Below are 137,771 nucleotides of genomic sequence, written 5' to 3' on the forward strand. Positions count from 1 at the left end.
TAGATTCAAATAATGACTGTTTAAAGTATTAAAAAAGCAATATACCGAAAGGTAGTGTATTATTTCTTTTTTATATAATTATATTGATTGAGTTTAAATAATAACATAAGTAAGGAGAGAAACCAAAAACTGTTTACAATTGTTAACATATTGCAAACATATCTAATTGTCTATCTCTCTCAACCCCCCCAACTCAAACATCCTATATTGCCTCCCTCCTTCCCATATTTCCCTCCCTCCCTACATTCTACTTCTGCTTCAGATTCCTATAACTACTTTATCTATTCCACTTGAAAGAAAACTAACAGAGGGAGAGATCCAAAATCCTTAATCTAAAAGAGTAGTTTAAACTCCTCTCTTTCCAATATCAATTTCAAGGGGAAAAAATAGAATTACTATATATTGTATTATTTCATACAGTTCAAACTCACGTAGGGGGGTGCCATGGGGGGCAGGGGGGCTGCAGAGGGCCGTGGGGGGCGATTTTGCATCCCCCACTTGACAAGATTTTATGTACCCAGGGACAGAGATTACCCCCTTGTCCCTAGTGGAGTTAATCATTAATAACCGGTTCCCTGAACTGAGAAAAATTTAGTAATAGGTGCGAATAGGCTGCATAGGTGCGAATAGGTGCGAATAGGCTGCATCCCACCTCTAGATAAGAGCAAGTGTGGTGTAGTGCTTAAGAGCAGGTGGATTCTAATCTGGAGAACCGGGTTTGATTCCCCACTCCTTTACCTGAGTGGCAGAGGCTTATTTGGTGAACCAGATATGTTTCTGCACTCCTGCATTCCTGCTGGGTGACCTTGTGCTAGTCACAGTTCTTCAGAACTCTCTCAGCCCCACCTACCTCACAAGGTGTCTGTTGTGGGGAGAGGAAGGGAAAGGAGCTTGTAGGCCACGTTGAGTCTATTTATAGGAGAGAAAGGTAAGGTATAGATCCAAACTCTTCTTCTATATTAAGCAGAAACTCTTTCTAATTCACCAGCTTATCACTTAGTTATTTCTTTGGGTTTCTTTGTTTAAAAAATTATGACTTTTGAGTGAACAATAGAAAGCAAATTTATTGGAGCACTTTACCTGGTAATCTGCTTTATCCTAGGCTGTTGCGCTGTCCTGTTGCTATATGGAATTGATTGAGTATCCCTGCATAGCAGTGGGTTGGACTCAATGGCCCTTGTGGTCTCTTCCAACTCTATGATTCTAATTGATAAGACACTTCCTCATAAAACACTATTTAGGTTTATTTGCACTAAGCTAAGCCAATGGGCAACGAAGCCAGGAAACTCATGGGTCTACTTACTGAAACAGCAGAATTCCAAAAATATTACCGTAATCCTTCAGAATACCATGCCATGTAATACCAGAAAGTATATGAACACTATTAATTCCTCAGCTTGGGTGATGATAATCCTTCCTAAGCAAAGAAATTTCTTCAAAACAGTTTTTTAGACTTAGATGAATCATGGCATAGATTTAGAAAACGCAATACAAACTTTGAAAAGTAATAAAACAGCAGGACCAGGTGGTCTTAGTGTTGAGTGATATAAAATGTTTAAGAATTAAGTGCTGTGAGGACTGTAAACATTTATGAAGCGGGTATCAAAACAGAACACGTATCTACTTCTATTCAGTTGTTAATTTAGTCCAGTTGTTGTGGTGCTGGTGATCTGCATCTTTATTAAACATGGGCTTTTAAGTTCTTCCTACAATCTTAACTGGATTTGTGTAAAGTGCTGTTAAATTGCAACCGAGTTACAGTGAAAGGAACTTTCAAGGCAAGTGTAGAATAGAAACTCTTAGGCCGCCTCCGCACGGCCACGCTGGGGGTTGGGTCTGCGTACATGACGCCGACCCAACCCCCCCGGGACTGTTTGCACGAACGGTCCTGGTAACGACTGGGAAGACGGCGCCGCGCTGTGCCGTCGCCCGATCGACTTACCATCCCTGCAACCGTCCAGCGCGTCGCCGAGGCCAGGGGACACGCCCCTCTGCCCTGCGTGACCACTCCGGAGTCGCAGGGCAGGGGGAGGCGTGTCTCCAGCCCTCAGCGACATGCCGGACGGTCACAGGGACGGTAAGTCGATTGGGCAAGGGGGAAGAGATGGCGCCTTCCAGCTTGGGGAACGAGGTGGGAAAATGGCGGCTTCACGCCACTGGGAAGGAGCGAGGGTGGCGCGGCTGTGAAGCAGCTGCGCCCCCCATGCGAACAGCTCCCTCGGGACAGCGTTTTTGCCGTCCCGAGGGCGCTGTAAAAAGCCCGTGCGGAAAGGGCCTTAGTTGCACACCATCATGGAGAGGTAGCTGTTAATATTAAACTGAGGCAGAAGATGAATTGCTCCTATCATTTTGTGGGACTTGAACCCATATATCCTAGTCCCCAAGTGAAACACAATATCCGCTGACTGCTACACTTAATTGATTCTCTGTGCCTAGGCTTTAGAAAAAAAATTAAATCATTTGCTGCCCTCCCCCCACCCCCATCAATGCATGCTTGTCTAATGAAATGTACTTATTTTTGGCCAGAATTCAGAGATCCTCCTCTGCATTCAAAGCAGCTATTTGCCTTCTGGAAATGGGAACTTGGGCAGGAACCTTGAGAGAGGGAAATCAGGCTGCTTCCAGAGATTCTGTTCTGCATGCAGAAGCATGTTTCGCCCAGCTGAATGAATGTCTGGTTCACAAAGCTTCTGTTACCTGCACCCAGGACTGTATATTAGTATTTGACACCCTCTGGCTTCAAGCCTTTATTGTTCTGTTCAGTAACGTGCTAAGAACTGTGGACAGGGTTTTCAGGGTTTTTTTCTTTTTTTAAAAAAATTGGGTAACTATCTGTGTTCAAGCAATCCACCTTTCTTAGGCCCCTTCCACACACACAAAATAATGCTTTTTCAAACCACTTTCACAACTGTTTGCAAGTGGATTTTGCCATTCCACACAGCTTCAAAGAGCATTGAAAGCAGTTTGAAAGTGCATTATTCTGCATGTGCGGAATGAGCCTTAGTCTGGTATCTAATATACCTGACATAAGAGCCGCATTTTAATTGAGCAGTCTTCAGTTAGTGTTGTAAATGTACCAATCTTCAGTTACTATTATTCGTGTATCAATAATTATGTTCAGATAACAGGAATTTCCAAATCCTGGGAAAACAAGGAGCTTTTATTTAGATATGTAATTTTCTGGCTTAAGTGGAAAATATTAACTTTATTGCCAGTAAGTTTGCATAGCGATAAAGACATTTTGTTCCTCCTCTTTTGATATATTAATAAGCCACGAGATTCACTGCTAGAAGATTAGGTGAGGAGAATGTGAGTTTAAAAAACAACAAAACGAGTTAATTGGAAAGATTGATTCCTCAAAAACCACTAGCCATGCTAGCACAACAACAACAACAATGGAACTTCTCTGTTTGGAGGCTGGAACAGACACAGCTGCTAGGGGAAGATATTTACCTCCTCCACAGTACAGGTTCAACCTGACAAGGGGCCACAGCGCTTCCAGTTTGTTCAGCAGCAAACCGTATTTTGTTGCCTCAGAGATTGTCTGGATGATCAGTTCGTAGGTCAATAAATGTGTTTGTCGTTCATCTGTTGCATGATACCCAGACGTCTTTCCTGAAAATACTATGCCTTTGCAGTTCCTCAGCAGACAAAATGTAGCATCTTGTGATTATGAAAATGCGGTTCTTCCCCCAGTTATTATTTTGAATACTGTACAGAATGCAGTTCTTCTGCAAGGGGCTCAGCATGTACCTGCTGGAGACTGTCAGTGATGCCACGTTTTATAGGCTTGCGTTTATTCCATTTGAAGCACCAGGGATGTCCCCTGCCACCTGCGCAGCCTGTCAGACTCAGGAATCTACATGGATGTTTATTTCTTTAATGGCTTTATATCCACCTATTGTGAAAGCTGCCCTGGATAGCCCAAGCTAGACTGATCTCGTCAAATCTCAGAAGCTAAGCAGAGTTCACCCGGGCAAGTGTTTGGATGGGTAACCTCCAAGGAATATCAGTGTTGTGACCCCAAGGCAGGCAGTGGCAAATCACTTCTGAATGTCTGTTGCCCTCCCCAGGGGTCACAATAAGTCAGATGCGACTCAATGGCAAAAAGAAATATGTGAAAACTACCACTGCAGCATTTATCCACCCCTGTTCAGTGACTTGACTTTCCCTGTTCCCAGTGGCGAAGTGGGCCTAGGGGTAGATTGGGGTTTCAGCAAGCCTTGAAATATATACATACTAATTTAAATCCCTTCAAGGGTCTTTATTTGGATCCTACAAGCTTTATTCTTATACGAGAGGGAAGTTGGCCATCTTCACCTCTTTACTCTAGCTTCCCCTCCCACCCCCTGTTACAGTGTATTTTATTTATGAGCATTCCTGATCCTTAGCAGAGAATTTTCGGCAGTTGCAGATTGCTGGTGGGGAAGAGTCAAGTGAAAGTTGACAGAAAGCGTAGACAGAATTGTCAATCTACAATTCTTGGTTTTATGGCTATGAATGTCCCTTAGGCTGGATAGAGAACTTAATGCTTTGTGACTGCAATGTACTGCAATAGTGCTGTAAATCAGGATAACGATAAATGTACAAAAGGACATTTGGGTGCAATCTGGAGAAAGTTAAGTGTACCTAAGTTCCACTGAATACAGAGATACATAAATGTATAAACTGTGTGCTTAAGGCCATTGGCCTGGGCCTCCCTAACTTTCTCTGGATCACACTCAGAGGCTATCTTTCAAAAATCATCCGGCAAATTATGTGGCTGTATATTCTCCTTCTAGGAAAGCTCTGATTAGTACGAGTGAGGGAACAGATTAGAAAACCTACAGCCCCACCTTGTGGGGACTGTTAGCATTTGTTCAAAATGAGTCAAATGTACTTTCCAAAACATAATAATTAAAAAAAACCTTTGTCTCAGTTGTATTTCACCACTTATTAATAATATAACAGTTCTGATATAAAAAGGCTAACGTGGCATCAGATGCCAATCACTTCCAGATAGCAAGTGATTCTTTGCAGATGCTTGGCAAAATAGCTAGCTAAAATTTGCAGCCAGCAATATTAATCTGTGCAGGGTTTAAAGAGGTCTGTTCCCTTATAGACAGAATATAAGTTCTTAAAACCCCAGCCATGTAAATAAATATAGCTGGCTTCTCCTATTCCTCCTTTTTCTCTGTTAAAATTGATACTGTAATTATCTTGGGGCAGGGACTTGTCTGCTCTGTAACATCTATGGGATTACTACTCTGTATAGCACCATAAATACTGGTGGCAGTATATAAACAGGATTAGTTACCGGTAGTTATAGTTAATGGAAACCAAACAATGGCAGAAATGTATGTCTGCAGTTCTTGTGCAACTCTTTTTACTGGACAATCATAACATGCTCATGCAAAGATATTGAAAATGTGGACAATCTGGGAGTTGAAACAGGGAAGTCAATGTATTGCCTGGCCAATATGCACAATCTCTTAAGTATTTATTATTTACAGGATTTCTAATGTGCATTTCTCCACATGGCTCATGAAGACTGGTTATTAAGCCCTTTTTCTGTAGGTCTACTTCAATGTGTACTTTCAAAGGAAGGAGGCAGCAAATTGACTTGTCTGTGCACAAAATAAAGTATATATGTAATTTTTCTGTATGACTGGATTAGGCTAAGCATTCTGAGAGTTTCATCTTGATGCGCAGGGCAGAAGGTAACAGTTATCCCATTTGTTGGTAGCATCTGCTGCCTGACACTTAGGTGGTGGCTTTAACATGGAGTTTCTTTTCCAGCTCTCCAGCTGTGCTGGCCTCCGCCATCTATGCAATGTTTACTCTTCCTTCCTGCCTCTCCTAAACGCCTCACTCCTGCCTCTCCTAAACGCCTCACTCCTGCCTCTCCTAAACTCTGCCTGAGTACTGGAGATAGAAGAGGACGTGAAAGAAAAGGATGTGGGAGAAAGAGACTGTAAGGAACAAAGTGTAGTATGGGATTCAGAGACTATGCCTAATGCTGCTCTCTCTGACTGAGGCAGGAGAAGAATTGGGGAAGGGGGAGACAGGAAGTATAAAGAATTTTTCCTGTCTCTCTGAGGGGGTGGGAATCACCCCAAGCAAGATGTCCCGCTGTCCTCAGAAGAGAAGGACCTTTCACAGTAAGTATACAACTGTCCGTTCTCCGTCTCCCCATAGTACTAGAACTTGGAGGTACGCAATCCCAGAGTATGTAGTCATGGTCACAAGCATGAATGTCTTTGAAAGGAGATTATACAGATTCATGGGGGCTAAATACCAGCAATGGTATGAGCCATGGTGTGTAAAGGGAACTTCTACATTCGGAGGCAGCAAACCTTTGAATACCAGTGCTGGAAGGCAACGTCAGGTAAAGGCCTTGGCTTCTATGCCACGAATTGCCCATTGTCATCCCGTGTGCTGAACTAGACAGACCACCGGCCTGATCCAGTGGAACTGTTCTTTATGTTCTATTCTCACAGCCACTTGTGTTTGTACATACAGCAGCAGGATCAGGGTTGCTTAAGAGCACAAGTTAGGCAAGGATACAGTTTCCTATGAAACTTAGAAAACAAACTTGATGCTTGTCACTCCTCTGTGCGCTTCCAACCTCAGTGTGTTACAGGCCATCTGATCTTGTTTCAAGGGAAACAGTTTGAATAAAGATATAGTGCTGCCTCCTTTTCATTGCAATAGGCCAGTATTTAATATTACTCAATGTAGTTTTACCACAGTGACAGTAAGAATACAATGGAAACATTTAATCATCAAATATTTAAGTCAGAATTTATTAGAAAGTGAAGAAATCACACCAATACAGAGTATAAAAAGTGAAAAACATACAGAACATAAGGAGACACAGCTTTCAGCTATTGATATTATAAAACCATAGCTCAAGACTATAAATCCTGTATTGAACTGCCTGGGTTTGAAGGAACACAATTTCCCCTTGCATGCCTCTCCATTTCTGCAGCCCTTCAACCTCTAGGGTTTTATGACCTGTATAGGGTTTGGGGTGTGTGCACCAACAAGTAATAGCTGACTTTTGGCAACCTCAAAAGGTTTTCAAGGCAAGAGACATTCAGAGCTGGTTTGGCATTGCCAGCCTCCACATCATGACCCTGAAATTCCTTGGAAGCTTCCCCTCCAAATACCAACCAATGCTGACCTTGTTTAGCTTCTGAGATCAGGCTAGCCTGCACTATCCGGGTCAGGGCATCGTATCGGTTAGGAGGGCTGAAATACGGAGGGAGAAGGGGGTAAGTTGTCAGCAGGGCTGTGCTGGTGGAAGATGGAGGATATCACCCTCTTGTCCTTCCTCATACTGGTACCCTGACTTGCAAAGCTCTCCCTCTGCATAGGTCCCTTTAATCCCAAGGATGTTTTTTTTTCCAGCGGTTGGAAGCGGCTGCAGGAAATGCCGCAGGAAAACTCTGCATTCCGCACACAGATGGTTGGATACAGGCCCTGAATTTAGACTGCACTAAATGTATAAATATAAAGGTTGTTGACTGAAGCTTAGCAATGCAGAGCAACTGGATGTGATATTAATAACAATGTTTTGGGCGTTCTAACATTAGGACTTCTTTCAGAGGTGGTATCATACACAGCGGTCCACCACAACATGGGCTCATGCTGTGCAAATTGACGAATGAGAGGCTGAAGTTGGCACCCTTCTCCCTATCAAAGAAGCACAGCCTGTCACCATCTGGGCAACTTCCTATTAAGTCAACAAAGGCTTAACATCACAGAGTCTTCCCTAGAACAGAGTTGACTGACACCCCCCATCTGACTGCCCGCTCGTTCAGATAAAATTCAGTTGGATATTTATCAATATGGGTTGCAAACTTCATTGCCCTACTTACTTTCCAAAGCTTTGTAAGAAATCTATGAATATGGGGAATTGGTCTCTCTCTCTTTTTTTTACCATCAAGTCACATCTGACCTGGTGAGGTTTTCTAGGCAAGTTTCTCACTTCCATTCCACACAACCGTGGTATTTCCTGGAGGTTTCCCATCCAAATACTAGCCAGGGCAGACTCTGCTTTGCTTCTGAAATCTGAGGGGGAGGAGGAGGAGGAGGAGAAAGAAGAAGAACAAGAAGAAGAAGAGGAGGAGTTTGGATTTATATCCTCCCTTTCTCTCCTGTAGGAGACTCAAAGGGGCTTACAATCTCCTTGCCCTTCCCCCCTCACAACAAACACGCTGTGAGGTGGGTGGGGCTGACAGAGCTCCAAGAAGCTGTGACTAGCCCAAGGTCACCCAACTGGCATGTGTGGGAGTGTACAGGCTAATCTGAATTCTCCAGATAAGCCTCCACAGCTCAAGCGGCAGAGTGGGGAATCAAACCCGGTTCCTCCAGATTAGAATGCACCTGCTCTTAACCACTACGTCACTGCTGCTCCCAGTGCTCATCTAGGCTCATCTAGGATACTCAGGTCAGGGGTTTCTTCTTTTATTGCATCCAAAATTATAGCCTAACCTTCCCTTCTTTTTCCTCCATTTGTATGACAATGTGACTTCTCATGATCCATCCCAGGAAGATGGATGCCTACTACCCAGACACTTGTACCTTACAAGATTCCAATAATAAATTCTTTTCATCACTGTTTGTTATGACAGCTGAGAATATGTTTCCAACATATTGTTACTCCAGATGCAGAGTTGATAAAACCATTTTTTTCTAGTCCAAATATCATCCCATCACTATCCTTCTCTTGTTTAAAGCATTTTGCCATTGCTTAGGAGCTAACGTTGGATTAAAAGGTGTTGATTCAGTCTATGAAGGCAGAGTTTATTTCCTCTGTGAGAATGCGAAGTGTTTGTGCTAATGGAGATTTTTGTGGCTAATTTCCCTTTAATTAATAGCAGAAAGAAAACTTGCTCTTATATGAAGAAGAGTTGGATTTATATCCACTTTTCTCTCCTGTAAGGAGACTCAAAGGGGCTTACAAACTTGTTTTCCCTTCCCCCCTCACAACAAACACCCTGTGAGGTAGGTAGGGCTGAGAGAGCTCCAAAGAACTGTGACTAGCCCAAGGCCACCCAGCTGGCATGTGTTGGAGTGCACAAGCTAATCTAGTTCACCAGATAAGCCTCCAGCTCAAGTGGCAGAGCAGGGAATCAAACCTGGTTCTCCAGATTAGAGTGCACCTGCTCTTAACCACTACACCATGCTGGCTCTCTTGTATGAGCCACAAGAATTCTTAAAAAGTATAATATTCCCTAACCATGAAGACATGCGCACATGCAGTCAAAACAACAACTGCAGATAAGAAAAAGTTTAAATTACAGGGAACATTTAAAAATTGCCTTCATTGCTCATGGCCCACTCACCAGCTAGTTGTGCACGAAGGTCACTGAGGAGAGATGGAGAATGACGGCTAGCCTGGAGAATGGAGAATGTCACCATCCCTGCAATGGATTGCCAGCAAGTCTCTTTGCTACCACCACCCTTGCCTGCCTCTGAATTGGCAATTAGAGGCTTAGGGGGTTATCTTTAACTGGGGGCAACCAGCCACCATGGATTACTCTTCATTACTTCTGTTAGCTAACACACACTCATTTCAAGTTAGGCTATTTTTGGGCTGTCTTCTGTGGATTCTCCCCCACACCCCACCCCACCCAGTAAATTAGCAAGCTAGATAACATATTTGTGTTAGTTGCAAACAGTGATTAGAATTGCAAAAGAGAACAAAGGGTGGCCAGTTAGTTAGTGGTAGACCGAGGACCATGCCACAACGGCACTTGTCTGATTTTGCAACAAAATGCTGTTGAGTAGGCTACCTTACATCACAGCATGCTCAGGCATTGCGACTGAAGCCCTTTCATTGCCCACGATCCCTATCAGATCTTATAAAAACGTCCCCAAAAGTCTAAATTAGGGGAAAGAGACCGGGAGTATAATGTGCTATTTTATACCTAAACAAGGAAAACGATGTTATGAAACATCTGAGGTGAAGAGATGTCAGTACTAATGGAGCATTTCAAAAGGACCGCAAATCTTTTGCATTTTTTGTCACCGAGAGGATAAACCAGAGAAGCATAAGTCATTGCATTTGTATCCAGAGGAAGAGACTTTGTTTCACAGAAGCGTTTAGTCTATATTTACAGATTTACAGATTGCGACTTTATGTAAACATTTCCATATTTCCAGTCTGGACTGAGAACCAAAGTCTACCACAATTGCAAGGGTAACCACAGTGGTATAAATTACAAGGAACAAAAACGCAGGAATATATTAAAATATAATTCACGCACAAAACAAGCTTTTCTGGGCAAAACTTCGAAACTGCATTTCAGAAGTGGCATTCCAGTACAAACTTACTGCAATTTACTGATGTTGCAATCTTGAAATCAGTCAGAGCTAGTGAAGTCAGAGGGGCCACTAATCTATAATTTCAAGACCAGTTTTAAAAGAATGAAATTCACTCCAAAGGTGTAGGTTTCATGCTTTGTTCTCCCTAGCCCTTGGCATCTTAGATTTTCGGGCACGGTGAACAAGATTTAGCGTCTTCCCGCAGCATATTCAGAACTGCAACTTGTATTGAATTCCCGGCGCACTCCGATCATCACAAGAATTCTGATAAGGTAGATCTCTGAGAATTGGAATTACCTGAGCAGAATTATGCTCTTCTAAGCCTGTAGACGTCAATGGACTTAGAAGGTATAACTGCTCAGGTAGGTACTGTTACAGTCCTGCAGGCAAGCCTGAACGTACAGAAGTGAAGTTACAGTGAGAAAAATCAATACTTTCAGTATTAGCTGCATGAAATGTTTGTACTATACTGTATTTACTGTCACCAGCATATAAACAGTAATACTTAAAAAGAAGTAAATCTAGACACGTAGGACTAAGATGGAGTATTTAAGGATGTTTTTAAAAAGGACTTTTCCCAGTTTGTTTCCAGACTTCTTTGGCTCCTTTAATGCTCTCTCTCTTCACGCATTTCCAATAGCCTTGGACTCCTTGCTGCTGAGGAACCTGTTTTTAAAAAAGCCAGAGGTCACAGCACTATATTTATTAAGTTCCTAACAGTGCAATTGAACATTATGTAACTTTAGCCTTAGCCCACTGATTTCAGCGGACTCAGACTGGAGAAACTATTCAGAGGACTGCTTGTCAAACTTTTATTATCCATTAAGGTCAATAGATGTATTGATATAATTTCACTGGATGTGGGGAAAAACACATAATTTGCACTTTCCCCCCAAAGGTTCTATGTGTTTACTCTCCTTGTGCTGACAATCCAACCAGCGTGACACTAGCTAGATTAAAAGAAAATGTCGGATACTGTTGTGGAAACATTGTGGCATTTCTCTGAATGGTGAAAGCTACTCCTGAAGGCAATTCACAATGCAGAATTCCTCTGTGAAAATAATTATTAGAGTAAGTATTGGTGTCTATGCAGTAAAGGTCCCAATGGCAAGCCTTGCTATTCTGCATACTCTATATACTTGCAGTGTACGTTTTTATCCTGCCTTTCTTCCAGGGACCTTGGGACAGCACACATGGTTCTTCTTTCCTCCATTTTATGCTTACAATAACCTTGTGATTAGATTAGAGCAGGGGTCTGCAACCTGCGGCTCTCCAGATGTTCATGGACTACAATTCCATCAGCCCCTGCCACCATGGCCAATTGGCCATGGTGGCAGGGGCTGATGGGAATTGTAGTCCATGAACATCTGGAGAGCTGCAGGTTGAAGACCCCTGGATTAGAGGGAGCCAATGGCCCAAGGAAAGTTCTGGCTGAGCACCTAACCATATGATACCTGCTCCCTTGGAACGTGAACACATGAAGATGCCTTATACTGAGTCAGAGCATTTGTCCATCAAAGTCAGCAATGTCCACTCAAGAGTGGACAAGAGTGGTACAGGTCTTTTATCTCACCGACTACCTGATGCTTAAATAGAGATGCTGGGGATTGAACCTGGGACCTTCCACAAGTCCAGCAGATGCCCCATCACTGAGCTACAGTCCCTCCTCTACATCTCTAGGTTGAGTTGGCATATATGTTCTGGAAATCCATGCTTTGTAGGCACAAACATGTCCAACTGAGAGCAGAACAGTGTTATGCAGGAAAAAGGGACTTAATCTCCCCCTGTATCATTTTCCCAAGCCAGCATTGAAAGGTGGGGTAAAAATCCAAACTCTTCTTCTCCTTCATGGTGTAGTGGTTAAGAGTGGTGCACTCTAATCTGGATAACTGGGCTTGATTCCCCATTCCTCCACATGAGTGGTAAACTAATCTGGATAACTGGATTTGTTTCCCTGTTTCTGCACATGAAGCCTGCTGGGCGACCTTGGGTGAGTCACAGCTTTCACTAAACTCTCTCAGCCCCACATACCTTGAAATGTGTCTGTTGTGGGGACAGAAAGGGAAGGAGTTTGTAAGCCGCTTTGAGACTTCTTGTGGTTGGAAAAGCAAGATATAAATCCAAACTCTTCTTCCTCTTCTGAAACAGTCCTGATACTGCTAGTTGCCCCACTGAGGACACCTATGTGTACTCTCTACCAGTACACATAAAGTATTCAGCAGGGCAAAAGCACTCTAAAAAGCACTCCGTTTTGGGTTGGAACCACAGCGCCCGGGGAAAGATGTCAATCCAAACTAGCCACCTATATACCTGAGCATTTTGGCAGCCTGCTAACACAGAGTTTTTGCCTATGGGCATCTCTAGTACACAAGAGCCCACGTGGTTATGGTGTCAGATTAGGACCTGGGAAAACCAGGTTCAAATCCCCACTCATGCCATGGATTCTTGCTGAGTGACCTTGGGCCAGTCATCCACTCTCTGTCCTGACCCTGGCTAGTATTTGGATGGGAGGCCTCCAAGGAATAACAGTGACAAGGAGACAGGCAATGGCAAACTATCTCCAAACCTTTCTTGCTTTGAAAAACCTACAGGGGTACCATACGTCAGCTGTGATTTGACAAAAAACAAACGAACTGGAACACTCTCCTGCTCCCTGTCTCTGCTTATAGTAGAGCAAATCATATGATGTATATGGGCTTATCTGAAAGTCAGGTTGGATCCAGAAGCAGATTACCGTATATACTTGTGTATAAGTCGACCTGCATATAAGTCAAGGCACCTAATGTTACCACAAAAAACTGGGAAAACTTATTGACTCGTGTACAAGTCGAGGGTGGGAAATGCAGCAGCTACTATTAAATTTCAAAAATAAAAATAGATACCAATAAAATTACATTAATTGAGGCATCAGTAGGATAAATGCCTTAGCAGACCAGGTGATCGAGAGCAACAGCCTTGAGAAGCCGCCATTATGCTCTTCGTTCACATCCTACATGTGAGTCTCCCAAGGCACCTGGTGGGCCACTGCGAGTAGCAGAGAGCTGGACTAGATGGACTTTGGTCTGATCCAGCTGGCTTGTTCTTATGTTCTTATGTTCTTAAATGTTTTTGAATATTTATTTCAAAGAAAAATAGTAAACTAGCTCCATAAGTGGAAAAGAGGATCAACAAGAACAATATGGTATTAACAATAACTTTAAAAGTACAAAAACCTTAGCTCAATCAGCTTAGCCAAGCTAAAACAATAAGAGTTAAAATCCTTCAAAGAGCCTGGATTCCTCCTCATCATCTGTATGCCCCAATGTCTTAACCCAACTTAGGATTTTAAGAGGGATATTATCAGAATTGGAAAATCTACTATTAGCTTCCGTTGCTTGTAAACAATGGGGGATGGAAATTTGCTAGGGGGGTCCATAACTTTGAACCCCCTAAACCAAACTTTACCAAACTTTGGCTGGAATCATCAGAATTATGCGTCACAGGGGTACTCCTGAAATTCTGGTGCTGCTAGCTTAAAGACTGCACCCCCTGCTGGCCGGCAAAGTAAAAACAAAAATTTTTTAATGACCCAAATATAAGTTGAGGAAAGCTTTTTCAGCATTAAAAATGTGCTGAAAAAGTTGACTTATACACAGGTATATACATTTTATTCAAATCTCTGTGATTCAGAAATACCTTAGTTTTGTAAAAAAAGAAAATCGTAATTAACACACTTAGGTTGGAATGGGCGTTTGGGCAAGAGACTAACTTGAAGCATACATCAACCAGAAATAATTTTAAAACAATATTACTTCACATACACTATCCTGTAAACTTTACAATATCCTTTAGGGTTTTTTTTTTTTTTTGCTATCAAGTTACAGCTGACTATGGTGGTAGGGTTTTCAAGGCAAGAGATATTCAGAGGTGGTTTGCTATTGCCTGCCTCCGAGTTACGACCCTAGTATTTCTTGAAGGTCAACCCTGCTTAGCTTCTGAGATTTGATGAGATCAGGCTAGGCTGGGCTGTCCAGCTGAGGGCACCCTATAAAGCAGCCCAGTACTGTTCCCATTTTACTAATGGGGGACTGAGACTGAGATCCGTCAAACTGTCTGAGTTTGTGGTAGGAGTGAGACTGAAACAGAGATGTCCTGATTTAAAGCTCACTGTAATTGGGAAGCTCCCTAGTTTTCAGTTAGAATACCTTCCTTCTCCATCACTCATTTCCAAAGCTTTTCCATTTACAGGATCTGTCCTTTGGCTTCTGAATTGTTTAAAGCAGCACACAGTTAAATTATCTAAAACATCCCAGAGAAACATTTTCAGTTTTTGTTACTTACCCTTAAACCTCGATGCATCCTGTTCTTCAGAACTCCAAGAAACTCTGCATGGCTGAGGCAATTGTCTCCGTCGAGATCAAAGATCTTGAAGATGGTGTCCAAAACATTATCTGAGAGCTCTTGCCCTGTAGCCACTTTCACAGCTCTTTTGAATTCAGCTAGCACAAAGTACAACATACAGAACGTGTGAAGGAACAGACAAGCATAATATTAAAAACTATCTAACTAACTAACTAACTAACTAACTAACTAACTAACTAACTAACTAACTAACTAACTAACTAACTAACTAACTAACTAACTAACTACAACAGAAAACTAGCTGGTAGGGTTATGGATCTCTTTACAGTAGCGAAACAGAACTCTTGGAATAGATTATTCCTTCAGAGTATTCACTTGCATTATTTGAGTTGTGTGAACTGAATTACAATATCAGTCCACACAGTCTTAATGACAGAGTTGCATAATGCAAGTGTAAGGGCTGCTTTGGAAACACTATTATTGCTTTCATTGGGAACTGGAAAAAAGTGGCCTCAAATGGCTACTTTGCAGAAAGCTGCTCAATCAGTTTTTTTTAAAAAAATCAGTGTAATTCTCCATGATACTGGGGCGGAGCCTATCCCTGTCCTCCCAGTCCACTAAGCAAAGCTGGAAGCCTTCCTCTCGCATAAGGAGCTGAGTCACTTCAGCTGGAGCAAATCTTCTTAGAGCGAAGAAGGGTAGTTTTTGACCTCTTTTTTTCCTATTTTGCATCATTTTGCAGCCCAAGATTTCATGTAAGGTATGACTTTTCTAAGATAAAGATTATTCTGTGCAGTCCTACCACATTTAATTTAAAAAGTATGCACTGTATGTAAAATGGGGAAGAAAAAAGCCATTCTATATCAAATACAGTTCACTTTATTAAATCTAGTTAGAGCAATGTAAAGCCATGCTCAGATCAGAGGTGTAGCAAAAGCCAGAGGAGGGATGCACTGAAGTGGATCGCCCCTCTTGAGGAACATTCCAGGGGTGGAGACCCAGGCGTTCCAGGGGCTTGGAGAGGTGAGTGGTGCGCGCACGCACCGGGCGCACTTCCCCCTTGCTCTGTCCATGGCTCAGATACAGATATTATGTATGTACAGTCAGTGCTGTGAACATAACAGATGACCGCTATCCAAGCTATGGTGATGTAACAGCTAACAAAGAAGGCAGGAGATACTATTATTTCTGAGGTATTATACATAAAGTTCCACTGCTGCTTTTCTTCAAAAGATCAGGATGAGCAGCAGTCAACTGACTCCATATTGTCTCTGCTTAAAGGTTTAGCTCTGAAACACAAAAGGTTTTTTAAGGGCCACTTCACTTGTTGCACAAACAGTGGCAGTAAAGCGACGCCTGTGCACTCCAGCTTTTCATCACCTCTTGTAATTCGAGAACAGGGAACATGCATATATCTGTGCTACAGACAAAGCCCATAGGAGAAGGGCACAAGTCCCCTTTTTGTGCAACAGATGAGATGGGAAAAACACAAACTATCCTGTGCAGAAAAAGTCTGAAGCAGAAAAATCTGACATGGACCATTTGGTATATTACTTTCTTATTGGAGGAATGTGTTTGGAGCCAAGTCACCATTATTTGTCTTGGCCACTGGAAAAAGGTTAAGTCGCCATCTTCCTTTGTCCCAAACAGCAGCACCTGCCTGCATGCTTGCTTAGTTAAGGAGCACAACTAATGGCTGTCCTAGAAGTCATCTTTCTGGCAGCCCTCCGAAAATATGGGTCGTTTTTAATGGGTCACTATGTATAATTATACATTTAGTTATTATTATTTTATTCCCTTATAGTTTAGTGACCGATTAATACCTTTTGGAAGAAAAGATGACTCTTTGACATTCGTAATATTTAATTACATCTTTATTGTGAGCTATGATTTATTCTAGTGAGTACATACCCCTTTGTACATAAAACCCATGTCTTATTTTTTTATTTTTCTTTAAGTTAATGGCATATATATACATATATATATATAGAAAGAGAGTTATTTTGACAATTACTGAATGCATATATGAACCTCCTGGCCTGAATAAGAAATTCTAGTTTACAAATTAGAATTTCTTATTCGAACAATTCTCTGATCAATGAATATCAAAATCTTCTCAATGTTCTGTGTGCGTGCTCACTGACCTCTGAAGAGACACTTTTGAGGTTGGGGAAACATATCGAGATCTTTTTTTTGGGGGTATTGGATTGTATTATGGCTTGTTCCTGTTCAATTTATTATTGTTGGAATATTTAGATAGGAGTATATACTTAATTTGAGTTTTAATGTGACTTGTTTTTAATTTACCTATCTGACATTATGTAATAAAATGTGAACTGCATTTTTAATTTTTTTTCTCTTTTTCTCAACTTTTTGGTTGAGAAAATAAAAAAATAAAAAGGCAATTGCAGATTGGAGTAGGATTCTCTTATATAAAGTGATGTTAAAATCATATACTGATACTCTTAGAGTACAGATTTTCAGGAATCATGCACATAATCATGTTCATCTTTAAAAATTTACATATACAAAATTGTGCATTTCTTACCTTGTTTAACAGGACGGTTTGCTACAGTAAACATTTTCAAGGCAATTGAAAAGTCTTCAAGGCGGTTTGTGAACTGGCAGAAAGTCTTAAATTCCTCTGCACTTATACACTAGAATACCAAAACAGAAGTAGATGAGACTTACAGGTAAGCAATCTGCATAAAAGCTTTTTCACATAATTATTCAAAATTATAAATATTTTAAAAAATTAATGAAGCAAAGGAATTAGGCAGCAATGCTTTTCAAAGAAGCATCAGAAAATAAAAGATTTAGATATTCTGTACTAACCTCTCCTGGTTGGATTCTCTCCTTCACATTTTGCCAGTAAATTTCATTGTTTTCCTCATTAGTAAAATATAACAACCACTCTATGAAGTCCTCTTTTGCCATGAAGCTGAGACCTTTGGAAAACTGGATAAATTCCATTTCTTGAACCTCCGTTTGTAAATTCTGCATAAATCTAAAAATAGTAGTGACAAAGTAAATCAGTATACATATAAGAACACAACATCACTTAAGAAGGTTATATTTCTTAGGGTATTTTTCTGTCATGGGGGATTGTTGCCCCACCTTTGTGATGCTGAGGAATTTAGTCTTAGCTCCTAAGAACCAGGTTAACACAGGTTCAATGAGCTATAGCGAGTAATTATAACTTGCCGAGGCAACTAAAACTGCAAAAAGATCAAATAAAGTGACAATCAACAACACGAAATCTCTAGACAACCTCCCCAGTGGCTTCATGTAGATGCCACAGGGGATAAGTCCGAATTCGGCAGCACCCCAAAGACTATGGGAAGGAGAAACATTCAAAATACTAGGAACCACTGCATCTCTTAAGGCAGGATTTTGGGCTTCTCCAATACAACCCATTCCCCCTCCTACCCCTAGCAGTTTCAACCATCTAGGAAGGTCAGTGGTGAAGTCTCTAAGTGACTGTTTTCATTTCTCTAAGGGTCCTACCCACATTCTCACGTTGATCAAACTGAGAAGTATCCATCACAACTGGAAGCCTGCAGGATAGCCAGACTGTCTGTTCAATGAGGTTATTATCAGCCCCTATAGTCTGCCTTGCCTTCTTAACAAATCTCCAAGTATGTAACAATCCATTAAATACAGCATTTAACCTCAATTAAAACATGCATCAAAATCTACAAATTTCAATTCAGTAAAACATTACCCTCCTCATAAACCAGTAAGAACACTGTGCTACTGGTTCACTCTTTCATTTACAAGTATTACATACTTGCATAAGAAATGCAAGACTTATATTAGCATCCAGATTTCACACATAGTTAACAAGTATTATAATTTCAGCCCAATGACCCATCAAGTATGTTGAGATTGGGCAGATCTAGGAGTTATCAGTTCAAAAGATGTGAAGGTGGGCTCACAGCGCTGTAATGTTTACTAATTTTGCAATGCTGTGTTTCAGAACTTCTACCGCTAGAGAGCACTCTAAAGCCACATACTTTACACCGACAAGCTACAGGCTTTTAAAAATGTGCTACATGCATAGCTGGATTTGATAAACATGAAAATGATACAGAATTTCTAAGTGGCCACTTGGACAATATGGAATCAACAAAAAGAAGTGTGTGTAAGCTTAACACAGGGCTAAGTAAAGGCTGGTAATAAACAGGCCTTTAGAATTATGGAACCAGCACGTGCTTCAGTCGTCCTAAAAAGCAGTAGAGACCAACCTTGCACAAACAAGGTTAACAAGCATTTCTTTAAGTAATTAACAAACCTCACTTTGTTAATTAAAGATAATACTGATGCCACAACAAAAAGAGGATCACTTACACATGATAAGCTAGTAATCCAAATGCTCTTTTGATAGTTTTGTGTTTTCTGTTTTCTGACGACAGAATAACAGATGCAAAGCAGGTAGATAGAAGACTATTTGAATCTGCATTCTCAATGGAAGCCCATCAATTCCCCTAAAAAAACCCCCAGCCCTTTTGTCTATCTGGCCTCCTCCTGATTGCACTAATTGTGTCATTTACTACGACCATTAGTTGTTGAGTGAATCAGAACTCTGCCAACCTTAAGATATAAATTGTTTACTGTGGGGCAGGTTTGTTACCAGATCTTCCAACACACTTAGAAAACGAAAGCAAGTGATGTTCCAGAATGTCTAGATTTCCCAGTTATCCAAAATTAGTTCTGAACGTAAACCACTTCGTCACATTACCAAATGAACATCAACTTGCTGAGAATTTTGATATATTTTCTTTATTTATAGTTCGCCTTTCTCACTGAGATTGAAGGCAGACAGAACACAAAACAGCACAATCAAAACAAGCGCAATACAATTAATATAGTGCTCTCTCACTTAGCAATCTGAATATTGGGACTTAAGAACATAAGAAAGAGTCTTGCTGGATCAGACCAGAGTCCATCTAGTCCAGCACTCTGCTACTCGCAGTGGCCCACCAGGTGCTTTTGGGAGCTCACATGCAGGATGTGAAAGCAATGGCCTTCTGCTGCTGCTGCTCCAGAGCACCTGGTCTGCTAAGGCAGTTGCAATCTCAGATCAAGGAGGATCAAGATAGGTAACCATAGATTGACTTCTTCTCCACACATCTGTCCCAGCCCCTTTTAAAGCTATCCAGGTTAGTGGCCATCACCACCTCCTGTGGCAGCATATTTCAGGCAAGGTCCTGCTCTAGATACCTTTCTCATGGGACCTTGTCTGGGAAACAGTGTTCTGATATGATGACTTTTAGGCTGATTCCTACTGGCCTTCAGGGAAGCAAGATTTCTATTTGGACAGGGCATCGGAGGGTAATGTTAGTTGATTTTAGAAAGTGATATCCTTTCTTTGGGCGCTTGATTTTAATATTTTTTATCCTTTTAGTATTGGTGTGATCTAGACTTTTTCCCTTCTTGCTATTGTAAACTGTCTTGCTTGTTTGGACAGGCAGGTTGTAAAAGAAGTTTTAAAACACACCAATTACCCCAGCACAGTTATTAAAGAGGAAATTGCAGAAACCAGCTATTTATTATGCATTGAAATTATTCTATGCAGCCCCACATTGGGAACTGTGCTTGCGCAGGCCTGCCCACTTGAGGAAAGATTGTCAAATGGCATGCCGAAGAAGTACGGCTCATTCCCCTCCCCCTTCCCTTGGGAGGGAAGATTCCTGCCCAAATGGTCACGTGATGGGAGGGAAAGGAGTGCTATTCCCTCAGGTCTTCTTTCACTACCTTTTTTCCATGTCATTTTTCAGCTCTGCTGATTCTTTGCCTCACGTCAGACCTCTGGTCCTGTAAGATGGTTTTCTTTGTCAAAATTGTGAGTTTTTTTTTCTTTTCTACCATGGCAGTTGTCTCTTTCGGTTCCAGCTTCATCTTCTTCAGAAGCTCCTGGGTCGCTCTCTTAACTGAAGGTCAGGCTGGACAGGACCTGTAGGTGGTCCTATATGGAAAGTCTCTGACTCCTTCAGGCACTTCAGACCAAAGAGATGAGGAGGCTTGTGCACCAGCTTTCAGCCCTGTATGAAAACGCTCCAGCTTGTTCGGGTGATTCAGGGCAAGGGGAGAAGAGGGCTCATTCCCTAGCCTCCGTCTCTTTCCCTCCTTGATGGATCTTCCAGGCTTTCTCCAACCTAAGCTGCTCAGAACTCCCTCAAAGAAAGGGTCCTAAGGTAAAGAATGGTGAAAAATCATCAAAAGGCCATCTGAAGAGGTGGTCATCTCCTCCGACCAGGCAATTAGCCACTACAGATAGCTCGCACTGTTGAGCACAATCGAGATCACAATGGCCTATGATGCCTTCCATGGGAACCACCTGGAACCAGCAACAAGGCTCTTCAGAGCCATTACTGCTCAGCACCAAGGCTCTTTGTAGCCAAGCCGCTCGGTGCAAAGGCTTTTTGGAGCTGACCATTTCGGCACCAAGGATCATCAGAACCAATCTCACCGGTGCCAGGATCCATCAGAACCAATCTGTTGTTCAGTGCCAAGGTTGTTAAGGTTAAATCCGGCTCAGGGTGAAGTGTCCAGTCTTTTGGGTTAGCCTCTGATTAGCACAGAGAATCAGATGGTGGGTCACTTCACCTTCTAGACCTGTCCCGAGGTCCCAATGAGGGGACAGCCCACATCTTCAGCTTTAGATGATTAGCATTGCTTCTCAAAGCACCTGGTCCAGATGGCCAAAGCTCTTATCAGTCCAATCATCCCCGCCTGGGGTACCTCATGCCTTCATGCCTTCATGCCACTTGACAATACTCTTATTGCTTATTGCCACATCTTTCTTCACCTTGGTCTAGACTCAATAATGGGCTTTCACCCACTAAGAAATTGGGGGTCCTGTATAGGGTTCAGAAGGAAGTCTGCAAGTACTTTTCCCGCATCCAAGCTCTATGATTGTCTAAAATGTCTACTGTACCATCATGTAACAGGGTTATGAGTCGATCTCCTGCTCGGGAAACGAGGGGAGGAAAATTGACTTAGTTGGTCATATGTTTTTACTCAGTTGCTCCCTTGGAATGAAAGTGGCTACGTTTATGACAACATGTCGTTACCAAATTGCCTGGGAACGACATGCTTCCTGAATTGGCTCACTGCCAAACGATCCTAAGGCTCTTGGCCAGGAGACAATAACCTTTTTATTCTGATAGGGGACCATATAGAGCTGTGGTGGCGAACCTTTGGCACTTCAGATGTTCATGGACTACAATTCCCATCAGCCCCTGCCAGCATGGCCAATTGGCCATGCTGGCGAGGCTGATGAAACAACAATCCATAATTTTATCTGGAATATAAGAACCATCACCACTAATATAGAAAGGAGCTAACTTGGTAGCTACATGAGCAGTAGCCACATGAGCATCCAAGCCCATAAGGTTGGCCTATGGCTCATCAGGAGTGGTTTGGTCATTGGAAGTTCAAGCTCATTCCACCAGAGTGCAGGTAGCATCATCTGGTTGGCCATCGAATCACTCTGTGATACACCTCTGAAGATTCCAGCCACAGATGCAGGTGAAACGTTAGGAACAAGATCCACAAGATCTGGGCCACACAGCCCAGAACACCCACCACAACCAAATATGGAACTAGTTTCATGGCCAGCAGTATGGCATGATTGGTGTGAAGTTGTTTGCCATGATGCTTGGACAGTTTTCTTCATGCCGCTGTAAATAGTAAAAAAACAAAAAAGTCTGGGGTAACGAGGAAGAAAAAAACCTAATTTCATTCCAAGAACCCATGAATGGCTTGACATGTGGCATAAATTTAGAGTGGCTTCCATGTGGCAAATGTAAAATGCATACCAGCCCCAAGCTATACAGTTGTAAAGAACAACAGAGGAGACGGTAAAGTACGAAGGTTTCCTTTAGAAAGCGTTTGAGGAAAAACTCTTAACCACATTGTAGCACCGTTGAAATATACGAAGATGATTTCCCTAACAGGAATGCCAGGTACACAGGTAACTATATCTAAAGCTTGTGTGACAGGCTTTAAGAAAGCCTAATCAAATGTAATCACTCCTGCTTTCTCTAGCTACTCTGCTGATCAATGGAATGGCTTTCTAACAAGAACTTGGAAAATGATAAAAGCATTTGCCATCCATTTTTTCTCCTTTGCCTTTGACAATGATCTATGTCTGTACAGCTCATCAGTCATCTCTTGTGCAGAAACATAGCTGGCACTTTGATCAAAGCCAACAATGAAAAGCTTCATGGCGGTAAAATGTTTGGCAAAATGGAATGAAATCCTGTACCATAGAACAGCCTGGCGGCCCGAAATGGCGAGTTACTGCATCAAATAAAATAATGTGAAAAGTGATATCTGTAGCTTTTTTAAAAAAAGAGAGAGAGACAATGATCCTTTCATTCTCCTTTCTGTGCATTAAAACAAACTTCACTGTCATGTCACAATGCAAATGGAGTGGGTCTATGTGGGTAGTGATAAGGAGACACATTCCAAGTGCATGAAAAATAAATGCCGCTGTTGAAAAATTACCTGTACTAAACTCTATACTTATCCCAACTGACTTAAGAGCCAAGATGTGGGAGTCCAATTCTGATTACAGGGATCTATCTGTGTGGTAGGCAAAGGTCTTTAACCTACATTTGTTGAATGCAGTAGGTACATAGTTTTATCAGTGTTATGCCTTGTTGGTTCGGCAATGCAGAGTTTATCCTAATTACCTGGAAACATTCAGTTAAACTATAAATGCAATAACTGCGCCCTCTGCCCTTTGCTTTGTTAAGAGGCCCTACTGTATCTGGAGACGAGGAAGGCAAGCAGAGTTAACAGAACTCTGTCTTTAGAGGCTGCAAAAAAGAGAACAGTTTTGTTTGTTTGAAGGTAGGTGAGCACCTGAAATCAGAGGAAGAAATATATTTTACACAGCATTAGAAGCCTCTCCGTCTTTATCTTGTTTGGCTTAAAAAAATAAATTCCCCAGAGAATAGTGGATTTTGTTACTGAGTACAGAGTGAGTGAGTGAATGAATGTGTGTGTGTGTGTGTGTGTGTGAGAGAGAGAGAGAGAGAGAGAGAGAGAGAGAGTGTTTGTGTGGATACAACTCCAGCTGAACACAGATCATATTTGATGCTGTTTTGATACTTCTCAAATTCAGATATCATGAAGATAATTGGGTTCTCAAAAACAGGTGAAAGACTAGATACACATTGTGATAGCTTCCCAATTTTCAGGTATTAAACAGAACCAAAGTTAACAGAGGATTCCTTCTGCTCGTGCCTTTGCGGTATGCAACTTTTTCTGGTGTTTTCAGAAGCCCCAGGTCACATGGGAAGAATTTATCACATGACTCCTTTTACAGTACCCTGTTTCCCCTAATATAAGACATCCCCGAAAAATAAGACATAGTAGAGGTTTTGCTGAAGTGCGAAATATAAGGCATCCCCCGAAAGTAAGACATAGCAAAGTTTTTGTTTGGAAGCATGCCCGACGAACAGAACACAGAAAAATAAGACATCCCCTGAAAATAAGACATAGCGCATCTTTGGGAGCAAAAATTAATATAAGACACTGTCTTATATTCGGGGAAACACGGTGGCATCATCTGCCCTGGAAACAGGGGGACTCTGGGAGAAGAAGCTGCACCACTTTTGCAGTACAGGAAGCAGTCATGCCATAGACTAGAGGTAACCACAGCTCTCCTTCAGTGGCCCTTTTGTGGTTGTGCCCATCACCCAGTGACAAAATTCCCTTGCTGTAGCCTTATTGCATTTCATCCTGCCCTTCCTCAGAGGAGGCTCAGGATAATGAACATGGTTCTCCCCTCCTTTATTTTATCCTCACAACAATCCTTTGGAGTAAGTTCAGAGGAGGACCTGTTGGTGATCCCTGGCCCAAAAGTGATCAGGCTGGCCTCTACCTGGACCATGGCCTTTACGGCCCTGGCCCCCACCTGGTGGAACAGGCTCCCAAGGGAGATCAGGACTCTGCGGGACTTGCAGATTTTCCGCAGGGCCTTCAAGACGGACCTGTTCTGCCAGGCATTTGGCCAGCCTGGTTAAGTACACTGCTACCGTTCTATCTGGCCTCTAGTGGGCACAAGGGAGGGGAGGAATATGACGTCATGTGATGTTACGTGGTTCCTGGTTTTATTAAGTGGGTATTGAGCTGGTTTTATATTGTGTTTTAAAGTTATATTTTACACTTGTGCTTAAAGTTATATTTTATACTTCTTGTTGTTCACTGCCCTGAGCCCTTCAGGGAAGGGGGGTCTATAAGCCTAACAAACAAACAAACAAACAAACAAACAAACAAACAAACAAACAAACAAACAAACAAACAAACAGAATGAAAGAATCCAAGTGTATCCAGTAAGCTTTCAAGATTAAGTGGGTATTTAAAGCTGGGTTGCTCCAGCCCTGTGTGGTGGGCACAACCACAAAGCTGCAGCACCCTCTTGGCCACCTCTAGCCCAGTGGTTCTCAACCTAGGGGTCGGGACCCCTTTGGGGGTCGAACGACCCTTTCACAGGGGTCGCCTAAGACTCTCTGCATCAGTGTTCTCCATCTGCAAAATGGACAAATGTTAGGGTTGGGGGTCACCACAACATGAGGAACTGTATTAAAGGGTTGCGGCATTGGGAAGGTTGAGAACCACTGCTCTAGCCCATGGCATGGGAACCTGGAGAGACCCAGCTTCAAATACTTCGATGCAGTTGTAACTCCAAAGAAAAGCACAGCCATCACATGATGGTAATATTATACAATTCTCCCACAGGCTGAATTGCAATGTTCAGAGTTGTGCTTCCGTTACACAGTGATCTGGTGTAGACATTCTAGGATGGATGCCAAGCAACACTTTGATCAAGAGAAGTCTCCCATAAGTTTGAGCAACCCCCCCCCCCATTATAATTTATGGTTTATTATTATATTACATTCAATGTAACCATAACTAGTCTTTAAGACAGAGTTTGAGGCTCACTACTAATCATAGTTTCAAATTATGGTTTCAAATTATGGTTAACAATTTTAATTTAATGTATTGTTGAAGGCTTTCACAGTTGGAATCACTGGGGTGAGGTTTCCGGGCCGTACGGCTGTGTTCCAGTAGCATTTCCTCCTGACATTTGGCCTGCATCTGTGGCTGGCATCTTCAGAGGATGGAGATCCCCACAACATCCCCATTTTAATTTAATTTGGGCATTTACATAATGCCTTTTAGCTATTTGCCCCTAGGATTACTAGTGGAACACAAATCAGGGAGTCTGCAGATTTGAAGTCAATCTCCCTCCCCATCTGAACTGATTGTGTCTGACTGCAACCTATGACTGCTGGTTGTCAGAAATTGGCATGCCAAGTCATTCCCAGGTTTTTTAGCAAATGCATTTTGACTCCTGAGTTGACACAGGTCTAAATATTTCTCAAGCGGTGCTTTTCAACACAGCAATAATTTACGAGAGAACTCCTACGAATGAAAACTTAACATGAGAAGCGGCCTTGAGGGAGTATCCTTACCAGAATTCTAGCAAGGAGATTTTTTGATTTGCAGATGATTCTGCAAAGAACAGGTCTTGAGTTGAGATTAATAGTGTTATTCAGGCAGTGTTGCTAACTGGGATTCCTCCCCCTGCCCCCAATCAGTTGCACCATTTCAAGTGTATTTTATTCCTTGAGAGGGATGCCTAGTTTTGTGTATGGGGAAAAACAAAAACAGATTCAATGAATGGAGGCTGGAGTTAAGAGTTGACCACATAGAACTGTATATGCAGTCAACTTTATTCATTTGATCCATTTTTCTTTGCTCAGTGTGAACTCCCAGTGGTTTTCAATATCCAGAAAACTACCAGAAAACTACAGCAGGAAGCCTTCAGCTCCCACCAAAAAAAAATTAAACACAGGTTACCAAACGATTAATCAATCTGCCATCAATTCGGGGTGGGGGGAAGGGAAAGTGGGAAAGGGAGAGCAGGGCCCTCGATGTAGACACTGCACTCAGCTGGGCTTCCTGTCTAGATCCTAATATAGAGAACAGATGAGTTGACACAGATTTCATCAACTTTACAAAGCAATTCTGCAATTAGAAGCAAGCAGCCTCCAGTCTGCCAGGCCATATTGTGGCCCCAAGATACGTCACACAATGCCATATAACATATGGTAGCAATGGATGCATTCCGCAAGAAGTGCTTGGAGCTTTAAACCCTCTGGCATTGGGCTTCACTCTTCTGTTAAGTTACTCCTTGGTGCCAAAGGTACGAGACTGAGAAAAGCATTCCGCCAAAAGCATCTAAGTGTTGTTGAGGGCACATTAGCAGCTGGAAATTGGTCCCGAGGAAGCGGAGCAGAGGGAAACTACTGACAAGATAGCCATAGTATGTTAGGCTATCTGAGATCCCTCTGAGATAGTATGCACTGCTATGGAAGCCACAGATGGTATCCAATAGCAAATATTTTCGCTCTAAAACATGGGGAAAAGCCTTGTAACACAGAGCAACAGAAATAACCATTAGCACATGTTAACTAATAACTTTTTTTTTACAACACTACCTGCAGAATTCACAATACTGAAGTTTCTCTTTTCCTCCTCTTCCAAAGAAGTGGACCAACAACATGGTGTTAATATCAGAACCTTCCAATTCTGGCTCCTGAAAAACAAAACACACATACACACACACACTGTAGTACTAACAATTCTGGATCCTGAAAAACAAAACACACATACACGCACACACAGTAGTACTAACAATGCCTGGGATTTATTTCTACTTTGGTTTTCCCACTTGTGCAAGTTCCAGAGCAAAGACTAAGATGTTTTTTGCAGACTACTGTAAAACACTGAGGTTTAATTTCATCTGAAAGAACAAAGAACTCAGCCAGCAAATATAAAACAATATATTTGTAACCTAAATAAAAATTGTGAAGGGAGTGGTCTGGACTCTGGAAATGTGCAGATTGTCTCCAGGTGACCTACAGCATAGGTAAGATGAAATAAAATGAGAGTAAACTTCAGCCAGAATCCAGAAATTTATTTTCGGTATACCCCAGGTTTTGGGCATGTCCCATGGATCTTCTGACTTTTTTTATCTTTGTAAGACAGAACCCCATACCATATCACACAAATCTCCCATTGGTTTCAAAAGAGATTTTTAGATGCAGTATGGAAAGTTCCTATTAAAGAAACACAAAGTCAAGCTTCTCTTTCAAAATGGGGCGCTAATTGGGAGTTCTTTGGATCCTGGTTTTTGCTTTTTAGAATCCTAAAACTACACCACATAACAAAATGGGTCTTTTTATACTTTGATATGGTCTTTCATTCAGAACAAGCATTATTTTTATACTCTAGCCCAGGGGTAGGGAACCTTTAACACTCAAAGAGCCATTTGGAGCCGTTTTCCATGGGAAAAGAAACACTTGGAGCCGCAAATAATTTTTGACATTTAAAATAAAGATAACACTGTATATATTGGGTTTTTTTACCTTTTACTCCGCTCATTCTGAGAAGCCATGGATGCGTCTGCCCTGCTGCCTGCAGGGCGGGCAAGGATGGGGCCAGCAGCTCGGCCTCGCCGGCCGCTGGGAAAGCGCCCGCCCCGCTCCAACGGGGCGGGTGAGAGGGGAAGCCCGCAGTGCAGCCTTGCCGACTGCCGGGAAAGCGCCCACCCCGCTTGAACGGAGTGGGCAAGAGGGGACGCCCGCGGCGCGGCCCAACCGGCCGCGGGCAATTGGTCACCCGCCTCTGCTACCTGCAGGGCAGGCAAGGATGAAGCTGGCGGCTCGGCCTCGCCGACCGCCGGGAAAGCGCCTGCCCTGCTTCAACAGGGCGGGCGAGAGGGAAAGCCCGTGGCGCGGCCTGGGGTGCTCCACCGTGGGCAATTGGTGCGCCTGCCCTGCTGCCTGCAGGGCGGGCAAGGATGAAGCCGGTGGCTCAGCTTGTGGAGCCGCAGTGCAAGGGCAGAAGAGCCGCATGCGGGTCTCGAGCCGCAGGTTCCCTACCCCTGCTCTAGCCAATATGGATTACGTATAATCCACAGATAATTTCGACTCCAATGGACATTGTGATAGAAGTACAGATTTCAAGAATACATTTCATCAAAAGTAAATATTATCTAGTTTTGTACTCCTATCTGTGTCACTTCTAGGAATGTACTCCAAGTTTCTACTGCTACTTTAAAAACCTTAAAGAGTTCAACAGCCCCGGCCTGGTGGAACACTCTCCCTCCAGCTGTCCGGGCCCTGCGGGATCTTGGTGAGTTCCACAGGGCCTGTAAAACCGAGTTGTTCCGCCGGGCCTTTGGAGCAACCAGCCGCTGAGTATGGCGCCCCTGTTCGATTCCATCAAGATTATCCTCCTATGGAGGAGTCCGACTGCTCCCTAGGGGAGGGTTTTAAAAGGATTTTCCGGGTGCCTTTATTATGAAATCACAGCTGTTTTAATGAAATTCAGTATGTTTTAATGTCGGAGTTTTATGGGCTTGCTGTTGTTTTATTTGTTAATGGTTTTGCTCCCTGTTTGTATCAATTTTGTTGTACACAGTCCGAGATGGCCCTCTCGAGGGATGAAGGTAAAGTATAAAAATTGAAATAATAAATAAATAAATAAATAAACCGTGTTTCCCAGAAAATAAGTCAGGATCTTATATTAATTTTTGCTCCAAAAGATACGTTAGGACTTATTTTCAGGGGATATCTTATTTTTCCCCATGATTTTGCTCTCCCCACGTGACCAGATCAGCTGTGCCGGGGAATCTGTAACTAGGGCTTATTTTTGGAGTAGGTCTTATTTTCGGGGAAACAGAGTATATACTTGCAAAGAAAATCGCATCAACTTGAACTTTCTATTTTCAGATAAGTAGAATTTCACTCAGAACTGAGTTCTGCAAGATCCAGATTTAGGCTAGGAAAATTTTGGATTTACTTCATGTATGCTTTTCTCTTCAACATAGACACGAAGTGGTTTATCACATTGTTCCCTCCTCATCTACGTTATCTTCACAATAGCTATGAAGGTGACGTAGAGAAGGGGAATACGATGCGATCAGTCTATATTTTCATAATCTTATAAGCTGCAGCTCTATGGAGACAAAAATCGCAGGCAGCCATGCTGGTCCATAGCTATAATGGTTTCATCCAGGCTTAGACAAGTGCAATTGTGTATTGGACTGGGCTACATGTTCCCCTCCCAAATGACCAAATCTTTCTGTATATGCTGCATAATTGACCCCAGTAAAAACAGGCCCAGAGGAAACAAAGAATGCAGTTCACTTAGCTCAGCTATTTCATCCTTTCAAAAAGCTAAAACCACACAAAGTGCTAGATTTTTGTGTTATGTATTTCTTTCACCACTTAGGCTAAGAGGCATTTCTTTGAACACAACAACACATCAAGCAACATGGGGTCTGGGAGACATTTTCAACAGTACCTTTCTTATGACGTCTAAATAGCCTCTGCCTCTTTTATTCTGCTGAAGAGGCAAGATGAAAGACAACAATCTATTCATAACATTTAATTCTGACGGTTATTTAGTGTTCAACATTACTGACAAGTTGCAGTCGTTTCCTATGCCACCCAGTCACTGCACATGATACAACATTTTACGACCCAAGTAGCCTTCCTTGTTTCAAGTCACAACTGTCCCTCCCCCATTAAATAATGTGAACTAATTTAAAACTGGTGGGAAACTGTTTACTACGGATGTTGCATTGTGTGATTTTGTTAGAGAAATTAAACACCTCAAGGCCCCTCCTTCGGAGGCTTTGAGTTCGTTAGTCTGGAGATAGTTTTACAGATGGATAAAATATTCTCATAAGTATGCTTGAAAATAACGTTACTGTGTTAGTGGATTGTCGAAAGCTTTCACGGCCGGATTCCACTGGAACTCAGTGGGTGACTTTGGGCTGGTCATTGTCTCTCAGTCTAGCCCAGTGGTTCTCAACCTTCCTAATGCCGCGACCCTTTAATACAGTTCCTCATGTTGTGGTGACCCCTAACCCTAACATTTATCCATTTTACAGATGGAGAACACTGATGCAGAGTGTCTTAGGCGACCCCTGTGAAAGGGTTGTTCGACCCCCAAAGGGATCCCGACCACCAGGTTGAGAACCACTGGTCTAGCCTCTGATCAGACTTGCTAAGCATAATGTTGGAAGGTAAGTGGAAGAATTAAAAAAAAATTAATTTGGTGACAGGTAACCTCCAGATGTTCCAGTGGCAGAAGCAGTTCTTTCCCTTTGTTCCCCTTTACCTAGAAGCTTCCTATGAAACCCCCAAAAGGGCAGTGCAGGTGACAGTGAAGGGGTCAAAATCAGGCAAACACCTGTCCGTCCTCTTCTGTCACATCAGAACATGCCAAAGATGCAACCCAGGTACGTTTCTTGAGAAAAATCAGAAAGGTGAACCAAAACTGCGAAAACAACAGTCAAATAGAACATGCATTTGCATTTCATGAAGCACCAGAACTGACATGGAAGCCACCAGATACAAGCTGTGCATGGAATCATACTAGAAAAGAAGTAATGCATTAATGCCACATTAAAGTATTAAAGAAAAATTACTGACTATGAAAACCTACCTGACGTACTATTTCATCTCCTGAAGCTGCTTTCAGCTCATCTTGCTTCCCAATTATCTTCTGAAGCTAAAACAAAAGCGATTTTTTTACTATTTTAAAATTAGGAGATGTATATATTTTAAAAAATATTTGTATGTGTTTTTACCAGTAAATTATTTTAACAGATAATTTATCTTATAAGAGCTTCTCTTCAAACATTACCAAAGTGCCCACAATGATTTTCATGAAAGAATTTTGTAAGCTGACCTAGACATAGGGATCAATTCTTCAAAATCTCAGGACATAAGATGCTTATTGCTTCTGATCATAAACATTGCTTCATTTAGTTATCTATCTATAAAGTCTAAAAGGCTTTTGAAATATAAGATTTTGACTAAGTATGGCTGTTTTTACGACGAGAAGTATTTCAGGTTGTCAGAAATTAAACACATGCAAATAATATGTAACATTGGGAAATAGTATCACAAGGTTGAAATAATAGTAAGAACGGGTGCTACAGAGCACATGGGCTAGGAATGAGAATTCTGGGCTAGTAAGAACTGGGTTCAAATCTTACCATGGGGCTTACTGTGCAACGTCTATCCAGACTCCCCCACTAAAATATGGGGATGAAAGTCTCTCTCACAGGACAGAATAGTTTTTAACTATAGGAGGTCTGGGATTCTGTCCTGAAATCTCCAGATAAAGGCTCTCAGGCGGCAGGACTAGGAAAGTCCTTTGTCTTGGCTAATGTAAAGCAGATCCCAGGAGACAAATACATAGTTAGATGGACCCACAATCCAACGGTCTCATCTTAAGACAGCTTTCATAATGCTGTGGTCAGGATTACTGGGACATTAAAGCAACGAACACACAAAAAGCACTACAAAAAAGCAACTCTAAAATGAAAGAATTAAATATTTTAATAGCATTATAAATAATTTACTGTACAATTGTTTAATAAACAAAGATGAAGAAGAGAAGAGTTTGGATTTATACCCCACCTTTTTTCTCCTGTAAGAAGACTCAAGGCGGCTTACAAGCTCCTTTCCCTTCCTCTCCCCACAACAGACACCTTGTGAGGTAGATGGGGCTGAGAGAGTTCCAAAGAACTGTGACTACCCCAAGGTCACCCAGCAGGAATGTAGGAGTGCGGAAACACATCTGGTTCACCAGATAAGCCTCTGTCACTCAGGTGGATAAGTGGGGAATCAAACCCAGTTCTCCAGATTAGAATCCACATGCTCTTAACCACTACACCATGCTGGCTCTCCAAAAAAAAGATTTTTTAAAAAAATTCTCCAGCAAATATGCAGCTTACTATAAATCTTTACCAAATCATTCAGGTGACTCTCAGCAGTAAGCTCCCTTTGTAAAACATTTCTAATTACCCACAAATCTCTTTTGAGGCCAGACTTCTTACAAGGGATTTAACACAGCACCATTGCAAAGCTCACCTACCTTTCAGAGCCGTTAGCCCCAGTCCTCAATTGGACAGCAAAAATAAAAGAACAAGGGACTTATTATTTACCATAACAGTGTGGATAGAGAGAGAAAGCAGAGGATTTAGGAGAGGTGCTTTTAAGAGTATGTTTATCGCCCTGAGACGAGCTGCCCGCGACACAATCTCGGTGTACTCTTTTGATTCCTTTCTTCAAAAGGGAAGGTTTGAACAATGCTGTCAAAGCCTAATTCATCTTTAGCTCTCCTCTCTGGTTCCTCATACCATCACCAGATGATTGTTTTGGCAGGTTACAATGCAAGTAATAACACTGCCCTGCATAGCCCAACATCTGGATGTCCAGCCATTCAAAAAGAGTGGTGCAAAGGAAGTCTAAGATTGTACACAAGGATCTTTTGTAAGAAGTGTATGCTGTTCACCATCACTTTTGTTCAGAAAAGGTAAGTTGGATCCAGTGCTTATATTCCTTTGTTCTTTCCAATCTTCTGGCAGTGTCCAGAAAGTATGAAACATGGTACAGAGGGAGGGACTTGAGACCACTGTGAAACATGTGATTACAAACAGGCAGCTGCCATTTATAGCTGAGGCAGAAGATGTCTCTCACTTAGAGAGAAGGGGCAGGAAGGCATTGCTGTGCAAAGCATTGTTCTTCCAAGCCATGCAGAGGAATAGCTGGGCCAAACTGTGCCCGGTGCGCAGTGTTTTTTTCCCGTCCCCCCATGACCCCCTCGTGGCGCTCCCCAACCCCCTTCCCACCCTTTCCTACATTCCTTTTCTATTTCTAGTACTTTTTGAGGCTGAAAAAAGCAGCCTCTTCACAGTTCAGGGAAAAAACTGCCTGACAAACTATACTTCCCAGGAGACCTTGGTTTTTAGCTGGAACTGTAAATAGGCTGCTTTTTCAGCCTCAAAAAGTACTAAAAAAAGAAAAGGAACGTAGGTAAATGTAGGTAAATGTGGGAAGGGGGGCGGTGTGTGTGTGTGCCATGGGGGGCACTGTGGGGGGGCAGGGAAAAGAAGGAGGGGCCAGGAGGGTGATTTTCCAGCTCCCAGGCGTGCGCCCGGTGCACGACGCATTCCCAGTCCCCTTGGCGCTCCACCACTGAAGCCATGTCGCATTGTGCCCCACGCCAAGTTGTACCTGGGAAATGCCTTTTTCGACACCTTCTTTTTATAGTGCAAACCTCTCCCAAAGTTGAATTTTAACAGCTGAGTTCTCAAACAAATTCCTATTCTGTGTGTAAATACATATTTATTGTGCACATTAATGGACACGATTAGATATGAGAGACGTGTCCTTAGCAGCAGAGCTCTTGACCAAGTATGTTAGTATAGGACAAAGTGTTTGTCTGTTGTTCACTGCCCTCCATGTCCAACTTTAAAAATATGAAATCTAGTTTACAGTTCTATCCTTAATCTTGGAATTCTGAAAAATTAATTTGATTAGCAGTTCTAACAAGGTCATAACTTTCGCGCATGACACCATCACAAAATGGAGGAAGGAATATTGTTGAAGCCAATCCACATTTCATGTGTTGGCTATAAAGTATTTCCATAAATAAAAAAGATTTTAAAACAGAAATCCATACCTTAAAGAACTCTTTTTTCTCTACTTGTTCATTTCCATCTGCATCCAACATTTTGAAAGCAATATGAAAACCAGTCTGTGGTTCTGCAAGGAAGTAGACAGATTTGTTAGAAAGATTTTATCTGTAAGATAATGCTGCCTCATATTGATGTTGTCCATCATTTGATAGGTGCTTCTGGTGTTATATGAAGATACAGCATAAGTAGGAAATCCTCGTGGTAAAGTCAGTCAGTCTAACTTATACCAGCCTGCAGGCCATTCAGAAGTAGAAAAATCAGAAACACTATGTTTCAAGTATTGCTGAAGGCTTTCACGGCCGGATTCAACTGGTTGTTGTGGGTTTTCTGGGCTATGTGGCCGTGGTCTGGTAGATCTTGTTCCTAACGTTTCCCCTGCATCTGTGGCTAGACACAGTGCGTAACTGTGATACACCCCTGAAGATGCCAGCCACAGATGCAGGTATGTACCCTGGTTGCAACCAGAGGCCCCACAATGGTATAGGTGATCATTCCCCCACCACGAGGCATATTTGAAGGGCTGTGATTTTTATTTCCTAGGCTAATCTGGAATTTCACTATAGAGCTTCCTGGAAAAGGACTGTAGGCCATGTAGTGATAAATGGTCAGTAGGTGAACAAAAAAGTAATAGCCATGGAGGAAGTCTATGGAATTATTAGAGAAAAGAAGAGAAATCAAATCCCTGCTGAGTGGCTACCTTATCCAAAATTCTTTTTGCTGCTGAGCCCTCACCAAACAAGTGCTACCTTTAAAAAAAATTATCCATCACTGTCAAGACTTTACACAAACATGCTGCAGCCCTGAAAGAAGGTTCTCTCGGGATACTAGAAACTATGCTCCCTTCAATGGTGAACTCAAAAGAACACGAACCCTTGGCTTTAATCATCTTGATCTTGCTTTGTATTAGGCAGAATCTTTCTTCTGTAGGGAGGAGGCTTGGACGGCTTTCAAATCCCTACAGTACTCTGAGCAGGTACAAACATTCATGAGTTATCAACCTGTGGATACACAAATACTTCACAAATAGTGTGCTAATAACCTTGGAGAAGAAGGCCGTAATAACTGGGGGTGACAGGTGATTTCTTCTCAGTGGAATGTTTCATAATAAACACTTTCCTAAGTTTTCTTTGACTCTGTGATAATGTGTGCATAGGCTATAACGTTATTGGCGAATAAAGGCAGAATGATTTATTCTAAAGTGATGCATACCATCTGTTGCAACATGCTGATAAGAAAGTAGCCCCACATAATACATAGGAGCTAAAGCCGCTCATACAGCTCACGAGATGACACTATTATCTGATATGATGCAACTCCAGTGGTATGTGTTTATAAAATAAGCAAGGTTCAAACGAAAAAGCTCAACACACTTGCATTTAATTACAAAGACAATAAGTCTGACATACGATCTTCAGACGTCCATACTGGCTATTAGTGTGTGTCTTCAGCAAAGAGAATGTTTGTCGTCCTTAAGCAACTAATTTCTCAAAAACAGCTGTTTGCAGAAACAGAACTGTAGGGGCAGGTTTAAGAAAAAGTATATTGTTGTATGGTCCCGATATCTATCTTTTAACTCTTCTCTGCCTGGGAAATTAAGTAAGAGCTTAGTGCAGTGGGTATTAAGAGAACTGAATTTGGAACTAACTAGAAATGTTCATTCTTCCTGGGACAATCTCCTCACTGGAAATGTACCTCCTTCTGGTTGCAAAGAGGGTTCTCAAACTGATGATGTCATCAAGGAGAAGGGGTGGCTAACTTGCCCAACCATGATAAAAGTAATGCAGGGATTCCTCTGTTTCCAAATTAACACCTCAAAGAGTATAAGTTTGTCTTTCCAATCCCACTACTATTTCTTTTCCTCTCTCCTTTCCTAGTGGCTATAAGGCAGTTCATCTCTGATGAACTGGAAGAAAGAACCACTAGGGCAGTGGTTCTCAACCTTCCAATGCCGCGACCCTTTAATATAGTTCCTCATGTTGTGGCAACCCCCAACCATAAAATTGGTATACATAAAATATACCGTTTTCCGATGGTCTTAGGAGACCCCTGTGAAAGGGTCGTTTGACCCCCAAAGGGGTCCCGACCCCCAGGTTGAGAACCGCTGCACTAGGGTATACCACAATAAGTGTGACCAATTAGGCTCTTATGGGGTTAATTTGCAAGAGACAAGTTACAGCCAGAGCACAGCCTGATTGGCTGGGCTATAATGCTATAGCTGGCAGCCACAGATAGGGTGCGCTGTCTGCAATAAAAGCAGGAAGAAACCTGTCAGAAAGGAGATGGGGGAATTGAGAGTCTTAAAAGCAGACTGAGAGTCGGTGTGACTCAAAGAGAACCCTGTCATTTTCCTCAGAGTCAGTCGAAGGAGATAGTGTCTAAGGGCAAAGAGACCCAGAGACAAAGGGGGACAAGGCCAAGGGGGATGAGCACTCCAAGGATGAAAACTGCCTGGAAAGGAACTGCTATAAATTCTCATGAAGAAAAGCAAGGTACAAAAGTGGCAGACAAAGAGGAACCATTCTTTGATCCATTTGCCTGTTTCTACCAAAGTCACTTGACTGATGCTGTCATGCTCCATCCTCTATTGACAGAAAAACTTATTTACTTATTTCACAGAAAACTTACCTTTTTCCCCAATGGGGATGCAAAGCGGGTTTCTAGTGTTTGCTTCTCCATTTTTATCCTCACAACAACCCTGTAAGGAAGGTTGAACTGTGGGTGTACAACTAGCCCAAGGTCACCCAGCAAGCTTCCATGACAGAACAACGATTTGAACTGGGGTTTCCCAGATCCTAGTCTGACACTCTAACTCAGGGGTGGCCAACCTGTGGCGCTCCAGATGTTCATGGACTACAATTCCCATCAGCCCCTGCCAGCACGGCCAATTGGCCATGCTGGCAAGGGCTGATGGGAATTGTAGTCCATGAACATCTGGAGCGCCACAGGTTGGCCAGTCTACTGCATCATCATAAAAAAGCACCTGCTACACAGCAACTCAAGGTGGGAGAGCTACACAGGTGCTCAGGAAGAGTAGCCTGGCATGTAAAACTGGACTCAAGATCATTCATACATTTCTGAGATGTGTCGGAACCCAGGTGTATCTCAAAGTTCTATCACAACACTGAAGAAATGCCACTAGAAAAGCAAAGAATAAAGCTACTGAAATACTCACTTTGAATATAGTGCCATTCCTAATAAACTAGGATATCATAAACACTTTATAACTATAAACTATCAATGATGGGACTGAAATGGGAAACCTGTAAGATACAGATGGAGATATCTGTATCTGCTGACATGTTCTTTCAAAATGATGCATATGATAACTTAAAGCTCTATAAGCACTGTTCTTTTTCTCCATATACAAAGGTTCCTTTGTTTCCGACATTCAATCAATTTGAAATACCAAGGAAATAATGTCATTCAGTTCTTTGAAAAAGAGTGGGAAAGAGGTTGCTTTGATGCCACTTGATTTCCTCTTTTTTCTAGTGTATCAACATTGGTCAAGTCTGAGCACAATCCACACCAACAATACATAAAGACATTTATCAAACAACTTCTGCTGAATAAGGCCAATATGTGACGTGATCTCAGATCCGCCAGAACATAAATGTGGAACTCAATATCAGATCAGTCAGAATACAGATTTTTACCAGAACATAGATGAAGAAGGCTTCAGTTTTGGCTAGTGGAGTTTTTAAAGGAACTTTTTCCTCCCATATTTTCCAGATCAAAATTGCCTTAGTTATTAGCCATCCTTGGAAGTTCTTACACATTTAGGGTTGCAAGGTCTCTCCTGACAACTAGTGGGGGAGGGTCTTACCAGGCTTAAAATGAGGTCTAGACTTCAATGTCGCCTATATGATCATCACAGCGTGACATCAAGGGAGTTGTATTGTTGAAGGCTTTCACGGCCGCAATCACTGGGGTGTTGTGGGTTTTCAGGGCTGTATGGCCGTGTCTAGTAGCATTTTCTCCTGATGTTTCACCTGCATCTGGGATCCTCTGAAGATGCCAGCCACAGATGCAGGCAAAACGTCAGGAGAAAATGCTACTAGATCATGACCATGCAGCCCGGAAACCACACAATACCCCAATCAAGGGGGATGCTCCGGTATTGACAAAAACTCTACGGCAGAAGCTGTCTTTAACACAGAATTTTGACCAAGTACTACATGCTCTCCCTCAACATTGCTGATATGATGCCATCACTTCCAGAAGTGATGTCATCATGACAGTGATGTTGAGGTCTCAGTCTCATTTTAAGTCTGGTTAGACCCTCCCACCAGGTGGCAGGGGGCCCAAAGTAGGGAATCCCCCACCCCAGCGAGGGGTCTGACAACCCTACACAGGTCCTCTCTTGCTGTGGCTATCAGAAAAGTGAGATCTCTCAAAAAAGTACCAGAGAGGGAATAGAGACAGGCAAGGAGGTTGCCACTGACTCTAGAGATTCATTTTGCTGCTTTATTCTTATGGAATAATAATAATCTATGTAAGTGGCCTCTTTTCTAGAGACATTTCAGCCATCCCAATTAGCCATCGTCCATTTCTACAAGTGCGAAGTTTGAAATCAATAGATTCCTCTGGTAGAAATTGATAAGATTCCTTTGGTAGAATGCCTTCTTTCGACAGATCTTGGACAATAATTTTGCATTATCATGTATGCAAAATTATTATTCAAGATCTGCCAAAAGAAGGCATTCCACCAAAGGAAAGTGGTGTAAAGTAACACAGACGTGCTAGAAAAGATATAAGCAAGATCAGAATGCCCTTTTCTGTAAAAGAGGAACATAAAGGCTTAGTGTGATGTGCCACACAACAGGATTTAACTTGCTACCTTTTTTTTTAAAAAAAGTACAAAATAATACAAGCAGAGTAGGTCACAATATTACTAGGTAGAGGGAACGTATTTTTCTTACATGTACTGCCTTCATGGTGACATTTTATAGAGACCCTTGTAAAACATGTTTATGTGGTTGCATAATTCTCCCTCATTTTGATTTGGCCACTTAGTGATTCTCCAGAATCTCAACTTTCATTTTACAAAAGCCAACAAAAACACAATCCCCAGCTTTTATAGCCGTTCGGCTAACCTTCAAAACATGACTCAAGAGTAATTAAAACTGTAGCTCTGAGTCCAAGCCAGCCTAAAATAACAGCCCTTAGGAGCATCCACCGCAATTTCATTTCAGAGGAGCTTTAGCCTCACTAGTCCTGTTTTATAATTCCAACTGTCTGAGCATGACTACATGTCTGGGCGTGTCACAGAATTGTGCCAATCTAATGGCTGACAAAAAAAAATGTAGGCAGCTCAAGTTTGATCTACGCATTATAGGAGCAATATCGTATCACCACCTTCCTCACAACTTCGGTTATGGGCAGAGCTTCCACTCATGCAGTTTTGGAATAACTGAACATGAAGCAAAAGATGGCAGCAACCATCCTATCCACCTAATGCGTAAGTCTTGTCTAGATGGAAGTGATGGGTTCCAAGATTCAGAAGCCATCAGAGAACATTTAATTGCATGAGGCACAAGTGGAACAGCCACTTGTGACTGAGGGAATCCACACTGAACACATTCCTTCAGCCACATAGGTTATTTCATGCCATGTCACTAGTCAAGAGGCGTAGCTTCAAGGGGACGGGGGAGGGGGTGCATGACACACCGGGGGCGTGGCAAGGGCGTTCCCAGGGGCGTGATAGGGGTGTTCCGGGGTGGGACGGGGGCATGGCAGGGGTGGAGGACGCACCAGTGCACTGGGCGCTTTCCTCCCTCCCTCTGTTCCTGCACTATTCTTCATATTGGGGCTCAAAGTTAGGCAGCATAATGACATGAGTAGACTATCAAACACAACTGGCATATCCACTGAACCACGCTGAAACCCATCTGCAAGGTCTGCTTCCCCACGTCAACAGGGAGGAAAACAGACAAGACCAATAGAATTATATGCTTAATTAATTATATATGCTAGTATTGGCCAGTAATATTTTGCTCCCCTCACTTCCACACAGCACAGACGGAAATATCTGCCCCAAAAATCCCACTAATTTTATGAAAAATTGCCTCCTTTCACACTATATATTTTTGCTGTGGTCTGTCAAACTCCTTTCATTACCCAGTAGTGTGTGTGTGAGAGAGAGAGAGAGACAGAGATGTCTCTCCTTGAAGTGCTGTCTATTCCCCACGCTCTTATTTCCAACAAATGGTGCTCCCACCAGGATCACTCCAGAGCCACACTTAGTTAAATCCCCACTTAGTAAATAAGAGCAACTAGAGCTAGTGTTACCCCTGAAAACATTAATATTAGTTTTCAGAAGAACCATGAAGTGCACAGGTTTTATAAAATCAGATAAATAAGAACGTGCTTTATTTTAAGACACATAGAAAGTTCAGCAGACACAACAAAACTAATCTCATTAATAGTCTCCTTTCCTTGCTACTTACCTAACCCTGTTCGACCTTAACCTATCTAACTCAAAAAAATTTTTCTTCAGTTCACCCCAAAATATTATTTTTCCCCAGTCAGGATACTTCACTTCTCTGGCTCTCTCACTGCTTTCCTCATTCTGCCACTTGAAGCCACTATACTTCATACATACAATTGTTCACAATTACGACACTAAGAATTACAACCGTTATGACACTCTGAATTTATATGAATTACATCACAGGGTTAAAATCAAATGTCATTAATGTCCACTGAGACGCAGGATGGCCCCGTCTCCTCCTTGCCTGGCGGCTCCTTCCCTATTTATCCCTGGTTCCCCTCTTGCTCCACCCCCTCCACCAGGTGCACCTTCTTTCCTAAATTGTCCCCCTGGTCCCATCCACTTCCTTTGCCTTTCCCTCTCCAGAGCCCCATCTCCCACAGGCTGCCTATGGAAGCTGGGCGTCTCCTTTGGGCTGCTTTTGGGTTGGACTGGCCGGAAGAACTCTGTGGGGGGAGTTGGGTCAGGGGGCGGGTCCACCCTCAGCAGATGCCACCACAGGCCGAGCTTCATCCCAGGCTTTTAGCGGCCCTCCTTGTCCCAGCCATGATTCAGCCCTGTGGCCTCACCAAGCTGTCTGGCACTCAAGAGGCCTGCTGGTAGCAGACGTCTCCTTGGTTGGGTTGTGCTGGAATGGTGACGTCTTCCTCCTGGCCACGAGAGGGAGGGGAGAAGTTGTTATGGGCACCTGGGGAGCAGACTTGTAGCCAGAAAACCTTACACAAGCAACAAGATACTTACTTGTGAGTATCGTTAGCAAAAACAGGTATTCTGTGTAGGAGATCAGACCTAAAGCAAAACAAAAGTAAAATGTTAATTCAGAAAGAGGACGTCGATATGCTGTACTTAGAGAAACAGCTTGCATTATCAATTTAATTTAATTAAAAAGTTATGCTGTTTAATACAACACATCAGCTACAAGAAACAATAATTTTTATTTATCTCTCAAGTCAGACGTTTCTGTTCCCAGTTCCACTGCTCTAGCATTGAACTTCTTGTTCTAGCATCCCTGTCATGTTGACGTCTCATTAAGAGACTTGGGTTTATTTGGCATTAATAAAAGGGCTGCACTAAATCTTTGGACTTTTCTGAACAGAAAATATCCAGTGTTTATACGAAGGATGAATAAATTAAGTGTGCTTTGTCATATTTAGTACCTGGGAGGAGAGCTACTCTAATGTTACTATGAAGGATCAAAGTATTTCATCCTTTGGCAGCCTCAGAAAAGCGAAGACCAGATTTTCTCTTAAGTCTCAAGGGGACGATGGCAGCGCAGGGCTGCCAAGCTGTTAGATTGCACTGATAGGGCTGCTGGGCTCAGAGCCAAGAAGAGGTTTCGCTTAAAAAAATAATAATCTGAACACGTCCTTTCGGCAAGGTGAAAGTGGGTTTTTCCCCCCTTTCCTTTTTGAAGAAAAATTCCAACATTTCCCTTTGAAAGGCCGACTTAAATGAACAGCCTGAACAAACAGAAGATGCTACGGTGTCAAAATAGCAGCATGCCAGCTAAAGATAGAAAGTATATAAAGAGGATGGTTTAAACAAAAGAATCTGAAGCATCCCTCTTGTAAGAGCACACTTTAAGAATTCTTTTTTTAAGCCTTTATAAATAACAAAAAAAACCCCAAACTACTTTTAACATGAGAGCCAAATGCCATCTTAAATAATGATATAAACTGCTGAAAGAGATATTTGAACTACACCATCCAGAAGGAGATCATTTATGTAATTTAGGTAATTGATAGGCAAAGAGTTCCCTCTTTTCGACTTCGTTGCACACTAATAATTTGTAATTGCTGTGCTGTTAATGGCGCTTAATCATTTGCTTGAAATATTTAATGGGTTGAAACCCATTCTAAATCCCTTGCGCAGAAACACAATTCCCCTGACTTTCCTCTTCTGAAGGAGGGAAATTCCCCTGAAATTCTGGGATGGGGGCCCCAGGAACAACGTGAGGGGGAAGTTGGAGGGCTGGTGCAAAAAGTGTGTGTGGGGGGGAATTTCCTCCCATCTTGTGTGAACGGGTCTTTGACAGGATTCACCCCATTACGTTTAATTTTTTAAAAGTAAGCTCCAGGAAGGTGGAGGTGAGGAGGAGGTGAGGAACATTCCTGCACCTGAACCAAGCTTCTTAGGAGGCGATTCTGAGGAACTAGCGATGATAGTGGTAGACAAGGAAGAAGTTCTGGCAGCCATTGATAAACTAAATGCTACCAAATCCCCTGGCCCAGATTGCATTCACCCAAGAGTTCTTAAAGAGCTCAAGCATGAAATTGCTGATCTTCTCACTTTAATATGCAACTTATCCCTGAAATCAGGCTCCATCCCTGAAGACTGGAAGATGGCCAATGTCACACCAATCTTTAAGAAAGGGTCTAGGGGGGACCCGGGAAATTACAGGCCAGTCAGTTTGACATCTGTTCCTGGCAAATTAGTAGAATCTATCATTAAAGATAAAATTATTAAACATGTAGAAAAGCAAGACCTGCTGAGAAAGAGTCAGCATGGCTTTTGCAGAGGCAAGTCCTATCTTACAAACTTACTAGAGTTCTTTGAGGGTGTAAACAGGCATGTGGATAAGGGGGAACCAGTGGACATTGTCTACTTGGATTTCCTAAAGGCTTTTTGACAAAGTTCCTCACCAGAGACTATTGAGAAAACTCAGTAATCAAGGAATAAGAGGGGAAGTCCTCCTATGGATTAAAAACTAGTTGAGAAACAGGAAGCAAAGAGTGGGTGTAAATGGGAAATTCTCACAATGGAGAGATGTAAGGAGTGGTGTCCCCCAAGGATCCGTTTTGGGACCAGTGCTCTTTAACCTATTCATAAATGACCTGGAGTAGTAGGGGTGGGTAGCGCGGTGTGAGTTTGCAGATGATACCAAATTATATAGTGTGGTGAGAACTTGCAAAGGATTAGCGAAGAGCTCCAAAGCGGACCTTGATAAATTAGGTGAGTGGGCTCAGAAATGGCAAATGCAGTTCAATGTAGCAAAATGTAAAGTGATGCACATTGGGGCAAAAAATCCAAACTTCACATACCCTACAGGGGTCAGTGCTATCAGTCACAGACCAGGAAAGGGATTTGGCCGTCTTAGTTGATAGTTCCATGGGAATGTCAACTCAATGCATGGCAGCTGTGAAAAAGGCAAACTCTATGCTGGGGATAATTAGGAAAGGAATTGAGAATAAAACTGCAAAGATTGTCATGCCCTTATGTAAAGCAGTGTTGCGACTGCATTTGGAGTACTGTGTTCAGTTCTGGTTGCCACATCTCAAAAAGGATATTGAAGAGATAGAAAAAGTGCAGAGAAGGGCAACGAGGATGATTGAGGGACTGGAGCACCTTCCTTATGAGGAGAGGCTGCAGCGTTTGGGACTCTTTAGTTTGGAGAGGAGACGTCTGAGGGGGGATATGATTGAAGTCTATAAAATTTATGCGTAAGGGTGAAAATGTTGACAGAGAAATTTTTCTCTCTTTCTCACAATACTAGAACCAGGGGGCATTCATTGAAAATGCTGGGGGGAAGAATTAGGACTAATAAAAGGAAACACTTCTTCACGCAACGTGTGATTGGTGTTTGGAATATGCTGCCACAGGAGGTGGTGATGGCCACTAACCTGGATAGCTTTAAAAGGGGCTTGGACAGATTTATGGAGGAGAAGTCGATTTATGGCTACCAATCTTGATCCTCTTGATCTGAGATTGCAAATGCCTTAACAGACCAGGTGCTTGGGAGCAACAGCCGCAGAAGGCCATTGCGTTCACATCCTGCATGTGAGCTCCCAAGGGCACCTGGTGGGCCACTGCGAGTAGCAGAAAGCTGGACTAGATGGACTCTGGTCTGATCCAGCTGGCTTGTTCTTATGTTCTTATGTTCTTATGTTCTTATGAAGCATAAGTATTATGCCACTTAAGTTAACCTTGGTTGTAGGAAGCTGTATCCTCAGCTTAGAAAACTGCTGTTGGCAAATATGCGGCCATGACTTACAGTGGCCGCCATTGCGCTCCGGTGAAAGGGGAATAGGCACTCTCCCTGCTTCCCTTCCTGGTCTCGCAGCCCGATCTTGGGCATGCGAGACGAGGCAGGCTCCTGCGCACAGGTGCAGAGGGTCTGGGGGCTGATGTCAGGGAATTCCCTGTCGTCGGGCGGGGAGGAGTCGGTAAAATCCCTTAAAAGGCTTTGCCTTACTTCGTCTCCATCTCCTCATCTGCCACAAACCAGGAGGAATAATCTGAGTTAGACTCATCTGAGTCAAAAAATTAACCTTAAGATTACAGTCTATGTGAAACCGCACACTAAAGCACGAGAGAGGCACTTTTCAACAAACGTATTCATTTATTTATTTCATTAAACTTAAATGCTGTCCTTCCCCTTATGGGCTTTGGACAGCTTCCAGTAGATGAGGATACAATAAAATCATACACTTAAATAAGCAATTTAAAATATTTAACATTCACACACAGAAATGTTTATTCTTATCAGCCTTCAGTAGTGTAAAAGAGAAGAGGAGAGAATAGGGATGAGGGAGTGTGGAGAAATTGTCTTTTTCTACTTTAATTTTCTCCCATCTTGTTTGTAGCTGTTTTAGCTAAAGGTCACACCCCAGCTGTGGATTATTTCCTTCGTAGTTAGGATTTCAACAACCCCTTTCAAGTATTTGCACCTGATAGCAACAATGACTTTGCACCAAACTGCTTTGTTAATTAGGGTTAGAGTGATTGGTCTGTTTATGCCACCTGACCAGCAGTTTTGTACAACTGTCCTTTAACATTTCCAAGAAGCACTTCTACTACTACTACTCTCATTCGCATAACCTTTTGTTTTTCAGCCGACTACCATAGGCATTTAGAAGCTGTTAGACTCTGCTGCCCAGCTCTTATCAGCAATACTTTTCGTCTCTCTCTTTGCTTGCTGTTTGTTTTGACGCTACGCTACCAATGTTTTAGGTCGTTATTTTAATCTTTAGCTATTTTTGTTCTATTTTGTTTATTGAGCAATTGCTGTACTCAATAGACCCTAAAAAACATTTTATTCCATTTTTTTTGCCTCTGACTTTCAAAATCCTGACCCACGTTTGAGAGGTGGCTAGTCAGCACTTTCTCCACAGGGAGGTCATAGTGTGGTAGAACCGTAGTGGCCTCAACCTTATGCCTGGTGGTGCCTTGCTCTATCCTGTATATGAGGCTGATCACATGGGTCTTTCCTGCAGCATCTATGAACCCCAACATAACTCGTCACTGAATAACCCATTTCTCCCAAGATAACTTTGTAACATCTGAAGTGCACCCTCTCTCTAACAATGGGGTTTTGATCTCTAGACAACTTGAATAGGCTAGTTGACATTTCTTTTAAGTAATCTACCTACCAATTCTTTCAAGTAATCTACCCACCAACCTTGCAATACATAATTAGCCCAATTTAATAGCGGGCAGAAAGGAAAACTGGTAGTGACTGATCCATTGCTGTGCTGCAACTGGAATTGGAACTTCTGCCCCTCCAGCTGCTGGACAAAATCATAGTCAGCGTAACTTCAGCGAAGCCACAAAATAGCGAAGTATCAGAGAGGTTGTCTTAACCACTTTGGTTAAAGGCTACCACCTCTAACTTTCATGGTACACATGCTGTGCAGTAAGCTTATAAGCACCTGAATAACATGATTCCTGGCCCCCTGAATTCATTTTTTTCTTGTAATAGATACCATTTTATTTATACTTCAAAGGATGGGGTCTTGTTCCTATTTACAGCCTGAAACTGCATGAGACCATTGTCAGAAAAAGGTGTGCAAGTATTCTTTTCTGAACCTGCTTTAGGATCCTTTTTCTCCCTTCGGTCTGTGGCTGATCACATTAGCATCAACATACATCTGGCTGACTCAAAGCACATTTTTACAGCTCAATCAGTTCCATAACAGTTCATCTTAGTTTTTACTTAGCTATATCACAGACCTGGCATCGATCTTTATTCCACAGATATTTAGGTTAAACTGAATTATTTTACTCTATCCACTATCATACTGAATTTTTAAAATGATCAACAAAAGTGATTTTAATTAAATACAGATTGCAGTGGAAGACAGAACCATTACATAGTAAGGTATCAGTGGTATGAAACGTGTGCAGCCAGATCGTCTTTTGAATGTAATTCTCCTTCGACTTTTACAGTAAGGCAGACCTAAAATCTTATAAAATAGATGAATGCAAGCAGACACTTGCAAAATGCCAAATCCACAGCAAAACACAGTAAACAAAACTGGGGGGCCAAGGATGTTCCACTAGGAGGCACAACTGCCTTCAAAGAAATTCAATGAATGTTCAGTTTTTGGAACAAGAATCAGAAATAAGCAGCCCTGGGTCCATGTAAAAGCTATTGGTTCCTTCTAATGGCTTACAGATAAACATTTCCTGTTTTTTTTTAAAAAGTTACAAACTTTTAAATAGTGAAGCTACAAATTAGATAGTGATGAGCAAGCTCAATTCAAATTTAAAAAAAGTGTTGAAAAACGACGCTTGTAAGAAACCAGGTGACTTCATGCAATCAGTTATCTACCTCCCAGATAAGTAGTTCCGTAAAGCAGAGTTTCGTCAAGAAAAAGATGATCAATCACCATTTGGAAACATGATGCCTATACAAAGATCACAGGTTCATATAAGTCTTAGGACCGTATGAAAGTTAGAATTAGAAAAGCCAAGGGCACATCTAAATGTTCTCTTTATTCTTACCAATGTGGGGTTTTTTTTGCCATAAGGTTACAGTTGACTTATGGCAACCCCATAGGGTTTCAAGAACAGAGATGTCTGGGGGTTGCCTGCCTCTGCGTCATGGCGCCGATACTTCCCGGGAGGTCTCCAATTCAAATACAGTCATGCCTCGGGTTTCGCTGGTAATCCATCCAGCGACGCTTGGCGAAACCCAAAACCGGTGAAACCCGAGGCTGCGCTGCATGCGCTACGCAAACAGCGTAAATTTACGCTGGTTACGTAAACGAAACCCGAGGCGACCGGCAAAACCCAAGGTTAAAAAATGGCCGGGAGCAACCTGCAAAACCCAAAGGCGACAAAACCTGAGGAATGACTGTATCACCCAGGGCAAAGGCGGTGAGTAGGGATTTGAACCTGGATTTCCCAGCTCCTAATCTGACACCTTAACCACTACACTGTGCTGGCTCTCTTATGGCATTAGGACAGATTGTATTTACTACGGGGGTCTTAATTCTTGGCTCTTGAGATCAGGAGCACAATCAAAAGGGAAAAAATGCTTGTGAATTCTCATTGCTAAGTGGAATCAGCCAAACGCTGGGTATATTTTCCTCTCTGTGTGGTTGATCTGGAGTTTGGTTTGACAGCTCCCTAAGATAGATGCTCTGTTGCAGATCTGGATCATCTCTCAACACTAGTGCAGCCAAATATTATCCACCCTCTCTTCTACACCCTCTCCTTCCAACAGAGTTTTATGGTATTCAAGCTCCTTTCCTAGTGGGATTTGGCAACCTTTTCTAGGTACTCAAGGCTATCAAAGCACCACATGTGTGTTACAGCACAATCAATTGTCCTGATACAGAAAATTAAACGACAAGATTATCGTTATTGCCAACTTTTGGGAGTATGCAAGCCCATTCAGAACTTAAGTATATTTTAACCGACGCAAGTCAACTTCATGTGATTCCAAACCCGTAATATGTTTAGGGAGCTTAAGTAATCCTATGAGTTCACATATTAGTTCCAAAGATCACTTTAGGACTCAAAGACTCCATTCCTGTTAGCCAGGGATCCTTATAGACTTATAAAAAGCCCTCCTGTTCTCAGATATGTTATCCCAGCCCATTACAAAGACCCAGAGTAGCTGAGGCAAGGAATGAATCTCTTGCAGCATGGGAATCAAGCAGAATTTTCACGTCTTTAACAGTGAACAGAAATGTCCGTAACAAATCTATTAAGACAAATCATTACCTTTATCTCCAAGGTCTCTAAAAAAGGTTGCCCCTGGTTTTGCCTTTGCAACATTTCCAAGTGTAGCATCTACCTCCTTTGAGCAAACAAATAAATTCAAGTCAGTTGTGAAAGAGGAATCCATTAAAACAAGTAGCAGAAAGAACAAGAGCTCTTTTGAAAAATAGCAGCAGCACTTTGCTTACCTTTTTTGTCAGTTTCTTGGCCAAAGTTTTACCTGTAAAAAAAAAAAACACCACTCCATCATCTCCAAGTCAAACCTTTGATCAAGTTCTGTGGCATTTCTTCAGATTTTTATGGGGAAAATGGAAGTAATATGAAACAGAACAAAACAGCCAGCTACAAAATATTCTTAATTCCCACAATGTTTAGGAAAGAACAAAGTTAAAATCTAATGGGAACAGCCTGCAACAGAGGAGAATCTGAAAAAGGACCTCCTTTGGATATTCCTTACCTATTTTATCAATGTAAGTTGCTACATATTACATTACCTACTAAGCCTAAAAGAATAAAAGATGTATTAAACAAGCTATACAAAAAGATCTCTACTAGAGCAGTAAATGACAGTGTCTGTTCATGTTTTCCTCTTCCTCAATCTCTCTTCTTGTGCCATGCAACTTTCTGCCCTGATATTTATAGTGGAAAACATTTGTCCTAATATGTACAAGGTCTTTTCTTCCTTCTGGAAGTTGCCCTAAGAATCTCACAACAGAAAGGCCAACAGCCACTAAGACGCCCACAAGCCCAAGGAAGGAAGGAGCGTGGTGGAAAAAGGAACTAAAGGAAGGAGAAAGGAAGGAAAGGGAGTGCCAGCTAGCCCACATACAGTAATGCTCTCTGGGGGATGTATTGGGATATGATGGTCCCAGATTGTTTAGAGTTTTAAAGGTTAATACCAAAAGCTTCAATCTGATCTGGTATTCAATTTGGAGTTAGCGCAGCTGGCAGAGCACTGATTGTATATACGTTCCTAGTGGTGTCCCTGTAAGGACCCATGCTGCCACATTTGGACCAACTGAAGTTTTTGGAGTAGTTTCAAGGGTAGCCCTGCAAAGAGAGAATTACAGTAGTCCAATCTGGAGGTGGTCACTGCATGGATCACTGTGGCCAGGTCAGGGTGGGACAGGCAAGGAGTCAGCTGTTGGGATTTGCGGAAATGGAAAATGCTGTCCTAGCTGTATTTATGACTTGGGATTCTGGGGAAAGGGAGGCATCTAGTGTCACCCCCAAATTCCTGACAGAGGAAACTCGTATCAGCTGTACCCCTATCTGGGCCGCTGCAGTCTAGCCACAGAACCTCTGCCTTTGATGGGTTCAGAGGATGCCATCTGCTAGGGTCCACAGGATGCCATCTGCTAGGCATCAATCAGAACCCCGACATCACAGTTCACACTGAAGAGGGGAGGGGAGCCCCCTTGTGGTAGATTTTCAGAAGTAACATAAAGCTTGTTTGCCAAGATTTTTTTTGACAAAATATGGGTTTTATGGGATGTAAATAGCAGGCCTTGTTTGCAAGGGTGGGGGTATATGTTTTAATGGTTGGAAAGCTGCTTTGAGCTAAAAGGAAAGGCTGGATACAGATATTTTGATAAATAATTCAACTTCTCAGAGCAGTCCCTCCTGCGGGCGGCATATAAATTGAAAAAATAAAATAAAAATAAATAAAATAAAATCGATCAGGCTGTTGCAAAATATGCAAAAAATGTAAAATTCAGTCTTTTTAGAACAGGCCTTTGCCCTATCTCTTTCTTTCTCTACTTGCTGAACCCATTAGGCATTCAAAAACTATCAGACTTGCAGGTCTATAGGATTTATAGGGAATCAATTTATAATCTTGGAATGCTTGTGGGGACACAGCAAATATCTTTGAAGAAGCACAATGTTCCACATTGCGACAGGTTTATCAGTTTTCACTCCACACTTTCACTGATACAAATTGACGGCAAGGATGATGAAACTGTTTACAGCAATAACGTAACCCTTAATGCTTTTAAAACACAGTTCTGCATTTTTATTATTATGAGCATGAAATAATGGAAACTACTTCAAGCTGCACATCTTCCAAGCCTGTGATGGAATTTTGGCTCAGGACAAATTTAATGTTTTTCAAAACGTCCCCACTTCTCTCAGACTCTGTTGCACGGTTTTTAACCAATATACAGGATAACAACTGAGCACTAACCAGGTACAGACACATCTTGTTACAAGCAAAGGGTCTTGTTAAATGTATAAGTAAAGTTACATTAAATGTCAGGGCTAGATATGCAAGCAAGAATTCTTTCCCACAGAGGCTAAAACAATCAGTACTATGATCTGTCTCACCAGAAGAGAAGATTTGTGAATCAATACGCCACTTCTTTCTGGATCTTCTTTGCAGTGGAATGCTCTGTGGGGGGTCTTAGTGCCTACAGAGTTATGTTCCCCCCACTTTCGAAAGCCTATGGCGAACCTTTTCGAGTGCCCAGACTGCAACCCAAAATCCACTTATTTATCGCAAAGTGCCAACACGGCAATTTAACCTGAATACTGAGGTTTTAGTTTAGGAAAAACAATTGGCTCCGTGGCACGCGTTACTCAGGAGTAAGCTTGGTGGTAGTCGGTGGCTTTGCTTTGAAGCAACCGTGCAACACTTCGAATGGGTGAATCACGACCCTAGGAGGGTTTACTCAGAAGCAAGCCCCCCCACATGACAAACTCTGTGCGGCCATTTTAATGCTGCTGCGGCCATTTTACATTTTAATTAACGCTGCTGCGGCCATTTTAAAACTGTCCCCAGGAGTTTCCTGTGCTTGCAGCTCGCCCAAAAGCTATTTCCATAAAAAAGTAGATAAAGTTACACTCTAACATAACTTCTGCCGCACTACGAACAATCGTACTTTGTTCTTTCAGTGAGACAGAGTATAGTTGATAGCCACCACTATAAGCATGTGCACACACCCCAGCAGCAGCAGCTAGTTTAGCCTCCCTCTAACAAGTGTGGTCCTTTTGCATCATAAATATTCAGCAGCAGACGTTTGTCATCTATCAACTCCCTCCATTAATGTTCAGAATGAATGTGACATCAGTGCAGGATTAGCACAGCAACGGTAATGAATCAAACTAGCATGCGCTTGCACACGTTTGAGCAGGCTTACAGCAGTTGGAAGACATTAAAGGGAAAAGAATCTTTTTAACTACCAAAAAAAAAATTCACCATAATGATTAGTGATAAGGTTGTAGTGCCAAAGGGAAAAAGAAGACAAGTGTTAATTTTTCTCTCTGAATACAGCAGAAATTTCTTGACACGTCCCTTCCTATTTTTTAGGTGGAAAAACACTATGCGAGCGAGAACTATAAATCCCAGTCACATATGTTTTCCTTGCCTGTTCCTCAGGAGAATAGGAAATCCAATTCACCAGAAAGTGTGTGTATTCTGTTTCAGAACAGTGATCCAAATGTCTGTTTGATCAATACAGCAGTTTAGAACTGGCATAGTGGTGGAAACGATTATCTTAGATGAGGCGACACATCTTCCCAAAAGATCAGGTTTGTCGTTTGGGAGTTCACTTGGATGCAGATATTCCCCCCGGATTCCAGGTTAAAGTAGCGGTGCCAAGAGGTTGCTTCAGCAACTTGGGTTGATTGAAAATTTGACCCACGATGGTACTTCTTGGAAAGTAACAATTTGTTTCATGTGGTATATGCCCTAGTAACCTTCTAGGTGGATTACAATAACATACTTTCTGTGGGGCTGACGTTGAAGGCTGCTTGGAAGATGCAGCTGGTTCAGAGGGGAGCAACCAGACTAATTTCTGGTGTGAGACAAAGAAAGCACACAGATCCCCATTCTGTATCAGTTCTCTAGTCTGCAGGACTAAATTCAAGAAACTGGTGCTTACCTTTAATGATCTTTAAGGTCATTACCCAGAGCACTTGAGGGGGTAGCTTCTCTCCTGTACTGTTTTATGTTTACCAAAATCTGCATCAGATAATTTGCTGTGCCTCTATGTATTCAATTGTTGGATATTGCTTAGCAGTCATGTTCTACTGCTGATCCAATTGCAATTCAAAGGCTTTAAAAGCTGGATACATTTAAGGGGATTCTGACAAACTATCTCGTTGCATAGAGTCTGGGTGAGCTACTCAGTAATCTGCAGATTAAACTTTGAACTGCTGCTTCAAATCTGATTTAACACTGTTTCAATGGTTTTAGAGTTCTGTAACTTATTTTCTCAGTTTACTGTGTTGGCAAGTAGATTAAAAAATTCTCACGTGCGCACACACCAAGATGATGACGATGCTTGATAATATTATTTCATTTATAGCCCACCTTTCTCAATGAGACTCAAGGCAATTATGATAAAAACTATGTAGTCAACCGAAAAGCGAATTTCAAAAACATGTTATGATTTAATATGTTAATCAGGCAAACATAATGGCCTAAGGCAGGGGTCTGCAATCTGCGACTCTCCATATGTTCATGGACTACAATTCCCATCAGCCTCTGTCAGCCTGGCCAATTGGCCATGGGATTTGTAGTCCATGAACATATGGAGAGCCACAGGTTGCAGACCCCTGGCCCAAGGCATCAAGACAATTAATGCAAGGAAACATTATCTCTAATATAAGTCACTTCCTGAGCTGACCCATTATACTGCAGCTCATTCCATGCTGCACTCCTGAACCATTCCATTTTGCACATTTGTGAAACAATAGAAGAGTTGTCAGTTTTGTTTGCATGGTGGCACCTTCAAAAGGCTTTGCTCAGCCAAAGATGTGGAAGCAACCATGTAAGTCCTTCAGGAAATTTACCTCGTGGGTTTTGATGCATTTCCCAGTATGCAAAAGTCTTCTTTTAGTAACAATCTTGGCATAATAGAGAACCAATAGAGGAAGATCTGTTTCTTCTATTGGAATCTTCTGCCACTGAGTGAAGACTTTTTTAGTTCAATTTCACATACACACAATAACTGTTACTGGCTGTCCCCCCTGGTATTGGTGTGTTTGTATGTTTTTATTTAATTATTTCATCAACTGAGCAAAATCGACAACTGCCTGCACATGTGCCCCGTCCTCCCACCTTGTGGAATGGCTTGCTTGAGGAGGTAAGGGAGACATCCACTCTCCTGGCATTCTGCAGACGATGCAAAACTATTCAAGAGGAATTTTTTTATGCAGGCAATAAGTTAACACGGTACAAAAAGGGTTCAGAAAGTTACTTGGATAAATTAATGGGGACTGTAATCTGTAGTACTGTATATAGTTTGCTGTGGGTTGGATCCTCGGGTGTAATTTTACATCATTTAATATGTCATGTTAACACTCATGCTATGCTTCACTTCTGTTTTCTGGACTTCTGGTTCATTCTGCAACCTGAATTCTATTCCACAATTTCCTGAGAGCCTAATCCAGGTCCCTCAGGTGGCCAGGGGTGGTGCTGCTGCCATGCCACCTCCAGAAGGCTTCCAGGTAGTTTAGGGAGGCAGCTGAAAGGGGGGGAAAACCCGCCACATGGAAGCCCTCGATAGGACTTAATGGAGTTATGCCACCTGTTTGGGTGGTGTAACTCTGAGCCCTGGGCCTAAAGTTCCCAGACCTAAAGCTTGGGTGGAAGCCGAATAAAGTCAGTTCCGCCCCCATGAATGCCTGGTCCAGCCCCCCCCCCCCCCACTCACTGGTGTCCAATCAGATTGCTCTGCAGCAGCAATGAATTCCAGGTTTTGCTGTCGTAGAGCTTAGAGGCGACTGGCTGCTGGTTCCTTTGCCCTCTCTGCTGGCGGGGGTGCCTCTTGTGCCAGCAGAGGGACAAACACATTGGTGGTGCCCTCCACTGATCCCACACCCATTCACCCTCCACATCTGGATTGGGCTGTGAATATCCCATCTTGTTGACTGTATTGTAATCCGCCTTGTGTCCCAGTGAGAAAGGTGGACTATAAACAACATAAATAATTAAACAAATAATTTTAAATGCTGTTCTACATGTCAGCAGCCTTGGGGACCCCGTCCTGGTGGAAAGGAGGCATAACAATATTTTAAATAATTTTATAAAAATTAAAATTACTTTGTTTTCAAAACACCCACTCTTAACGGAAGAAACTTCTCCCCCTCCCCCACAGCTCTTCAATTCCATCAGCTACACGATCAGGTACAGTAAAGAGGGTGACTGCCTGCTAAGTATTTATTTGATGGACTAAGTGCCTTCTTATAGACAGATACGATAAAACCGTTAAACTAAAATATCCAGCGCTGCCTGGACTGACAAACCCAGGCCTCACATGAGAGTGAAAATGAATAATTAATTGTATAATATTAAATATACTAGTAAGGACATTAATTATTTACATTGGATTCAGGCCTAAGAACCGTGCAACTAGTTCTATGTGCCCATGGGAGGGTCTGGACTTGTGTTTCTCAACCTGCATCCCTTCCTACAGCATGGTAAATGTCTTTCAGAACTGAGTGGAATTTTATAAGCACTTTGTAGCAAGGTATGGAGCCATGATGACAAAAAACAATAACGCAAAATACGCCACAGAGTCTTGATAAAGTAGCTCTTTACAACCTGTCCATAAATTTAGTAAAATTAGCACTGTAGTACTAATAACGAATCAAAGAATACCAATGTCAAAGAACATGAAAATAAACTTTGTATGAAAAGTGAGTAATTTCATCAACACCGTCTAATTTCATTTAAACTAATGCACTAATGCAATGACACAGAGACTATAGGACACATAGTAATCTTGCTATTTAGCAGCCATTCATTCAATAGTGTTATATGACTGATAAATGGCAACTTACGCCCCGGTTTGTCGAACATCACTGACAACAGGAAGTCCCTCGGAGTCATGTAATATTCTCCATCATACTGCAAGGAAGCAAACTGCATAAAGCGTCTCTTTCGAATGGAGAGCTTTTCAGCCATCTCGTCATCTTGAACATCTTCTTTCTGAAAAAGAAAAAGAATGCCTGAAAAACAAGTACAATTTTTAAGCCACTAACTTTTGCTAGCATCCAAAAAATTGCACAGTTAGTTCTGCTATTTTATTGACAGCAGCATTCTTGTGACAACTTTTGAAATGGGGATACTTTCAAAAGGGAAGTCTGCAGTTCAACAAGGAACCTCAATATTTCAAACTTACACTACAAAATTACCTACTTGTATTGTAAAGTATTACAACTTGCCATCCTTCCATCCTTCCATCCTTCCATCCTTCCATCCTTCCATCCATCCATCCATCCATCCATCCATCCATCCATCCATCCATCCATCCATCCATCCATCCATCCATCCATCCATCCATCCATCCATCCATCCATCCATCCATCCATCCATCCATCCATCCATCCTCATTAAAACTAGCCTTTGGTGTAGTTTAAAAAGAACAGAAGGGAGGCTGGGATCTCGAGTCCTGTGTGTAAGTGGGATGCATTCATGGGCAGTGTTTTGGAGAAGAGCATAGGGAAGACTGCAGTGGGAAGGGACCAAGAAAATCCTCAGTGGAGAAAATGCCCAGCATGCATCACTCTGGAGCCTGGCCTGGATCAGATAATGGCAGCCTTTTGCTATTGCAGAACAAATGGTTCACAAGAGTCCTCCTCGTTATTCTTCAATTAACAGGTATACCATAAATGAATTCCATGTTTACATTACAAAGGTTTGAAAGAGGACCGTGCAATCCAGACTGTCAGACTCATACTAGGCCTTTTGGTTATCTGTATTTATAAAAAAACAACAACAACCATTGTCCACAAAGATCCACTTTTGTGGATTACAGGAGTAATTTTTTTTCATTTTTAGAACTCATGAGGAAGTAACGTAACCATATGAAATGGAAGTAGCACATGTTTTTGACCTTGTTTTCCGAATACGCTCTGCTTCCCTAAAGTGATGCCCCTTAACCCAGCAAAAACTTTTAAGTTGTCTGAATTCCCGGATATTTTCTGTAGCCATGAGACAAGTCAGTGTTTAAATAGGTTCTGACTAATCGCTGTCTCCAGGTAAAGGTGTATCATGAACAAGCTCCAAAGCAGGCTTGGCAATAACGACTTGGAATTAATTCCCAGCTCTTTTGCCCTTGTCTGAACTGCTCCTCTGGAAAGCAGTACAATACTGGGTTTTCAGGAGAGAATGAACCCATAGCATTGTTCTCTGTTTATGATGGAAGGTCCTCGCGTAGCTCTCATTGCTTGAGACCACGGGACCGTGTGTTGGTAGAACTATAAATACATTAATTTGTAGAAATATAGCCCTATTAATTTCCGTTGCCAACACAAAGAGACCTGAACAGTTCACTTGCAATGAGTTATATATTCATTTCAAATGTGAGTAGTGAGTAATGTATTGGTTTCCAATTATCTGTCCAGTTGAGTATTTGGGACTGGTGATTCTGGACTTTTTAAGGTAGGCTTTTGAAGAACGCTGCTTCAGTTATAATACAAATAATTCGTGTGTGCGAGGCGTTAACCTTTCATTATTCCTATCAGAATACGCTTCTCTCAATTATGTCTGTTTGTGCCCTGCAGAAGATTTAAAATCAGAAAATTGCTCTGTGGTCATGTTTTAGGTAGTATTTCAGAATGAAGTTAATCTCTTCACACAATCAAATTCAAAACAAAAGAAAGAAATCGGAGTTAATCCTGTTTTACAACTTCTCACATCAAATGGTGTTTCAAACTCTTAAAACAGTCAAATCTTAACAGCAGCAGGGTTTACAGAACTAAATGTCTCAAGAATGAAAAAGTTAAACTTTACATTTTCTACCTCAAATGAATTCAATATCACCAGCGGAATGTACGATCAGTCAACTATTTATCAGCAGACTGTACCCAAATGTGCACTCAAACACAGATGCGATCGACAGACACAGAACAACTTTTAATACAGTGAAATGTGTGTTCAGGTCTCCACTGAGAGATGCTTTTGGAGGCACATTTAATTCACCAAGTGACACATGCACGAAAGTCTACTTTTCATGTATGTATCTCCTTTTTCATTTAAAGATTTCTATCCCAATGAGGGACCAATGCAGATGACCTCTCCCCCCCCTCAAAAAGGAGAGAGAGACTGAGACTAAAAACACATGACAATCTTGAGACCAAACTGGGCTGATTCCACACAGAGCGCTCCATTTCTAATCATGAACCCCCCCTTTTTTGTTTCCACATGATGTCACCCTCCATTCCTGCACAAATTGTTAACAGCCTGTCTTTCTGCTAAAGACTTCATTTTTCAAAATCTGAAAAAGATCTCTCCCAGCATGGTGCTGTTGGGACAATCTTTTCCACTTGTCCAGAAAAGAAGGCCCACCTTGGGTTTGAATTAAAGCGAATAACCCTTCCTCTGCATTTTCACAGAACTGCCTGGGTGTCACACCAACAAAATTGAAGTTGTTTTTTTTTTAAAAAAAACTTTGGAAAGGGCAGGGCAGCATCCTACTTTTGCTAACAATACAAACAGCCCAGGTTCTTCTTTGCTCTCTCCGTTAGTATCTGAAAAGTTCCTGAAGTGTTATCAACTCCCCCAACAGCCAATTTCCAATGCGGAGAGGATTGCGATGGGACTCTTAATACCTTCTAGCAATTAGCATCAGCAAAGGATTCAAATATAGTGTTAATCTGTCACAGTGCTATGAAATTGCACAGAATTTAGGAACGAAGTGTAGTACTGAGTATTAGACTATTCTTGAGTAGAGCCAAAAAGATTCAAAAGATTAGTGAAGAAGCATGACAACAGTGATGTAATGCAATGGAAGAGGAACCTATGTTGTGTGGAATCTCTCTTGCTAGTGCGAATTGAGCAGCAATCACACTGGCAACATGACCACCATGGAAAACAGCCTGGAACCAGCCCTGGTTAACTTAATTACATTAAAACGCCTTCTAAATAATTCAAACTTGCATCAGCAGCAAAAAGCCATTACAGCACGCAGCCTTCTTCACATCTTCAGGAAGCCATTCCACAATACCAGCACTACCACAGAAACAGACCTAGCCTGGGTAGCTGTACAGAGAGAGGCAGTCTTGCAGGAATGACAGCTACAGGCTAATTCAATACCTTGAATTACGCTTGGAAATACATAGGCAGTGCAGTGCTTGCAAAAATTACACATACTTTCACTGTAATACACGTTTTTCTCAGCAAGCAACCATTGTTGAATCATCCTGATCCTTCCCCTCACCTCCTCTAATTTCTTCCCTCCATGAACCTCTCCACTAGTTTTTTCTAAATGCTAAAATCTAAATCTGCTTTTATATATATATATATATAAAATAAATATATATATATATATATATATATAAAAATACAATACACTCCTGAATTCAACTTCATTCTTCCTATGACACAGAGCCTCCTTTTCCGAGAGTGCTCATAACAATGAACCAAATGGAGTGCCATTTAGCAGCACAAAAGCAATTCTCGATTATTTACTATTAATTGCGCTATAGTCACATATCTTGCTGAAATGGAGAAGTGGCATCAAATTAAGCAAGGATTTCTAAAAAAGTGTTACTATCTAACAGCAAGTTTAGGCGCACTCCGGTATTTATGCCCCAAACTGGAACCTAGTTCTTTTGCCTGCCCCTCATACGATGGGCCCACAGAACACCTGAAAATCTCTGAAACCTCCTGCCTGTTACTGTGGATTAAGTAGAAACTGGTTGGACCCCATTACTCATGAAAAGTGATTTCATTTCTCCTTTCTGCAAGGTGTTTATAGCGGACATTAATTACACCAATTTGGATTGTTTAAGGCAAAAAATTCTTGTAAGCCGCTGGTCGTCTTTGTTAACTAAAGCAACTATGAAGAGCTGAAGACACAAATTGGAAGTTACTAATTTTTCTTCCCCTTTGGTTCTGGAAACATGTCTTTCTCTTTCAAATTTTTTTTGGAATAGGATAAATTGTTACTGAATTTCAAATGGTTTTAGTAAAAATTCTGAAATGCCTATTTGAGGCAGCAGTGGAACGAAACTTCAGAGCTTAGAATAGGGCTAATGCGTTCCAAATGTTCCCCGTTACACAGCTTTATGCAAGACATCTTACACCTTATTAAATCAGCCAATTTGTTATAACAACTATAAACTCTGGACAAAGCACCTGTTCAAGGGTGGGGAAAATTATTTGCAACTGCAGAAAGCCATTTGGATGAAGCAAATGGGCATACTTTTCTGCCTGGGAACGCGGAGTAGATTTTAGAGTACTGTGGGAATGTGATTAAATATGGTCTCAGGTGAAGAAAGTAGGATTATTTGGATTTGTTCAGTTTGTTTGTATCAGGTTTTTTTTTTTGTAAGCCAGCTATCAACTTACTTTCATGATAACAAAACAAGATATGTTGTTTTTTAACTTTCCAGGAATTCTTACTTTTCTGTAATGTTGTCTGCAAGATAGGATTGCAGACATTTTTAGCACTATAACATAGCTTCTACTTTATCTACAGAAATCATGGTGTACTCTTGATTAGCCAAGGATGCCCAACTACTAACTTAACGTTCACTTCGATTTTTCGCATTTAACATAGTTTATTCTGTCACAAACTATCTTACTGAATGCATCAAAACTATGTTGAAATATGTTAGCAATCCCTCTGGTCTTAAGATGTAATTATTTATCAAAAACGAATAGAACAGGGGAAAGACCACTGATGCGTCAATATTTACAGTTTCACATGCAATATTTTCAATGCTAAGAGACAGAACGGAACTGAGGAGAATGGCACATTTTGAAAGAATGAGGGCAACTGACATCTTCTGGAGTGTCTGATATACATTCAGGAGTGTCCAATTTGGGTGAATCTGCCAACAGATGTGTAGAAAAATGTGGAAAGGATATGGGACAAGAAATACAGCAAGTTGGAATGGGATATGGAAAAATGTTTTGCCAAATTTGATCTCAATGGATTTAAGGGAAAGCTTTTGTCAAAATACAGGTCTGATGGCACCTTTAAAGCTGACTTCATCCATATTTTCTGGAACTGTCGATTGGTGGAGAAATTCTGTTCTTTAACCGTTAGGGAAATTATTGAGGAATCACTGAGGAAACAAAATGGCAGGGTACTTGCCAACACTCAACTCTTATGTAATTTGATACTTGGAAAGGAAAGTAGCAAAAACAAAATTGCAAATGTTTTTGTTTTATTAACAATGGCTTTGGGAAATTTTAGGATTTCAAACATCATGTTCTCTGTTACGGCTGCAGAGTTGTTTGTTTCTCAGAGCATTCTACAAACTGGTAGGATTCATGAGCCTTTGTGGACAGACAATTTGTAATTAGGCTCCATTCCGTGCGGGGTGGTTGGGGACACATTCACACCATTCTTGATTAGGTATTGGTCAGCCTATGGATCAGACTGAATCTCCAATCCTGGCACCAGATCTTCTCTCAAAGGCTTAGTGCAAAAAATTAAAGAACTGCCACTGGCTAGAAGTTAATCTCTCTCTATAAAAAGCTAACAGTGTTTTTGTTGATGACAGTATACCTCAGTAACTGCTGGGCCAATTCCTCTGAAAATTCCCAGCCACTATAGTCAGCCAGGTGAGAGTGTTTTTAGATGTTCACATACCTGAAATTTCACTCCTGGCCCAGGTAAAACGCCTTTTTCCTGGTGCTCCATGGTGAAGGACATGCAGCTGTCTGTGTGTAACTGTCACCCTTAGAATGTTCGTGCTGCTTAGAATGTTCGCTCAGATGGCCAGATAGGAGCAGTGGAAACAGTACATAGGCAGTAACTCGAGTGGGATTGAAACACATACACACACATGCACACGAGGGAGAGGGAAGGGAGAGGGAGGGGTGGCATGCAAGGGAAGAGAGGGAGGGAGAGGAAAGGGACGGAGGGGGAGGCATGCAAGGGAAGAGAAGTGAGAGAGGGGAGACAGTGAGGGGTGGCATGCAAGGGAGGGGAGGCAGGGGGCCCCAGCATCTTAATATGACCCACCCACCTAGCGGAGGGAAAGGGAAGGGAAGGAGGGGGAGGGGTGGCATGCAAGGGAAGAGAAGTGAAGGAGGGAAGAGAGTGAGGGGCGACATGCAAGGGACGAGAGGGAGGGGCCAGTCACCCTAGATTCCCTGAATACTGCGGTTACAGTTAAGAAAACCAGGCAAGCATTACTCAGGAGTAAGCTCGGTACATCAACCGTGACATACTTTGAATGGCTGCGTCGCGCCCCTCAGAGGGTTTCCTCAGAAGTGACACCCATTGCCACCAACCAAACTTACTCCCAGGTAAAGGATCATGACCAGCCAGCCTAGATGTGTGGGAGGTGTGCCTTTCCATTCCCCCCTTCCAAGGAATGCGGGCACAAACATCAATGACATCGCACAGTATCAGGCTGCGTGTTTGCATGAGCACGTATTGCTGGCCTCTGCAATTGATTGCTGCTACTGTTCCTTTTCCATTTCACCACAATAAGCCATAGCAACGTGTGGCCGGGCCCCACTAGTTCTAAATAGATTACCGTATAAACAACTTAAATACTAGACCAGATACCAAAGGATTTGGCAGATTCCATAAGTTTGCTGTTTTTCACAGCAAAAGAAAGCAAGTCCCCTTAAAAAGCAAAATATCAGCCACACAGTATGCCATTGGTTAGTTAGTCAATCTACAAGTCTCTCTCAGGGGTTTTGTTTTTACTGGGTTTTAAAATACATGGATACCAGTATTGACTTATACGCAGTATATCTATAACCATGAATCTCACCAACAAACATACTCTAAAATTGTATTGTTGAAGGCTTTCATGGCCGGATCCAACTGGTTGTGGTGGGTTTTCCAGGCTGTGTGGCTGTGGACTGGTAGATCTTGTGGCTAACATTTCGCCTGCATCTGTGACTGGCATCTTCAGAGGTGTATTCTCTCTGTGATACACCTCTGAAGATGCCAGCCACAGATGCAGGCAAAACGTTAGGAACAAGATCTACCAGACCACAGCCACACAGCCCGGAAAACCCACCACAACCATACTCTAAAATACTCCATTCATCATGAAGCCACTTTCTCCAAATGAAAGGGGCCAACATCAGTGCTACATGTAATGACAAAAACAGTCACCTTTATGCTTGCTGCAAAACTGTAAAGATGTTAGTATATCTCTGAGCTAAAATCACTTAAGTTATAAAATGTAGATTTCCTTGAAAAACTAGTGGTGATAAAATAAACATAATTTATAATAGAATGCTAAACAGATCTGATCTTGGGCATCTTTAATACCGGCATAATGGGAAAATATAAACCAGTCAAATGCATTCAGTGAGTTTTAAGGGTAGAATTTCAGCTAAAGAATTCAGCTGTTTTGTTGCATCTAGATATGACAAGGGCGTTCCTATAGTTCCGTGGTGGCGAACCTTTGGCACTCCAGATGCTATGGACTACAATTCCCATCAGCCCCTTCCAGCATGGCCAATTGGCCATGCTGGCGGGGGCTGATGGGAATTGTAGTCCATAACATCTGGAGTGCCAAAGGTTCGCCACCACTGCTATAGTTGCTACACAATAGCAAGGCACAACTGAATGGACTAAGGATGAAGTTTCAGCCTTCACTGTGAATGTAGGCAGTTCTGTGGTTTTTAAGCCAGGCCTCCAACGTTAACATGGATATCTTAACGGCAGAGCTCTAATAGTTAATGGTGAATTCAAACAAGTCTCCAGTGATGCAGGCATCTTTGCCTTCCTTTGACGTGGCAACTATCAGCTGTTAGGAAGAAATTTATGCCTGAGAATTATTTGAACCCACACAATCTGGTGCTAGCACAAAAATGCCTGAAGGCAGCAATTCTCTTTTCTCTGCAAGCTAATTTTTAATTTGAACTATAAATCTTCTTAAGTTAATTGATTTTATTTGAAAAGAGGCAAGAGTTTTCCCTTCATGTTTGGTTTGCATCAGATATATGACCTGAGGCACCACAACAATATATACACAATGGCCTCTTCCCACTCCCAGTAAACCTATTTAATTCATCTTATGAGATAACAATGGTTCTTAGAACATAACAGGATAAAAAGCTTTACACAGTTGTTTCATCAAATCATAACATGTATCACAAATTACATGTTACATACTTAGCTATTAAATATGGGGATGTTCATGAGTCCATTTTTCTAACATGAGGGGGAAAGTTCTCAGACACATACTTGGATCTAATTTATACTCCAAAGTAACATTTTAAATACACGACTCTTAATTTTTTTGCTCTCATTCCTATGACATCTACAATCATTCATTGTCCATCTTATTCTTCCTGACAGCACTGTGTCAATGCTATCTTCTTGTTTCAACAGCATAGTACACAAATACGAGTTTAAGATTTTTCATTATTTTATAGCATTTATTTCCCTTGAATTTTTCATTCTCCTGCTTCTTACGGTGCAATTCTCTCTCAAGTATGCAGTTCTGTTTCAGATTTTCAGTTTGGTTCCAGATTTGTGCAATCCAAATCCTTTTGAATTATTTGCTGGATGTCCCATCCTGTTGACTGAATTAAATTATATACTACATAATCCGCCTTGAAGTCTCAAAGAGGAAAGCAGACTAGAAATGCTGTAAATAAATAACTATCCATTTCTAGTCTCTCCGAAAACTCACCCCAACCAGTTGAATCCGGCCATGAAAGCCTTCGACAATAAATCTCTGCAAAATGCTTTAATCTGCAAGCATCAACTATTTTTCAAACATTGCCAGCGCAAATCTTGTGCCCACCATTGATAGTCCAAAAACAAACAGAAGTATTATGTCTCAAGAAGTCCAAGTCAGAAGGATAAAATACAAGCCGTTTATTCTCTAACAGCTTCTCACAACAAGCATAACATAAACCTGCAGCTGCACTGAATACATACAAAATTGCTAGCAGCCAACTACTGGCACAGCCGCTGAAGGCACTTAGGTCAATACATTACAAGAAGCCATGGGGATGAACTGAGGACTAAGACCTCTCCAGACTGACCTTACTTCTTTAGTTTCCCTTCCTCTCTAGGGTAAGGAACTGTGCAACCAAGCAATCTTAACCTATTGCTTAAAACAGTGGTTCCCAGATTATGGTTTGCAACCAAAAAGTTCAAATGCTGGGTTCTGAAAGAAACATGAGTGGGAAAAGAAGAAGAGGGTGTGGAGTTGCATCTTTCCTCTGTCTTATAGTCCTATTAATTTCCAGGTATTTTACTTATCGCAGCCATTGACACTGGAAGCTATGGACACAGCCCAGGGTGGCAGAAGCTGATGGGAATTGTAGTCCATGAACATCTGGAGAGCCGCAGGTTGCAGACCCCTGACATAGCCTATGGCCCTGAATTCCTGGACCCACATCACTGGTAGCCTGCAGCCAACATGCATTACAAGCTTAGAAGGGGCTTCCACTTCTAAACTTTAAGAACCACTGATGTGAAACTTGAATGCAAACTTGATAATCTTTTAACAATCCTTATTAAGTGAAGTATTGGAGAAGGGATGGAATGGCCAGCCTGCTCGTGTATTGTCTTCCTTCTCTAGGGTTACACCATCCAGACAGCAATGCCTATGTTCTCTCAGGAAAGGAAGCATACGTATTGAAGATGGAGGGCTGCTGCTAACGATATTCCATCCCCTTCTACCGCCAGTCTGCTAAGAAATTCCAAAACAGCAATCACCAATACTGGATGAAGGGATAACTCCATTTTTAAAAGTGTGACACTATCAAAATAATACTTTAACAAAACCAACTTGGAAAAAAACTTTCTAGTTTTCAGTGATGCAGCAAAGATAATTGAAATTATTTATGTACGTATCCTAAATGACATTATGCCGCAATCCCAACAATTCAGATCAGATATAAACTACAGTGATTTTTTCAAAAAGTATTCTTATTTGCAGATAGGTCAGTTGGAGTAGAGCCAAAGAAAACCCAATAAGGAGGAGTTGTAGCAAATATCCCATTTGACTGTTGTCTTATTAATCGTTCATGTCACACCAGATAATTGAGGAATGATACAATTCCAGGAATTTTGGGAGGACCAAATTTTTTAAAAATAAAATAGAGTATTCTACCAACTGGAGACAATAGGATCTCCCCACTTTGAGAAAGAATTAGTCCAATACATCCTGAAATACTGTGCACCCAAATGCAGACAAGTATCTATTCTATAAAATTTCACATGGTAGTGTATGACACAGATAGTTGACTCGCACACTCCCTCCCACAAGAGAATTCCTCTATTCGTTGCTTAAAGTTGAGAGAAATTACCAAGTAATATTCTGAAACTGAATGTAACTGAACAGTATCTTCACCAAAGCATTTAAAAACGCCAAAATGGCACCAACCTCACGGTCTCCTGACCTAGTCTTGACCTGGAGCAGTTCAAGGCTAGCCGTAAAACTCCTAGGCAGGCATCAGTTAGAATCTTTAGTCGGAGAAAGTGCTCACATAACATGTCCTGTTTTTTTTTAAAAAAACCAAGCTTTCTTATTTCAGTAATCAAATCTGGCCTCCAAGCCTTGAGGCTTCTGGGCCAGTTAAAACTAGTCAAATAACAACAGAACCACACCTACTCCAGAACCACACCTACTCCAAGTAACAAAACCTATTAACATATAAGTCAAGAATGCCATGGAGGTACTGGCAAAATAACACCACTCGTTTCCTGGCCTGATTTGAGAAATGGTACAAGCCAGTCACTGTGTGTGGCAGACAGGATTAAACAAAAAGAAAAGCACGCAGACTAGGAGCGATCACTTTGCAAGTTCTGGCAACTTCACAAGACAAAATTTAAAGTAAAATTTCCCCTTCAATCGTGTTTGACCCAGGGGTACCACTGCAAGCAGTGATTTCATAGGCAAGCCGTTTTTGTGGGGTAGTTTGCCACTGCTTTCCCCAGCTATTCTTTACCCCCTAGATATGTGCTAGGTACTCATTTACCGACCAAGGAATGGCTGGCTGGCTGAGTTGACCATCAGCCAGCTGCCAGGATATCTGACCCCCAGGGGCTCAAACTCCTGACCGTGTGAGTGGCAATGCAAGCACTTAACCACTACGCCACGTGGCTCCTTAGATAAAATTTAAGACCTGTGGAAAGTGGAAGATCCTAACCAAGCCGGAGTGACCAGTCTTCTTCTCCAGTGCAGCGATTTGGCATTTCTCAGAAGGGAAAAATGATCCTGCCACCAAAGTGATGCTGAGGTAAATACTGTATGCAAAGCATAGGTCAAAGCACAGGGGATCTTGGTGGGGTCTATGTTTGACTGCAGCACAGGAAAGGGCTTTTCAGAAGCAGCTGCTGGAACTGAATATATTTGTACTGGCCTTTCATTACTGCCTGTCCTTGTTATATTAAATGAAAGTTAGATTCCTGGTCCCAGTGGATGCAGGAAGAGAAGTATGGTCATCTCATTCTTTGTTTACAACCCTGGAATCTCTCTGCTGAAATATAACCTTGGAGTGTACTCAGTGGAATCTCTGGGGGGGAAATGAATCGGTGCCTGTCCCAATGAGCTCCTGCAGGTCAGGCCTGGTATCTGCAGAAGGGTTGGGCTGGGCCAGCTTCTAGGGTGGTGCAGCATGATGGAAGTGGCTGAGGCAGTGCCCTTGCAGGAGCTGCATGGGGCCCTGCAGGGAGCGCAGGCCGGGCTGCCAGGTGGGCTGGCAGGAGGGGCACTCAGCTCAGAGGCCTGGTGGTGGCAACCAAGGCAGTGCGGCTGACTGCCTTTCTCCTCCTTCTGCAGGGGCAAAGTTCTTGGTGGGCAAAGGAGACAACTTCGAGCAGGGCTACTTCCAAGAGGCGGTGGGTAGGCCTGGGGCACTGGTGAATGGGTGGGCGGGTGATGGTGAGAAGAAGATGTGGGGGGCCAAAATGACCCACCATATGACCCAGGCGAACGGCACCTGAGTCAAATGACTGCCTGTCCCCTGTATTGATGCCTGAGTACCCACACTACGTATGTTCTCAAAAAATGAAAAAGAGCAAGAGAGAATTTGAAGCTTTGACAGTGAACCCCTGCAGGAAACAAGATGTAAAAGGTCATGGAATCCACCGCCACCGAAAGGGAACAAAAGGAGACCATGTGTGCCATAGATGGAAGTTCCCATTTACAATACTATTTCAACCTTCAGTATGTATTTTGGCAGCCATTGCAGTGTAAATGAATATGAATGCCACTAGTATTACATTCTGGCTTCTGAAAAGCTTTATGCAGTTCACTTTGTTTTAATTTAGCAAGCTCTGGCTTGGTTCAGATTCTTCCTGAAACATAAGCTGCAGTAGGTGGGGAGGTAAAGAGATACCCACAGAAAATAAAAAGGCAGAGAGGGTCCACAAGTTCTAACAAGGCAGGAACCAACTTGTTTAACAAGCCATATATTTACACTCAGCCTGCAAGTTACCACATTGAATTACTTTGAAGTGACACTATTTCAATAATCATTGCTTTGCACACCCTTCCTTAGACACTTTCTTCCCTCTCTGCAAAACTTAAGAGGCAGAAGGATTTTCTAGGAGACAGTTTGGACAAGAGAACTGCATGCACCAATGAATGAAAGGATCCTGTTGTCACTCTCATGTTTTGCCATCCTGCCCTCCCTCCGCACTTTCTAAGCACATGTTAAAACATATCTGTAGATTGTCACTGCTCAGTGAGCAGGGGGAATGCACCCTGGAAAAATATTCGAATTTTCTCTCTCTTTTTTAACTTCTATTTGAAATCACTTAAAGCCACACTGTCGCAGTCTGGCTGGCGGCTGGCTGAAGTGACAGGTAGATATGAGTAGCAAAACTCGAGCAAGGTTCTAAATATAGTCAAACAACCCAAAGTCAAAACACAATGGGTCACACGGTGGGGTCAGAGTTCAAGCAGTGTCCAAAGGAATTGTTCAAGAAGCAAGGTAACAGAGGCAAGGTAACAGAGTGAGGATACAGGAACAGGGCTGCAGCAGTACAACAGCGACACCAACAACACACCTTGCTTTGGAAGAGAGGCAGCTGCTAGCTCTTGTCCTCTTATACTCTGTTGGGGATGGTGGCTGCGATCAGCCAAGTAGCTGGGACCAATCTGTAAGTGGTGAACTTATAGCTGCCAAGCAGCCAATTTAGGTGATCACCTGGACTAGCTCCGAGCGCAGTTGCTGGTGCCTCTGTTCCAGCAGAGGAGGAGAGGTCGGGGAGCTGCATATTTCTGGTGCCAGTAGAACCCTCTGAGCTGGTCCAGGATCCCCGTGGGTCAAGCAAGATGGTCCTGGGACATGTTCCTCTTTCATGTTATCTGACACTTCTGGGTCTGTCAACGGCACAGGCCTGGAATCCCCGTCCTCCATTGCCTCATTCTCACTGCCAATCAGCTCCTCCTCCTAGTAGCTTTTGCCTGTATGCTCTTCGTCGCTGCAGACATTTTTGAGTTTTTTCCAAGGGCAACCTCATATACAGCCTAGAACATCAGTTCTTTGTTTTTTGTGCCTTACATCCCACATATCAGGTGTCAAACTTGCGACCCTCCAGATGTTATGCACTTAAGTTCCCATCATTCCCTGCCAGCATGATGCTGGCAGGGGATGATGGGAATTGTAGTCCATAACATCTGGAGGGCTGCGAGTTTGACACCTATGCAAAGAACCTGGCTCCCAGCATGACAAGAATGAAACCCCCACTTTTTATATACCTTTATAGGCATGCTATATTTATCATTTATGGTAAGTTTTTAAGACATTAAAAACTGTGGTAGTGTTGTTCAGAGTAAATGACATTGCTTTAGCTTTAACAGTTACCTGCCTAGGAAGTAGGTCGGCTGGAAGTGGCATGTAGGCTGCCGGAAAGTGGGATTAGCAAAAATAATGAACGGCCAAGGTAACGAACTATTAGTATACCAAAAGGATAATAAGCGGCAGATATTGACCACAGGAGAAGGCATGTCACATCTGCAGGCAATGACTGAGGGAGGGAAAATAGTTATGAAAACCCTGTATTCCTCCAACGGAGAAATAGTGACCTAGAAGTTCCCAAACCATTCCTATGGCTCAAATCAGTCAAATCCAGAAGGGAAGATATCTATGCACTAGGTAAAAATGAAATGCAAAATTAATGTATGGTAGAAGATTATAATCTTCCTTGGTTAAAAATGCTGGCAGCAAAAATCAGTGAGGCGAGTAAGATGAATACACACATAAATTAAACTTCCCCTAGCTTCAGGTGTTTTTCTCAGATTGTTCTACAACTGCTTAAGAAAAAAAAATCCTTCCATAGCTCAGCTAACTTACTTCCACCTCCCAATCCATCAGTGGTAATAAGGAACAGCAATACTGTGTTGAATAGCAACGATATTCTGCTTCACATAAAGATGTTAGTTTGGTTATTTGAGGCACAACAGTTGAGAAAATGGTAAGCTTCTGCATTAAAATATAGTCCCAAATGAATATGAGAATTATCATTCATTTTTATCGCTGGCCTTTGTCAAAACCATTATTTTGTGCATTATTGAACATGGTACTTTGACACAAGAGCATTTATGCCAAAATGTATTTTTTACTTTCAAATGGATGGGGGAGTAGGGCTTGGTAGGCATTAGGATCCAGGCAGAGCATTCTACAACAAAGAAGGTCTGGCACGCTTTGTTCTGTGGTGGAGGAATATACAATGTATTAACATATTTATGTGAAGTTTAATCATAATGTTTAAAAAGCTGCTTTTTTAATTGAAAAAAATCCAAGGTGCAGAAGGTCTTATTGCAGAAGCACATCACAGCACCTGGCTGGTCAGACATATTTTAGAATAAGCAGGCATCAGAACGTAGTCTGAGCTCTAGAGGATTATGCAGCAAGGATTCTGAGATGATATAAAGACTTTTAAGGGACAAGAAGAACATTGTGAAAAAAAACCCCAGTCTAGATGAGAAACAATCCAAATCGATTAAGGGTTCTAACTGAAAGGCAGGAATTGTTTAGTTTAGTGCAACATCTGAATGAACCTTTTAGTGTGTAAAATTGTTAGAAGAATAATATGTTACTTATTCGGCAGATACCTTTTGCGTATTCTCAACGTTCTTATTTTTTTAAAAGACTGTTATTCGCCAGCAGTATAGCAAACATGTGTGTTAAATGTTTTAAACAGTGGAGAGACCTTTGTAAGTGCAACTAGAAATAGCCCTGAAGTTCCCTATTAGTTCCCCAAAGACACCACAACATGCAAAACTGAGCAGAATTTTAAACTACGTGTTTAAACTATGCAGTAACCTAGATGCTCTGTTTTTCCCTTGACAAAGATTTTTTCCCCTTAGGTTTCATGTCAAAAGAAAAAGCCACTTGATGTTATGCATTCTGTAAGGAGTTTTATATCATTAATAGAAGATGACTGTAAGAATCTGACATTAAAAAAGGAACTGCTGTTGCACTAAACCCTTCTTTGGCTGACATTCTGCAGGGGGGGGGGGGAACCTGCTATCGAGAAAGTGCATTGAGCGAAGAACGTTCCTACGATAAAAGAAAACCATTTGACGCCTTACGAGATTTTTAAAGATGAGTAATGTTATTATTAAAGTAGGCTAATTAGTGGCTAACAATTTAAAATCTTTTGCGCATTTTCAAAGTTGCATTTGCTGGTTCAAGGGTCACAAAAACCCCTTGAAATATACAAAAAATACATTACAAATCTCCTTCAGCAGTATCATACTTGCTAAAAGCCTCACGAAAGGAAGACTCAACATGGCCCCTGCAGAAGTGCTGCCCAAACAACCTTTCAGAGTAATGGAATGCCTCAGAGAAAGAATTTGAAGGTTTTCCCCCTTTCAGGCCTCCAGGCCTACCCGTGAAGGCTGCCCTTATCAGAAGCTCCTGTAGACTGATAGTATTCCATTAAACTTCCTTGGGAGGTCCAGAATTCAAAGCAAAGCAATACTTTTTTACCTCCCGCTAAAGGTTTTCAACACTATTCACATCTCAGTAATTTTTTTTTCAAGCATAGTTCCTGTATAATAATGTTTATTTGAAGAAGGATAAAGCTATGTGTGAAACAGGTTGAGTCAAGTTACACATAAATTGGTGCCATCTCCTTTTGCCCAATAAATGTATCCAAACATCTTCAAGACTTCAGGTACTCCTATATTTTTCACAGCTGTCAAAGTGTATTTATAAATGGCGGTAGTATTTTTAGCTATTTCTGTCAAGAATGTTTTGCTTTATTTTTGCCCGAGCAGCCTTTCCTCAGAAAAAGAGAAGTCTGGATTCTGCTCATTTCTTTTCTATTTCGCATAATGTAGAAGAGTAAAAAGTAAAATGTATGTTTCAAGGTGAAACTAGCTGGTATATTTAAAATGTATCCAACAAACAACTGCAGCGTTGATTCTGTTTTGGTACTGAAAAGTTTCAAAAGTTTCATGCTATTTTCCAGAGAAGCTCTACACCTCAAACTCATTCCAAATTGTACAGAAACAATCTGTTATTCCTGCGCCTTTGCTGTCCCTTATTTAGGGGTGGGATTCAGCAGGTTCGCACCACTTTGGCAGAACCGGTTGTTAAAATGATGCTTGGAAACAACCAGTTGTTGAATTATTTGAATCCCACCACTGCCCTTATTGCCCCTTGCCACGTGAACCAGGCCTCAGTTTGGAGAAGCAGTTAACTCTGCTCTGAATATTTTTGGAATCATATTTAACACCCATTTACCACTTTTAGTCTGGTGTTGCTCTGTGTCTAAATGAATAGTCACACCACTAACACAAAACATCTCAAACTGAGCTAACATACCGTGTTTCCCCGAAAGTAAGACAGTGTCTTATATTAATTTTTGCTCCCAAAGATGCGCTATGTCTTATTTTCCGGGGATGTCTTATTTTTCCGCTCCACAGCTGCATGCTCTGGTGTTCTGTTCGACGGGCATGCTTCCAAACAAAAATTTTGCTACGTCTTATTTTCGGGGGATGCTTTATATTTAGCACTTCAGCAAAACCTCTACTACATCTTATTTTCAGAGGATGTCTTATTTTCGGGGAAACAGGGTAGCGCTGAAAGAGAATGTAAATTGTGCATGCAATGATGCCACGATTTGGCAACACCAATATAGCTTGGCCCTCTTCTCTATTTAACAAGAGTATAGATTTCTTATATTTTCAACAACCAGTCTTGTAATTTAGGGGTATTATTTTGTTTTCGTTGCCTTGCAAAGACCAACCTGGTAGCAGTAATTATATGTAAGGCAGCCATTAACAGGACACTAGGGATATACTGGTATCAGGTAGATAATTTAGCAGCAACGTCTCTGGCTTGGAGGGCTGAAATAATTTTCACAACTTGTTTCCAATATATGGAGGCACTTATACACGTCTACCAAATATGAAGTAGTCTGCCCCATTTTCTCCACAGAACCAACACTTGCTGGTTTCAGTCTTATAGATCGTGTGTGTATGTGCCATCAAGTGACAGCTTGCATGTGCCATCAAGTGACAGCTGACTTATAGCAACTCCGTAGAATTTTCACAGCAAGAGATGTTCTGATGTGGTTTGCCACTGCCTGCCTCCATATGGGTTGTACAGAACTGTACAATAACAGAATGATTCAGAAATAGGTTTTTTTTAATAGGCGAGGGAATGGGCATGTAGTCTGTACAACTAACATGTATTTACTCCTGCTGATATGTGTTTGTCTTGCTCTCATTGTGTCATATTTCCGCTTACATAAAACAGTTTCCTGCACTGTTCAACACATTATGTTTAATACTTGTTCCTTGTTCTGGATTTTGCTATCCTCTTCCTATTGCGCTGTCTCCTTATCCTGTTGATTGTACTGATTTACCTTATGTAGTCTGTCTTGAGTCTCAGTGAGAAAGTCAGACTATAAATAATAAATAAAATTAGAAGTAAATAAAGAAGAGGACCAAGCTATATTCTCTAAAGAATAAAAGAATAATTTACATATAATATTACATATAAAATAATATTACATATAAAAACAGAATCGAATGTTAAACTGCTTTGACTTTGATTTTGAAGCCAAAAAAATACAGTAATTTGTTTCTAACAGGCAAAGTGATCTACAACAAAAAAGATTATGCAGTCCCCGCATGCAGTTAATCTTAGCTAGCTACAAGAGAACATCATTCCTGGTCCATTTCATTCCTCTACTGTTGTTCTACATGAACATTTTATCAGAAACTTAATTATAGAGAACGGGGAGTACCTAACATAAAAATATCATCAGTAAGTGGCGAACACAATGGAGAGATGGTTTTCTCCTGAAAGATTAGAAAGCAATGAAGTATCAGTTACAAAACAGTCACCAATTCTTCTTTGGTTTTAGGAATGTATGTGCAGAAATGAAATCTGTTCTATGAATGCTTGATAATCCAGTTGAAAAAAACACTAACATCTGATACAGTTCAGGACTATCCCCACTAGTATCAATATTTCATAATAAATAATGATTTTACTTTATTGGGAGGTGCAGCAATAATAACAGGGCAATTTATATACAACTGAAAGTCCGATAATGACTGTAGTAATGTCATATGAAAAAATAACAGAAGACAGAAAAGGTTTCAATTTTTGCAAATTAGGCACATTCTACCTACATCAAATAACAAACACAAAGGTTGTTGTAATGAAACATATTTTGAAATAATTGTATATGAAGCAGCAGTGGGAAGTATCTCAGATATTTAAGCATTACTGTTGGATCAAGTGTTATCAATAAGAGACACCTAGTAAAATGGGAAATGGTCTTGAAACAGAAAATACTAAAAGATGACTGGGGTGAATTTGGGATTAGATAAATGTATTTCGATATCAGAAAAAACTTTTCATAATTATATGGTAATTGACACTTCATAAATCGTAATTTCTCTCTTTCTCTGTGTGATTCCAGTAGATATTTGCAAGCCCTGCCACACCCCAGCACTCATCAGTTTCATATGTTTTGGGTATATTTGAAGGGTCAGAAATTTCTGGACCTCAATAGTGAAACTGATCCAGGGAAAAAAAATCACAGGATATATAATCGTTCAAGAACTAAAAGTGATTTTTAATGGTATTTTCAGAATCAAGTTCAGAAATAGTACTAAATTTACTGATAGCTGCACACATGCAACTGTCAGTAGATTTAATACCATATCCAGGTTTGTGTACATATGTGTACCTCAATGTGCTTCACTACTGAGGTACACCTGTATAGTACAGCAGCTTACTGGAAACTGTCAGATCTTCCCACTACTTATGACTGACATCATAATATTTGGAAAACTGCCTTCATAGGCAAATATAGATATAGATAATTTTGTTTTAACAATGATGTCTTGAAATAACTGCACAGATGGGATTAGACCATAAGTATTTTCAAGTCATTGTATAGGGTTTCCCCACATTGATGATTTCTTTATAAGGTATTATATGCTGCATGTAAACAGCTGGCCCTGACTTGGAGGGCCTAGGCTAGCCTGATTTTCTCAGATCTCAGAGGCTAAGCAGGGTCGGCCCTGCTGAGATGGGAGACCACAAAGGAATGCTGGGATCACGATGCAGAAGGCAATGGCAAATCAACTCTGTAGTCTCTTGCCTTGAAAACTCTACAGCAGTCGTGGCAAACCTATGGCACGCATGCCAGAGGTGGCACTCAGAGCTCTCTTTGTGGACACACGTGCCGTCGCCTCAGTTTGGGCACTCGGCAGTGGCATAGCATCAAGGGGGAGAGAGATGCACGATGCACTGGGTGCGCACCCCTGCAGGGACATAGCGAGGGCATTCCAGGAGCGTGGCGGGAGTGTTTCGGGGCATTCCAGGGGCATTCCAGGGCAGGGCGGGGGCGTGGTGGGGTGCAGGGTGCATGTGTGCCCTGGGCGCAGCTTCCCCTCGCTCCGCCCCTGGCACGCGGTCTCTAAAAGGTTCGCCATCACTGCTCTACAGGGTTGTCATAAGTCAGCTGCAATTTGGGGGTGCGTTACCCACACACTTAAAAATCTGATCTTTTATAATATAAAGAAAAATATTTTTGTAGTATTTTTCAGTTTAACATAAATGACTATGAGGGTAAGAGAGAAAGATGCACTCATGAGCTGAACTTGTATTTAGAAATCAGTAAACAAGACATGTAATGTATCACCTGTAACCCAACTTACCCTCCTTGTAGAAGAAATTAGCACAGGACAAAGACAAGATTTAGAGAGGGTTTTTTTAAGTCTGAACATTGATGGGGTGAGGCATTAGGCCCGTGGTGGCGAACCTTTGGCACTCCAGATGTTATGGACTACAATTCCCATCAGCCCCTGCCAGCATGGCCAATTGGCCATGCTGGCAGGGGCTGATGGGAATTGTAGTCCATAACATCTGGAGTGCCAAAGGTTCGCCACCACTGCATTAGGCTTTCACTTGAATATACCTCTGCTGTAATTTTAAAACATACTAATGTACTTCTGCTCTGCAGAAAACAAATATTCCCTACAAAATACATGGTACACTAAAATGCAACCATTCAGCTTGCAGAATTTAGACTATAATGCATGTTTAACACTTTACACAAGATTATCTTCAGCCCCATTCCTTCCTCTCTTCATTTGTTTTCAGCGCTCACATTCCAATAATCTCTCTTTGTTTCTTTGTGTAGCACACTGTCCCACAAAGACTTCTGACAGAGTTTACCATTCATGAAGCCATATTGCTCCTTGTTTAGCATTCTGGACAGCTGCTAATTCAACCTAGTAACTTTTCTTGCAGCTGTGTACTTGCTGCACAGACCCAATGATTTCTTTTCCATCAAAGCCTTATTCAAATCTTTTTGGAGTGCTGAAGGATTGTTCCATTTAGACACATACAGTATTTCCTTTGGTTTGTAGTTCCAGACAAATTGTTTTACATTTTTCCATATCAGCTGCCAGCTGTTAGGTCAGTTACCTAAATGACTAAAAGTATTTTTTTTTCCTTTCCCAATTCAAAGCAATAAATATTGAGAAGCCAGTTTCTTGGGGACTTTACAGAATTGCTGGTGGCAATAAATGTGCAGTTGTTATTCACTTAGTGAGGACAATCCAAAAGCATTTGTTTACATAGGGGAGCAAAATTCCGCCAAGACTCAAGCTGCAATATTTTGCCACTTGGGAAAAAACCCACACAGCACACTCACTGCAATCATTAGTACATACAGAAGCTGATTTTTACAAATATCGCACTGTTGTGCCTGGGACACTGACAACACCCCAGTTTTTTGCTGTGGCACTGGGGACTCCCTGATAGGACCACTGGGAAAAGGGGAGGAGTTTATTTAGCAAGAGCCTTGAGCTCAAAAGGGACTTCATGTATGGATGCTTAGTTCTTTGGGGATTTGATACATTTCATAGCATGTGTTAATCTGAATCATGTGTTTTTAAATTTCCATTATGGGTAGGTGCTTCAAAAGCTGGAACTGGTCTGAGCTTCTCTGAACTTTGGAAAGAGGGTAACAGCGAGAGGAAGAAGGAAAGGAAGCCATCTTCCATGAATGGAACACTCTGAGGGATTCGAGCCCTGACCGTGCTTTCAGGAGCAGAATGGTAGAAGAATGGAAAGGGAGCTGCAGAGGCCTATCTAGGGAAAACGCAGCCCGGTGCAAAATCTGAGTTTTCTGTGTCCCCTCATATGGGTGGCCACCCTCCCCCACCATGACCAAATTTTTTTTTGCACCAGTCAGTGTATGAACCTGGGGGAAAGGAGGAGAAGGACTAAACGGCTGCAGCTCGGGGACATTTGACCCCATACGTCCCCCTAGGCCAGTAATGGCGAACCTTTTCGAGACCAAGTGCCCAAATTGCAACCCAAAACCCACTTATTTATCACAAAGTGCCAACATGGCAATTTAACCTGAATACTGAGGTTTTAGTTTAGAAAAAACAGTTTGCTCTGAAGCATGCGTTACTCGGGAGCAAGCTTGGTGAAGCAACCGTGCAATGCTTCAAATGGGTGTATCACGACCCAAGGAGAGTTTACTCAGAAGCAAGGCCAGCCTAGATGTGTGTGTGTGAATGGGGGGTGATTTTCCGCTCCCCCTACACGATGAACTCTGTGCGCGCGTGCCCACAGAGAGGGCTCTGAGTGCCACCTCTGGCACCCGTGCCATAGGTTCGCCACCACTGCCGTATGCCCCTGGGGAGCTGAAAGGGACAGTGACAGAGATATCGATTCCCCTACATTCTCCCACCAACTCCAAGATGGATCAAGAACACTTGCATTACCAATCAACCAAAATTAACAGAAGAGTACCTAATGAGATGGCTTTTTAAAATAAAACTTTCATAAAAGGTTATTTTCACTGGGAGAGAGCACGTCAGCATATTGTGAGAAGTGTGTTGAAAACAAATTTGTGATACTTCAATTTTAAATTTAAGTAGTTCATATTTGAAATGTCTTAAGTGTCATATAATGTTCATCACAATCAGTTTAGGGTCTGAAAAATCATGCAAGCCTGTTTTGAAAACAAAGTACTAAAAACCCATCGCACAATTTTAAGTTGTCAGACTTCATCAAAAGTGTCTTCAGCTATAATAATATAACATGTTTAGATAATAAATTCACAAGCCTAACCTGCTAGAACACTTTATCAAGACTATGTGCAGTTTGCAGGTCCTTAATCAAATTCTGCGATGAGGATTTTGGAAGTCTGTGCAACCCAGAAGCAAAAACTGTTGGTGAGCTAAAATAGCAATTAAGGTACACAAAAGTTAATGTTATAATACTTTCTATAACGGTTGAATCATTCTCCTACACTGCCGACTCCAAAACATAGCTAGCCAACACCATAATTATTTTCCATAACTACATGGGAACAAAAGCTGAAGCACCTGTTATACTGCTGGTTTATAGCCTTAAAAAGTACTTTAGCAGAAGTTGCTCACAACTTCTTAAAAATCCAGTCTACTTTTTTTTTGGGGGGGGGGGGGGGAAGCAACTGCGGACAAGCTTTCAGAATGCAGCAGTTCTTATACTGTAACTCCAAATATTTCCAATACATGATGTTTACCAACCTTGCTTTCAACAGTGGAAAGTTAGTGATACTAAATTATGAAGATCGGTGTATGGTATAATTGCAAGCATTGTAATCCACTGTCTAAGCTGCCTTTTTGTTTTCAGTAGTTACTTTTTTTTTTCACAAAACGTTCAGCTACCTACAAGTTGCTGTGATTTTATTACCACATTCAGGATCTCAGGTGTTTCTTAAAAAACGCAGCTGCTTCAAACCTGAGCTTTCATTAACATTCCTACTCCAAAGTCCCAAATGGTCAAGACAAGCTTTAACCATTTACTGTGCCATTAATACGATCCCCTTTCTCTCCCAGTTCCTTTTTTAAAGTATGACGCAAGAAAATCATATGACTTTCAAGTCAGAGGTGTTATTTTTTTTTTTGCACATTTGGTGCTTGCATTTATTTATACTGTGGTACGGGAGATTCAGTCTTAAACTATTTCAATCAACCGTTCTAAGGTCACATATGCAGTACATTTTTTCCCCCAGGCCAAAATTAGACAAACTATGAAAATGGCAACCCACAGAATCATTTATCTTAACTTTACAATTTTAAAGTTTGCTTTTCACCAGCATTGCTTTGCTACTTCTAACAGCTTAAGAGGGGACAACCCTGAAGAATTTGACCGGGATCTGGAAGACCCGCCTTTGAATCTCTACTCTACTGCCATGGAGCCTTGGGCCAGTCACAGCATTAACTGATGGGGACCCAAAGCGTTTTACCTCGTTCTCCTGCCCTCCATTTTATCATCACAGAGAATGAGGTAAGCTGCGTTGGGTCCCTACTGGAAAGAAAGGTAGGATCTAAATGAAGTCAGTAAATGAAATAAAGCAGATCTTTTGCTAAGTCAGACTTTTTGGAAGAAGAAGAAGAGGAGGAGGAGGAGGAGGAGGAGGAGGAGTTTGGATTTATATCCCCCCTTTCTCTCCTGTAGGAGACTCAAAAGGGCTTACAATCTCCTTGCCCTTCCCCCTCACAACAAACACCCTGTGAAGTAGGTGGGGATGAGAGACCTCCGAGAATCTGAATTCCCCAGATAAGCCTCCACAGCTCAAGCGGCAGAGCGGGGAATCAAACCCGGTTCCTCCAGATTAGATACATGAGCTCTTAACCTCCTATGCCACTGCTTCAACTGCCAGTCCTTTCTGCTTCAACTGCCAGCAGAATTACAAGGTCTTACACAGAAATCTTTCACAATCTCACTACCCAAGATCCTTGAATTGGAGGTGATTGGCTTCAAACCAGGAATCTTCAGCATATAAAACATGTTCTGTACAACCGAACAATGGCCCTTTCAGCAATCCTTTGTTTCCACCATATAAGAGAAGCCAGGAGGTTGCAAAACGTCATGCTTGTTCTTCAGCAACACAAATGGAAGCAAGAAGGGTAGGCTGCCACTCTTTATGAAGGAATTACCAAACTTTTTTTTAAAAAACCAAGTTGCATCTTCAGTTAATGCTGCTTTGTGGCACATTTTCTATGGCTTGCCATAAATCTCAATGACATAATGTGCAAGTGTAACTCTCTTCAGGGCATTTTCAAATGCAACCACTATATAAATATTTAGTTCTAAGCATGACCAGCATCCATGTAGTAAGAAGAAGCCACAACTGCATCTACAAGCGGTGTTTATCGTAGTAAGTGTAAGCAACTGGGGTACGCGATGACAAACCATCCTGTGTAGTCTGCCGAGCAAATGTGATATGACGTCAACCCACGGCTCAGTAATGACCTGGTGCCTGCTCAGGGACTACTTTTACCCTTTTAAGCAATTGAAAAGTCTGGATAAACAGACTGGAAAAAGTAGAACTGAGACACTTCCTGATAAATGTGTTGTATAGATTTCAACTTGTGAAACAAAATTGGCTAGTTTAGCTCTATGAAGACTTGGGAGTTCTACAGCTACTTCTTATCTAATTCATCACCATCAGCCTAAAATCAATCTTATTCTACTGCACACATTTGCAATATCTTATTTTATAGCATACAGTAGTTTTCTTTCACAGCTCAATCTGAAAGACTTCATGAAAGCTTTTGAGTTAATTATAATTACTGCTTTAAGAGCATAAGAACATAAGAAAGAACCTGCTGGATCAGACCAGAGTCCATCTAGTCCAGCACTCTGCAGACTATATGGACTCTGGTCTGATCCAGCAGGCTCTTTCTTACGTTCTTAAAGCAGTAATTATACTTAACTTAAAAGAGTTCCAATGTTTTCTACTAGGTATACTTTTGAAATAGGTCATTAAACTCCAACTCAAGTGGCTAAATCACATACCGTATATACTCGTGTATAAGTTGACCCGCATATAAGTCGAGGCACCTAATTTTACCACAAAAAACTGGGAAAACTTATTGACTCGCGTATAAGTCGAGGGTGGGAAATGCAGCAGCTGCTGGTAAATTTCAAAAATAAAAATAGATGCCAATAAAATTACATCAATTGAGGCATCAGTAGGTTAAATGTTTTTGAATATTTATTTCAAAGAAAAACATTAAACTGGCTCTGTAAGTGGAAAAGAGGGTCAACAAGAACAATATGGTATCAACAATAACTTTAAAAGTACAAAAACCTTAGCTCAACCAGCAACCAAGCTAAAACACAAGAGTTAAAATCCTTCAAAACTGGATTCCTCCTCATCATCTGTATGTCCAAATATAACCCAACTTAGATTTTAAGAGGGATATTATCAGAAATTGAAAATCTACAATTAACTTCCATTGTAAACAATGAGGGATGGGGCATCCCCTTTGGGGGTCCATAACTTTGGACCCCCTGAACCAAACTTCACCAAACCTGGCTGGTATCATAAAGAGACTCTCCTGATGATAACAGCCAGGTTTGGTGAAGTTTGGTTCAGAGGGTCCAAAGTTATGGACCCTCAAAAGGGTAGCCCCATCTACTAATAGCTCCCATTAAAAACAATGGGGAATGGGGGCACCTCCTTTGGGGGTCCATAACTTTGGACCCCCTGAACCAAACTTTACCAAACTTGGCTGGTATCATCAGGAGTGTCTTCTGAGGGTACCCTGTAATTTTGGTGCCACTAGCATAAAAACTGCGCCCCCTGCTGGCTGGCAAAGTAAAACACACAAAAATTTTTAATGACCCGCATATAAATCGAGGGGAGCTTTTTCAGCATTGAAAATGTGCTGAAAAATTCGACTTATACATGAGTATATACGGTAAATGAAAAATGTTATACAAGAATTATGGGCACTTATTTACTCAGAAAATTTCTATGCCGCCTCTCAAGCAGACTTACTCAAGGTGGTGTACAAAATGAAACATTAAATTTAAAGAAATGTTTTAAGTCCAGCACTAATTTTAAGATGGAGGTTGAAGCTGATTGTTAATTGCATTTAACTGAAAATGTTGTTTTAGTGATCATGATTTAATGTGATGGTTTTATTGGTTGTACACCGCCAAGAGCCCTTTGGGAATGGGGCGGTATATTTAAAAAATAAAATGCTTTTTGAGGAAAAATGTGTCCAAAGATTTAAGATATATTATTTAAGGTATATTGTTGTCCAAATGTGAAATAAGGATTAGTTTTTAATTATGTAGCATAAGACTGTTTACTCATGCAATATTTAATTTTTTTTGGTAAATGAATTCTATTAAATCATTCACAATGGCATGCTCGTTCACAGGTTGGGCAATTTTTCTATCTAGAAGATACTATCAGAGATGCTTGGTTTTGCAGTTCTCAAAACTGAATTTGTGTCGGCAGAGATAACAGCTCCGTGAGTTACACTGGCTACCAGTGGAGTTTCGAATCAGGTTCAAGGTGTTGGTTTTAACCTTTAAGGCAATTAGCGGGCTGGGACCCTCTTATCTTAGGGATCGGCTTTCCCCCAGTGCCCCACACGTGTCCTCCGATCAGCGGAAGCAAATCTACTGACAACCCCAGCCCCCCCTATGATGTGACTGGCCTCGACTAGGACCAGGGCTTTTACGGTTCTGGCCCCAGCCTGGTGGAACGCTCTACCTACTTCCATCAGAGCCCTGTGGGACTTGAAAGAGTTCCATAGGGCCTGTAAAACAGAGCTGTTCCACCAGGCATTTGGTTGAACCAGTCACATTAAATGGCCTCCTACATAACATCAGCTGGTCTCTCCTCAGGAAAGGGGGGGGGTTGTGAGGAATGCTGCAGGTTATAGGGTTTAGTGGATTGTATTTTATTTTAATGTATTTAATATATTTTAGTGTATTTTATGGTAATGTATTTTAATCTGTATTTTAATGTACTTTATTAATGTATTTTATTTTAATCTTGAATGTAAGCCACTCTAAACCCTATGGGGAAGAGCGGCATATAAGTTTGATGAAGTAAATAAATAGCCAGTCTCAACCATCTCAAAAGTTGGCATTCTACTTATATCACAGTCTATAGACACTTTTGAAAAGGGACTCAAATCGAGTTCTAATAACTGTCCAGGCCTTCCTAGAGGAGCCTGCCTCAAACTTTTCAGAGCCAGTGGCTCTTAAGCGCAACAGCAGGGTTAACAGAAAGAAAGAACATAGCTCCTTTTGTTGCAGTGGCTGGGACCTATTCATTTCCTGCCTGTCATCTAATCAAAACCCACACAAAAATTAGGCTGAGCTGAACTTTAAATTCTTCTGGAAGGGAAGGCAGGACTTTCTCACAACTAAAACTTTCCCCTGTTTTATGGAAGTACAAATACTCTATTGCAGAAAGCTAGAAGGAAGAGGCACGCAAGCAAGGAAGCCATCACACTCTAGTTCCATGATGAGTTGGATGGATCTCTCTGATACCATCAGTGGCCATCTAAGAACCACGGCAGAAAACTAGGAAAAGGAGGGTGAGACATTTCTCCTCCTGTTACCATATCGTGATGAAGGGCCTTTCACTGTTTTAAAACAATGAAAGCACTTAACTTCCCACGCCAACTTGCAAAATGCATAATGATATATTGTATAGACTAGATGCATTCTTCATTCCAGCGTTACGTTTCAGTCTCAGCTTCAAAGCTAATTCCCATCTAGGTTTGGCATCTCCATAAGCTTTGACAGTACCACGCAGCTGGACACTAGGATTTGAATCCAAAGGTTCCCAGAGTTGGAAGGCATTTCTTGCCGAAAAGGGTGTCTTCCCCACCTCTCCCATTTCCATGGATTCCCTTTCCAGCTGAACACCCCAATGCCACAACTCACACACTTTCAAAAAGTACCCTGACACCCAGAAGCAGTTTTTTAGGGCATCAGAAGCAGGAACAGGAAAGAAGAAATACATTCCCACTGGAGTTCATTTGCATTCCTTGGGGGTCCACCCTCTATATGCCGAGGAAATTTGCACACAATGTTCTAAACTAAATCAATGATAATGACCTAGAATTCCATTTGTGTAGACAACAAAATTCTGATAGGTCCCTCCCCCCAGGGATACACACATAAGACCATTTCAAAAAGTTATCCCACAGTACACCCATAGGAGCATGTCGGGTCAGCCCATCAATGTCCGTTCAGTATTGCATTCAACCCCTTAACCCCAATGCAGTTTCTCTCTAGTTCCATTTATTTTAGCAAGTCATTCATGAGAACAGAAGCAAACTACGCAAGGCCACACAGCTGGTTCATTAAGGACAAAATTCCATAAAGAATAAAGCAATTGAGCTGTCCTTGCAATTCTCCCAAGATTTCTGAGAGGCATTTGTTTCAATACCCTACAGCAACATAGCTACCTTCAAAAGACGTTCACCATTGTTCCGACACATATGGCAAGAGGTTTGTTTTTCAAACAAGATCCTTTGGTGATTTCTCAGACATCAAAGTCAGTGTTAAGTATGTGCCATGTACTTCACTTACATACAAGCCGCCAGCCATAGAAAGTGACAACTTAGACTGCTGCTTCTGTTGTTTAACATTACTGAGTTTTCTAACCATACCCTTTATTAATAGTATGCTGTATTTTTTGTAACAGAAAGTGAAAAATGGGTACTTGTGTCAAGTGGGTTTTTTTATACCCAAGGCTTACAAACTAAGGTTAAAAAAAAAGAGAATTCAACTTGTTTAAATAACAATGAGACACACCTAAATATCCATTACTAAGATCAATGCCTTTTTAATAAGGAAAAAATATGACTTTACCACTAAACGTCGTTTTTAAAAAGCTCGCAACTATTTTAACATAAATATTCTAGTCCCTGCTGCCTGTATAAACAGAAAAGTAAATAAGGAAACTGCCTGTATAAACAGAAAATATTTAAATAAGGAAATAATCCTCATCAAAACAACCAGTGAAAGAGAACAATTCACAGGTTCCAAGAGAAAAGGTTTGTGGCCCAGCAATCCAAAATTTAAAAAAGTTATTTATCAGCCTCATTAATGAATCTCATAATGACAGCAAACCAGCCCACAAGGACCTCTGCCTAACTTCATGAGACAGCAACCTATCTGCCCAGTTTGTTTTACTGCATAGACTACTTCTCTGCCAGAATACTTAAGACGGAAGCCTGGGCTTTGTTTTTGCCTTCTGTTCGGAAGAATGGATCCTCCAGCAGCTCTTGGGAAGGTAGGATGAAGCCTTTTCATGAATGCTTCCATTCTGTGACACTGAAACCTCACCTTATATTCTACCTACTCAGCACAAGGGGACTCAAGCCCCAGGAGCCACTTTCTGGGAGTACATTTTACAGCCCCCCACCCCCCAACTTGCTGCTCGCCCACCTGGCCCAACACTTGCTCACCTGGCCTACTGGTTGCTCACCTGCCACTTCACCTGTCTGCCCACCCACCACAGCCACTTCACCTGTCCTCCTACGAACAACCCACCACTTGCCTGGCCTGGCCTGCTGCTTGCCTGCCCTTCCTTCTTCCCTTTCCTAGCTGGCAGACTCCACTGGGGTGAGTATATGAAGTGTAATATTCTTATTGAAACAACTTCAAGTTCAGTTACAAGATCAACTTTATTGAATACTAATGGCACCATTTTTCTTCTGTGTCTTACAATTATAAACCACCACCACCACCACAAAATTTAGGATCCATTTTAGATTAACACACTCAATATCATGTTTCCCCCAATTAATAATACAAACAAAAAGTCTAGGAAAGCACAGCAGTGCATCTCTCACTACTGGGTCGCAAAAGAATACATATCATCACAAACTTAAGAATCCTAAAACTTAAGAACTCTAAGTAATCATCAAAAGCAACATAATGAATGCCACTGCTTTTATTATAGGCCACTGGACTTAGCAAGAGTTTTCTTGTAACTGTTTTCAGTCTGCATTAACATCTCTTAAGAAAGACAGGATTATGTAAAAGGAATTCTTGGCCTAGCTAGAGATTAAGTAGTTATGTCACACTATTTCGAGTCCGCAGCAATAAGAACATTTTTAAAGCTGTTCGAAATCCATGCTCAGATTTGAAATGCACCAGACTTTCTAAAGCCATCTGTAAAACAAAGGTTGCAAGGAGTTAGCTAGCTAGTAGATATTTTTAAAAGAATGTGTTATTTAAGTCCCCTAGATATTCACAAATGGATGTCCTAAATTCCTAACACCAACTGTTGTTTGCCAATCAAGCTGGATCTAAAAAAGCAATTCAAAGTAGTGACATATAACTTACAAAGAAAATTCAATTTGGTTTCTGAAGTGCTTATTCAAAGTATATTTTGCTTTGATTCTCACATCAGACAGGATTTAACTTCTTGCAGACTAGATAATGAAAAGCCCCAATTCTGTACGCTGTACCATTTTACTTCTTTTTGTTCACCTGACAAGTGAAAGGTTTCTTTAAAAAAAATTACAACAAAAAACTAGAGTTCAAAATAATCTTTTCAGATTATTTGAGATTTTCTCCCCCACTCCCAGTTTAAGTTATATGTTATTTAGTAAGCTTTAAATGTTCAGTTTGACTTTAATCTTTTACATCAGTGCAAAGATTTCAACTGCATTTTGCGAAGCAGGTCACTATTCTTGTTTTACAGACTGAAAATTATGGTTGCGAGAGAGGCAGTGAAAACCTAAGCATTCCAACTGTTTAACCAATTAAAGGTAACCAGGGTTTGTGCTTGTTAGGCAGAATATGAAAACAGAACCTTGGCTAACAAAACAGAAGCTTAGCCAGAGTTTATGGCAGACCCCTTGTCCGCAAATTATGGCCAGGCTAGCCAACCATTGTTTTCTGCTTTCTTTTTGGCTTATGGCAAACCCTGCAGGGTTGCCAAGACAAGAGCCAATCAGAGGTGGTTTGACATTGCCTGCCCCCACATCATGCCCCTGGTATTCCTTCGAAGTCTCCCATCTACTTACTAGACAGGGTCAGAGAGTGTGTGACAGGCCCAAGGTCACCCAGCAAGTTTCCATGGCAGTGTGGAGAGTTGAACTTGGATTCCCCTGACACTATTTCAACCCCTTTCAACTAGCCAGCTGCAAAATCCGACCCCACCACATGACCTAAAACAATAAAATAATTCCTAGATTAAGGAGATTTAACACTGACTACATTCATAATAGAAAACTTTTACATATGCTTAACATATATCACCTTTTTTATGGCATACCACAGAAGGTTAGACTCATTATGATATGCAGCTACAAGCATTACTTCTCAGCCTAACCTACCTCACAGGATAGTTGTAAGGATAAAATGGAGAAGGGAAATATGATGTACACCACCCTGAGCTCCTTGGAGAAAGGGAGGGTAAAAAAATAAATACAGCACCAACAAATACAACTCTCTCCTGCAGGGAAAAAAATTATTTTTTAAAAAAAAACCAGGAGCATTGATTTACTTCCTGAAACAACTAGAAGACATAAAAACAGAACAAAAAGGAAAAACTTAAAATAAGACAAATCAGAATCACTGACCAAAATCCATGCAACACCTTTTATTAAGCTAAAGAAGAATTCTCTCTTTATCTTGAAACGGAAGGTAGGAGTAAGGAATCACAAATTAGCCTTATGAGGCTCCTGTTGGTAGCTGGAGGGATCTGGCAACCACAGATAGAAGGTTTTTCATTCCAAGCTGATTACAGACTCATCCACACCCACTTTAGTGTGGGGCATGGGGGTGGGGAGTCCACTTTTCCTAGAGAAATAAAAAGGGGGCACAAAATAATGCCAGATAACTAAAATGAGAGGCCAACAGGAAAAAAAGTATATATATTTTTAAAGAATAAGTGTGTTTATTCTGAAGAACCAACCATTTTGTTAAATCATAGCAGAACAAGCACACCTTCGTGTTTGGCAAGTTTACAGACCAATGTTTGAATCTGGAAGCAAACTTCTAGAAACTGCCTTATTCTTCAGAGTTGCCAAGTCCTGGAAATTTGGGTGAGTTCTCTGGGCAGTTTCTAGAATTACGCTGGGGATGTGATGGCAAAGATTCTGCGCTCTCCCCAGTTGCCATTTCCCCCAGGGGAACTGATCTCTGCATGCTGGACATAAATTGTAATTCCCCAGCTCCATCTTGAAGTTGGTAACCTAACATGGAATAGTGGCACCTAGCTTTCTTCATGGATCCAAACTCAGCAGGACTGGCAAAAGTGGACTGTATCAGACGGGGTGAAGCAAGGGGAAACTGTGCCTGGGGTGCTCGTGTGCCCTGAACCCTGCTGCAGCACCCCCCCCCCCCGGCCCCATTGGCGCTACGCCACTGGTATCAAAGGTGCCTATGAAGCATCTGTTTTAAAAATGCCACAAGATATACCTTGACTGTTTTAATGTAGGCAAGTAAACCTGCACTATTTGCATGTGTTTTATACTTTGGTTTGGTGTGTTTGATACAATAATATTAAAATGTTTTCTTCTGCTTGCACAGACTGGAGAGGGGTTGTTGTTTTTTTTGCCAAGTTCTCCCATCCACTGGAGACTCCTGCATAACCCCACATAGCTCAAGGCTCCACCAGTTCACAGGACCAAGAATTTGGGGATCGCCGCAGTATTGGGGAGGTGGTAAAGTTCCACCACATGAGCACTGCTTAGGGTGCTCTTAGCATTCAAGGCTACCATAAACTAGATCACAGGTCCCCAGTGAAGTGATAGTAGGCACAGCAGTGCCTGCCAACGCTTTTTAGGAAGTAAGTGGGACCAAATGGGGCTTTTGCCTAGCTGGGATTCTAATTGACCACTGGAGATCTGATCTGCTGTGCAGATTTTTTTAAGTTGCTGCCACAGCACAAGGATCTTCACTGTGCTACTGAAGGTAGGCCATGTGTACGCAAGAAAATATTGTACAATGATATTTTTCATTTTAAAAGGTATCCTGTTAAAAATAGAGATTCAGCCTGAAATGCTGAAGACTTACTATCAGAGAGTTATGCCGAATCTCACAAACTGATGTTTTGCGGTTGGCTCTGTCTCCTGACGAAGCTGTTTTCTTGTTGCACCCACTACCCCATGTCAGCATTCTCAAGGTTCCTGCAGGCTCAAAAAGGTTGGGACCCTGAGCTAGACAAACTAATTGATAACTAATTACAGCTTAATACCTCAGTTAAAAGTTAGCAGTAATTCAAAATATACATCTTAAAAAAGGTCTGTACACACTATTCAACTTAAATACAGATGTTTTACTACTTTAGATCAACAGCGAGCAACAGCTTACAAGTACTATCTACACATATGCTATTAATGCATTTGATGAAAGTCCAAGGCTCCAATACATTAAAAATGCTTACTTGATTTTGAAGATTTAATAACTGCAATTAAGGACTGGGCTATTATATTATAAAAACATTTTGAAAGTACAATTGCAAGATGTTTCTTTCAAGAATTATTAAAACAAGTTTATGAGCACTGATGAACAGGGCTTAATACATGTATATGCTTTGCCAAATTCATCAGCTTTTAATGGGAACTAAACTTATATTTAAGGTATAAATTCCAGATATTTTCCTCAGATCTCATCACTTAATGACCTACAGATCCTAGCACAATAAAAATAAAAATGCTGATAAGGGAAACCTCCCTGTACCATTCCTGCATGATATACCCTTGGCGCCTTCATGCTTTATGAACATATAGGAGTCATGGTGAAACATTCACAAAGGAGGACTAGTTATCAATTTTCACATTCTTCAAGACAAACCCAGTAATTTAAATCGAGTTGGAAAAACTTCTTTTTTTTAATGTTTAGCTTTAAAGGAAAGATTCAGATAGGGCTGTTGAACGACCACGGTGTCAACTAATGTTTCCACTTGCAAAGTTTGGGAATAAAATCCAAACTGGAACAGGGGGGAAAAAGGAAGCTTTGGTTTGTTCCCTACACATGCACTGACTTATAAATCACCTGACATATCACAGCCTTGCATCTTGGAATTGTCTCTGGGTTTAGAAATCCATTCTGTGATCCCACAGGAGGAAATTCTCCGATTTCTTTGAAAACTGGAACCAAACAGCAGCACTTTCTATAGCAAAGAGCCAATCTTTTCTCTCTTGCTCAGTTCAGGTGATGTTTCAGAAAAGTATCTTTGAGTGTACAAACCGCACTCGTTTTGAATTAGACATAAGTTCCAACTGATAAACGAATCCTTTCCTTGACTTCCCATGCCCTTTTCCATGGGTTTCTCATCTTTCGCTTTATTCTTTTCATTAAAAAAACCCTGAAGAAAAGAATGAGGAAAAAAGCTCAAAATCCAGCAACTAAATAAACAAAAAGGAAATAAAATAAAAGTATAAATAAATTAGAGACAAAAATACAACTGGAGTAGCAAATAGATAGTTTCTAGAAAAGGTTTCCAAAGTCCATATACCATTGTTGTTTGTCTGTCATTTGTTCAATATTAATAAAGTTCTAAAGTTCTCAATCCATTGATTTACTAGAGGGGGAGGGGCATTTATCTCTCTCGTGCTGTAATACAAATCTTTCAGTTGTAGGAAGGGCATGGAGAGTCCATTATCATTGACCACCAGTTCTCCTCCAAAAGATAGGCAGATAATTTAAAATCATGTAAACATCCTCAAAAATCAATGAAAATTCTAATACAAAATTCATATGAGTAATAATTCTTTTCCCCAACCCCACGTGGCAGAACACGCCCAAAGCAAATGTTTTAGAGCAGTGGTGGCGAACCTATGGAACTCCAGATGTTCATGGACTACAATTCCCATCAGCCCTTGCCAGCATAGCCAATTGGCCATACTGGCAGGGGCTGATGGGAATTGTAGTCCATGAACATCTGGAGTGCCATAGGTTCGCCACCACGGTTTTAGAGACACATCCTGTGAGTGCCAACAATTAAACACAGTGCTCAGTGCTTTACTAAAGAGTCAATGTCCAATATATCCTAGACTTTTTTTTTGCTGAATGAGTCGCTACTTAAGATCGATAGAGAGAGCATGTATAAACTTTAAGGCCATATCCCACTGCTTTGATATACTTTTTAGAACACAAGCCTGAGGGCAGGGCCAGTGTCTCTTTATTTACGGAAGCTGCTTTAGCAGACAACTGTTGGAAAAGGAGCCTATGAACATAACAAATTCTGCCAAGCAACCATTTTCAACTTGCCATTCAATTCAGACACAAAAACAGTCTTCTGATGGCAATCATGTCTGCAAGATCTTAGGGACAACATTAGTATAACGGAGGGAAACATCTCAGTAGGCACTGATGAATGTGGAACCCATGTCTAATTCTTAGCGAAACCGCAACCATTTTTTACAGATGGTGTCTAACACACACACTTTTATGTGAAATTATGGTCTCTGAATCTGTTCTCAAAATCTACCAAAGATATACTGCCCACATTTCGCACCATTTCACATACTGCCGCACACATTTTCCTTGATCAAATGATTTTAGAAGTCTGGCACTGTCACACGAAAAGTAACAAAAATCATTAACAGGATTACTTACCTATAAACACCCGTTTAAGAGATGCCTATTTAAATTTGAAAGCTATGTACTGTATTTTCATTTTTAGATGCCCTGTGCACTGAATGGAAGTTGAAATCCCAGTAGTTTTGTAACTTTACTGGCAAATGTGACATATTTCTGATTTACCAGCAATGCCACACCTGCACTAGCTTACAAGGAATGTATAAATGTACCAAGACAACTGTGACCAGTGATCAATGATTTAGAAACAAGTGTTAGAGTCTGACAGTAAATCTTCGGATGGAATCGACAGTCCACTCAATAAAAAACATAAAAAGTCAGTTCATAATGACGATTTAATAAACTATAGGAATATTTCAAAGGGTTAAGGATTTAAGCAATCCTGGAATAAAGCCAAGGAATTCAGCAACTGGTGAGTTTTCTTCACAGGAAAATGTTAATTTTCATCGGACTGAGCAGGGCTCTTGTCAACAGCAGATGTTTACTCCTATTAAATATGCAAGGACGACCATTTGAGTGTGGTAACACAAGCATATAATTTCAGAACCGCATCGTGAAGCCAGGTTTGAGAACAGCACAAATAAGTGGGCTCTTATTGGGAAACTGTTGTCACAGTGTGAGGATCATGGTCACATACTTGAGTTAACGCCTCATTAGAACAAGCACTGTGCTTGCAACGACAGACAGTTATCAAAACAGTCCATTTAGTAAAATGAAAATGTTTCTATTTATAAGTGTATTAGTTTAAATCCCGGCTTCGAGAGGATCTCTGATATGAAACTGCAGTTCCTCTGGAGTTAAGCGCACCTTCAGTTGGTGCGCTTCAGTTGCAATAAACTGATAATTTTGCTTATGTTGCAATTACTCTGGGGTACATTCTGGTAATGGAGTCAGCCCAATTAATCTGCGTGGCGTAGGAGCCGCGTGGCGTAGTGGTTAAGTGCTTGCACTGCCACTCACACGGTCAGGAGTTTGAGCCCCCTGGGGGTCAGATATCCTGGCAGCTGGCTCATGGTCAACTCATCCATCCATCCATTTCTTGGTCGGTAAATGAGTACTTAGCTCATAGCTAGGGGGCAAAAAATAGCCGGGGAAAGCAATGGCAAACTATCCCACAAAAACGGCTTCCCTATGAAATCACTGCTTGCAGTGGTATCCCAGGGTCGGACACGACTGAAGGAGAAACTTTACTTTACTTTACATACTGGTAATGGAGTCAACACAATTAAGCTGAACTTCAAAATCCAAACCAGATAGCAGCACTTCAGCAGTTTTTAAACATGAAAGGTCAAAGAATTATTTAATTAGATTGTTAAAGTGTTCTCTTGTCTGTGTGGACAACTCATAATACCTACCGCTGTGGTTAAGACAATGCCAGAAAGCTGAAATGTGGTTTTCCTGTATTTCACTATCCACCAGGGCTGCTACTGCCACCCATCTCTCCAAAAACTTCTGATACTTTTTCTGTTAAATACTTGCATCAAGTTCAGTCATTACCGGGCTTTTTCTACCTTTAAAACTTCTGTATCCATGTAACTCGGGAGTCTCAAAAGAAAAAAAATCATGCTGTTGTCGGGAAAAAATCATGCTGTTGTCAAGTACTTGAAAAAAAAAACTTTTAACATGTTTAAGGGAATGTGTCAGTACTGTAATTCTATTATACAAGCAAAGAGAACGTAAGACAGCCTCTCATTCATGCAGGACAAATAGCTGTGCCAAAAGCACAAATTACACCTAATTACAGGGTATAACTCTGTCATCTCTCTTTTTATAACCTAGCTGTTTACACACTTTGATTTTTGACTTCCATTTGGGTTTATTAACATCAAAGCTTTGTCATCACTTATCTGTTTCCACAGAGTTTTACTTGGGGCAATAAAGAATAAAAAAAAACTTCTTTGCATTCCAGCTTTTCGGATGCAAGAACGGTTCAGTCTGCATTGTTCTTATGATGTTTCGTACAAAGGTTCTAATAAGCATGTTGTTAAGTTTACTGCCCTTGGCGAAGAAGTCTTAAAATACACTATAATTTAACTTACTGTTGTAAGTAAATACATTAGCACAGTACTCTGAAATTATATTCTTATTGTTAATACTATTTTTCATAAACATGACTATGTGTGTAATTAATGTAGATTTGAATGGAAGTATAACGGACAGTTTAATTTTAGAAGTTTGGCATGCTTTGGTTAATATTACATGACACAAAGTTACTCATGCTCTTCTGCCACACTGAGCAGCCATAATAGAAGGGTTGCCTAGTGCTTAGAGATAGGGTGGCTGCAATGAGTCGAGCTTCTCCTCCTGTCCCACGGGTCCTTCCCCTTTCTCATTTCCATGTTTGTAAATCTAATGGTGACTTTGGCTGAGCAAATGATTACTGGATTGTGTCAACAGTGTTCCTGAAGATTCAGCCCTCTGAAAAGGAATGGTGGCTTCATAAGAACATAAGAAGAGTCATGCTGGATAGGTCAAAAGGATGATCTAGTTGAGCAGTCTGTTCACACTGTGGCTGACCAGCTGCCTCTAGGAAGCTCCCGAGTAGAATGACTGCCTCAGCATCCTCCACCCATGCTCTCCAGCAACTGAAATAGGCAGGTATACTTGGCTTGGCTTCAACCAAAAATTGCCCTAGGTCACATATGAGTTGCAAATCCCATCCTTTCATAATGGCAAGGAACATCAACAATGAAACAGTCCACGCACCCAGTCTCCATAAAGAGGGCAAGGAGAAGGGAAGGGCAGTGGCTTAGTGGAAGGTCTTGCAACTAGCAGAATCTGTGTAGCGCATATGTAGCAAGGAATGGCACCATGTCTCCCTTCTCTGGTCATTGTACCATGCAGAAGATTCTTTTAGGGGCTCTTGCCTTCTTGCTATTGTACACCTATTATTGCCTCCCTTGTGCTTCCTGCCCTCAGGTTCCTTGGTCTGCCGCCCACTATCCTGTCACAATATTGACTTCTCCCTTTCTGCTGAACGACTCTAAGGTCGCATGCTTGCAGTTTAATACATTCCAGCTCGTGGCAGCAAGGCAAGGAGGAAAGGCGAAGGAGACCGAAGATTCTTCAAAAGCAGGGAGGTTCTTTATTGGCAAGTGATTTCTTGGCACAGCTCAGCAAAAGGACCCTCACATGGCTGTGCATCAGCCCCTTTTATTTCCCCAGTAACCCAGAAAAGGGGGTGTAGGGCAGTCCCAACCGCATAGTGCAAAAACCAGGAAGGGGGTGGTCTCCTTCCATCTAATACAGAGAAAATATCCTAGAACACAAAAGGGAGAAAACAATCCTTTTGAAAAATTCTGATGAGATCAAATCCCAGAAGAAAAGGTTGCACCTTCTTGCCTGAGGTGGATCCTTGGGACTGTTAGACAAAGACAAATTTAAATGATCCAATGAATTCTCAGATCCTGAAAGTAAGAATGTGAACAGTCCAATGAGCTTCTGGATCCTGAGAGAAAACTTCAAACAGTCCAATAGCAAAACAGAGTGACATCTTCCAACAGTCAGTCCACACCCTGAGTCCATCCTTTGTAAATCAAAAGGCCCTTTTGTTGGTGAAGATGGGATTACCTGGGTGTTGGCTTCTGCCACATTCCAGGACTGACTTCCTTGAGTTCTAATATCAACTGTTACTAACTGTTACTAAATATTGCTTTTACTAACAGATACAAATATCTAAAGTAACATTCCTAATTTAAACATTAGATGCAATCCTAAAGAACTTACAATATAATAAAGAGCACCTATGTGTGTGTGTGTGTGTGTGTGTGTGTGTGTGTGTGTGTGTGTACAAGAATATCCTAAACTAACATTAATAAACCTTGAATCAGCTGGAAAACCTAGTTAAGATGTATGATTGACATAAGCATAAACATTAGGCAAACAATAAATCCTACACTGAGGGGCTTACACTAAGTCTTAAAAGAAATAAAAGGAGGAAGAAAATCATGTGAAACATTGGCACAACCATATATACACGTCCTTTCCAGACCCTATGGAGACTTCTGGATAACACTGGTCTCTTTGCTCTGGTCCTTAGCCAGTGCAGTCTGGCGATAGGCTTAGGAAAATATTTTTTATATTTTCCTGGCGGTAACACTATCATCTTGTGGTGAAAATTCCATGTTAACCATGTATTGTGTGACAATGTACTCTCTTGTTAGGCCTTTCTTTCTTTCTTTCTTTCTTTCTTTCTTTCTTTCTTTCTTTCTTTCTTTCTTTCTTTCTTTCTTTCTTTCTTTCTTTCTTTCTTTCTTTCTTTCTTTCTTTCTTTGTATTTATATTGCCCCTCTCCTTTTAGGCTTGAGACAGTTTCCAACCAAGGAGAGAAAGAGAGGATATAAATCCAACTCTTCTTTTTCTTCTGTGCCTCCTTATGAATTGTATGCAGACCTTGCATGATTCCAAGTCTTGATTTTTCAAGAGTTTCAAAAGGCTGCTGGGGAAAGATGCACATCTTTGAGTACCCTTGCAGCCTGTTAGATCAACCCCATTTGGCTTTCCGTTTAATAGTTTGGTATTATGTTTTAATAGTTTGGTGCCCTTATTTTTATTCTTGTTGCCTGGGAAGCCGAATTTCTTTAAAGGATTAACTACAGAAATAATCTCTGGTCCTTTATTATAGAGGTATCCTGATCCCAAAAGCCTGGAAAGTCTTCCTTGAACCTCCACATTTCTCAAAGAAGGAACCAAGCAGTAATGTGTTCAGGTTTATATGACTTTGAAATTTTACTGCATTTATTGCACTAATACACAATGCTACCATCAATCTACAGTGCAAGCTAAAAATAGTCTTTGCAGCTGGTATGCCAATACCCTTATTGCTGCACAGCAGGATATTTGGTCTACCTTCCCAATTTTACAGGAGATTTCTAGTAAATAGCTGTCAACAAGCCCGTGCATGACTGAAGTCAAATTACTAATAGTATGAGAATCAGTGTTTGAACTCTGTGCCAACAAAATATCATGTATCTAATCTAAGAAGGAATTACAGACCTCAAGACTGCTATTATTTTATTAGCCATACCACCTTCATTTTGATCTGTTCCAGTAATTTTTTGTTTGAACCTACTTCAGTGGGATCTTTCTTTTCATTTAATGCACACGACATTTTATGCTCCTGAGAAGTTGTGGCTATACTCTGATATTTCTGCATTTTATCTGAATAATTTCCCACACACAGGACAAATCACCACCATGTTGCAGATTGCAGTCCTAAACAGAGTTATTTTCTTCTGATTTCAGCAGACTTGAAAGGGCAAAAGGATTGTGGTATAAAATGTTTGTTCCCTGAAGTTACCTAAACTTTTCCACAGTGGCAAATATAGATGTAATGGCTACTTTTTCCAAAGAATACTTATTTACTCGTTTCAAAGTACTACCATAAAAAGTGCTTAGCACTCCTGACTAAAAGGTCAATTATTCTGACTTGACAGAATGCAGCACACATTTCACAGGAGGAAATATCCACAAAAGAAATACGCATGTTCTCAAAAACATCTATTGTCACCATTCGGGGAACAGTTTTGGCCCATGTAAAATGGGCACTCCTAAAAACAATAAGATCTGTTCTCCAGATTAACAGATTGCCCAACATTATCCAAGGTTCTGTGTACCTGAAGAAGTTTTAGACACATGCTTTGCATCTTTCTCCAGGGTGTCTGGGATGAGTTCCTGGGCGCTAATATCACTGCTCAGCATTAGGGAAAAGGATTTGTCCAAAGTACCCATGGCAGACTGGGAATAGTGACCAGATTATGCCAGGTGAAGGTAACTTGCAATGAACCTGTTTCCTGCAAGGATGGCTAAACTTCCCTTAACCCACCCTTGATTCCTTCAACATAGACTGCTGCTACCAGCAGCACCCTAATTTTCTTTCCCAGAACGGGATCTGTACAATTCTGGCTAAACAATGGGAAGTGGCTACCTAGTGCTCCCTGTTTCTGAGACACCTCCCCCCCCCCTCCCAATTAAGTAAGTCTTTTTAAAAAAAAACTCCACTGTCTTTTTTTACATCTGCATGACCAAGATTGCGGATGGCATAAGAAAGTTAAAGGACTGCCCTCCAACCAATGTTAAAGTTCTGTTTACAGAAAGGGGTAATCAAAATAGGCAGGTTTTATACAGACAGACATTCGATTTAGAAACTTTGTAACATAGTCACCCTTCAGGCAGAACCAATATAAATGCAACCAAAACTCCAGGGAAACAACTGAAGCCGCTTATTATTTCTAACCCTGCTATACTAAACCTCTGATCTTTCCCCCTCAGCCGAGCAACTGCCAGCAAATGCCACCGGACTTCACTAACACCTGCCCACCCCTGATTGGTGGAGAGCTGTCAGTGGGTGGATTCTGAGTGTCCCCTGCCTTCATTACTAGAGCGGCTGCTGTCCCTACAGATCCATATCAATAGCCGGCTCAGCAGAGTCAATGGCGGGAAGGATTTTGGGTGTTGAAAATCCATCACACCACCAAATACCATTTTACTTTCTGCCACAGGAATTAATTGGCTCGGTTCCATTCTATATCACAACCCCCTGCAGTGGGGTACTATGATGGGGGATGCGTGTCCAGTGTTCCTTGCATTACCTTTCCAGCTTTAATTGCAGCAGTAGCTTCAGGGCTACAGGTGAGGGGAATCTTTCCTCTGTGTTAGGAGGGCTATCAGTTTGAGAGGAAATGGTCATTAAAGCATTGAACAAAGGATAATGCAGTAAGTTACTGTGGCTTTCTCGTGCCAGCAGCAGTGTTTGAAAACCGCTGCCTTCTAGTATCTGCATAGTCCTGCCTGTTCTTGGCAATACTCCAGTGTAATCAAGATAAAAGAGAGATTTGTGTTAGCAATTTGTTACAAAGGGGAGAAAGCCCCAATCCAGCAAAAATATGACACCTAATTCGCTTTATGAGCAGACATGTTAAAGGTTCATTGTTTTATTTATACAGAGATTTTTTACCCCAACAGTCCAGAATCTGAGCAAAGCAGCTCACAGCTAAAACTATAACATACTGATAAAGTACATGAAATTAAGATAATCCCATACAAGCAGTAGATAAACAAGACAAACCGATAAAAAAAGTTAATAAAAGCATGTTGGGGTACAAAAGCAGAATGAAACAGAGTTTTCTAGAATTGTTATGATAAAGCAAAATTCAGACTTGGAAGAGACTACAGAACAGCTTTTTTAAAAAAAAGATAATACCTCTTAGTTAAAATACTCAAAGAGGAGAAATTTTAAAATACAGTCTTAAATAGCAAAAATCAACACAACTTATTTTTTATCAAAATATAATAATATAAATTTAAATATACTTCTGAAAAAATAATACAATTAAATGTTTCCAGGCAACAAAGTTCTACTACTTGACATTCAACTACTAGAACATTGCTTTAAGATACAGAAGCTCTTAAACATTTAGGCCTCTTCCGCACATGCAGAAAAAAAGCACTTTCAATCAACTTTCACAGTTGTTTGAAAGTGGATTTCACTATTCCGCACAGTAAAATCCGGCTGCAATGTGCACTGAAAGGGCCTTAGTTCAACTTAAATCCTTTGAAACTTATGCAAAGTCCTTAATAGAGAAGGGAATTACATGCACCCAAAATATTTACTCTTGCTATCAGCTCACAAAGACATGGAAGAGCATATGAGACTATAGTCTCCAAGCAGAGATTCCAAAAGTATCTACTCATGCAGTGATTCTGAATACTGAAAACCAACTTGACATGGGCAAAAGTCTTTTGAAATAGATGGGCTTCTATACAGCTGAAATGAAGCGGCTTATTTCTCCTGTTGTCTCTGAAGAAGTGAGTTCTTTCTCACAAAAGCTCATAATGGAATGAATGTTGCCAGTCTTTAAAGTGCCACTGTACTTCGATTTTTGGAATAGTCTGAAAAACTATGGCTGCAATCCAAGAATGACTGTAAGGGGGTACCATGATAGATTGTTGTAGGCAAAACAGAACAGAAGGTCCAGTAGTACTTTAAAGATAACAACATTTCAATATAAGTTTCAGATATCTGAGGAAGTGAGCCATGAAAGCTAAATATTTGTCTTTTAAGGTAACATTGGACAATTATTTACAAATTTATTTACAAATTTATACCCTGCTTATCTCCCCAACAGGGACTTAGAGCTGCTTATATCATTATCTTCTCTATTTCATCCTCCCAACCACTCTGTGAGGTAGATTAGGCTGAGTGTATGTGACTGGTCCGTCACCTGCCAAGCTTCCGTAGCATGAGTACGAATTCTAACCTTCTTCTCCCAGTTACTAGTTTGACACTCTTAACCACTACACCAAACTTGCTCTCAGTTTTGTTTTATTTTGTATCCTATGGACATTTTACTGGGGGTAAAATCTACTGCAGCCATTCTCAACCAGGGTTCTCTGGTACCCTGGGGTGCCGTGAGCATGTCCCAGGGGTACCGCGGCAACACTACCCCCCCCTCATTTTTGTGGTGTCTCCCACCGGCGCCAGCAAGGACATGGAGCTGGCCCATGGGGCAGGGCCTGCCACAAGGTCAGCAGCCCCCCCCCCAGTGCTACCCTTCACCCTGGGAGGGGAAGGTGGGGTGTGTGGCAAGCAGGGGCAATGGGAGGGGAAGATGGAGGATGGCGGCAGGGCTACTGTGAGATATGAAGAGTGAGGTCAAGGGTACCCTGACCTCGAAAAGGTTGGGAAACACTGATCTACTGAATAACACGGGGACTTCTGAATTAAGTGGCATAGGATTGCTCCTTATGCTACCGTCCCAACAACAAAAAAGCATCATTCATCCCCTTTACAACTGGTTTGTAATACCCTAGTCTACGGAGTCAGAGGCAATTTGCCAGCACTTAACACGGGCACCTGAAGCTTGTCCCAATTAAAAAAACATAATTCCAAAAAAACTTCAGTATAGCTTGGGACAGAAATAATCATAAGAAATCCTAGAACATAGGCTAGGTTTGTGTTATGTGTTAATAACAGGTATTTGACTAGAAATCATCAGGAAATTTTTGTTAAGTGGCATTCTTTTATTAAAATATCTCTAGTGCTTACAATAAGCTAGGACAAACATTCTCATATAAATCACATAATGAGACTGAAGAACTGAAAAGAAACTTAAAACTTGTAATGCACAGAAGTTTGCATTTCCTTTCCAAACAAGATTTCAACTGACAAAAGATATAATCTTCTTCATCTTAAATTCTCACTTTAACAGCTTCTACCTCTTTACATGCAAGAAGAAAATAGTATCTGCTTGCAATGTTTAACCAAGTTTTTGTTAACAGAAGTGAAGCGTTAAGTGCTTAATGACCCTGTATCCATTAACCAAAGGCTGACATTTTATAGATTTTATGGTCATAAAGCATGCTACCAATAAGAAACCCTTTGAAGGAATACAATTGTAAGGTATTGACAATTATGAACGACAGATATAAAAGTTCATTTCCTTCTTGAACAATTGACTGAGTAGCACAACCATTACAGCAGGAGTTCCCCACCTTTTTGAGCATGTGAGCACATTTGGAATTCTGACGTGGCATGATGCGCACAGAAACAAAATGGATGTCACAAAATGGCTGCCACAGGAAGTGGAGCCATCCATAAAATGACTGCCAGAGCTTAACTTAAGCAATGCAGTGTAGACCCTTGTGCTGAGGTGGCAGTTGCTGCCAGGACAACATTTTAAAGCAATCTACACAGCCAGTCAAATCTCTAATCAAAGACTAGGCTGGGCAAAAGCCCTTTCTAGCCCCCACCCCCCACCTTCCCAAAAACACTTGGCAGCAGGGCCAAATTTAGATGAAGAGAGGCTAGGCTATTCCACTTCTGAGGCCCCCTTCCAATCCCCCACCTTCATGACTTTCATATTCTTTAGTGTGACTATAGATGACAAATGTTTAACATGAAATATAAATGGTGCTAAGGCTTGACACAAGAGGAGCAAAATATTTTATCATTTGAAAAAGATAAAACAAGATATAGTTTGTCTACAAGAAACTCACATTAGAAAAAAGGTTATAAAACATTTGTCCCATTAGTCTTTGGATGAAGAGTTTATTTCAGGCTATATTAAAAAGAAAAATGGTGTGGTGGTGTATCTTAAATCACACTGAGACCTACATTGTTATTGACGGATGAATAGACTTGTGGGAAGATAATTTAATTGGTGTTAAAAACATGATGTTGGGAATTCATGCTCCAAATGGGTATTTTACAAACATTTTATTAATAACCTCATAGAGATATGATTTGGGTTTCCAAGGAGTTAGCAACTCCAGTAACTAAGGTTGATTCCGCATGGACAAAAAACAGAAGTGTGAAAATGGTGTGAAAACGGTGTAAAAGGGTTTAAAACGGTGTAAAAGTGTTTATACTGTTTTCACACCATTTTCACACAGCTGTTTTTGGCTCATGCGGAATCAGCCTGAGATAGAAATCTTATTGCAGATGGAAATGTTGCTGGTACCTCAGGTTTGCTGCAATATGAACGTTGTTAGCTTCTCACACCAGATTAATAAAGCATGTTAATTAGGTGGTTGGCAGCATTATTATAGTGCTTCCCGAAAAATACACAATCCTGGTTGGGAATGGGAAGGATGTAAATTTAATAATAATAAAAAAATGTTAAGGGTGCGAGGGGAAACTGCGTCCAGGACACTCCCTGTGCCCCTGCCGTGGTGCCGCCCGCTTCCACCCAGAACGCTCCTGCTACGTCCGGCCACACCTCCGCCTGGAGTGTCACGTCCCCCCGCCACGTGGGCGCTACGCCACTGGAAATGGTTCCTATGAGACAGCAATCAAGAACTACTATGCTTAATTAAGTCACATAGCAAAGCCTTTTGAGATAGTAGGGCCCCCAAATTGTCTTTTCCCCCCAAAATATGAAGCCTAATGGAGGACGCAAGACCGATTTCAAGTAAGCAAATTTTGGGAAACTTACAGCTAAAATAACAAGCATGGGTCACATTAAATTTAGAAGGTGTGCTAGAGTGATTTAGGAATTGTTAAAAGTTAGGACTGCTTACATCAGATCAGGGGTCCGTTGGTCTGGACAAAATATATTGTCCTGTTTCTGACTTAAAGACGGGCTATTCCAAATAATCCACTCCACATATTTGTTAATGACTACACTTAATGCTCAGGAATGCACCTACATAGAACGTTTGTGTCCAGCAGAACTGGAAAGGATCCAACTATAGCCATGACATGTCTTTTATATGATGTTACTAATATGCTTTCCCATGACCTTTTATTTTTAACTCTAATAACTTCAAGACAATTTTTTTTTCTTTAGGCTTCACAGTAAAGAAAAAAAGGGCTCAAAACATATTGTAATACTCCTAAGGTAGCATAGTTACTGGTCTGAATGACCGTTTGTTTGAATGATGCAGGGGAAAAAATGGGAGGAGAGCCGTCAATATCTTGATGAACTGAAATGGAAACAAGCTGAAAATTAAATATAATTTCAAAAGCCATGAAAATCAGATGTTCTCAATTCAGCATTGCTGAGGATGATACAGGATTACTACAGATAAGAAATATTTTTGAGCCATCCTAAATGGGATGATGGTGGAAGGATGTCTGGTGCTAAATAAAGGAAGGACTGGCAGCTACTGTTAAACCTGAAAGATTGCAAAATTTATTTATTTATTTATTTATTTTTTAAACTTTTATACCGCCCCATCCCCGGAGGGCTCTGGGCGGTGTACAGCAGAAATAAAACAATATAGACAATTAAAACATTTAAAAGCAGCGATAACCATAACAACGTTCCTAATAAATATGTAATAAATTACAGTAATAAATAGCGTTCAGTGATTTACTGTTGTGGTTCCCTTCCCTTCCCCAAAGGGGGAGAAAGGCGTCCGACATTCTAATCTAAAAATTCCCTCCCCTCTCTAAAAAGAGGGGGATGGCGAGTCTGAGATGACAATTGGCCCAGATGTCGGGGCCGAAGCCGGGGGCGGGGGCACCATCAACGGCCGGTTCCTCCAAAGGTCCGGCGGAACAACTCCGTCTTACAGGCCCTGCGGAACTCACCCAGGTCCCGCAGGGCCCGGACAGCTGGAGGAAGAGTGTTCCACCAGGCCGGGGCCAGAGCCGTAAAGGCTCTGGCCCGTGTGGAGGCCAGCTGTATCATCGAGGGGCCAGGGACCACCAGTAAATTGGCCTCAACCTATCGGAGAGGCCGTGCAGGGACGTATGGGGTGATGCGGTCTCGAAGATACGATGGTCCCAGGCCGCGTAGGGCCTTAAAGGTCAATACCAGCACCTTGAAGATCAATTTTGAAGAGCATTATTTTTATTTTTATTTATTTATTAGATTTTTATACCGCCCTATCCCCGAGGGGCTCCGGGCGGTGTACAACAATAAACATAATAAAATGGCAAAATCTTTAAAAGCTGCGATAAAACAGTAAAAGCTAAATCTTATAAATACAATACAATAAAATACAATAAAAATACAATAATACATATAATACAATAAAAATACAATAATAAATATAAATGGCATCCAGCTGCTCCGTATTTGAAATCCTCTCCCCAAGAGGGAGTAATGGCAGGTCCCAGATGTAGAGGGCCATGAGGCAGAGGGCCATGAAAGGGGGAGGCACCATCAGCGGCCGGTTCCTCCAAAGGCCCGGCGGAACAGCTCCGTCTTACAGGCCCTGCGGAACTCACCAAGGTCCCGCAGGGCCCGGACAGTTGGAGGAAGAGCGTTCCACCAGGAAGGGGCCAGAGCCGTGAAGGCCCTGGCCCGTGTGGAGGCCAGCCGCATCACCGAGGGGCCAGGGACCACAAGTAGGTTGGCCTCAACTGATCGAAGAGGCCGTACAGGGACATATGGGGTGATGCGGTCTCGAAGATACGATGGTTAGTTACCAACATAAGACTACAGACAGCTGTGAGTACTGCCATGATTCATTTTGTTTAAAGTAACTTAGGGATGATCCAGGGGAATTACTAAACTTCATGCGGAAAGGAGGATAAGTCCTGAAACCGCTAGAGCAAATAGCTTTACTATGCAGATTAATTTTTTTACCACCCTAATAACTAGCCTTTAAAAGAATTATATTACAAAAGTAGAGAAATTCCCCAATGATGTGGCAATGCAGATTAGTTCAGCGGTAAAGCAGTAAAATTTCCTGCAATCCAAGTGAAATAGTAACACAAAGTATGGACACATAAGTATAAATATTGTCAAAGTCAACACTTAGAGATATTTATAACTCATGTTCAAAAAGCTGTGATACCAAGTTGAGAAACAAGTGCACACCCTTAAGTAAAATCCATTTCTAAATTTGAACATAACACAATATTATGGCCTTCCACACTAAATTTGCTAAATTATTTACTGACTCAGCCACTCAACATGACAATGCCTGTATGTGACTAATGGAAAGTATGTTGCCCATTATACATCTACCGTCATACAATACCCTGTCATACAATACCCTGTTTCCCCGAAAATAAGACATCCCCTGAAAATAAGACATAGTAGAGGTTTTCCTGAAGTGCTAAATATAAAGCATCCCCCGAAAGTAAGACATAGCAAAGTTTTTGTTTGGAAGCATGCCCATCGACCAGAGAATGCAGCTGTGGAGCAGAAAAATAAGACATCCCGTGAAAATAAGACATAGCGCATCTTTGGGAGCAAAAATTAATATAAGACACTGTCTTATTTTCGGGAAAAGAGTATCAGCCTGAGCTGAATTCAATGGGCTTAGAAAGCTGCAACTGCTTGGGATCGCACTGTGATGTATTTTAACTTGTGGGTATTTGAAACTTGGCAGAATTTCCGTACCACATTTCAACAAGCAATTCAGAAAGCTCTTCAGAGCTTGCCTACCTTGATAGTAAATATACAGTGAAAATCCATTTCAGAAGTGGCTTGAGTATCTTATGATTAAGCGGCAAGCAAAAAAAGGCTCCCTGCCATGAAACTGTTCCAAGATTTCAAACCAAAACTAGCAAATACAGATTTTATTCATTTTTGCTGTACTATTTTCACATGGTAAGGGGTAAGTCATTCATTGCAGGGTGCTTAATAGAACTATACTGGGCCAGAACTATGTTTTATTCATTGGTCACTACCATATTTACATACAGACTTCAGATCTGTCACACATTTTCAACAGTACCTCACAATCAGTTTCCTCACATCATTTTAATAACCCACTATCTGGAATGATGAAAAACTTAGGACTTTGCCTGCATCAGCTCTGGAAGCAGAGGTTGGAACTGCTGGAAGAGTGGATTTCCTGTAAATGTGGACTACATACAGCTCTTGCCACCACAAAAATGGATAATGAAGATAATGAACACATTTTTTTCCGATAAATTGTCTGAAATATTTTTTGATGAAAAGTGTATTTTATAAAATTTGCTATTGAATAATCATGAAGATGAAGTATTTGCCCTGACCTGGGTGGGCCAGGCTAGCCCCTCGTCAGATCTCAGAAGCTAAGCAGGGCCAGCCTTGGTTAATATTTAGATGGGAGACCACAAAGAAATACCAGGGTCTCTATGCAGAAGGCAGCGATGGCAAATCACCTCTGTTAGTCCCTGGAAAACCCTACTTTGTTGCCATAAGTGAGCTGCAACCTGTTGGCACTTCACACTCACACAGAGAGAGTATGTGCTAAAACCTGTCCCTTGAAATTAGGTTATTTGTTAATCTGTTGTAGCGTGAGTGATACAGCTACAAAAGTGCTTTCAAGAGGCAATCTGAAGAAAGTAAATAGCAAAAGATTGCCATACCTGCACTCCCTTCTACTTCCTACAAAATTGGATAAGGCAAATAAACCTATAAATACTTCAGAAGTATCACAATTGCAGTATATACTGGTACATGTGAATCAGAGGAGGAACACTGACAATGAGAGCCCAAGAAAGCAAGAGGGGCAATTAATTTGAACATACTGGGGCTTTCCCCACTTACCTTCTGCTGCGCGCTACTCCGGGAAAGTAGCGCGGGGTCCAGCGGCGCTCCCCACTTGCAAGGGTGGCAACCACACAGCCGCCCCGACACTGCCGCTCTTGCACCACCTCAGCGCGCGTCATTCCTGGCGCTGAAGAAATGGCACGACGCGCGCTGAGGGGGCGCGAGAGCGGCGCGCAGCAGAAGGTGAGTGGGGAAAGCCCCACTGTCTGAGGAATGAGGATTAAATTTAAGAAGCAAGCTGCTCAAGATCAAAATAAGTTGTGTTCACAGGCTCCAGCTGTCACTCAGCCCATGAAGCTTTTTCTGAGCCAGATCATTAGTATATCAAGGCCAGTACTATCTTCTGTGACTGGCAGTGGTTCTCCACGGACTCACGTAGACATCTTTCACATCATCTACTACCTGATTTGTTTCTAAATGCCACTGACTGAACCTGCAACCTTTCAAATAAAAAGCAGATGATCATACACAACTGGACAGAAGCTCTAAGTACTTTCCCAAATATGAATTAGAATATTAGAGACTGTTAAGGTTGGAGTGGATCAAGAGATTTGGCTTGCTTTTCCAGAAACCCTGGCATAGTAAAATCAAGAACACAAATCCAGTGCATGTAAATATTGTTTGGTGTATTGTACTTTGTTATTTTATTTACTGTTTTTGTTATTCCTGTTCTGAAAAAAGAAAGGCAAAAAATTTCTAAGCACATGCTCTACCAATGAACCACAGCCTCTCCCTTTTTGAGAATTTAAAACTTTGAAAATTCAACCTACCTTTCCTCAACTAGTACTAGGACAGGAACAAAGGTTGCCTATTATCATCAATAATCTATGGTGCATCCAGATTATGATTTTTTATTTTTTATAAAATGTAGTTTCATTATGAATGGAACAGAAAGAAAAAAGCAAGAATCAAAACAAATATTGCTATTATATCAGAAGAAACAAAGAAATTGTGTGTAATTACACACAATAATGTGATAAACAACAGACACTTATAATAGCAGTTACTGCCAATAGCGAGTGACATAATAAACATAAAATAATACTTATGATAATCTTATGAAAATCATAAAATATCTTACGCAATATATGATGAACAAGATAATAACAGACAATGTTATAATGTAAATCCAAATAGATCAAGCAGATAAAAATAACTGTTTACTATTATACATTTTAAGAATAATTCCCACATATTAAACATTAAATACACATTGTTTCACCTATTCATAATATATATAAATGTTTCATGAGGACTATAAGTAATTTATGCACCACATTTCAACAACCTCTTTTTCAACTTGTCATTTTAAAGAATTAGATCATAAAGCTTTTGATTTATTCCGAAAATTCCTTGATTGGTCTTATTTACAAAATTTGTTAATTGTGCCATTATTGCATATTCACCTGGTTTGCTTTCCCAATTCTCTTGTTTTGGACATTCTTCTGCTTTCCATTTTATTGTGAATATAATTTGAAGCAGTTCCTCTGAGATTTTAGGAATGTTTCTTGGCAAATAACATACTCCTGGAATCCATAATGAGTTTTATTTTTAAGATTTCTTTATGTATTTCTTTCCAATTTTTTACACATTTACCACATATGGTAAACGGTACCATCTACTTCTTTAAGAAGAGGAAGAAGAGTTGGATTTATATTCCCCCCTTTCTCTCCTGTAGAAGACTCAAAGGGGCTTACAAACTCCTTACCCTTCCCCCCCTCACAACAAACACCCTGTGAGGTAGGTGGGGCTGAGAGAGCTCAGAAGAACTGTGACTAGCCCAAGGTCACCCAGCTGGTGTGTGTTGCAGTGTACAGGCTAATCTAAATTCCCCAGATAAGCCTCCACAGCTCAGGCGGCAGAGTGGGGAATCAAACCCGGTTCCTCCAGATTAGAGTACACCTGCTCTTAACCACTTCGCCATCACTGCTGCTCAACATTTACATTTCCAATATTGCCCTTTATTGTTCTTGTCTATTGAGATTTCGGATTATTTCTACTTCACAACAGGAGCACAAAGTACTTGATTTTATTCAAACCATTAGTCTGATCTGTAAGCCCTTCTAGGCAGCAACTTTGCTTTCTTAAACTTCTAAGTGACTTGGATTACCCTTAAGTTTTTCACATCTGAAGAAGCAGCCAAAGATTAGCTTGATTTAGAAGCTGAAGCTGAATACACAGAAATTAGAGGAGCCATTAAATGCGAAAACAAACCACAGAAGAACTGGTTGAGCACAAGGCTTAGGATCACAAAAGTAAACCCGCACGAAGACGAGACATTCCAAGCTGAAGTTGGTTAATGAGAGGAGTACGTCTTCAGTGGCATGTTAATGCAGCAGATTGCAAGCCATCTGAAAATAAACATTCAGCCAAAGCCAGCAACAGATGTTTGATAGAAGTGTCCCATCTTAAAATCTTCTGCAGTACATTACTGTGACTCTGACATTGGAAAATATAGTGCTAAAGATAAACAAGTATGAAATATCACTATGTCTGGCATTTAACAACACTGGAAAATGACTGTGTTAATTGCTACACAGAGAGCCCATACAGAAGAAAAAAAGCTTTATTTCTAGCTCCACAGAATTCCGTGGAGCTACTTTCATCCAATATTTTAAGCCAGGAAAAGATCAAATCAGTGGGCAATGGAGAAGAAGGTAGGTTGCCATTCCCTGCTTCCACTCAGTGGCCAGTTAGCTGGTTGGAGAATGTGTGTGTGTATGGGGGGTGGGTGGGAATGGCAAGCAACAGGCGGAGTATGTCAGCAGCATCCCAACATGCTGACATCACTCCCTGTGTACCCAGAAGTGACATCAGCTGGGCGAACTATTGCATTTGAGCAAAGTATGATTTAATCGTTCAGCTTTACTCAAATGCCAAAGCATTTCTAGCAATATGCTGATGCTACATCTGGGTTCACAGGGAGAGATGTCAGTGCACCGCCACTGATGTCACTGTGTCAACAGCAAGGGCCCCCTGTGCTGACAACTCTCCCTGCCAGCTAAAGAGGGGAAGCTCACTGAAATTGCTCATTTGAATAAAACACAGGAAGAATAACCAGAGTAGTGAATTGCATTATTAGAATTTTATTTTTGAATATGAAGAAGAAGAAAAGTTTGGATTTATATCCTCCCTATCTCTCCTGTAGGAGACTCAAAGAGGCTTACAATCTCCTTGCCCTTCCCCCCTCACAACAAACACCCTGTGAGGTAGGTGGGACTGAGAGAGCTTCGGAAAGCTGTGACTAGCCCAAGGTCACCCAGCTGGTGTATGTGGGAGTGCACAGGCTAATCTGGATTCCCCAGATAAGTCTCCTCAGCTCAGGCAGCAGAGCGGGGAATCAAACCCGGTTCCTCTAGATTAGAATGCACCTGCTCTTAACCACTACGCCACTGCTGCTCTCACAATGAGCCACACAAATACTCAATGAGTCATGAGCCACACAAATACTCAAAGCTACGTTATCTAGCACATTTCAGTGTTCAAACACAAACTTTCTTTCCTTTGGTGGCTCTGGATGGGCCACCATTATTGGCATATGACAGGTAGCGACTGGAAGAGGCTGAGAAGCAGTGGCTGGTCTCAGGTCCCAGTACACAGCTGGCTAGAGCGAAGGATTTCCCACTAAGTTATAACAGTCTTATATTGTATTGATGAAGCAGGTGCCGGCCATGAAAAGATATGCCACAACCAACTTATACGCCTGTTTTACTTTGGCCTCAGCTAGAGCTGCCAATCTCTAGGTAGGGCCTGGAGATATCCTGGAGTTACAGCTGATCCACAGAGATCTGCTGTCCTGGAGAAAATGGCAACATCATAGGTGGTCTCTATGGAAATACGTTGCTGCTGAATTCCCTCCCCTCCTCAAATTTCACTCTCCCTAATCTCTGCCCCCAGATATCCAGGAACTTCACAATCCAGAGTTGGCAACAGACTAAGAACCATCTGTGTAGATTAGCTGTACTATAATGTGTGTGTGGTAACAGGCATAGTTATTAGACACACAATTTGGATGTGAGTTTTTTTCCCATTTTACAATTAAGAAAACTTTCTCCCATTTTACTGCCTGTACAGCTAAGAGAACCTGACTTTTGGGGATAGGAAGCACCCTTAGAAATTCTCTTAGTTTTTTTCGCACAAAGAGAGGTTTTTAATACAGAAAAAAAGCATCTGGGCATTTCTGACAAAACACTTACAATATTTCTATACTGATACTTTTCAAACAACTGTTTTCGGAAAACCATACACCAATAATAAAATTACAAACTTTAAACAGAAAGTGTAAACTCCAAATGTGCAGTGAAATAGCAAAATAGCAGATTAATAAAGTGAATGACCAGGAACACGTGAACAGTATGTATGTATGCGTGCATCATAACCAAGGACCAACTGATAAGCTACTCCAGACAGGAATATCTGGCAGTAACAGAGCTAAGTAAACAGCTTGAAGCAGGGCATTCCAGAGGTCTCCTGAAGCAATTGAGAAGACCCTGCATTTCTTCTGGAGGTTAATTCAACCCATGAACAAGACAATAACTTGAACCAAGATCTTAGACAATGAAACAATTCCTCTATTAGCCTTTAGAACTTTATAAATGGAAGCCAGCACCCTGAATGTGGCCCAGAAACATACAAGTGTCCTGAATGGTTGCTTTAACGCTGTGATGCAACTGAATTATGGTGGCTAAGAGAAGTGTCTGTTTTTCTGCAGAAGGTGCCACTGATATACTGGTCAAATCTAATACAAAGGAACCCCAGATCAGAGCCAACACCTGGAAATCTGAAAACAGTGTTTGGACCAAAAGTGTCATCAAGTTGAAACCTGATTTTTCAAGGAGAAGACAACTCCCAACTAATCTTTTAGATTCAAACTAGTCCACTGAGTCACTCACTATCATTGTGCATGTTAAGTGCCATCAATGTCCTCTAAGATATCCTATCATTAATAGCTTTCCTCAGGTCTTGCAAACAGGGCTGTGGGATAAAACACAAGATAAAACCTAGACATCCTATGCTAGGAAGTAACATAGTTCTCAGAGACACATGCAGCATTAAGCATTTCTTGTTTAGAAGCTAAACAATGAGGTTTTCTCAGGAAAGCTCCAGCTTTGCTTTATGACAAACTACACTGTCAACCGATATGAACCAATATCAAGGAGTACGGTTTAAATACATAAATACATTTAAGAATCATACTTTTCCAGCATATGTCCTTCAAGGCAGCTTAGAATCAAGACAGCCAGAGTACACTGGTTTAGTATCAAAAGTAAATATAAGGGAAGCAAAAAGAGAACTGAGAACCAACCACAATGTCCCTTATTTTTTATTCACTTCCAACTGTTGGTCAGCAATCATCAATGCCTTCTTTGCACAATATTGTATAAATCAAAAACAAACTTACAGCTTTAGTATAAAAAGCATGATCTAATAAAATGTCTGGCATATTCAAAACTGCCTGCTCTATACACAGTGCAGTGCCACACACCCATCTCAGACCATTGAGTTGAGTTGCACTGACAGTCTTTTATATCTCTTGGCAGTTTGGGATATCTATACAAGATACCAATCCAGCCATCTTCTTCTCTGAAGAATTAAGTACCAATGATGCAGAATCATATAACGACTTCTTAGTAGTACTTAAAAGGACAAAGTACTGAGCAGCACATACTATCTAGGTGCAAAGTTACTCCACAGTTCTATAGCAATTTCACCTGTTTTCTGGTTTTATTGTGCTTAGGGTTCACGGGACAGAGAGACATTCTTAATACATTTTGACGTCTGCTCCCTTGGCACAATCCCTCCCTCGGGCCACAGAGTTTCTTCTCACAAACGACTTAGGAGGAAGCAAACCTTCAATGTATGCAGAGCGGCTTCCTTCCGTGTAAACATGCACACCTTCGCGGCTGGGTTTCTCAAACGGGCACAAACTAAAGTGGACCAACATGAATATGGATGACAGGTCTTCCGATTCAGCTACGTTGCTAACGGTGAGTGAAAAATGGAGAACGAATGCCGGGTCTCAAACGGCTATACAAGAAGAAGGGAGCAGAGCCACCGGTTGGCTGCAATGGATTTTCCACTTACCTGAGCCAGGACTGTCAGGACGCCGCCGGTCCACCCTTTACGCGAGGCTGCCAACGTGACACCTCCTGCCACAGCAGCGGCCACCCACAGGCCCATCCCCCGCTTATGGCTCCTGGGGGCTCTCAGCGCAGCCGCCGCGCCCCGCAAACAACCTCGAGCAGCAGTCGCTAAAGCACCTCTCCAGGCCACCGCCATTTTCCCGGAAGTAGAAAGGGCTCCGAGGTAGCTTATCCAAACACCTTGGCTGTCAGGAGCACGCGCATGCGCGGTTTCCATCGGCTCTTCGGGACGGGACAGCCGCATAAAGTTTGCGCATGCGCATTACTGAAAAGAGAGGACGTATTGTCATGTTCTTTCCTTTTGGCTGGCAGGTCAAAGTAGGGCATAACCATGCTTGTGCCTCTTCCTGAATGGCAGGAGGAGAATACCACTTGGTCAGCAGGGTGAAGCCAGGCATTGCTATGTTCCAGTTCCTTAAGGCAAAGCTCCTTTTTGCTGACCAAGCTGGGTGACGTTATTCCCGTGCTCTTCACAGGCAGGCAGGACTCCTGTGGTAACACAGAAAACTATTGAGTCGGGGAGGAACTTTGCTTACCCTAAAAACTGAGAGAACTGAAGGCTGTGTGTAAATACTGCTCTCACAGTATCAACTGAAGCTCTCAGTTCTGGGATTATGGTTGAGGTGAAACAAACACTGTGTTTGTGGCTTTGCTTCAGCCCAGGGCCTGAAGGAGCAGGGAGGGTACACATTTTTTTCTCTATACATGAATGTTTACCTTGAAGAAGGTACACCAAGGGGCGAGATGCAGGTTGGCTCAATGGAGATTATTTAGGGTTGTAAACGCAGGGAGCTGCAAAACTCCCAGAATTACAACTGGTTTCCAGACAACGGGGATCAGGAACCGCTGCAGTTATAGCCGAGGTCCTCTGCTAGCTGTACGGGCTGTGTGCTTGCCTGTAGTCCGGCCCCAGGGAAGGATGCCAACCCCCCCTTCTCCCCCCCTCAGTAGTGACTCTGACTCTAGGCTCAGGGCCTCCCAAGGCCTCCCTGGGCATTGCATGTCTGCTTCTAGCCCTGTTCCAGGGTGGCTTCTCTGTGCTCAATGCTAGAATAGGAATGTGTTTGTCTTCCCTTGCACATTAATCACCCCAAAAGATTTTCAAGCACTAGAAAGTTTTCTTTTTACAGCATGAATATCTACAGCTGGATGAAACTGCAAGAGGGAGGGAGGGAAATACCAGGGGTACTTACAGTGGTGGGATCCAAAAATTTTAATAACAGGTTTTGATGGTGGTAGGATTCAAACAGTGGCGCCGCCTCACACACGCACCTCCAGCCCCTATTGGGCAGGGAGGTTGCTTTAGTAACCCCTTCTCGGCACTCAGAAAAAATTAGTAACCACTTCTAGAGAAGTGGTGAGAACTGGTTGGATCCCACCTCTGGGTACTTACATTTAAAGCTCCACCCGCAAATGTCCTCCCTGTGCTTTACATGTAGTAGATAGCAGTATAATCAACCAGTCACTGATATTACCTGGTTTTGGGGGCATCAGGATGATGCCATAGTAAGAAAAAGCAGCCTTTGTGATTGCATATTAAGGTTGCTAGCAGGACTGGAGGAAAAAAATGTCCTGCCCTTTTTAAAGAGACTTTATGTAATGCTACTTACTTCTATGCCAGGGGTAGGGAACCTGCGGCTTGAGAGCCACACGTGGCTCTTCTGCCCTTGCACTGCGGCTCCACGAGCTGAGCCGCTGGCCCCATCCTTGCCCACCCTGCAGGCAGCAGGGCGGGCGCACCAACTGCCTGCGGCCAGCTGGGCCGCGCTGCGGGCTTCCCCTCTTGCCTGCCCCGTTGGAGCGGGGCAGGCGCTTTCCCTGTGGCTGGCGAGGCTGAGCCGCTGGCCCCATCCTTGCCGCATCCATGCGGTTCTCAGAATGAGCGGAGTAAAAGGTAAAAAAACCCCAATATATACAGTGTTATCTTTATTTTAAATGTCAAAAATTATTTGCGGTGCCAATTGTTTTCTTTTCCCATGGAAAACTGGTCCAAATGGCTCTTTGAGTGTTAAAGGTTCCCTACCCCTGTTCTATGCCATGAAAAACTTCAGCTATTTTCACACATTAAGCGTTTATCAAAAGAACAATGCATTTTTCTCCAGCCCTGTTGGCAATCATTTTTGTGTGTAGCCAACCATATCTGTTTTGGTGGTATCAGAATCAATCACGTATGCCTGCAACTTCCAACACCATAGGTATAATGAGAGAGGGGAAGAGGAAAAAATATACATGCTTAGACATGAAATACCTGCCTGCAATCATAATGAAGCGGCAGGTGAACAGAGAAATAATAATACAACAGCCGATTGCTGAAAAATGACAACATGCTGTCCTGGGGGGGTCACTTACTGGGTATAATGCTATATAGCCCTTCTTGAAATCAGTCATTATCTTCAGGGAACTGTTCTCTGTAGTATGAAAACCAGTTGCAAGTTTGGGCAATCTCTAGTCCCCACCTGAGGTTGGCAATAATGAGAAGTGTAGTGTCTGGTGTGCGGGGCTAGATCTGGGAAACCCTGGTTCAAATCTCCACTCTGCTAAGGAAGCTCACTGTTTGACCTTGTGCCTAGCACTCACTTTCACCTGAGCCTACCTCACAGAGTGGTTGTGAAGATAAAAACAGAGTAAGAAAGAATGATGTTGTGAGCACCTTTGGCTCCCCACTGCGTTAAAATCTACCTACCTACCTACCTACCTACCTACCTACCTACCTACCTACCTACCTACCTACCTACCTACCTACCTACCTGATAAACTGCCCACCCCTGAAGGGCTCTGGGTGGTGTACAACACATATTAAAACTATGTAAAGAAAACAATTTACAAAATACAATTTAAAACCAATATTACTAACTAACACATAAATATAGAAAATGGCAGGATGGTATTTCATTTTGTGTCGCGAGAGTTGGTCAAGAAGATGGTAAAACAGATCTTTGGACAAGATCTGTGCTGGCCCTGGGTGCTGTTTTCTGTTGATATGCTCCTGGTGTAAAGCATATCAAGTCACGGCTGATGAATGGCAAACCCATAGGATTTTCAAAGCAAAAGGTGATTTGCAATTTCAGAGGTGATTTGCAATTTCTTGCCTTTGCTGAGAGTGTTCTGAGAGAACTGTGACATCTCCAAAATCACCCAGCAGGCTTCATGTGGAGGAATGGGGAATCAAACCTGGTTCTCCAGATTAGAATCTTAACTACTCTACCATGCTGGGTCTCACATATTCCTGTTGACAGGCATGTACTCACTGCTGTGATAAGAACCCATAGAAATAAAGGACTCCTACTTAAAGCGACTGAATGAACAATAACCAGGTTTATAAATGTTTTAAGTAAATAAAGATACTATTAGTATTAAAAATAAAATGCAAACCTTTTCAATGTTAACCTAATGTGAGATTTCTGTGCTTTATGTAAGGGGGTAGAAAGTGGCCTGGAGCTTCTTCACAAGTGGGTCCTGAAAGGCGGAACAGGAGTAAATGTGAGGCCCACTTCCAAGAGTTAGGCTCATTCCGCACATGCAGAATAATGCACTTTCAAACTGCTTTCAGTGCTCTTTGAAGTGGAATAGCAAAATCCACTTGCGAACAGTTGTGAAAGTGCTTTGAAAAAGCATTACTTTGCTTGTGCGGAAGGGGCTAGAGAACAATTGCATTCAACAGAAACTGGTGTTCTCAATCTCATTTGCAAAAGTAACCTTAAAAACCAAGTATTTTGTACAGGAAGGTTTTTAATTAATGATTCAGTGGGCCATAAAGCTGTATTTCCTTTCTTCCAAAATTGCCACTCCTTCTCCTGAATCCTATCACTGTGCAACAAGCCCAAAATCATTGCAAGGGAATGACAATCCTGAATTTTAAAATGACTAAAAACCTCATGCCGTTCCACCTCCTATTTTGCAGCTGCAAAAACTCCCTTTGCCAAAAATAACATGAGGTTTGATTAACTGGGATGTCCATGGGCAATAAAACCAGGGAATCTATCCTCATATTTCGGCAACATAAAACCTAGTTCTTATCTTTCATCTAATCCTTCTTTCCCGGAAACCTTAAAACTTTATCCATCACCTCCCATGAAGATGACACCAGCAATGGGGGAATGCTGCCTGGTATTGGAATTCTTTCAGTCATGAGCAGGAGCAAAATTGTAAAAGTATTGTACCAAAGGTTTGAACTAAACAGGTCTGTGTCCAACTCCACTGTTTGTACTCTGGGTCCTTAATCAAATAGCTGTGCGGAATAGTAAAATCCACTTGCAAACAATTGTGAAAGTGGATTGAAAGTGCATTATTCTGCATGTGCGGAAGGGGCCTCAGTGTGTGTGTATGTACACTCTTCATTCTTTGCATTGGGTGGAGAATTTCCACAGTTCACGTCTAGTAAGAAGTATGCCTTATGGCAAAACACTTTGTGCTCCGTTCAGTCCTCCTCTGTGAGTGCACCACCACCTATGTTTCTCCCCGTTCCCTCCCACCAAGAAAGAACATAAGAGTGCTCTGTATGCCATTCCTATAGTGAATGGACACTCACTAGCCATGTTCTCAAGTTACAGTGAATGTATATACAATCTGTGTACAATTTATTCAATTAACACGTGAACAAGTATACACATAAGTTGCATGGCTACGTGGCACACACTTAAAACTCAGAACACTTCACTGCTTCTATGATAACCCAAAATACCCACTAATGATTCCTCAGAGGAGGAAATTAATGAGAAGAAAATGTGAGAGGAATGAATGATAAGAAAAACAAGGACATCAGTGTGAGAAACGCTTTGAACTGTTTTCCAACTGGGCCCAACCCCCATGAGGGAAGGAAGGGAGACTTTTAACACTAAGTCTACAAAACCAAGATAAAAAGAAACAAGAAATAAAAAAACTGATAAAGTAGAACAGAGAGCAAAGGGCTTAAAGCTAAATTAAATGAGATCAAAATAAAAACTAAGATCATTTGAAATAAAAGAGGAAGCCCCAGATATGGATCGCTGCCTTGCCGCTTCCTGCAATAACACTCCAGAACCGGAAACCATCTCAGTCTGTGTACAGTGTTCATGTACTGAGTAATTCTAACATTACATTCAATGCACGTACAGCTGAACATGTGATTGAAATCCTTATGGTCCCCAGTTTTATTATACAGTGAACACTTGTTGGCTTTTCTTACAAACTAGTGTATACATGTACATGCAGGTTGTTTAGATGTTCATTGTAGCATGTGATCATGGCTTCTGTAAAGCCTTTGTCATTCTGATTTGTTTTGAAAGGCCAACTCTTGGTCATGAAATTCCCAAGTGGCAATCTACTTTAATGTACAATACTTTCTCATCAAGTCTGAACTCTTTGAAATTGCCACATCATCTTCCAAAACATATTAGTGTGCAAATTTAGCAAGCTTCAGATTATTGCAGAGAATGGCAACTCCTAACCAAGTAAGAACAGGACTGTAGTCTGTGCTTAAATACGTAGCCTACAGCTGTAGTCCTCATAGGAAGAAATATGTCTTTACCAATAGGCCTGGAGAAAAATGTCCTGTTTCCTTTAATAGAGGCAGCCAGCCAATCCAGATCGGTGTGTGTGTGTGTGTATGTGTATCAGTGAAAGTGATTCTTTGAACTGGTGCAGGGCCACTCTGGTGGATTTGCCCACTCTGCTGGCATAAGTGGCACTTAACACACTGCTGCTACAGGCTATATACCAAACAACAGTTAAGGTGCTGTTTAAATTATATGACAATAAATATGAAGTGACCATGTGTGTACTTATACTTATAACATACTTATAACATATAACAAATAACATGTGGATGGGTTTAGACACCCCACATACAAAGCAATTTACATATACATGTTGGAAACTTGAAGCTTAGCCAAAGACACATTGGGAATATGTTTTTAAAGCATTATGCTTGATTTTGAAAATCCCAGGGCAAGCAGTACTTAAGTGCCACTGATGAAGTGGTCAACTATTGTGAAATGGGTGAGTACTGGAGATCCTGGCTTGATTGATGTTTTAAAGAATTAAGGACTTACTTGAGTTAACCTCTTGATAACCACCACATTTTGCAGTTTTGTCCTGGAAAGTGCGTTTGTACGCACACTCGGTTTTTGTATGTTTATACGTATGTTGGTTCATATGTGTGGTGTCTAATCCCATCCATATGTGATGTGTGGTTTTTTATGTTATGAGTATATTATGCACATGTTCACTTTAAATTTATTGTTAATTAAAGCTGCACCTTAACTGTTGGTTGGTGTATTATTGACTGTAGCAGCAGTGTAGTAGGTTTTCTTGATTTCTGAATTTTTTTCCACTACACCAGAGGTGGGATCCAGCAGGTTCTCACAGGTTCCCGAGAGTAGGTTACTAATTATTTGTGTGTGCCGAGAGGGGGTTGCTAATTGGTGATTTTGCCACATGATTTTTGCCTTCGTTACGCCCCTCCTCTCAGCAGTAGCGCGCAGAACTTGAAGCAGTCTAGCAGGAGGTGCACCGGCGTGCGTGGCAGCCTGCGCCTGTGTGCATTCGTTTCCCGCCCAAGGACCGGCACAGCAGCTGTGTCTTTGCCACAGCCCCGCCCAGGAATGCCCCACCCCCGGAATGCCTGGCCACGCCCCTGTTGTGCCCTGCCCAGCCCCATTGGCGCTACACCGCAGTTTGAATCCCACCACCATGGGAACCTGTTACAAACATTTTTGGATCCCACCACTGCACCAAACCCTGCATTTTTGTTACTATGTTGTATAAGTGGCACTTATGCTGGCAGGAAGGGCAAACAGAGAGGTTGTGATGCTCTGTGGTGCCTGACCTGGAAGCGACCTCCTGCTCCAGAGCTGTGCTGGCCTAAACTGGATGTTGGTACAGCTGGGAGCAGGCTAGGAGTGTTCCCAGGGCAAAACCAACCTTAGTTGACTTCCAGTGGCCTTTCAGCCTGGGAACGTCCCCAGCACATGCTGATAACTTATGCTCAGAGGCATAGATACCATGGGGATATCTGGGGACAAATGTCCCGGGTGCCCACCATTGGGGGCGCAGAAAAATTTGGGCTCATTTCTAATACACTTTGGTATTTTTAGTGTTTTTATGTTGTCGGCCAGCTGGGGGTACGTACAGTTTTAGGCTAGTGGCACCAAAATTTCAGGCTATCATCAGGTGACACTCCTGATGATACCACCCAGGTTTGGTGAAGTTTGGTTCAGGGGGTCCAAAGTTATGGACTCCCAAAGGGAGTGCCCATCCCCCCATTGTTTCCAATGGGAGCTAATAATCAATGGGGCTATCTTTTTGAGGGTCCATAACTTTCGACCCCCTGAACCAAACTTCACCAAATCTAGATGGTATCATCAGGATAGTCTCCTGCTGATACCACACAGGTTTGGTGAAGGTTGGTTCAGGGGGTCCAAAGTTATGGACCCCCATAGTAGCCCCATCTACTATGGAAGCTAATAGTAGATGGGACTCCCTTTTGAGGGTCCATCACTTTAGACCCCCTGAACCAAACTTCACTAAACCTGGGTGATATCATCAGGAGAGACTCCTGAAGATAGCCTAAAATGTTGGTACTGTTAAAGTAAACATTGCTCCCCTGACAGGCACCCTCAAATTTTCCCCAGGTTCTTTCTTTAAACCCACCCCCTTCGGAGTGGATTTAAAGGGAGAATCTGGGCTCCTTAGATTAAAAAAAAATTGAAAGTATTGTTGAAGGCTTTCACGACTAGATTCAACTGGTCATTGTGGGTTTTACAGGCTGTATGGCCATGGTCTGGTAGATCTTGTTCCTAATGTTTCTCCTGCATCTGTGGCTGGCATCTTCAGAGGGGTATCACAGAGAGAAGTCTGTACACAGTGTGTAACAGACTTCTCTCTGTGATACACCTCTGAAGATGTCAGCCACAGATGTTGGCAAAACATTAGGAACAAGATCTACCAGACGAGGGCCATGCAGCCTGGAAAACCCACAAAATTGAAAGTGTTGCTGCTTGGGGGGTGGGTGGGGAATCTACCCTGAAACAGCATCACTTTCAATGTTGTTTAAACTAGAGAGCCCAGAGTCTCCCTTTAAGGTGAATCTGGGCTCCCTAGTTTAAACAGTATTGAAAGTGATCCTGTTTCTATTTTCCTATTTTCTCATGGAAGCTTGCTGGGTGACCTTAGACCAGTCACATGCTCTCAGCCTAACCTACCTCACACGGTTGCGGGGAGGATAAATTAAAGAGAGGAGAATCAAGTAAGCCACTGTTGGTCTCCACTGGGGAGAAACGTGAGGTATAAATGAAGTAAATAAATAAATTTTTTCTTGCTACCTAATTTCCTTCTCCCCCCAGTATAAAACAGGCTATGGATGCATATTCAAACATTTTGATTCCCACTCTTGGAATGAGATCAGGTCTCCAACATTAAGCAGAAAATATGCATGCAGCACTGACTAGGTAAGAAAGAAGAAATAATATGTCCACATTCAGATTTAATCCTTTAATATAATTAATTCAGTTCTTGATTCCTGTCTAACAAGTGAATGCTATAGAACAAAATCACCATGAATGAAAAATCTGCTTATTTCCCCCCCTCCCATTTGGAATAAAATTAGCATGCATACTATTAAGCTTACTGGGTGTAAGATGCCATCTGGCTAACAGTTTGATATAGTTTTCTCTAAACTCTTCAGCACAAGAATCTGTCTTGTATTCTGCAAAATGCTGTGAGCATTGCAATGAGATGGCTTAGCTCGGCAACTAATTGCTGTTGCGTCTGTTCTATTCAGGGGGCTGAGAGAACCACCCTTTAATATGGATAACATCGGGTACACTTTGGAGAGTTTTCTAGTAGATCTTGTTTGTTTTATACTCCCTTTTGCTGAGGTCTTTAGTAAATTTGTGGGGCAGTTTATTCTGCGTAAGTAGAACCGAATCTTAAAATCCTGCTCCATAGAAGTTTAATGGGAAGCTGTTTTAATTGCTGATGTTATTTACCTCCATGCCATGAGTGGCTTCAACAGCCCATATCTGTACATTAATTCTCTATTAAAGGTACAGGACATTTTCCTTCAAGCGACCTACAAACATTTGCTTGCAGTCTGTTCTATGGATTTGCTCCCAAGCCAGGAAAGTATCCTTGAGAGAACAATATAAAGATTCCACTGATCATGTTCCAGATTATTCCAGATGAAACAATTATAGTCACACTGCAATCCTAAACAGATTTATATCTTCTAACTTGGAAATTAGAAGTACATTAAAGTCAATGGGCATAGAAAGGTGTAACTCTGCTGAGGACTAAACGGATAGTTTCAGCAATAGCCTGTTTTAGAAACCAACACACAGTGAACTATTTTTGAGCCTACAGCAGGTAGAGAAGGTTTAAGTGCTATATAATACTGAGTGTGTTCAATTATCCTTAGTGTTACAACAGGGCTGTTACTATCATGTAAGAGTGTTGCAGTTGTCGTCTTTTTGTTGCTGGAGGTACAGAATTTCCGTTTTTAGTTGCACTGTATCTTTCAGAGTCTTCGCAGCATCAGGAGTCTAATTAATTATCACTACCAGATCCGACTTGCCACTTAACATGGGTGCCTGATTATAGAAAAGAAATGTGTGGGAGAATTCTCAGCCATTTGTGGCATGTGGAACATATGCTTCCTTCTCACCTATCTTCAAATAAACCCTACAGATATAAATTTCAGCCATGTTCAACAAGAAGACAGTGCACCTTGGCTGACTGATAATGGGATTATTACTCCTCTACTTAAGCCATGACACTTGAGATCACATAATCACTTCATTCCTAAAGACCGAAACAATTCTCATTCTCTCTGGGAGGATGAGCCAGCTTTTTCTATGGGCTTAACTGAATTCCTAGAAGTGATAAAACCTTATTATGTCATCGGATATTCATGCAAGGCATAGAACTGCAGCTGGAAATCAAGGATAAAACTGAAACTTGCAAGTCTGACTTGGAATATTTTATGTAATTAGGGTGGTTAGGCTGTATTTAGAGATCTGCTTTAGAGGTTTTCATGCTTCAGCCTTCATCCTGTTTGTAACAAGTTTTTCTGTCTCTTCAATCTTCCTAAAGGCATTTTATCTCCTAATAATGTTGAATTAAATTATTTAAGATACTCTGTATTGACTATTGAATAAATGACTATTCTACAGCAATGCATTATAGGAAATTGCTTACAGCTAGAGCAACATTATCCTATGCATTTTCTTCTATGGGTTTTTAAAAGTTGAAAATAGATCTGGATTAAAATGTTTTGTAATTAATATTAAAATATTAATGCTTTAATGGTGGCTTATTGTGTGGAAATGGGCACCTGAAACATTCCACGGAACTGGGATAATAACACCTAGTAAGTAACATCCCTTTAAGCCTCTAGATAATTTTTCTCCAGGCAGTTGGCAAGCCTAAAGTTCATAGTCTGCCGCTTAGAATTTGGTTTAGCTTATTCCATCAGAAGACAGCTTCAGTTCCCGGAACTGGGAGCTGCTCTTAGTGTAAATTTTTGTGTTCCCAGACAAATTTTTAAAAGCGATCCCGTGAGTGCCCCCAAGTGGAAGCAAAAGTCCCTAGTGGGAATCCTAAATTTTTGTTTGCACGTTTTCAGATTGACAGCAAGTTTAACTCAGAATCCCACTCAGCTCTATTTAACAGGGCTCATTTCCCAGGAAAGCATTCTTATGATTGTACTGACAGTAATGGACAAGTTGCATGAGCAGTTCATTCTTACATAAAGTTTCCACTCATCTGTGTGTCTCTAAAAGTGAGATTCACTTCTGTTGAAGTAGGCTTCAGTTTTGCACTTTGCATGAATGCAGCAGATATTTTCATGCTGTAGAGCTCCAAAAAGATTCATTCTCCTTGGTATGGTCAAAGTCTTTAACTGGCCAACCAATATCATTACACGCCACATCTTATATAGACTCTGTCCATACACTTCCCAAGCAACAATCCAATTCCTGTAGTAGGAAGCCTTTGATCATACATCTAACATGATGCATGATGTACATGTTCTATAGGGATGGTGGAAAGGAACATTAAGTTGCAAGTGACTTATGGAGATCTCTTAGGGTTTTAAGGCAAGGCATGTTCAGAGGTGGTTTGTCATTGCCTGTTTCTGCCTAGCAACCCTGAACTTCCTTAGTGGCTTCCCATCCAAATACTAACCAGGGCTAACTGTGCTTAGCTTCCAAGATCTGACACAGTTGGGTTAGATTGGGACATCCAGGTCAGGGGGAAAAGGTAAAGTGTGCCATTGAGTTGCAAGTGATTCATAATACACCATGAAATTCCGCCTCATGGGATTTATAAGGCAAGAGGTGGTTGGAGGTGGTTTGCCATTGCCTTCCTCTACATAGCAGCACCAGTCTTATTTGGTGGTCTCTCATCCAAGGACCAACCCATCGTTTGATCTCTAATATTAGCCTATTAGGACTGTTCAATGTTCCACACTAATACTCAATTCACATGATTGTTTCCCAGCAAAAAGAAGAAGAGGAAGAGTAGTAGTAGTAGTAGTAGTAGTAGTAGTAGTAGTAGTAGTAGTAGTAGTAGTAGTAGTAGTAGTTTGGATTTATATCCCCCTTCCTCTCCTGTAGGAGACTCAAAGGGGCTTCCCCTCCAACAACAAACATCCTGTGAGGTGGGTGGGGCTGAGAGAGCTCTGTAGAGCTGTGACTAGCCCAAGGTAACCCAGCTGGCGTGTGTTGGAGTGCACAGGCTTATCTAGTTCCCCGGTAAGCCTCCACAGCTCAAATGTCAGAGTGGAGAATCAAACCCGGTTCTCCAGATTAGAGTGTACCTGCTCTTAACCACTACGCCACTGCTGTGGAAAAACATGGAACACAAAACATCCATGTTAATAAGAGATCCCAGTATATTGTGCCAGGCTTCTGTAAATAAAGGACAATATAGCAACACGTATGAGAGATTGTCAATGGCACCAAGTGTACAGGAACACTGGTTCTGGTGGGTTTTCCGGCCTGTGTGGCCCTGGTCTGGTGGATCTTGTTCCTAATGTTTTGCCTACATCTGTGGCTGGCATCTTCAGAGGTATATCACAGAGGGAAGTGTGTAACAGTGTGTAACAGACTTCCCTCTGTGATACACCTCTGAAGATGCCAGCCACAGATGCAGGCGAAACGTTAGGAACAAGATCCACCAAACCATGGCCACACAGCCTGGAAAACCCACCAGACCCAGTTGAATCCGGCCGTGAAAGCCTTCGACAATACATTGTACAGGAACAGTTTCTTTCAGTCCTGAGAATACTTTAAGCCTTCCTGTATATTCAGCTGTTGGGGAGTGAGTTACATCTTGCAAGAAGAATTAAATATCTACGGTTAGGGTTTTTTATGTTAACCAAATAATTAGCAACTGTAAAAGGAGTTGTAGGGATGTAACTGTAATACAAGGGAGACAGAACACTTCCTATACAAATCACATAACAACCATATTTATATCCCGCCCTAACCCTGCAGGGCTCAGGGTTGGTCACAGTAGTCAATACAAATCATTAAAAACATTTAAAACAGAACCATACAAAAATTAAAACACAATGCTGTAAACACTCAATAATAATAATATAATACTAGACTGGCATAAACACAGATTATGAAACAGCTGCTGTTATGGTTTCTGGAAGATGTCCTGAGTAATACCTAAATGAATTGTCATCTAATGAAAATCCCAGTTCATACAGGTTGTGGTCTGGTAGATCTTGTTTCTAACGGCTGTGTGACCATGGTCTGATAGATCTTGTCCCTAAGGTTTCGCCTGCATCTGTGGCTGGCATCTTCAGAAGTTTATCAAAGAGATAAGTCTGTTACACACTGTGTCTAGTGAGAAGGGAATGTTTAGTGGGGTATATACTGTCCATGTGCCAGGGTGGGGAACCAACCAGTAAGTGTTTGGGTGGAACTTGCTATGCAAAGGTGTGGTTGTGTGCATTGTATTGTGGGTGGGTTATCAGTCCATTTATATTTGTAGTCCCATTTGCATTCCCTACAGCAGCAGCAGTATTGGTGAATGCAAATCCTGTGTCTGGGTGGAGTCCATTGTCCATGAACTTAGCATGCCCTTGGCCTCTGATTCTGGTGTTTTTAAGTACTGGTAGCCAAACTTTGTTAATTCTCAGAGTCTCTTCTTTTTTGTTGAAGTTGTCTTGGTGTTTGTGAATTTCAGTGGCCTCGCTGTGCAGTCTGACATAGTAACCTTCCGAATTGTCCGGAATTTCAGTGTTTTCAAATAAAATGAATTGTCCAGTTTTGTTTATAACATGTTCTGCTACTGAATATTTTTCAGGATGGTTAAGCTGATAGTGTCTTTCGTGCTCCTTAATACGAGTCTGAATTCTGCATTTTGTGGTCCCCAGTTCATACAGTTCATCAAAAAGGGCTTTTGCATTTGATGGCAGAAATCAGGCTTGCCTCATTAGATGCATTAATTGACACAGGGGTTCAAATAAGAATATTTTAACCACATCTTGATAGCATATTTCCATGTGAATGATTGTAAAGAAGGCAATCCAATCTCTAATCTAATTACTAGATGGGAGATACAGTTGGGAATTCCCAGGATGGTTTGGAAGAAACCTGTTCGTAGTCTTTCAGATCTTTAGCTGCTGCTGCTGCTGCTATTATTATTATTATTATTATTATTATTATTATTATTATTATTATTATTATTATTATTATTATTATTATTTTACTTTTATGCTGCCCACCCCCTGTCATAATGGAAGTTCATATTGGATAGTAGGCAAAATCCTTGAGTTATATAGTTTGAACAGTGCTGGAAAGGACTGTCCATTTTTTGTAAACTAGAATTTCTTCACAGATATGGATAGGAGCTGAAAGCTATTTGCAGTACGTTTCAAATGCCTTTCCCATGTCATTTGAGCATCAAAATAGATGCCTAAATGTTTGTAAGATCGAACTTCCTCAAACTCCACTACCTGCATTCTCCAAGGGCATCCTGTCTTCCTACAGACTCCAAACTGCAATAATTCATATTTATTTTGATTTATGGTAAGCTGCTCCATTTCACAATAGTTAATGGACTGAGGGCCATCTGATTGTGACATGTCACCCTTTTGATGGCCAGGGCTGATTCGGCTGATCTGGCTGGCTAATGTTCTCTACCTCCCTTACTGCTCCCTCCTGAAGGAGGGTCATCCCTCCTGAAGCTGTGCACTTGGCAGAAGAGGACAACCATCCCAGATAGGAGTGTACCGTTCTTTGGTCAAGGGTATACAATAACTGCACTCCCCTGCTAGAACCTCCAAACAAGTAATATTGTCGCGTCCCTAGAGACACACTTGCCATTTAAGCCTTAGTTATACCCCTTGATAGAATGGGCTTAATTGTTTTTGTACAGTATTCTGTGGGAGGGAACCTTAGTTAGACCCTGTCCCTTTAAGAAGCCCTTTATAGGCAAGAGCACTATAGTATCTCTCATTGGTTAGCACTCCCTTTTTGCAGTCTATTTTGTTTTCAGGTGCCTGGGGAAGGCTGGAGACAGCAATATCTCAGACGTATAAGGTGTTAAAGATCCATGGTTTTTTGAGTAAGCAAGTATCAACAGGATTGCAGGAAAAACAGAGTCCAGATAGAGGGCACTAGGAGAACTCAGAAGAAGAATCAAGCAGAACAGACTTCCTTAGAATCAGTTAAGGGACCTGCAAGCTCTTCGGGTAATCTCCAGTTGTTTCCAGCACTGCAAGTATTCTTTATCAGTTAGACTTCCTGGGAGGAGTCAGAGTCCTAAACTTTCAGTATTATTAAACCATTTTGTACTGTTGCTCATTTGTCTGTGGGTCTTACACACTGTTCTGGTCAAGTGCAAGGCACCTGATTTTAGTTTGCTTGGGGAACAGAACAAATACAGTAAAGAAAGTAAATATAGTTTCTTGACTGGATCTCTCCAGTCAGTTCAAAGATGGTTAAAGCAAGTAACAAACAAGTCATCCTTGGCTCATTACCAAAGATATCACTCTAGATAACACTGCAGTTTCCTGTCTGCCCCCCACTTCAAGATGACAGCCCAACAGTCTATCTGGGACATGGCTTGTTCTGTATTGGAGTGTTGAGGAGGGGTCATGGGTTACTTGTAGCTCATCTGCTTTGCATACAGAAGGTCCTAGGTTCAATCCTCAGCAACTCCAGTTAAAAAAGATCAAGCGATATGAAAGTTTTCAGCCTGAGACCCTAGAGAGCTACTGCCAGTCAGAGCAGATCATGATGACCTTGAGCTGTCAGTGGTCTGACACAGTTAAGATAGCGCTGAGTGTAACAATTACATGGCTAAATCCATCTCCTACTTGTTTAAGAACAAAAATAATGTAAAGGCCTCACAGCTATCTGTGGTGACAGTTTGGGTTGGGATCACATCTTTCCCAAGGCTTTCCTTTGAGAGCGTCTCTTTTCCCTTTTAGTGCTCTCACCTATGGACTCAAGCATCTGGCCTCAGCTCTTGAGGGAAGTGATCACCCTCTTGAGCAGTGGTTCTCAACCTTCCTAATGCTGCGACCCTTTAATACAATTCCTTATGTTGTGGTGACCCCCGTATTTGTACGGAGTGTATGTGATGGGGTTGACGATGGTGTTTTCTGATGGTCTTCTTAGGTGACCCCTGTGAAAGGGTCATTCGACCCTCAAAGGGGTCCCGACCCACAGGTTGAGAACCGCTGCTCTTGAGGCTCTGCTCTAACAGACTCTTCCTCAGCCATGATCTGCCCGGCTTTCAATAGTAGCAAGCCTTTGTTTACTCTGGTCCTCCCGGAAGCAAGAGGTCTGAAAGAGAGAGTCAAATCTCTATCGTCAGGGTGATGAAGCAGCATTTCCCAAGTTTCTTGTTGGTTCCCTGCTCCCAATGCAAGTGCCTGATTGACATGGCAGTCTGACCACTCCTTTGGCCAAGTGGGCAAATCACTGGCTATAGCTTGTTCTTGAATTCCCACCTTGACTGACAGTGCGGTTGCTGTCCTGCAGAGCTTTTCTGCAAAGCTGATGTTGGCCCCTGATCCTTACACTTCCATTGCCAAATCTGACTCTAGGGTTGGCACTGGAACCCAGACCACTCAAAATGCTTGGGAAGATTTTTTAAAAGACTTTTCTAGTAAATCTGGCATGGTGAACTATATGTGTTACAAATTGGAACTCTCTATTATAGAAAAACCTTAAGAATTTTGATATTCCTGTCAGAGAGTGAGTGAAGCCCAAGTGTCTTTATTTATAAATAGAGAGAGATGTTGTTTAGATGACAGCTATTATTGTCAGGGCCAGCCCAAGCTATTTTGGCACTGCTGGTAAAATTAGTTTTGCATTCCTCCTTAGAAGCACAACAATATGGCATTCCTGTGACAGTTTTCTTAGAGACATAGACATCCTTGCATATTATTTTTGAATCACAAAGTTTTGTACTTTAAACACGCACGCACGCGCGCGCGCGCACACACACACACACACACAGAAAACATTGGGCATGATCCAAGCTCCCACTGAATTCAGTAAGACTTTGAAATGTTTAACTTAAATTGGATTCTACACACATATTATAAACAGAGGAATGTAGTCAATAACTTGACACTGCTTATACTGAAGTATCAGCAACTTTTACCTTCTCAGGTTCAAAATGTACAAAGTGAAGACAGATTCCTACAAAGTACACAATTGGTATTTGTAAATGGGATGTGTTGTCTACAGTTCGTGACACAATGGGTAAGGGGGAAAAATCAAAACCTAGACACAACATAAACTACAGAATCTAATATCATTATGATGTTATATATAATATGAAGCCACATGTTAAAAGTGCATTCCTGTGTAGAGTTATTCTAATCTTAACCAATTGGTTTTATTTGTTTACAGTGGAATAACTCTGCATAGAATCACACCCTAACCTGGCACAATATGGTTCAAGGTACCAGGGATCTAGCCAGTATTCTGTGCCACTTTTCTGTGTGCGCATTTCAGTTCTTTAGTCAGTGGAAGGGGCAAAAAGAGAAAAAAAATGATTCCACATATATGTGCCTGACAGGGACGTTGTTCTGTCAGAGCAGCCTGCTAAGTTCCTGTTGAACAGAACAATTCAAATTGCAATTTTATACCAATTTTCCACCAATCATCATAGCCTCTTAGTGGCTTTGGGAGACCTTTCTGATTCTGTTTAAACACAGGCTTTTTTGATAGGCAGCAGGGGTCTGCAGACTAGGACAAGAGCATAGACTAAAGGGAATGTAAGAATAAGCTTAGACTTTGCTCCTCCCAAAGTTGAACATTGCTAAGTGAGATGTTAGTACTGAGTAAGGATCAGATCACATTTTGTATGAAAGAGGCATTTGAGTCAGGATCTGAGATTTTTCAGCATTTTAAAAAACATTTTTGCATACTTGAGGAATAGTCACCAATCTTGTGAGCAGGTGACCAGGGCCAGTTTACTACTGGGGGTGGGTGATAATCTAAGCAGATAGGTGGCAGAGTAGTCTGAGTGTTAGGCTAGAACCTGGGACAACTTATTCCAAATCCACCCTCTACCATGGAATCTTTTTAGATGATCTACATTCTTTGCCTAAACTCACAGGAATGAGGATAAGACAGAAAAAGGGAGACTTATGTGATAACCTGGTGCAGCCTGCTCATTTACTGGGGCTTGCTGGAAGTACCTTGCTGAGCCCCTTGGGGGAGGGCGGTATAAAAGTGGAACGAATAAATAAATAAATAAAATAAATACCATAACACTCTTATTTTGAAGTCCCTCTGCTGGCTGCTGATTAGTTTCTAGGCCCAATTCAAAGTGTTGGTGCTCTCCTTTAAAGCCCTTTAAGTCCTGAGGTCCACATGTTGGATGTACCGATGTCTAATGTGCAAAGGAACTGAGCAGGGAGCAGACAAGTGGGCAGTTAGGAAAGGCTGTAAAGTTAGTGACCCCCTCTGTCCTTTTGTGCCACCTCTTCTGTCCTCAGACTGATACTCTCAGGTGTAATATTCTGCTTTTTCCTCAGAAATTAGCAGCAGAGACTCTTCCTGCCGAGCAAGACAGCAGCATGCTATCCTTCCCTCTTTACTATCCTAAATGTACTTTCTAATAAACATTTACCTTTTGCCCTTTTAATCAGTGTGTTAGCCGCTTCTCTGTGCAGTAAACTTCAACACCACATACCTGAAGGACTGCCTATCAGAGGTGGAGCTACCAGGGGCCCGAGGGGTGGCCGTTGTACCAGGCGCGCACCTGGGGGGGAAATCACCCCCTCCCGCGGCGTCCCCACACACTTACTTTATTGAAACAGTGCAGGCTGGAGAAGTGGCCTGTTCCCTGCAGGCTGAAAATGGCCTGGTGGGAACTACACTTCCCATGAGACCTTGCGAGCCCCAGGGTCTTATGGGAAGTGTAGTTCCCACCAGGCTGTGCGCCCGGTGCCTCTGCTGCCTATCTCTGCATGTTCCCATGTGGCAGCTTCATTTTACAGTCGGTTGAATATTATCAGTATCTGCTATAATTAAACCACACTTGGCAAAAGTCTGGGCTCAGGTCTTTTGAGTGGTTACCACGCCATGCCTCTGGAACAACCTCCCAGAAGAGAACAGAGGGACTTTTCTTCCCGTTGGACCCTAAGATGCTCAGGAGAAAGGCAGACATATGAATATTTATTGAAGTAATGAAATTGAAATACTAGAGTAATGAGATTTATGGCAGTCATATGGCAGTATGTAGCACACAGGAAAATTTAACAGCTATTTAAAAAAATAATCCAGCAGTGGCTTAGTGGTTAAGAGCAGGTGCATTCTAATCTGGAGGAACCGGGTTTGATTCCCTGCTCTGCTGCCTGAGCTGTGGAGGCTTATCTGGTGAACTAGATTAGCTTGTGCACTCCCACATATGCCAGCTGGGTGACCTTGGGCTAGTCACAGTTCTTCTGAGCTCTCTCAACCCCACCTACCTCACAGGGGGTTTGTTGTGAGGAGGGAAGGGAAAGGAGTTTGTAAGCCCCTTTGAGTCTCCTTACAGTAGAGAAAGGGGGGATATAAATCCAACTCTCCTCGTCCTCCTCGTCCTCGTCCTCGTCCTCGTCCTCGTCCTCGTCCTCTTCTTCTTCTTCTTCTTCTTCTTCTTCTTCTTCTTCTTCTTCTTCTTCTTCTTCTTCTTCTTCTTCTTCTTCTTCTTCTTCTTCTTCTTCTTCTTCTTCTTCTTCTTCTTCTTCTTCTTCTTCTTCTTCTTCTTCTCCAAGCTGTCACTGAGCTTCTGCTGCCTTTCTTCACCCCTATAGATTTTGCTTTGCTATATATTTTGTATGGTTGGTTCTTTACGAAGCCGTCTTACACATTTTCCATCTTCTGTGCATGCATTCTCTCCATATGTCTCCCCCCACCATTTATAATAAACGTGTTAGCATCTACAGCATTTACATAGATTATAATTAGCAGATGTTATTGCATTTGAATGATACATGTGGGACGTTTATGGGATGGGAGAAACAGAGCCATGGGGACCTGGCTGGGAGACAAGTCTCTTCTGCTGACTCACAGTTGGTCTGAGTTAGATTTCTATATGAGGGTGATAATTAAATTTTGATGACCCTGTTGCAAGAGACACAGCTCTTAAATGACACTGCTGTTCAGAAAAGCACGCCACCCATTTGATCAAAGGAAAACCCAGGTGGGAATAGGAAACGCTACAGGGTTATTCTGTTGCAAAACTCCAACTTTAATTGTTGCGAGAGTGATCAAGGATACCACAACTTAGAATGATGGAAGGTTTGCTATTATAAAGCAAATGCTATTATATGGATAATGTAGATTTCATGAGGTTTGGCAGAAATGCCGCCTACTCATAGATGATTAATGACAGCTTGCCATTCCTTTTCAGAGTCTGAAACTTATGAGTAATGATAACATCAAAGTCCAAGGTTAGTGATGTTGAAGCTTTTTCATTCGAGGACAGGGTAATAGAATTTTGTTTCAGGGGTTTTTTTTCGTCTCCCCATTGACTTGAATTAAGTACCTTCTTAGCCCCACATGCCTCAGCTGAGGTTGCTGAACCACCCACAATGCATCTGACGTTTGTTGTAAGGGTTTTGAATTTGAAATTAGTACAAAAATCTCTTGACAGTTCCCAGATAGTTGAGCAAATAATTAGGGATGTGCAGTTGGATATTTACCAGTCAAGATTTGATATGAACAGCTGTGCGCTCTTCAGTATCAGAAACACTCTACATTCAAACACGATAGTTTTCTGTAACACACTTGTTCTTGGGAGTAAAAATTGAGGAATGTCCTTTTCTACATGAAAGAGTGTGAGAGCAACACAGAAGCAAGGCAGGTCTGTTTGAATATAACTCTGGCAGAATTACCTAATGCTCTTTGCCTTTGTTCAGGTGAATGCAACCATAGTCGGAAATAACCAGAGGGATCATCAGTCCAACCCCTTGCCCTGGGGCAGGAAAGTAAAGCTAAGCGTCTTGACAGATGACTTTCCAGCCACTTCTCACAAGTTTCCGGTTATAGAGATTCCATTTGAAAGAGTCTTGTTATTTTTTTAGGTACATACTGGGAAGGAGGGAGAAGTAGTCACGGGATGAAAACCGAAACTTCCTATGGATTCCTGGTCTTCTTTAACAGTTAGAAGTGGACCGTATCAGGACCTACAGCGCAATCCCAAGCAGACTGACACAATTTTAATTTTATTGAACTAAATGGGCTCAGAAGGGTGAAACTTTGGTTACAATTGCCCTGCTAGTGTGGTAGCTTTTTTTCTATTTATTTTTAATTTAATGGGGAACAACTTTGAAAGGAATCTGATTGGGCTCCATGGAGCCTGGAGCAGCTACCCCTGCTGTCCATTGGATAAGACTACTCCTTTTGATGTCATATGACTATATCACATTACTTTTTAAGAAGGATATTGACAAGCTGGAAGGTGTCCAGAGGAAGGCAACCAAAATGGTAAAGGAGTCCATGCCCTACAAAGAGAGGCTTAGGGAGCTGGAGATGTTTAGACTGGAGAAGCGAAGGTTAAGGGGAGTCATGATAGCTATGTTTAAATATTTGAAGGGATGCCATGTCGAATAGGGAGGAAGCTTGTTTTCTACTGCCTCAGAGACTAGGACATGGAGTAATGGATTCAAGGTACAGGAAAAGATATTCCACCTAAACATTAGGAAGAATGTCTTGACAGTCAGGGCTGTTCGACAGTGGAATTAAGTGCCTCGGAGAGTGGTGGAGTCTCCTTCTTTGGTGGTTTTTAAACAGAGGCTGGATTATCAGATGTTGGGAGTGCTTTTGATTGTGTGTTCCTGCATGGCAGGGGGTTGGACTTGATGGCCCTTGTGGTCTCTTCCAACTCTATGATTCTATGTGCTTGCACCTCAGTTGGCCCTATATTGCCACTTGTGGTTAAATGTGGATCAGGAAAGATCACCATGCCAGTTTGTGAAGGGTATGTTTTTGTTCCTCATTAAAAGGGGAGGCATCAAGAAAAAGTGATAAACTATGGTAGAAGCCGCTGAAGTCTCCTCTGTTGCAGTGTAGGTTGTGGCTTGAGGTAATGTGGTTTAGTGGTTAGTGTCAGACTAGAATCTGTGAGACCCCAATTCTGTTTCCTGCTCTGCTGCAGAAACTTGTCGGGTGACTTTGGAGCAGTCACACATTTTCGTCTTACCCTTTCTCACAGGGTTGTTGTGAAGATAAATGGAGGAGAGGAAAATGGTGTAAAGTGCTTTGGGTTCTGAATGGGGAGAAAGGTAGAGTATTCCTGAAGCAAAATTAATATATTTCGTAATTGCCTTATTCCAAATTAATAATGTTAATTACAGCATTCAGAAATGATACCATTCTGTTCCAAAAGTATTTGTGCAGCATGCTTATTTGCTTACCCTTAAGTGTGTAAACATGCCTTGCAGATATGTCAGACTGTAACTGGTACGTTGCTTGTGAAAAACATGGCTTGTGCACACTACATAAAGCAGAAAACAGACACACTGTCAAACACATTTATATACCACTGTGGAAATCCAAGGACCAGTGTTTTGAGAAAAACTCCATCCTGATATTACACTGGGGGTTAGGTTGGGTTTAAATTAATGTAAATCATACTAAAACTTTCAATAAGTTAAAGGTTTTAAAATAAAAATTTCAACTGTTTGATAAGCCTGTGGGGGACAGTTTGAAAGTGGTCTGACTATTACTGGTGGTTAACATTAAATGAATGGGTGCAGGCCAGTGTGGAATCCAGAAAGTAGCTAATCTGGAGTCTCTGTCACAATGCAATTCTTACTACATATATATGATTATAAACCCATTGATTTAGAAGACTTTAGCTCCATTTGGGACTGGACTGCAAATCACATATGCACTTCTGTTGTTTGTGATCATTCCATATTTATTTATTTATTAATTTTAAACATTTATTAGGTGCCTTTCTACTGATAGGAACGTGGCTTGCCATACAAACACAATAAAATACATAAAAGCACAAATTAAAGCAATCAATTTTAAACAACCAGTCGGCAGAACAACTAATCAATTGCTATCCAGAACAAAACCATCTTCAGCTAAAGACTGACGCTGATTCTGCACCAGCCAAACATAATGGGTTGAGACACTTTTAAAAAGTGTTTGGCAGGGGAAGCTCCCACAGTACTCACCCCCCAAACGTTTTCGACCTGTTCGATTTGCCTGAACCTGGGTTAAATGAAATTAGCGATTTTCCTCCTTTAACCTGGTTTTCAAGCACTTCCTGCTTGCCTGTGCGAACTATGGGAAGCAGGAAGTGTTCAATTCCCATTCCCTTCCATTCGCGATGGTGGATTCCACAGGTGGCCATCATTAGAATGGATTCTCTAATAGATGGCCACTGTACTGGTAGGTGGGTGGGATTCTTGGGGGCTGGATTTTCGGGTGGGAGATTCTCGGCTGTGCAGCTAGCACGGAAACACAGCGTTTCTTGTGCGAACTGTACCACCTCTTGTCTCTGGGATCCCAGCGATCCCGGCTGGTCCCTCCGTCCACTGTGCAAACGGAGGCACAGGCAGCACAGGCTCATTTAACCTGTTACTGTTGCCTGTGCAGAATCAGTCTGAGTGAAGGGGCCAGGTGCACTTTATTGGAGAGGTTGTTCCATAATCATGGGGCTGCCACTGAAAAGGCTCTCCCTAGAGGAGCTTCTCTGATGATGGGGCAGTTGAAAGGGCCTCACCATTTAATCCTAGTTCCTGGACAGGAACGTATGGGAGAAGATGGTCCTTATGATACCTCGATCTGAAACCATGAACCCTAAAGGTCAAAACCAACACCTTGAATTGGGCTCAGGAGCAGATTGAAAGCCAGCACAATTGCTGTAATATTGGGGTCACATGACCCTACTAACTGATCCTAACCAGCTGTTTGTCTACAGCATTCAACACTAGCGGCAGCCAGGGATGGAGCGAGGGGGAACTGCACCCGGTGCGCACGCGTGCCCTGTGCCCCTCCAAGCCCCCATCTGCCCCAGCCTGCCCCGCCGGAATGCCTCTGCAGCTGGTGCGTTGTGCCTCCCCCTCGTGGCGCTACACCACTGGTGGCAGCCTCCAAACATTCCTCAAGAGTAGTTCCAAGCGCATTGCAATAGCCCGGCCTAGATGAAACTAGGCATAGATCACTGTAGGTTTGACTGTGCCAGGAGTAGGGACTAGCCCAGAGGTCTGCAACCTGCGGCTCTCCAGATGTTCATGTTATAGCACTTCCTGTACCTACAGGAAGCACTTCCTGTACCTACCAGTACAGTGGCCATCTATTAGAGAATCCATTCTAATGATGGCCACCTGTGGAATACAATTCCCACCATCCCCTGCCACCATGGCCATGAATATCTGGAGAGCTGCAGGTTGCAGACCCCTGGACTAGCCAATCCTGGGCAAAGGCACTTTGAATTGCAACAGCCACCTGGTTTTCCAAGGTGACTACTGTACTGAGCAGTGTTCCCATGCTGCAAACCTTACTTTTCAAGGGGATTATGCCCAGTGGTGGGATTCAGCAGGTTCGCAATACTTCGGCAGAACCGGATGTTAAAATGGTGCTTGTAAACAACTAGTTGTTAAATTATTTGAATCCCACCACCGGAACAGGTTGTTAAATTATTTGAATCCCACCACTGATTATGCCCCATCCAAGACAGAAGAGATCCCAAGTCCCTGATTTGGCTTTCTATTAAATCCAAAGCATCTGCATTTTAGGATTAAGCAGGGGAAATGAACTCTTTTTGCATGACACCCTCCCTAGCAATCCTTCTCATTCCTTCACATATCCCAGACAGCAAACTAGCATTTAATGCCGGTTTTGGGGTGCAGTTTTGTAAACCCCCCCCCTCTTTTCAATCCTACTTTCAGATTCAGTAACCCCGGTACTAGGTGTTCCAGCGGATGGAAGCCATTCAACCAGGAGTAGATGAAGGCCCAGTAGCGCGACAATGACCACGTGGCGTTAGGAAACCCCGCGGGGACTTCCTAGCCGCGTGCTGACGCAGCTGGGCCACGTTGACCTTCTTTCCGGCTGCTTTCCCCGGCCTGTTTCCATTGGCAGGTGCGGAAGCGGAGAATGGGCAAAATTCGAGGTCGGTGTAGAAAGAAAACCAGGCTGGTCGCCCCCAGCCCCCTCCTACACGCATGCATTTGGGTATAGGTCCCGCGGAATTCAGAGTGATTCCGCGCTGCATATTTACAGCGATTGCAACTCGTTATAAATAAGCAGTGCGGAATTCACTTCAGTGACCTCCTCGGGCGAAGCGAACGCTCCTGGCAAGCCGTTCCCCTTGAACCCAGTAGATGTACGTAGGACGGCATGAATAGCGCGTCCTGCAAGCCACGCCACAGCCAAATTCCCGCTCTGCAGAGGACGCCACCCCGGGGCCCGCGTGGGAGGGTGTTTGGGTGGCGTGCGTCTCGCGCGCCCTGCCTGGGAATTTTCTCTGCGCGCTACTCCTGCGGCGTTTGGGGTCGGAAAGGTCCGAGCCTTCCCATACCACGTGTGTGTGATCCGTCAGGGTCGTGTGCGGCGCGCATTCCTCCCAGGTAAGTGTACCGCCTTGGCTATTCCAATCTCGCCTTGTTCCAAGTCCCACTGAACAAGCTGTCTGCGTGCAAGTTCTGTGCAGGTGGAATTGGGGCGGATGAGCGCGCGTGGCATTGAGTTCAGTAGGACTCTGCCTCCCAGTCCCCGCGCCTTGGATCAGGGGATCTTCTTCGTGCATAGATAAACATGCCCCCAGGACGCTCAAATCGCTGCTCCCCAGTCACTGACCGAGGATCAGACACCAGGGCTTCTCTGTGCAA

The 137,771-nt window shown here is 41.8% G+C and overlaps 1 protein-coding gene across 1 annotated transcript; it reads right to left on the reverse strand.

Moving 5' to 3' along the window:
* Positions 1–9,065: 9,065 nt before the first annotated feature.
* MICU2 (mitochondrial calcium uptake 2) lies at positions 9,066–112,666 on the reverse strand. The gene is made up of 12 exons (XM_048495097.1): positions 112,419–112,666; positions 55,467–55,614; positions 48,869–48,900; positions 48,684–48,759; positions 41,475–41,522; positions 34,228–34,310; positions 31,198–31,263; positions 27,177–27,274; positions 17,491–17,662; positions 17,204–17,312; positions 14,635–14,792; positions 9,066–10,980 (listed from the first exon to the last, which is right to left on the reverse strand). The coding sequence occupies exons 1-12, from the start codon at positions 112,611–112,613 to the stop codon at positions 10,876–10,878; spliced, it is 1,290 nt and encodes a 429-aa protein (XP_048351054.1). The 5' UTR covers positions 112,614–112,666; the 3' UTR covers positions 9,066–10,875.
* Between the last annotated feature and the right edge of the window lie 25,105 nt (positions 112,667–137,771).

Source organism: Sphaerodactylus townsendi, linkage group LG04, assembly GCF_021028975.2.
Source record: "Sphaerodactylus townsendi isolate TG3544 linkage group LG04, MPM_Stown_v2.3, whole genome shotgun sequence".
NCBI lineage: Eukaryota > Metazoa > Chordata > Lepidosauria > Squamata > Sphaerodactylidae > Sphaerodactylus > Sphaerodactylus townsendi.

Bases quoted from the DNA above. Each gene is read 5' to 3' on its own strand.
- MICU2 (XM_048495097.1), bottom strand. From the start codon at position 112,613: ATGGCGGTGGCCTGGAGAGGTGCTTTAGCGACTGCTGCTCGAGGTTGT. The intron at 31,264-34,227 runs GTATGGATTTCT...CTTTTGTTTTAG, and splicing joins AGAAAAAAGAGTTCTTTAAG to CTTCAGAAGATAATTGGGAA. The intron at 14,793-17,203 runs GTAAGAAATGCA...ACTTTGTGCTAG, and splicing joins AAACCGTCCTGTTAAACAAG to CTGAATTCAAAAGAGCTGTG.